This window comes from Mesoplodon bidens, assembly GCF_964165515.1.
Source record: "Mesoplodon bidens genome assembly, contig: HAP1_SCAFFOLD_349, whole genome shotgun sequence".
NCBI lineage: Eukaryota > Metazoa > Chordata > Mammalia > Artiodactyla > Ziphiidae > Mesoplodon > Mesoplodon bidens.
Window position 1 is genome coordinate 222,932 of NW_027672382.1, and position 144,179 is coordinate 367,110.

At 46.5% G+C, this 144,179-nt stretch overlaps 1 protein-coding gene across 1 annotated transcript; it reads left to right on the top strand.

Moving 5' to 3' along the window:
• Positions 1-11,520: 11,520 nt before the first annotated feature.
• LOC308610289 (forkhead-associated domain-containing protein 1-like) lies at positions 11,521-113,446 on the top strand (the record flags this gene model as incomplete). Its single annotated transcript, XM_081259480.1, has 18 exons — positions 11,521-12,433; positions 31,901-32,107; positions 48,198-48,468; positions 57,625-57,734; positions 60,827-61,063; positions 73,232-73,355; positions 77,017-77,147; positions 79,385-79,474; positions 80,501-80,605; positions 84,352-84,459; positions 87,208-87,291; positions 88,322-88,474; positions 89,328-89,523; positions 100,743-100,822; positions 103,784-103,879; positions 104,304-104,524; positions 105,062-105,224; positions 113,330-113,446. Exons 1-18 carry the CDS (start codon positions 12,341-12,343, stop codon positions 113,444-113,446), a joined length of 2,586 nt encoding a protein of 861 aa, XP_081115606.1. The 5' UTR covers positions 11,521-12,340.
• Positions 113,447-144,179: the final 30,733 nt, after the last annotated feature.

A 144,179-nucleotide genomic window follows, 5' to 3' on the forward strand; every position in this document is an offset into this window, starting at 1 on the left:
GAGCCTGAACCCAGAGGTTCCCTCTAGACTTTTCATTTTTGGTAACCAGTGAATTTGCATTCATGCTGAGGACAATTTGAATAGGTTTCTCTGTCACTCCACAGAAAGAGGCCTCTCCCTTCAGCAATTAATTAAAAGTCTTTTAACACGCTGGGAAAGCCAGACAAACATATCTGAGGGCTGACCATGGACCTTCAGTCTGCGGTCTCAGCACCTGGCCCCCCCTCTCCTTCTGTACTCTTGTCCCTAGCTTCTCTGATGACTCATGTTCTGGCCTCCATTCCCACTGCTCCTGCCTTGGACCATCCTCTTCTCTCCCTGCTCTGCCTCCGGAAATCCTACTCATCCTTCAGAACTCAAGTCAAATGGGTCCTTTTTTCTTAGTGCTTTTCCTGACAACCCCACCCTAAGCCCTACCCGAGGCAGAAGAAGATACCTCTCCCTCCATCCCCAGGCCCCTCTGACCCCCCCACCGATGAACACTCAGCCCTTCTGCTGAGGATCCTAATTACCCATCCACGTTCCTGTCTCCCCTGCTTCTTGACCGTGATCCAAATTCAGACCCAGATTAGAAGGGATGATATTTGAGGCTTAAGTTTCAAAAAACAATCAGTTCTTAGGAGAAGTCAGAAAACAAGGTGAAAGATGAGAATTTGGGTCAGGGATTCGAAAGAAAAGAACAGTTGTTCCGGGGAAAAGAGAGGGTCTATGTGGAGTGCAGTGAGGAAGGAGGAAACACTGGACATATTTAGACCAAACGAAATGATTCAGAGGAAACCTGAGAAGAAATGTCTAGAGAGGCATGAGGTTGATCTGACTGGAAAGGAATATAAAAATTGTGTGACGGGAATGACCCAAAACAACAACGACAAAATGCCCAAAATAGGTGCACTGTTCACATGAGAAAAGAATACGGACAGCAGCAAGACGCTGAGAAACCTCCAGAAAACAAGAGAGAAGGTGACAAAGGATGAGGTCATTTCAAACCAGATAAACTGGGAGGCTTTCTATGAATTGAAAGGGGTTTTTCAAAAGCTAGGGCTCATGTTGGCTTGCCCCTGATGGAAACTCAGGGCACCGAGGCCTCCTGGAATTTTCTGTTCAACAGACAGACACAGGGAGGGTCCCAGGAGGCCAGGCAGTGGCTAGATGTACCAAAAGAACTACCATGGGTCAAAGGACAAAACAAGCAAGGTGTCAGTTTATGAGCCACCCCAGGGAAGCACTGTCTCGCTTTTTACTTCTAAGGACCATGGGACCTTGTCCACAGTTCCCATGCCACCTACCCTGGGACCAAGTCTTTCTTCATGTGATAAAATACCTAAGCCGGAGAGTATCCAATCACAGCGGTCTTTAACCTTTGTTGGGGACATACCTGGTTGAGGCTCTGAGCCCTCTTCCCAGAAAAATACACACAGCCTCAGACACAACAAAGTTTCCTTCCCGTTTAAGCAGCTTATACCCGCCCTGGGGCCCATCTCTTGAACAATATTTCCTAAACTCATTCACTTAATCAAAAAAACATTCATTGAGTGCCAGCTACCTGGTACCTGCCAGGAACTGCTGCCAGGTACTGCTCCGGGCACCAAGGATACAGGGATCCTCGCCTCATGGAGTGGACCTTCCAGTTTGTATCTGAGCCCTCAAATGATCAGAATGTCTGGCGAAGCGGCCCGGGAATTCAGTGATTCTGACATGGGGCCAGAATTAGGACCTGTCGTCCCAAAGAGCCCCAGCTCAAACACCCCTTCTGTAAGGAGAGAGGGGAGGAGTGTATTGAAAGCATGTGCTCTAACTGGGAAGCTCATAGCCTGCTGAGGGAGTGTAGAGGGTGCCTGCACTTTGGAAAAATGTTTGGCAGAATCTCATAAAGCCGGATGTATGTGTGACCCAGAAATTCTACTCCTAGATATATACCCAAGAGATATGTGCACATGTGCATACCAAAAGGCATACACAACGGCCCCCAAATATCCCTGGTGTTCACACCTCTGTGTCCCCTCCCCTTGAGAGTAGGCAGGACTGTACCTTATTTCTAATCAGTAGATGCTGCAAAGGTGATGGGCATGTCATTTCTGTGATTATGTTACAGAAGATTGTAACTTCCATCTTGCCTGGAGACTCTCTCTATGGACTCTCACTGGCTTTGATGAAGCAAGCCACCTTATGGAGAGGCCCACATGGCAAGAAACAGTGCAAGATCTCTGGCTAACAGCCAGCAAGGCGGTGAGGCCCTCAGACTAACAACCCTCAGGGAACTGTATCCTGCCAACCACCACATGAACTGGAAAGAGGATCCTTCCCCAGCTGAGCCTCAGATGAGACCCCAGCCCTGGCCACCTCCCTCATTGCAGCCTGGGAGAGACCCTGAGCAGAGAACCCAGCTAAGCAGTGCCCGGATTCGTGACCCACAGAAACTGTGACATAAGTGTGTGTTTTTGGGATCCGTTAAGTTTGCCGTAATTTGTTCTGCAGGAATAGATAACAGAGTGTAATGCAATGCAGCAGTGAGAATGAATGAACCACAGCTACATCAGACAACGTGGTCGAACCTCACATAGTTGAGTGAAAGAAACCAGGCAGCAAATGGAATCTGTAAGATTCCATTTCCATGAAGTTCAAAACCAAGCAGAATTAATCTATGATTGGAAGTCAGACAAGCGGGAGGGGGTAACAAGAATGAGCACAGGGAGTCTTCTCGGAGGGGCGGGGGTGGGTGGTGATGTTCTGCTTCTTGTTCTGGGTTCTGGTTAGGGTGGGTGCATACACTTTGTGAAAATTCTTCAAGTGTACACTTATCAGTTGTGCTCTTTTCGAGATGTATATTATGTTTTGAAAACAAAACTTTACAAAAAAGAAAATATGCTGGAGTCCAACAGCTAGGGTTCGAATCTTGGACCTATCACTTACAAGATTTGTAACTGGGCAAGTTACTTGACTTTTCTGAGCCCGCTTCTGTGAAATGGGTTGGGCCAAGAATTAAATAAAACAGTGCATGGCATAGCGGCTGGTACCTAACAAGCCTCAGTAAATATTAGCTAGTTTGGTTCACCTCATTCATAGTGGTTCATTGTTAATCCCCCCAAAAAAAGTAGTGGAGGTTGATTTGCCTGGATGCCTGGAAGTCGAATATATGGAGTTGTCTTGCACATGCCACGCCACAGAGACCAGCTGGATTCTCAGAATCCCTCTAGCAGCGATCAGGGGAGCTCAGCCTGCCTCTGACACCCACACCCAGAAATGTCCCTGGGCAACAAGCAAGATGATATGCGAGTGTTCTGAGGTCAAGTTTGCTCTGGGTTGGGACTGAGACGATGCAAATCAAAGCTCTCCCCAGGATGGCTGTGATCGGGTTGAGATGGTGCTGTCCTCCCACATCATCAAGAAAGCAACAAAAACAAGCAAACAGACAGACAGCAACGCGGACATTCACAGAAGGAGTCTGTGGTACCGGGCACAGTTTACTACTTCACACATTTAACCCATTTTGTCTTTACAGTCAATGCTGTTATTACCTCCATTTTACAGGTGAGAGAAGTGAGGTACAGACAGAATAAAACAAACAAACAAACGAAACCAGGCCGATCAGAGGTGGGATCAGCACCCTTCATCTGCAGTTTTCAAACAGAACATACAGACTGACCTCCCTGGCAAAGCTTTTTTTCTGGTTTTTTTTTTTTTTTTTTTTTTTTTTAGAGACAGTGGTTTTTTGTTTTTGTTTTAATTTTTTTTAATTAATTAATTTATTTATTTTTGGCTGTGTTGGGTCTTCGTTTCTGTGCGAGGCCTTTCTCCAGTTGTGGCAAGCAGTGGTCACTGTTCATCGCGGTGCACAGGCCTCTCACTATCGCGGACTCTTGTTGCAGAGCACAAGCTCCAGACGCACAGGCTCAGTAGTTGTGGCTCACGGGCGTAGTTGCTCCGCGGCATGTGGGATCCTCCCAGACAAGGGCTCGAACCCACGTTCCCTGCATTGGCAGGCAGACTCCCAACCACTGCGCCACCAGGGAAGCCCCCTGGCAGATCTATGATTTGCAAGAGATGAATGTCCCAACCAGCCTTGTCTGTATCTGAGAAAACACCTGGGTGACTTCTCATTTTCTGACAGGGGAAAGGGGTGAGCACGGCCGCAGAAGGCCTCAGTGACCAGCTGTGATTTTGTGGTTTGAATTTATTTTTGTGAACCTGTGTGTGTGTGTGTGTGTGTGTGTGTGTATAAAAACCTGCATTTCCTTAGCCCATAGCGTCAGGTTAGTAATGGACTGTGGAGCCTCCAGTGGCCCTTTGCTCTCCCATCTGACACCTACTCAACAGCTTAGCTACTTCCTGATCTTCGAGCGCTCTCTCTCTCTTTTACACTCCCTTTCTCCTGTTCCAGCTCTTTCCCTGGCTCTCTCTTACCCCTTAAAGGCTGGGCAAGCTCCCTACCTGTTCCAGGCAGGAGGCCAGCATTCATTTCTTGTTGGAATGCAGGGGACAACAAGCAGATCTGGGGAGGGGGCACAGTGGATGGGCTCTCCCGGTCAAGGACAGCCCAGGGAAGGTAACTGCGGCCCAATGAGATTTTATGGGGCAGAGGTCCTGCAGGAAAGAAGCCCAGTGGGTGGCAGGAGAGGTCCCTGGCAAGCCCCAGCTACCCCCTCCTGGCCTCAGCTCCCTCCCCCTCTTGCTGCAGGCACTGCCCAAACTTCAGGACAGCCAGAAGCCCAGATTGTTCAGGGCTGAGGGAAAGCAGGTGGTGAGCATGGGTGTCTCGTGGCTGTGACACCTGTCACCTGTGGTCCCCGGGGAAAATACCGTCCCATCACAGTCATCTAGATTCAAATCCTGTTCTGGCTGTGTCACCTTGGTCACACACCTCCATGGCTCTTGAGCCCTATTTTCCTGTTCCAGTGGGAGTGACGTGATAGAAATAACACCCGTCACAACACTTTTGGGCGCTTCTCTGCAGAGCTCCGAGGTCCAGGTGTTTCACACACACCTACTGCCCCAGGTTATGCTGAGGATTAAATGAGATGATCCACAGGAAGGACTGGGACAGAGCCCTGCGGGTGGAAAGCCCGGAGTTAACATCACTCGCTCCAGTATTAGGAGGACAGCTGGGAATGACAAAGCTGGGACCTGGACCCAGGCCTTTCAGACACCAGCATCCTGATGTTGATGGAGATACAGTACAGCCTTGGTAGCCACCCAGAGCTCAAGAAGATTGATTGATTACAGGCATCACCAAGGAGCCCATATAAGCTAGAAATCTTTTTTTTTTTGGCCATGCCTTGTGGCTTGCGGGATCTTAATTTCCCCACCAGGGATTGAACCCGGGCCAGGGCAGTGAAAGCACCAAGTCCGAACCAGTGGACCGCCAGGGAATTCCCCAGGTGCAGTATTTTGAACACCCCATCATCGCAAAGTACAACTCTCACTCAGCCCAGGACATGCTATGATAAAGCCATGAGTTATTGGGGTATTTTAGTTTCTGTTTTTGAAATTTAAGTGGATGACATGGAACTGGGTTTTAAGACTTTCACACACCCTTTGAGATGACTGTGGCATCCTGTGGGGAGCGGCAGGGTCCAATCAAGATTTGGCAATTTCTGCTCCAGTGAGCCTGAATGTCAGCTTTGTTCTCCGTTTAGTATTTCCTCATCGAGAGATGGACTAATGGCAACATAGGCTCTCCCAAGCCTATCGGGGGGCCAAGGGCGGCACCGGCTCCAGGCTGGCCTGGATGGGCTCTGTAGGGTCTGGCTGGCAATGAGCAGGGTTGCATTCTGTGCTCATGTTGATGACACTGAAGACAAGCATGGAGATGGGCATGGGGCTGGCGAGGGCCAAGGCTACAGAAGCCTAGGTCCTGGGGTAAGGACAGTTCAGCTCAGCAGCTCAAGAGTAGGAGGCAAGGCTGTGGGCGGGTGGCAAGGGCTGCCCCTGTTCATTCACTCATTCGTTCATTCAGGCACTGTTCTATGTACTGGTGATACAGCAGTGAACAAAAGAGAAAAAAAAAACCCTGCCCTCATGGAGCTTAAGTTGGGGGGCAGGGGGGAGTTGGGAGTGGGGAGACTGACAACAAATAAGAGAAGGAAACTAAATAAATAGCATGTTAGAGGAGTGGTAAGATGAAGGGAAGAGCAATAGAGTGAGGTGTTTGTTTTGTTATTCATGTTTTTTTTGGGGGGTGTCTTTTGTTTTGTTTTGTTTTTTTGGGTGGCATCATGGGGCTTGCAGGATCGACCAGGGATCGAACCGGGCAGTGAAAGCACCGAGTCCTAAACATTGGACCGCCAGGGAATTCCAAGACCCTTTTAAATAGGGTGACATTTGAGTAAAAATCTGAAGGAGCTGAAGGAGATCCCTGGGGGAAGTGCCTGGTAGGGAGAAGAAACAGTAACTGCAAAGGCCCTGAGGCAGAAATGTGCCTGGAGAGTTGAGCCTGACCCTCTCTGTTCCTCTGAAGTTACCACTCAGGGCCCCGGCCTCTGTGGTCACTCCTCATACATTCCTAAGGTCTTTCTGGTCGAATGGAACTAACCCAGGCAGAACCTTCCAGGCTGACTGAGGGCCTGGAAGAGATTTCTAGGGACAAGTGCTGGGAGGGCTCTGCGATTCAACTGCAGGGTTGAAAAAGTCCTGAGGTTTTGCCAAGCTTTTAACAAATGCACAAGGAATTTGAAAGAATGCAACACATTCATTCCTGGACCATGCTCCAGAGCTGCCTAATCAGAATCTCTGAGGTCTGTGCCAGGGAATGTGCATTTCTAAGAGCCTCTAGGCATGTGGGAGCATCTTTACCATATATTCCATCCCATATCGATTTCCATGATTTTTCTCTCTTATATCTTCTTCTAATTGACTAGAGTGGAGTCTGCCATCTTTCATCTTTCTCAGATGAATATTTTGAGTTTGTCTTGGGGCACCTTGTCCGTCATTTCCTGCCAGGGAAATGAGGCATTCTGTAGGTAGTCAGCAGGTCTGTTCTGCTCCCAGACAGAAGGGGCTGATTTGAAAAAGGTGACATGGGGTGAGGGGAGATAGTTGGCATTTGCATGTCTTCTCCACACGCTCCATCCCCCAGCCCCGTGCCCATGGGGAGTGCGGGGGGGTTTCTTAAGGATCTGATCCAGGTCAACACTGGGGCCACCGTCTGACCTTATAGGGACTCAGGTGATGTTTGTAGAAGTAAAGAACACATGAATGAATAAACGCGAGTTTTGACAGGGAAGGACAGGAACAGTAAGGCTGTGGGCTTGTTAATACCCTTTCCCTAGCACGGGGGAGAATCTTCCATTCTTTCAGAAGTGTTCCTTCCACCCCATCCATCTCCCATCTCCACCCCCACCCCCAGAAGTGATGGTCCCCCCAGCTTACTCTGTTTTCTCCTCCACAACAGAGAGAACTAGAGATTCGGGTGGGACGGGGGGTACTAACCTCCAAGCTTCTCGTGGTTCAGCTCCATTACCCTCCCACGCCTGACCACCCCCTCCTCAACGCACCGAGCCTAGAGCTAAGGTCAGTAGGGAGGATTCTCGAGTCTGCTCCTTCCCCGCTGTAAGACTTGGAGCTACTTCTGTGAACACTGAGCCTGTTTCTCCATCCTTGAAACGGGGCTGGGGACCTCTAGGGGGCAGGTCGGAGAGGGCTCGCAGCGCTGCAGCGGGCTGTAATTGGCCGGGTGCTGCCAGCGCACCTCCCCCTCATCCTCGGGCACCGCGCACGCCACGCCCCTCCCCAGCTCGGCCGTCAGAATGGCGTTGCCGTGGCGACGTTTGTAAAAAGGCCGGGCGGGCGCGCGGGCTGCGGGCCTTCGCCTGGAGACTCCGCGGGAGGGCGGCAGAGCGGAGGTCAGGGCTCTCGGCGGAGGACGAGGCGTGGGCTTCTTCCTCTGGCCAGGTGAGAGCGGCGCGCGAGGAGGCGGCGGGCGGAAACCTGGGCCGGAGGAGGCCAGCCCTGCGAGGTCAAGGGCGTTGGGGTAGGCAGGGGACCCGGCGCCAGCCGAGTCCGAACTCTCTGATCCAGGCTCCGGTCGCCAGGAGCACCCCAGAAAAGGTGCCCCAACACCAGCCGTTCCTTCCTAAATGCAGCCCCTACCTCGCCCCCCAAGGGAGGCGGCACGGGAGCTTTAAGCCTCTCCTGGGCACTAGCTCTTGGATGTCCTGTGAGTATAGCTGGGATTAAGAGAGGAACCCGTTTCCCCTGATTTATGGACAACACCCACCCAATGGTCAGAGACACACACACACACACACCCGCCCCTTACCTGAACTCCCCTTCTTTAAGGAACTTTGAGGCCACTGTAAACCTCAAAAGAAAGTTTGCTCCTATAGCCCAATTCTGAGCCATCCAAAGTGGTCGGGGGAACGCAGATGACTGAAGCCCTTTTGCTCTTTCCTGTGGCTGGTGCTCCATGGCGCTGAGTAAGAACGAATTCACAGAGCTCCACACATTCAAATTACTTTGACAGTGTTTTCACGCAAGGAAGTGATGCACAGGGCAAAATGAAGGTGGAGAAATATTGTCCAATCCAAAAGCTAAAGAGATAGAATTTAGGTTTTCCAAGGAGTCATCTAAGCTAGATACTGACAGGAAAAATGAAAGGTAGTTACTATCAAAGCTTCCTAGCCAGCTGGCTGTACTGACTTGCTTTGAGGTGTCCTTTGTATTTTCATTCACTCAGCAAGTGTTTCCCAAGCACCTACTATGTGTCAGGTTCTGCCCCCCCGCCGCCCCCTACCCTGGAGAAGGGGTAATGCACAGAACTGGCAGGAACTGCAAAGGGTCTGACATTTGACCCTGTTTGAAAGTTAGTAAGTTAGCCTGCCCAGCTTATAGTTCCTAGCAGAAGACAAGAGACTCCTGGGCCAGAAACAAAGAACTTGATTACTCACAGCACAGCCGACATAACAGGCAGCCAGAGCTGCATATGCACATTGGTTCCTGTTGCCCTGAAAGTCCCTCGGGGTGGTGCAGAGCAGCCAGTGTGGATGCTGTGCGCACAGTGGGTCTGTGTCCCAGGTAAGGAACTCCAAACTCAGGAAACTGCAATCTTTGAAAGGGGCTGCTAGCAAACCTGCCCAACTTTTGCCCCAGAAGGAGCCGTTATCTTTATTAGAAACATTACCTCTATCCTCCCAGGCTGTTTGCCATACAAGCAGCCTCGGAAAGTGAGTGCAGGACAAAATCTTTCAATGCCTTTGCTCTGAAGATGGGTACAAACACAAAATACCCATGAAGAATCGCTTCTGAACAAAATGAACACAGTCCTGGTTTTCCAGGAACATATATGTTAGTGAAAGAGAAACCAACAGCAAGCATAACTAAAGAAAGGAACAAGAACATGTCAGAGAATGATAAGTACAAGGAAGGAAACACAGCAGGGGAAAACTAGCAGGGGAATAACATGACTGAGGGTGCCTTTAGCCAGAGTGGTCAGTCAGGTGGTTGCCCCGAGGGGGGACGTCTGAGCAGAGAGAAGACCCCAGCCTTGGGGACGTCTGGGGTGAGAGCTAAAAAACAAATATGCACATGATCCAAGTTTAAGTTTTAGATTAGTGGCGTTTCCTGTGGTTTTCCTGCAGAAGAGACATTTCTTGGAAGTTTCCATTTTAGCTTAATTAGACTTGAATGTGTTGCGTGCTAACATGGTCCTCTGCAATTGAAGATTAATAACTGAAGGCAGCAGAGCATGGTTCTTTGGGAAGAGGAAATGTCTTTTCCCCTGTATACATGACAGCGAACTTAATCAAATGTATTTCTCATTATCTGAAAGCATCAATATTTGTGGGACATCCACAGGCCTCAAAGTTTACAAATATAAACTATCCTGCTTATTTTTATTTCTCTTACCCCCAGGTAGGGTCACGTCTTCCTTTCAGAGGATAGAATGCTGGTTTCAAGGACTTTCTTTTACTACATGTGCCAAGTGTCAGCAGACAGTGCAATTCCCCCACCCCTACTCTGCCCCACCAGCAGCAATGGAGGTTTATACACTGGTTACATGCAAAGGCTCAGAGTTGTCACACACTTACTATTGTGTGACCTTAACTTCTCTGAGTCTCAGTTTCCTCATTTGTAAAGTGGGACAATACTGACACCTGCCTCGCAGGGTGGTTCTGAGGATGAAAAGAGGCCATGTGTGTAAAAGGATAGCCCAGTGCCTGGCACTTAGTAGGGATTCAGTGATGGAATGATGATGGAGATGTTGATGGAAAGCAGAGCCAGACCGGAGACCCTCTACGGTCAGACCTAGATGATTTTTGTTTTTATCCACAGTCTAACAACTTCACACTTCAGTGACCTTTCAGTTGAAAAGAGACTTTGGGGACTTTCCTGGTGGCTCAGCGGTTAAGAATCCGCCTGCCAATGCAGGGGACACGGGTTCGAGCCCTGGTCCAGGAAGATCCCACATGCCTCGGAGCAACTAAGCCAGTGCACCACAACTACTGAGCCTGCACTCTAGAGCCTGCGAGCCACAACTAGGGCCCGTGTGCCGCAACTACTGAGCCCACGTGCTCCAATTACTGAAGCCTGCACACCTAGAGCCCATGCTCCACAACAGGAGAAGCCACCACAATGAGAAGCCTGCGCACTGTGAGGAAGAGTAGCCTCCGCTCGCCGCAACTAGAGAAAGCCCACATGCAGCAACGGAGACCCAACACAGCCAAAAAAAAAAAAAGGAAAAAAAAGAAAAGAGGCTATCTTTGACATGGCACTGAGATGGATCAGATTTCAAATATCATGTGAATTATCATCAACATCTTGGAACCAGCTGAAGTCACTGAAATTTTTATGTTTTAAAACACATGTATATATGGGCTTCCCTGGTGGCACAGTGGTTGAGAGTCCGCCTGCCAATGCAGGGGACACAGGTTCGTGCCCCGGTCTGGGAGGATCCCACATGCCGCGGAGTGGCTGGGCCCGTGAGCCATGGCCTCTGAGCCTGTGCATCCGGAGCCTGTGCTCCGCAACGGGATAGGCCACAACAGTGAGAGGCCCGCGTACCGCAAAAAAAAATAATAATAATAATAATAAATAAATAAAAATAAAAAAAATAAAAAACATGTATAGGGCTTTCCTGGTGGCGCAGTGGTTGAGAATCTGCCTTCTAATACAGGGGACATGGGTTCGAGCCCTGGTCTGGGAAGATCCCATGTGCCGCGGAGCAACTAGGCCCGTGAGCCACAACTACTGAGCCTGCGCATCTGGAGCCTGTGCTCCACAACATGAGAGGCCGCGATAGTGAGAGGCCCGTGCACCGTGATGAAGAGTGGCCCCCGCTTGCCACAACTAGAGAAAGCCCTCGCACAGAAACGAAGACCCAACACAGCCAAAAATAAATAAATAAAATTTAAAAACATGTATAGGGTTTACTTTGAAATGCATTAAAATATAAAATGTATAGATGGGTAGATATGTGATAAAGCAAATAGAACAAAATGTTGATTGTAGAATCTGGGTGATTGTTCTATAGAAGTTCACCATCCACTTCTTTCAACTTTTCTGTGTGTTTGACATTTTCATAATAAAATGCCAGCAAAAGATACGTACAGAGTCTTGACCGTACAGCCAAGCTATAATCTTGATATTTTGTCTTTGGAAATCATTTTTTTTTCAACCTAAATATATGAAGGAATGCGGTGACTTAAAAAGAAAGTATCTTCTAATGCCCATTTCCTTGATGACTGACTCTTCCACACTTTAAGAAGCTCTGTAGAAGTTGGAGTTTCTTGAGTCAAAGTTCAGAAGCCCAAGATTAATAACAGTCACAATCACAGTAGGACAAATGGGTGTTTAGTGTAGCATTCACCATTCTAGATGCTTCACATTTAATCCTCACAAAACTCTTTGGGATACAGAGTATCATTAGCCCCATTTTACAGATGAGGAAACAGAGGCATAGAGAGAGAATAAGTAACTCACTCAGAGTCACAGAGCTAGTAAGTGGTGGGTTAGTAACACTGAGTATTTGATTCTGTCAGATAACTAACCCCAAACTAAGCTTAATGGGAGGTGGAGAGCGGTTATCAGTGGAATTCAGATTTGTTTGGGTTTTTTTTTTTTTGCTATTGCTTGTTTGTGCTCTGAGTTACATAAAGGATGTCCTCTTGTGATCAGAAGCAAGCTCATCTATGCCGGCTATCACTGTTAAAAGGACAGTCTTAAAAATGTGCAGAATTATCATTGTGATCATTGTTAAATCCAGCTATCCACTCCTACCTCTGCTGACTTCTCCTGTGGACATTATGGTGTATTCCATTCATTCTAAATATGACATTGAATAATTAGAGGACTGTATTTTTCTAACAAAATTGTTTTCTGAAAACCTTTTATAGGGAAAGCAGAGAATATGAAAGCCTATCTAAAGAGTGCAGAAGGCTATTTTGTCCTGAATAAAAGCACTACGATTGGAAGGCATGAAAATTCAGACCTTGTTTTAGAGGTAAGACCTCTTCCTAGCCAGTCCCCGATCCTCCCTACCCCTCACACCACCAAAAGTCCTTACTGTTCTGTGGACTCCAGTCTCTTGTAAAGCACAGCCTCTGGCTAACAGTCCCAGCCTTCCTAGGTGTGCCACCAAGAACCAATCCCGGCATGTGCTGGGTCTCCCTGGCACATGTGGTAAGAATGAGCACAGTGCAAAGTGCGATGGGCCCTGTGTCCTTTGCTGACTGTGTGTGCAGTGTCCCACCCTGATGGCGCGGTTTGGAAGGTGGGCGTAGAGCTGATGCTTGACCTTCACCTGCTCCGCGTCTGGCAGCCACGGCCACCTGAAGGGCCCAGCTTGAGCAATGGCCTCTCGCCCTTTCCAGAGCTTCTGTAGACTATGGGCCCCTCAGAGCCCTCGCCCGCCCCCGTACCTCCAAGTAGTAAATCAGGGTAAGCCCTGCGCATGGCCTCAGCGCTCTCTCACTTCATTTCATTCCATTCTCTGAATTAGCTGTGGCTTGGTCCACAGTCCCAGCTCATTGACAGCCAAGGAAGTTGGAAGAAATTGTAAGTAAGGAATTATAAAAACAGTGGCTTTGAGCCTTTTAACATTTTGAAAGGGATTAAAATATTGAAGCAGAAAGAGAAATGCAATGGAATCCCTTTAGGACTGTGAAAGGCAGACCACTCTCAGACTTCACTCAACAGATTTTTTTTAACTTTATTTTGAAATAATTATAGATGCACAAATAGTAGAGGGAATGGCACAAAGCATGTGTGGAGTCCTGTGCCATTTTACCACGTGTGGATTTGGGTGTGGCCCTCAGGATATAGGAGTATTCCATTATCAGAGATGTCCCTTGTGATGCTCCTTTTATAGTCACAATTCCTCCTCCCACCATCGTCCCCACGCTCCGAAAACCACTAATCTGTTCTCCGTCTCTATAATTTTCATCATGTATGTATGACCTTTGTGATTGATTTTTTTTTTTAGTCAGTGTAGTGCCCTTGACATCCATTTAGGTTATTAGCTTGTTCTTTTATTGCTGAGTAATAGTCCACGGTATGGACGTATCACCTGTGTTTAACCATTCACTTTTTTTTTTTTTTGCTGTACGCGGGCCTCTCACTGCTGTGGTCTCTCCCGTTGCGGAGCACAGGCTCCGGACACACAGGCTCCGCGGCCATGGCTCGCGGGCCCAGCCGCTGCGCGGCATGTGGGATCTTCCGGGATAGGGGCACGAACCCGTGTCCCCTGCATCGGCAGGCGGACTCTCAACCACTGCGCCACCAGGGAAGCCCCTAACCATTCACTTTTTGAAGGACATTTTGTTTCCATTTGGGGCTATTACAAATAAATGTACTATAAACATTTGTGTACAGGTTTTTGTGTGAGCATAAGTTTTTATTTCTCTGTGATAAATGCTCAGGAGTATGATTGCATGGATTAACATATGTGTTTATATATATTCGGTTTGTAAAGAAACTGCCAGTCTTATCCAGCGTTGCTGTACCATTTTTCATTTCCACCAGCAATGTATGAGACACATCCTCACCAGCAATTAGCATAAACACTGTTTTTCATTTTAGCTGTTTTAGTAAGTGTGTAGTGGTATCTCATCATAGTCTTAACTTGCATTTTCCAAATCGATAGTGATGTTAAATGTCTTTTCATGTATGTGTTTGCCTTCTGCATATCCTCTTCAGTGAAATATCTCTTCATATCTTTTAAGTGTCTCTAATCGAATTGTTTAGTTTTTTACCATTGAGTTTTGAGAATTCTTTATGTATTTTAGATATGAGTCCCTTGTCAGATAGATGGTTTGCAAATATTTTCTCCCATCCGTAGCTTGTCTTCTCATTCTCTTAGCAGAGTATTTCACAGAGCAAAAGCTTTAACTCTTGATGAAGTCCAGGTAGTTATTTTTTCTTTTATAGATCATGCTTTTAGTGTCATGTCTAAGAACAGGCCACAACGTCCCTGACCCTGAGGATTTTCTCTTATGTTTTCTTCTAAGTGTTTTATAGTTTTATTTTTAAATCTTTGAACCATTTTGGGTTCACTGTCGTTTATGATGTGAGATTTAGGTCAAAGTTCATTTTTCTTGCATGTGGATATTTAGTTGTTCCAGAACCATTTGTTGAAAAGACTATCCTTTCTCCATTGAATTGCTTTTGCAAGTTTGTCAAAAATAATCTGGCCATACTTTCTATGGGGGCTACTTCTTAGTTCCCTATTATGTTTCATGGATCTATTTGTCATAATGGATCTACCATTATGAGATAGCCTTGATTACTGTCGCTATGTAAGTCTTAAATCAGGTAGTGTGATTCCTCCCACTTTTCTTTAAAGAAATTTTTTAACCTATTCTAGTTGCTTTGCCTTTCCATTTACATTTTAGTGTAAGCCTGTCTGTATACACAAAATATCATGCTGTAATTTTGATTGGAATTGTGTTTTATCCTATATATCAATGTGAGAATAATTGATATACTCCTACATTGTCTTCCAATTCATGAACATGGTATATTTCTCCATTTATTCAGTGTCTCTCATGAGTGTTTTGTAGTTTTCAGCATACGAGTCCTGAACATGTTTTGTTAGATTTACACTTAAGTATGTCTCTCTTTTTTTTTTGAGTGATTGTAAATGGTATTATATTTTTAATTTTGGTGTCCACATGTTCATTGACAGTATATAGAAATACAGTTGATTTTTGTATGCTTCTTGGGATCTTGCAACCTTAACTGCACTTTCTTATATAAGGGCTTTTGTAGATTTCTTGGGATTTTATACATAAACAATCATGTCATCTGCAAATAAGAACAATTTTATTTCTTCTTTCAGAAAAGGAGATCTGAATGCTTTTAATCTTCTTTTCCTTGCTTTATTTCCCTGGTTAAGACTTCCAGGACTCTGCTGAACAAGAGCAGTGTATAAATCCTTATATTCGCTTGTTCCTGACCTTAGGGGAAAGCAGTTACTCTTTCACCGTTAAGTAGGAGGTTAGCTGTAGGGTTTTTATACATGTTCTTACCAAGTGAGAAATTTCCCCCTTTATTCCTAGTTTTCTGAGAATGTTTATTGTAAACGCAACAGATTTAAAGATAACTCCATGAACCTCCCCGTGAGATTCTCCTCCATGATATGGTCTCCCTTCAAGGACACAGAACATCTGTTCAGTGTGCAAAGTGGGAGGAAAAAGAAGAAGAAGAAGAACTGTAGTTTCTTCTTTATCCTAACAAGGCATAGATTTGGGGTCGTTTTATTTCCTGTCTGGCTAAAGTAGAGACAGAGATCTCTGTTTTGAACCGGACTATGATATTAGAAAACTGTAGTAATTTTTAAAAGCACAGGCTTTGGAGATAGACAGAGCTGGGTTTGAATCTCATTAGGCTACTTTGTGGCTGAGTGACTTCAACCAAATTACTTAATCACTCTGAGCTCCTTTTCCCTGTCTGTAAACCTCTTACCTCACAGGGTTATTCTGAGGATTAAGTGAGAAGTGCATATAAAGAGCCTGGCATGTGGTGCTCAGTGAATGTCACAATGATCATTATTATGGTCTCCTAAAACAGAGACTGAGAAGAATCCTCAGAGGTGCACAGGGTTGAGATGAGGATCCACTGACATTAATAAGCCATTTGGAAAAGGGAACTAATGAGGACAGTTATTAACTAGACAGAAATTGAGTTGCATTCATTGTATATAAATAATTGACTGCTTACTGCTCCTCGGACTTAGCTAAAGAAATACGTCACTAGGCTTCCCTGGTGGCGAAGTGGTTGAGAGTCCGCCTGCCGATACAAGGGACACGGGTTCGTGCCTCGGTCTGGGAATATCCCACATGCCGCGGAGCAGCTGGGCCCATGAGCCATGGCCGCTGAGCCAGCGTGTCCGGAGCCTGAGCTCCGCAGCGGGAGAGGCCACAACAGTGAGAGGCCCATGTACCGCAAAAAAAAAAAAAAAAAAAAAAAAAATTTCAGGGATTTATATTACTAAAAATCATCCTTGCAATTACCAGAGGTTACATCTAGCAAATAAAAAAGATTGTTTTATTTGCCTGGATCAATCCTAAAGAATAGGCAGTCATGCTTCTAAAGATTTCTACTCATCAGCAAGGTTGACATATTGTTTTGACTATTGGTATCGTAGTATTTCAACATCATTTACTCTTTCCGATAATGGAAGGTAGTTACATGCTTCTTGTTTTTAAAAATTGTGAGAAAGGAAAATATAAGGAAGAAAATAAAAGTCACTTGTAATCATTTGGCTCAGGGAAAAATCAATATTGATATTTGCCGGGTTTTACCCTCCAGACTTTTTTCTATATCCTGTAAGGAGTTTGGTTCCCTAAGGCAGTAGGAAGCCTGTTTATAGCCAGGCTAGTGAGAACTGTTTATAGTCAACAGTGATAACTGTTGCTATCACTCATTCATTGCACAGTATTTACCCAGAGCCTCAGCACCAAGCCAAGTCTAGGGGTACAGTGATGGCAGAACTGGACATGGTCCCTGCCATCAGGAAGCTGCCAGGAGAGAGAGAAATAAGTCAAATGATCCCACAAAGGTGTGACTAATTCCATTCCAACATTGGGGCTGTAAAGGAAAGGAATATGGTAGACAAGGAGGACTTAACTAGACAAAAGGAGAAGGGAATGGCATGTGCAAAGGCCCTGGGGTGGAAGAGCATATTGTGAACCCAAGGGACTGAGAGAAAACCAGGGCGTCCAGAAGTCAGAGTGGGAAGGAGGAGGGCTAAGGGACAAGTTGGCCTCCTTCATGTCACCATAAGGGTTTTGATCTTTATCTGAAAAGCAGTAGGAAGAAGGCTTGAAGGATTGTAAACAAGGGGGAGACCTGCCAGTGAACATCCTGGCTGCTGTGTGCAGACGAGCCATCAGGAGCTCTATTCACAATCTCCCCTCTCCCAGTTTACACGGCTCAAAAGCCTCAGCCTTGCTCATTTCACAGCTAAACCTTGCAAGTTATAATTTATATGATTTGATGTGCCTTGTAAACTGTATTTTTTAGAGTTGGATATGGCTGTTATTTAAACTCTGCTGAGAAAGGGACTCAGTTCTTCCAGAATGAAGAAACACCAAAGCCAGTGGTTGTTGGATTTTCTGCATGTTTAAGAGTGGTTGTTCAACATGAACTCCTAGGCATTCTGACCCAGTGGGTTTGGGGTAAGGCCCAGGAATCTTCACATTTGTATGCTCCCCAGGTTCAGGTGGGGGGAATGGAGTCCCTGGAGTTGGTTCCAGGACCACACTTTGAGAACCCCACCATCAGTGCTCCCTCCCTCTCCCTTCTTGATCAGCAGAGCTCCTGCTTGTGTGTGTGTGTGTGTGTGTGTGTGTGTGTGTGTGTGTGTATTCTTTCAATAAACTTTGTTTTGAGGAAAAGAGAAGCGAAGGGTAAACAATGAAGGGCTGACTGACCCTACCCCCTCCCCAGGGACTCCCCCAGTCCCACCCTGGGGAAGTCCCAGGATCCCTAGAAGACTGAGCTCTAGGACAGCCCAAGTCAGTGCAGGGCTGCAGCTAGGAAGGTGGAGATGGAAGAGAAAAAGAAAGAACAGACATGACAGGGGGATGAAATGCTGGTGTCCACACCTCACCCTCGGTGGTCAGTGTCCTGCCAGGCATCTCCTTTCTCATGGGTTTAGCCATCTCTCCAGCCTGTGTCAGCCCTTCTCGCGTGGGATCTGAGGGTCATGAAGCCAGACTGATCTCATACACATACCCCAGATCCCATCCAGCCGGATGACTCTCGTCCCTTTTCCTGGCCCCTGTCAGTTCTGGGCTGCCTCTCAGGAAAGAACCAAAGCCTACACCATAATCTTGTTTATTATTATTAAACAAGGCTGCTGGGATTCTCCTATTATTTGCATAATTTCACGGACATGCAGGTATGTCTGCTCTGTCAAAGGACACACACAGCTGTAGCTCTGATGGGCATGGCCAAATTGTCCACCAGAGGTTTCTGGATGTGGTGTCCTGCCAGCAGTGGACGCCCGTCTCCCACTCCCTCCCCAGCCTAGGGTGCTGACCCCCCATTGGATCTTCACTGATCTACGGGGTGAAGTATGGTACCTGTGTCATTTTAATTCACATTTCTGTTATTCTAAGCGAACACCTGCATTTTGAGACATAAGGTGACAGGTGGACTCTCTGTGGGGAAATCCACGGAATGAAACAGGCCTGGGAGGGTGCACTTGCTGGCTCCCCATCTGCATCGCGCTTGTCCTCCTGCCTGGGTCGTGCTCCCATCCTCCCCCCTCACCCCCACCTCACCCCTGGCTTCTCCCCAAGTGCTCCTTGCTCTGGTGGTTCACCTGTTAGCTCTCACCAGTCCTCAGGGAATGTTTTGTCCCCTGTTTGGGAACTGGCAGCTGATTTCATTGGTCAGTACCCAGCACAGCAATTGATGGGACTAGTTTCTCACCAGCAGATGGAGGGCTTCCAAGAGGAAAAAGTTCAGAGGAAAGGGCTAGATCGTGATCTCATTTTTCTTTTTTTTTTTTATTGTGGTAAGATATGCATAACATAAAATTTACCATCTTAACCACTTTTATTAAGTGTGCAGTTCAGTGGCATTAAATATATTCACACTGTTGTGCAGCCATCACCCCCATCCATCTCCAGAACTCTTTGAATCTTGCAGAACTGAAACTGCACCCATGAAACAACAACTCCCCTTGTCCCCCCATCCCAGCCCCCAGCAACCACCGTTCTGCTTTCTGTCTCTATGACCTTGGCTACTCTGGGTATCTCATATAAGTAGAATCATAACAGTATTTGTCTTTTCATGACTGGCTTCTTTCACTGAGTATAATATCCTTTCACTGAGTATAATGTCCATGTTCATCCATGCTGTAGCATGTGTCCGAATTTCCTTCCTTTTTTAAGGCTGAATAATATTCCATTGTGTGGATTCACCACATTTTGTTTATTCATTCATCTACTGATGGACACTTGGGTTGTTTCCACCTTTTGGCTGTTGCAAACAATGCTATGAACATGGGTGTATAAATACCTCTTCAAGGCCCTGCTTTCAGTTCTTTGGGATATATACCCAAAAGTAGACTTGCTGGATCATATGATAATTTTATTTTTAATTGTTTCAGGAACTGCCATGCTGTTTTCCATAGTGGCTGCACCAAGTTACATTCTCACAACAGGGCACAAGGGTTCCACTTTCCCTGCGTCCTCACCAACACTTGTTATTTCCCTTTTTTTTTTATAGTAGCCATTCTGATGGATGTGAGATGAAAGAAAGATCATAATCTTTTGAATAGCATACATAATGCAAACAGCTACAGCATACATTTATGGACTACTTACTGCATCTCACATGGCTTTATACATCATCTATGTATGTTCTGTATATATATTTATAGAATTATATCCACAAAACAAATCCTGTGCGGGTGAGAACTACTATTATCATTATTATCCTCATTTGATGACATGGACATGGGACTCAGAAAGGTTAAGGAACTGGCCCAAATCACACAGCTAGTCGGGGGAGGTGGGGCTGAGTTTCAGACTGAGCTGACTCAAGCTTCTAAAAACAGAAGCTTCACTTTTTGAGTGTAAATTTAGCTTTGGGAACATCTAATATCTAAATTGGAAATTCTCAGTTAACTGAGATAACAAGATAATTGACTAAGCTAGGGAAATTCCACCCTGTGGAATCGAGAATGGGGGTTGTCAGTGAAATGTGAGATCAATCTTCTAGTGATCCTCATTCATGCAACAGACTGAGGTGGTGCCATCTAGGGGGGGATTTGGGTAAAGAGGAAACGTTGACCTGGTGCTTTCCCAGGAAGAGGAGCATTGGGGCTGTTAAGTGGGGGCCCAGCAAGAAACACCACTTATCTCTCCAATCCAGCCAGAGTAAGTTCTCTGCTTATAAGGACTGGTGGAGTTCAATTAGTCCCACCTGGATAACCCAGGATAGCCTCCCACTTTTTAAAAAATTTTTTAAAACTTTTTGGCTGGGTTTGGTCTTTGTTGCTGAGCACAGGCTTTCTCTAGTTGCAGCGAGCGAGGGTTACTCTTTGTTGCGGTGCACGGGCTTCTCATTGCAGTAGCTTCTCTTGTTGTGGAGCACGGGCTCTAGGCACGCGGATTCAGTAGTTGTGGCACGTGGGCTCAGTAGTTGTGGCTCGTGGGCTCTGGAGCGCAGGCTCGGTAGTTGTGGCACACGGGCTTCATTGCTCTATGGCATGTGGGATCTTCCCGGACCAGGGCTCGAACCCGTGTCCCCTGCATTGGCAGGCGGATTCTTAACCACTGCAACACCAGGGAAGTCCTTAGTCTCCCTCTTTTAAGAGCACTGATTAGTAACCTTGACATCGGCACAGTCCCTTTGGCCACGTCATGGAGCATATTCCCAGGTTCTGGGGATCAGGGCATGGGCATCTTTGGGAGACCATTCTGCCCACCACATTAATACTACCACCTGACTGGACCGTTGCTTTGGGACTGGTCTGAGAGCTTTCTGGAAGTATCAGTAGGATCAATGCCACAGGCCATGGAGAAAGATGGCTGGATGAGCTGGCAGGTGATAATCCCGTTACCAAGAGGGCAGGAAGCAGGACTGGTTGAGTGAGCACCTCAACATCCGGAAGCAGCCAGGCCTGGAAATGAACCAGGGGTTGGAAATACACACCTGCGAATCCAGGGGGTGGTACAGTGGCCCCAGCCCATGGACAGAGTGTGGAAGAAACGGACATCTGTGGGGAGAGGAGCCCGGCGTGGAGACCTGGAAGCAGTCAGAGAGGTGAGGGAGCCAGAGAGCTGCTGCCAGGCTGAGGGTATTCATCACAGAGACAGCTTGCTTTGTGCCAGGTACTGTTCTGGGCACTCTCGAGTGTATTAACTCATTTCATCCTTAGGAGGTTAATGTTGTTTGCCCCACTTTACAGATGAGGGCGTTGAGGCACAGATAGGCTGAGTATCCTGCCTGAGGTCACAGAGGGAGGCTGGGGCACTGGGCACCACGCTCGGGCAGTCTGATTTCAGGACCAGCCTCTCCTGAGGCCTTGCCGGTCCACAGGGCTCTCCCGGGGAGACCGGGGAGGAAGGATCCAGCTGACGGGGAAGCAGAGAAGCTTCTTCTTTCCTTCCAATCCCAGACCCGTCGTCTCACCAGCGCCTGGCCGTTTCCTCATATCCTTATTCTTTTGAAAACCCCATTTTTTTTTTTACTATTTCTGCACTACATCCCTTTCTGGAGGCAGTGGGGGGATGGGGCTGGGGGATGGGATAGCCTAGAACCAAAAGGTTAAAAGAAATAGATAAAACACACACACACACACACACACACACACAAGTTAATTTCAAAAATGTTATCCCACTCCTTAGAACATGTCACCAAGCAGTACCTTTTGTCAATCCTACGAAGCCCAGCTTATCAAACTCATTTTTGCTGCTCAGGGAGCAACCAAAGAGAAACAAAGAACCGTGCCCCAGGCTGCACAGCTGGAAGGTAGCAGAGGTGGGACTTGAACTCAAGGCTTTCTAACTCGAGAGCCCATCCTCTTGCTCATAATAGAGAACATTTCCCATTTGCCCTATGTTCTCTTCTAAGTGCTTTAGTATGTATTATATCATTTATATGTCACCAGTAGCTTATAAGACTGTCCTTTTGTTACCTTACAGATGAGGAAGCTGAGGTATCACTTGCCCAAGGTCACCCTTCTAGGAAGTAGGAGAGCTGGACTCGAGCCCAGTCTAATAACCACCACGTTGCCCTGCTCCCCCAACCCCTGAACCATCAGGCCACGTGCCTCTCTCTGACAACTGTATCTCATGTCACAGGGAGGCCGAGAGCCCGAGGAGGCCCCCGAGGGCAATGGCAGTGGGTTGAGGACCCAGCGGGAGAGGACCCTCTTGAAGCCATTTGACAATAAAGGAAAGGAAGGGGGAAGGGGCGGCGTTTCCAGGCCGAGGGGGTGGTGAGCACGTTCACAGGTTAGACGGAAGTTACACTGTCAAGGTGAGGATGCAGAAGAGGAGATGGTTGAGGAGAGGGACCAGACCAGGGTGGGATGAAGGCAGGACCACCCGGAGGCCCTTGGCAGCTAAGAGAAGCCTTGAAGGTCCCATCTAGGAGCTTCTCCAAGCCTGGGAAGTCCAGGTCCTGGCAGGGAGCTGAAGGCACATTCACAGGGGTGTGGAGTGATGGAGGGGAGTTTCCTGAAGGGACTCCATAGGGAGTGGGCAGGGCTCAGAGAAACCACAAAGGATAGTGCAGGGCCCAGAGCTAGTATGAGTGAGGACTGTTCCCACCCCCAGAGCTGAGGGGTGAGGGGCAGGGGCATTTCCTGGGACCCGGAGACCCTGAGGGCTGGGTAGAGTCCTCTGAGGGAAGCTGTGTGGCCCCAGAGAATGGAAGCCAGGGGAGTAAGTACCCCAAGCTCTCTCCCTGCTCTGATCTCTAACCCCCCCATTGGCCAAACCCAACCAGAAACCAGACACAAGGAGCCCATCAGCCCATGGATGTAGCCGCACAGGTGGGCCTGCTGGGCAGAGGGCGCCGTGTAAAGGGATGGAGGAGGGTTGGGAGAAGCAGACGGAGGATGCAGGCAGGTGCAGGAGGTGAAGACCTTGGAGGCTGTTGTCAAAGTAGAATGAAAAGCCTGAGAGCAGGGACCTGCTGGCTGGGGGGCCCAAAGGGCACTGGGCCAGCCTCAGGACAGAAGTGTGAGGGTGGCAGGAGGGTTTGGGGGCCGGGATGGACTTGAAGGAGCTGGTGAGCTTGAGCAGGGCCCAGGCTGGGTGAGCATAGGGCATTACCCATAGGGAGCAAACAGGGAGCAAAGGCTACGTGACTCAAGGAGAGGACGAGACAGAGGATAAGGAAGGCCGGGAGTGGGAGGTTATGGTCTGAGATGGGGCTTCCCAGTGCCAGGTGATGCAAGGTTGAAACCTAGCTCCAAAGGACGGTTCCAGGTACACGTCGAACCTCAGCGACAATGTCAGTGAACCTCAGGGCAATGTCATAACTAAGTCAGCTTCCTGAGGAGGCTTCCTTAAAGCACAGGGGTCATCAGAGCAGATGGTCATTGTTAATAGAAGTTGAAACGTCTCAATATTTTATGGACTCACTATATACTTTTTAAAGACATTTTCAATGCAGGAGCCTTAAAAAATGCACTTGTTTTGTATATTAGGTCCTGCCTGTCTCCTCTCTCATTATTAAATCACTCTCTACTCTGAAAATCACAGGGTACAAATCAAGGGTACAAGTTTTGGAATTAGACTTGGGTTCAAACCCTGACATTGCCCTGGGCCAGCATCCTGATGTTGAGTGAGTCCCTTCATCTTAGCCATTTTTTAAATCGTGGTAAAATACCTATAAAGTTTACCGTCTTAACCACTTTTAAGTGTACAGATCAGTAGTTGTAAGTTATTCACATTGTTGTGCAACCAGCCTCAGAATTTTTCATCTTGCAAAACTGAAACTGTACCCATTAAACAACAATTCCCCGTTTCCCCTTCCCCAGCTCCTGGCAACCCCCGTTCTATTTTGTTTCTATGAGCTTGACTACTTTATGTACCTCACATAGTGGAATCATACAAAATTTGCTTTTTTGTGACACTTATTTCACATCATGTCCTCACGGTTCATCCATGTTGTAGCATGTGTCAGAATTTCCTTCCTCCTACACTGAATAATATTCCACTGTATGGATGGACCACATTTTGCTTATCCAATCATCAGTCAGTGGGCACTTGGGTGGCTTCCACCTTTTGGCAATTGTGAATAATGCTACTATAAACACGAGTGTACAAATATCTCTTTAAGTTCCTGCTTTCAATTCTTTGGGGTATATACCCAGAAGTGGACTTGCTGGATCATATGATAATTTTATTCTAAATTGTTTGAGAAGCTGCTCTACTGTTTTCCATATCAGCTGCACCATTTTACATTCTCAGCGGTACATAAGTGTTCCCCTACTCTACATCCTTGCCAACACTTGTTATTTTCTGTTGCTGTTTGTTTGTTTTTGATAGTAGCCATCCTAATGGGTATGAGGTGGTATCTCACTGTGGTTTTGATTTGAATTTCCCTAATGACTAGTAATGTTGAGCATCTTTTTATATGCTTGTTGGACATTTATATATCTTCTTTGGAGAAATGTCTATTCCAGTTCTTTGCCCATATTTGATCAGGTTATTTGGGGGTTCTTTTTTGTTGTTGTTGTTGAGTTATAGTTCTCTATATATTCTTCATATTGACCCTTTTTCAGATTTGTGATTTGCAACTATTTTCTCCCATTCTCTAGATGGCCTTTCACCCTGTTTATTGTGTCCTTTGATTCACAGAAGTTTTAATTTTTGATATAGTTGAATTTATCTATTTTTACTTTTGCTGCCTATGCTTTTGGTATCATATCCCAAAATGCGTTGCCAAATCCAATGTCATAAAGCTTTCCTCCTGTGCTTTCCTCTAAAAGTTTTATAGTTTTAGACTCTGTTTAAGTCTTTGATCCACTTTGAGTTAATTTTTATACATGGTGTAAGGTAAGAGTTCAACTTAATTCTTTTGCAGTCTTTCCCAGCATCATTTGTTGAAAATACTGTTCTCTCCCCATTGAATAATCTTGGCACCCTTGTCAAAAGTCATTTGACCATATATGCAAACTTTTATTTCTGTGCTCTCTATTCTATTCTATTGACCTATGTGCTGACCTTATGTCAGTATCACACTGTTTTGATTGCTGTACCTTTGTATGCAGTAAGTTTTGAAATCAGGAAGTGTGAGACCTCCAACTTTGCTTTTCTTTCTCAAGAGTATTTTGGCTATTTGGGGTCCACTGAGATTCCATATGAATTTTAGGATGGATTTTTCTATTTCTGCAAAAATTGCTGTTGGGATTTTGAATCTGTAGATCCTGCTGTGTAGTAATGACATCTTAACAATATTAAGTCTTCCAACCCACGAATACAGGGTGTCTTTCCATTTATTTGTGTCTTTAATTTCTTTCAGAAGCACTTTGTAGTTTTCAGTGTACACATCTTTTACCACCTTGGTTAAATTTATCCCAAAATATGTTATTCTTTTTGATGCTATTGTAAATGAAATTATTTTCTTAACTTCCTTTTCAGATTGTTCATTGTGAGCATATAGAAACACAACTGATGTTTGTGTGTTGATTTTGTGTCCTACGATTTTGCTAGTGAATGGTATTTTTTAGTTCTAAGAGGGTTGTGGTTTTTCATGGACTCTTTAGGATTTTGTACATGTAAGATCATGTTGCCTGTGAACAGAGATAATTTGACTCCTTCCTTTCGAATTTGGATGTCTTTATTTCTTTTTCTTGTATAATTGCTCTGGCTAGGACTTCCAGTACTTTGTTGAATAGAAGTGGCAAAAGCAGGTATCCTTATCTTATTCTTGAAATTAGAGGAAAAGCTTTCAGTCTTTCACCTTTGAGTATGCTGCTACCTGTGGGCCTTTCATGTTTGACCTTTATTATGTTGAGGTAATTTCCCTCTATTCCCTGTTTGTTGAGTGCTTTTATCATGAAAGAGCGTTGCATTTTGTCAAATGCTTTTTGTACGTCCATCGAGATGATCATTGTTTTCCTTCTTTCTGTTAATGTGATGTATTACGTGGATTAATTTTCATATGTTGAACCATCAGGTCTGCATTCCAAGAACAAATCCCACTTGGTCATAGTGTATGATCCTTTTACTGTGCTGTTGCATTCGGTTTCCTCCTGTTTGGTTGAGGACTGTGGTGTCGGTGTTCACAAGAGATACTGGTCTGTGGTTGTCCTGTCGTGTCCTTGTCTGGGTTTGGGATCAAGGTAATGCTGTCCTCTCACTTCAGCCTTTGAGTCTCAGCTTCTTCCTCTCTAAGGTGGAGATAACACTAAAGTCCCTGTTTAGGGCCGTCATGCAGATTAAATGGTAAAAATGCACACAAAATGCTTCAGCAGGGCCCAGTTCACAGGAAGCCCTCAAAATATGTTAGAGGAGGATAAGGATAATAATAAAAATAATAATGAATAAATAACAGTTCATCTCATAGTGGGACAGCTCAGTAGGCTGGGGCTTATAGACTCAGTCTGTATTAGCAGCAGGGCGTCTGTCCAGGAGCAGCATTTAGCAATTTTCCAGGTAAAGGGAGCGAGTGATATTATAGGGCCGAACTAGGAAGCTGTCTCCTGGCCTAACATGTGGTAGAGGCTCACCCAACTTTGTGGAGTCATTGAAAACTTCCTGCTTGCTTTGATGTCTTAATAATGGCCTGACAGTTTTTGAGGAACTGAACGCAGTGAAGCCTGGCAAGAGACAAACAAAATGTCACAGACAGAATTTCTCTCATTCATGGGTTATCAAGGGTTCAAAGGACACAAAGATCAATGGCAATGGTGATGAAGATGATGTGGGTGACATTTTCCAAAGAGCTAATGTGTTTTCATTTTTTTTAATACTTTATTTTTTTGAACAGTTTTAGGTTTACAGGAATTTTAGCAGAGAATACAGAGAGTTCCCATATATCCACCCCTCCAATACACACAGTTTCCCCTATTATTAACCTCATGCATTAGTGCAGTACATTCGTTACAACTGATGAACCAATATTGATATGCTATTATTAACTAAGTCCATAGTTTACATTAGGGTTCACTCTTTGCGTTGTACGTCCTTTCGTTTTGACAAATGTATAGTGACAAGTATCCACCATTACAGTATCATAAAAAATATTTTCACTGCCCTGAAATCCCCTGTGCCCCTCGTCTTCATCCTGAGCCCCAGAGCCCCTGTGCCCCTGGCAAGCACTGATCTTTTACTCTCCTTATAGTTTTACTTTTTCCAGAATTTCATACAGTTGGAATCATACGGTATGTAACCTTTTCAGACTAGGTTCTTTCACTAAGCAATATGCATTTAAGATTCCTCCATGTCTTTTTTGTTATTTGATAACTCGTTTATTTTTATCACTAGTATTTCATTGTATGGATGTACCACAATTTGTCTATCCATTTACCTTTTAAAGGACATCTTGGTTGCTTCCAGTTTTGGGCAGTTATGAATAAAGATGCTGTAAGCATGTATCCAAAATAAATGAGTCTTCATGGATATAGAGAACAGACTGTGGTTGCCAAGGGGGAGGGGGTTGAGGGAGAGATGGAGTGGGGGGTTGAGGTTAGCAGATGTGAGCTGTTACCTCCAGGATGGAGAAACAACAAGGTCCTACTGTAGAGCACAGGGAACTATATTCAATATCCTGTGATAAACCATAATGGAAAAGAATATTTTAAAAAGAATGTATATATATGTATAACTGAATCACTTTGCTGTACAGCAGAAATTAATACAACATTGTAAATCGACGACATTTCAATAAAATAAATAAATAAACAATATAAATGAGTCTTAAAAATCAACAATAAGAAACCAAACAACCCAACTTAAAAATGGGCAAAAGAGCTCAACAGACACCTCACCAAAGAAAATCTACAGATGTCAAATAAGCATATGAAAAGATGTTAAACATCATATATCATTAAGGAATTTCAAATAAACATGAAATATCTCTTCATTTATTTAGACTACTTTGATTTCTTTCATCAACATTTTGTAGTTTTCTTCATATACCTCTTCATATACCTAAGTATTTTGTTAGATTTATTCCTAAGTACTTCATTTTTTTTTTGGTGCTAATGTAAATGGTGTTGTGTTTTTAATTTCATATTCCACTTGTTCATTGTTGGTATATAGGAAAGCAATTGACTTTTGTATATTAATCATGTATTCTGCCACCTGGGTACAATTGCTCATTAGTTCCAGGAGGGCTTTTTGTCGGTTCTTTGGGATTTTCTGCATAGACAATCATGCCATCTGCAAAATGGGCAAAAGATCTGAACAAACACCTCACCAAAGAAGATTTCTTTTTCCTTCCCAATCTATCTTTTATTCTCTTTTCTTGCCTTGTTGCATTAGCTAGGACATACAGTACAATGTTGAAAATGAGTGGTGAAAGGGGACATCTTCACCTTATTCCTGATCTTAATTGGAAAGTTTCTAGGTTCTCACCATTAAATATGACGTTAGCTTTAGGGTTTTTATAGATGTACTTTATCAGGTTGAGGAAGTTCCCCTCCATCCCTAATTTGCCAAGAGTTGTTGTGGTGGTTTGGTGGTTTGTTAGTTTATCATGGATGGTGTTTAATTTTGTCAAATGCTCTTTTTGCATCTACTGTTATGATAATGCGATTTCTCTTCTCTGCGCTGTTGATGTGATGGATTACATTAATTGATTTCCAAATGTTGAACCAGCCTTGCATACCTGGAATAAATCCCACTTGACTGTGGTGTAGAAGTCTTTTTATACATCACTGGATTCAATTTGCTAATATTTTGTTGAGGATTTTGCATCTATGTTCATGGGAGGTATTGGTCTGCAATTTTCCTGTTTTGCAATATCTTTATCTGGTTTTGCTATTAGAATAAGCTTGGCCTCACAGAATGAGCTGGGAAGTGTTCTCTCTTCTTCTATTTTCTGGAAGAGATTATTTAGAACTGATATCATTCTTTCCTTAATGTTTGATAGAATTGACCAGTGAACCCATCCAGGCCTGGTGCTTTCCATTTTGGAAGGTTATTCATTATTGATTCAAATTCTTTACTAGATATGAGTCTATTCAGAGTATTTATTTCTCCTTGTGTGAGTTTCAGTAGATTGTGTCTTTCAAGGAAATGGTCCACTTCATTAACTTATAAAATCTGTGGGCATAGAATTATTCATAATATTCCTTTATTATCCCTTCAGTGTCCATGAGATCAGTAGTGATGCCATCGCTTTCATTTCTGATTTGAGTAATTTGTATCTTCTCTCTTTTTTTCTTGGTTATCCTGCTAGAGGTTTGTCAATTTTATTGATCTTTACAAAAAAAAAAAAAAAACCAAACAGCTCTTTATTTTGCTGACTTTTCTCTATTGTTTTCCTGCTTTTTATTTCATTCATTGCTTCTTTTCTTGTGCTTGTGGTAGGCTTATATTGCTCTTCTTTCTCTAGTTTCATAAGGTGGAAGCTTAGATCTTTTCAAATGTATGCCTTCAATGCCATAAACTTCCCTCCAAGCACTGCTTTCACTGCATCTTGCAAATTTTCATAGGTTGTATTTTCATTTTCATTTAGCTCAAGATAAATTTTTATTTCCCATGAGACTCCCTCCTTGACCCATCTGTTATTTAGAGGTGTGTTGTTTAATCTCCAAATATTTGGGGATTTTCCAGCTGTCTTTCTGGTATTGGTTTCTAGCCTAATTCCATTGTGTTCTGAAAACGTACTTTGCATAATTTCTATCCTTTTACATTTGTTGAGGTATATTTTGTGGCCTGGAATGTGGTCTGCTTCATGAATGTTCCATGGGAGCTTGAGAAGGATGTGTGTTTTGTTGCTGTGGGATGAAGCTGTGTGGTTGCCAGTTAGATCCAGATGATGGTAGTGCTGTTCAGTTGAACTTCATTCTTCCTAATTTTCTGCCTGGTGGGTCTGCCCGTCACTGACAGAGGGCTGTTGAGGTCTCCAGCTACCATGATGGATTCATCTGCTTCTCCTTGCAGTTCTATCAGTTTTTGCCTTCCATACTTTGATGCTCTATTGTTGGGTACATACAATGAAGGACTGTTATGTCTGCTTGGAGAATCGACCCCTTTATCACTATGTATCGCCTCTCTTTATCCCTGATAACTTTCCTTCCTCTGAAGTTGGCTCTGCCTGAAATTAATAGAGCTACTCCTGCTTTCTTCTTGTGTTTCAGTATTTTAAGTGCCAAAGTGTTTGGTAGGAATTTGAAAAGTGGGTAAAGGCACAGTCATTTGAATCAGGCAAACCTGGGAACAAGCCAAGCGAGTCAAAGTGGCTGGCTGTGGGCACACTTAATCGTTCTATGCCTCAGTTTCCTCATCTAAGAAATGAGTAACTATCGGACCTACTGTACAGCACAGGGAACTATATTCAATATCTTGCAGTAACCTGTGATGGAAAAGAATCTGAAAAAGAATAGATATTATATATATGTATAACTGAATCACTTTGCTGTACACCTGAAACTAACACAACATTGTAAATCAACTAGACTTCAATAAAAAATAAATTTTTTTGAAATGAGGAAGTATCCCTTTGAATTATTGTGAAGATGAAACGGGATAATGCAGTAAAGCACAAATTTCCTGGCAGTTGTGTAATTACACATAATGTGTCATTAATATATTCTACTAATATATGCAGTTATATTATTATCTATTCATATACTATAAGCTATTATTAATATAAGCTATAGGTTATAATTATATTGTGGGACATTAGTATAGATTTCTAAGTCCAAGTACTCTCTATGAAAGTTGGGTGAGGCACTCTGAGAAGAGTGACTTAGAAAATAGTTGCAAAGTCTCAGGCTGGAGTGGATGGCTCATAGGCAGTGTCCTGAGAAGACAGAGGACTTCGCACGTGCCCTGCAGACCATAGTCCAGGGCGCCGGGGCCAGGGGGGGATGTGATATTTCCTCCTTGGTGCTGAGTTTTGCTCATTCTTCTTATTAAAGTGGTTACACAGGAGGTTTCTGACGCCACTGACAAATCACTGTCTGGGGTCTCTCTCTTTTGAGGGAAATGTGGTCACACCAGGGCCCCTATTGAAAAATAGATCATCTTTGGTTAGATAAATTCTGATTAGCTTTTAAGAAGCAACAGTAATAATTAAGCACATGGGAAAAACCTTCATTGTACACCAAGGCTTTTAAAAGGTAGTTATAAAACTATGTTTTGTGGTGTGAGCTCAATTGTGTTTAAACTTTTTAAAAAGATTGTAAGCATAGAGAAAAGACTGGAAGGATGTGAACCACCGTGTTCTCGGTGCCTGCCTCTGGGGGATGGGAGTCTAAGTGATTTTATGTCTTCTTTGTGTTTTTCTCTAGTTCTCATTTTCTGCATTATTACAAAAAACATGTTATTTTAAAAATGAATAGAACAAACAACAATTATTACAAAACCTCCCCTTAACTTTAACACTTGCAGTAAATGGACAGTTGTCACTTGCCAACTGACCTTTCTGGTTTGTGTTGGGCCATTTCTGCTGTCTTGCCACTCGGGACAACCAAAAGGATACTGGCATGGGATCAGAGAACTATCAAGTGGCCATTCCTGGCCAATTCCCCCCGAGTTCCCTCTTGCCTCTGTGTTGCCTGACGCCCTACCCCAAAACTGGGCATCTATTCTGGGTCTGCTGTCAGGGTCTGGTGACCCTCCACTCACTAGCTGTGTGGCCTTAGGCAAGTCACTTAACCTCTCTGACCCTCAGCATCCTCCTCTTAAAATGAGGATTGCAGTGACTGTCCAGCCAGATGAAGTGGTTAGCACATTGGGGCCCCCAGTGTCAGTGGCACTAGTTATTCCTTGTTATTCCTGTTATTGCTGGCTCTGACTGTCCCCCTTCTGCATTTCAGTCTGCAGACGTCGACAACCATCACGCACTCATTGAATATAATGAGGCCGAAAGCAGCTTTGTTCTCCACGACTTCAATTCCTGCAACGGCACGTTCGTCAATGAGTGCCACATTCAGAACGTGGCTGTGAAGCTCCTACCCGGAGACATCCTGAGGTTTGGGTCCAGAGGGCTGACCTACGAACTGGTCATCGAAAACCCAGCCTCGGTGAGTCCAGGCCCCTGCGGGGGTGGGGTGGGGTGGGGTGCAGAGGTGCCGTGTTGTGTCACCTTCTGTGCAGCCTAGGGCTCGGGTACGGCCACAGGTGGAGTTCGTCTGGAGCGCGTCACTCTTCCTTTCGCGATTCTGCGAAGTTCAGCCCCATCGCGTGGGTGCCCGGGGAGAGCGAGTCCTCGCGCCCTCTCCTGGGCATTTCTTGGAATTACATGCAAGGGTTGCCTAGCGACCAGCCCGGAGCGAGAGCGTTTTCCTGAAAAGTGAAGCTTGGCGAGGGGAGGTGGAAAGCAAGTGTGTGCTTTTGAAGATGCAGAGATGGATGCTTCCTTTTTAGGCAGATCAGTGCTCTGCAACTTCCTAGCTTTGTGACCTCGGCCAGGCTTCTCTGTATGCGTGGGTCTGGGTCTTCTCAGCGGTGCAGGGCGTTGAGAGAGTATCTATGTATAAAAAGTCAAAGTCTCTGGCCAGAGTAGACGCTCAAGGCCTGCCAGCTGTTATCACACCGGATCAGAAATGTTCCCGGGATCAGGACCTAAAGTATGGCCCCAGGTTAAGCGGAACGTAACCCAAAATTCGCCCAGCAAAGCTCAGTGACAAGAAGTATCTAGTTCAGTAGGGAGGCAGGATGGGGGCTGGTTAGCAACACAGTCCTGGGTCAGAACGCCAGCTCTGCCACTGGCCTACTCGGTGCGCTCTTGCACAAACCATTGGACCCCTCGGAACCTCGGTTTCCTCATCTACAAAATGGGGCCAACGACAGCAATGACCTTGCAGGCTTATCTCGAGGGCTAAATGAGATGGTTATCATTGTAAAGCTCCCAGAATAATGCCCATTCGTGGTGAGCACACTATTAATACCTGTCGTGTGTGTCCCAGAGAGACGGCGTGTTAACCTCACTCCCCAGCACCAAGAACCCTGCATGGACTGAGACCTCCGAGACTTAAAGTCCTTTCTGGGACGAGGCTGGGTATAAATAAATAAAGTTTAGAGAATCTAGACAGAATCCTGGGGTGTGGGTCCACTAGGCAGCCTTAAATACTCACTCAGAGAAGATGAGCACCGTCCCTCAGGCTGCAGGGCCCGTGACACTGCATCCACCACGTTTGGCTTTGAAAACCTGGGACAGTTTTCTCCTGCTGCTTCTCAGCCCCCTTTTCCTCCTTGGACCAACATTAAAGTGTGCTCACTTGTGGGATGCACTGGGATCCACTGGCCGCCCTGAGGAGGGGCTCCTGACATAGAAGGTGTTGACCTGATCAGGGGTTCTCAACATGGGTTCTAAGGATCCCCCTCGTCCGAAGCACGTGGGGAGCAGACCAACAGTGCAGATCTGGGCTTCACCCCAGGCCTGAGGACTCATACTTAGGATTCCCAGATGAAATACAGGACACCCAGTTAAATCTGAATTTCAGATAAGCAACAAATAATTTTTATGTACAGGTGTGGCTCAACTATTGCAAGGAACCATTTATGCTAAAAAATTATTTGGTGTTTATCTGAAATTCAGATTTAACGGACACCCTATAGTTTATTATATATTGATTTATTCACTTCTTTATTTATGCGAAATCTGGCAACCATACACATCCTCCCTGGGAGTAGGGCCTGGGAATATGCATTCTCACAAGCTCCCTGATGATTCTGATGCACCGCCAATAGGAGGGAAACCGAAATTTAGAATCATTTGTATGGAACACTTACAGAATTTTTTAGGGATCAAAGAAAAGGGGATTTCACACTCCCAAGCCTGAAAATCCAAGTTCATGAAGTTTGATTCAATGTGCCCCAACATGTCTGATTCCAAGAATTTTTCAGGAATGTTCAGTCAAATTACAGGTTCCCAGGCCCCCTCCCTGGGAAATTCTGACGTTGTGGCTTGCCCGTGGGGAGAAGAAGAGGGGGAGCAGCAAACAATATCTGCATTTTTTTCTTCTTTTTTCCTACAAAGATATTTATTGAACTATTATTGATAGGGGCATAAAATTTGAAACCTAAATTTCCATCCAAAGGGGGCATTGTTTTATAAATTATATTGTTTAATATATTCTAAGGAGTTTAATATGTTATAAGGAGTTCGTTATATATGGAATACTCTTCTGCCTTTTTAAAACACAGCTTTATTAAGATATAATTGACATGCAATAAACAGCACATGTTTAAAGTCTGTAAGTGGATGGGCTTTGACATATGGGTACACCTGTGAAACCATAGCCACAATCAAGACAGTGAACAGCTCCTTCATCCTCCAAAGTTTCCTCCCCATCACAGCATGTGTTTGTTTGCTTGCTTGCTCTTAACAGCTTCACTGAAGTACAATTTACATAACAGAAACTTCACCCATTTGAAGTGTCCAATTCAATCAATTTGAATATATTGATGGAGTTGTGCAGCCATCACCACAACCTGCTCTCAGAACATTTTCCTCCATTTCTATCACCCCAAACCTCGGAGAAACCTTGGAGGTATTTCATTTTGGGGTTTGTTTTTAACTTTTAATTTTCAAAATTATGGTAAAATACACATAAAATTTACCATCTTAACCATGTTTCAGTGTACAGTTCACAGTGGCATTAAATCTATTCACACTGTTGTGCAGCCATCACCCCCATCCATCTTCAGAACTTTGTTCATCTTCCCAAACTGAAACTCTATGCCCATCACATCAAACCCCCTGCTTCCTTCCTCCCCTCCCACCATGCTTTCTGTGTCTGTGAATTGGACTATTCTAGGTTCCTCATATAAATGGTATCTTACATTGTTTGTCCTTTTGTGACCATCTTATTTCACTTAGTATGATATCCTCATGGTTCATTCCAGTTGAATATTTCATTGTATGGATTCACCACATTTTGTTTACCTGTTCATCCATCCATGGCCACTTGGGTTGCTTCCACCTTTTGGCCATTTTGAGTAAGTTTGTTATGCACACGGGTGTACATCTATGGAATGGGGACTTTATTTTACAAGGTGCTTCTTATATAATTGTGGGAAAAAGTGATGACGACCTCTAACCTTGAGTAGATAAGACGGAAGAAGATGCTTTGTAAGAAGAGAAACCAGGAGAGCAGCAGGAGGAATCACTGACGTGAACAGCACTGTGCTAAGCAATTCACCTGCTCTCCCTTATTTCACGCTCATAGCAACCTATGAGATGGGTTCTTCCATGATCCCCATTTTACAGAAAAGGAATCTGAAACTCAGAGAGGTTAAGTAATTTCCCCAGGGCCACACAGCTAGTCAGTGCAAATTAAACACTATCCCCACTTGCGGAAAAAGGAGGGGAGAAAACCATTTAGTCTGATGCTAGCTGGAGCAGTAGCCTTGACTGGTTTTCACACCGAGGAAAGCATACTCTCACGGTCACTCGAATATACACGGATTTTTTCAATTCTTATTCCTACACGCACTTGCACCTTGCTTCATTCCTCAGTTGACTGCAGGCAGCTGCACAAGTGTTCCCCTGGCCTGTGCCCAGGGCACTTTGCAGGACTCTCCACAGCCCCATCTTCTCAAAAGTGCTCTCTGCCGGGGCGTCGCCAGCTTGAGAAGCTTCCATCCATGACGCTCATATTCATGGAGGGGTCCTTTGCAGCGTCTGTGTGAGGGCGGCCTGTGGACTGACTGACACCTTCCTACAAATTCCACTTCCTGATGACCCCAAGCTGCTGGCTATTTAAAAGAAGAGAAAGGAAGAGGGGAAAAGGGAGAGGTATTGAAGAGCATCTCTCATCAAATATTTTGAAGCCCAGTTTTTCTAAAAAATTCGTGGCCGTCTTGCTTCCGGCCTATTCTTGTTTCCAATTGATTTTGGGGTCCGTGGTGAGGGCGCTGTGTTTCCTCCTTGGATGGAGTTTCCACGGAGGACTGCCCTGATATCATACAGATTCAGTATGATGAGAACTGTTCTTCTCCCGACAAAGAGTTCCCAAATGAAAGCATTTATTTCAGGCTTTGTGGTGACCCTAACCAGTAGAGGAGGGTGTGACGGCATTTTATTGGGGGAGGCGGGGGAGGTGCGGGCGGTTAGGAATCCAGATGTGTTTGCAGATGTCTCAGTGGTTAGAGCACGTGCCCTGAGGTCAGGCTGACTCCAGCGCCGTCCCAGCCCTGCTCTTGACCGGCTTTTATACTGGACGTGCACAAATCATCTACCTCTCAGGGCCTCGGTCCCCACTCCTGTAACAATAGTTCCTACCACCTTGAGTGACTGTGGAATTAAGTGGGCAAAGTGCGTAAATTGCTTAGTCCAGCGTCTGGCACCTAATAAGCACATGATAACCCTCAGCTTTAGAGTCAAGCAAACCAGCATGGAGCAGCCAAGATGCCTCCTTTGTAAGTGTCCTTATGGACAGGGAAACCTCCCAAGACCTGCCCCCGCTAGCAGATAAATACATTTGCAGATAAATTACCCATAGAATAACATACAAGATGGAAAAATATAAAGAAAAACTCTTGTTTGACAAAGTGCATTGGCAGCCAGGTTGTGCCCAGGACCATCCTTTTTTTTTTTTTTGTGGTCGCGGGCCTCTCACTGTTGTGGCCTCTCCCGTTGCAGAGCACAGGCTCCGGACGTGCAGGCTCAGCGGCCATGGCTCACAGGCCCAGCCGCTCCGCGGCATGTGGGATCTTCCCGGACCGGGGCCCAAACCCGTGTCCCCTGCATCGGCAGGTGGACTCTCAACCACTGCACTACCAGGGAAGCCCCCAGGACCATACTGTGTAAATTATAGCTCTCTCATCAAAGTATTACCTAGGGCTGCCATGTTGCACAACTCCAGGGTCACCATTCACAACGTAGTCCATGTGGATGGCGCCCACTGAAGTTGTGCAGGACATAACCCGCAGGGCCATCTGCAATGCCCTGAAGCAACCGTTGATTAATCCCATAGAGTCTTGGCACCAGGCGTGGGAAATTGAAGTCCCAGAGTCAGGTGTGCTGCCGTGTTGTGTGTTTTGTTGGTTGTTGCCTTTACTCGTGCTTTCTGAGCTCTGGGAAAGGAGGTGTGGAAACAAGTTGTGCTAGTCACAGTGGCGCCGTTCTTACAAGGCAGCTGAGTAAGGAAACCCACGTCACCCATATGTATCAATCATGTCTCTCTCTGTTCTGAAATACGGCAAAACAGATGGAAATGGCCACAATGAAAAAGGAAGCCAGGGGCCACAAATGACGTGCCAAGTTGTTCCATGAGGGGTTGACAGCTCCTTGTCGGCAGCCCCCATCCCCATGACAGCCTGTGTCTGGCCTTCCCTGTAGCCTGCTCTGCCCTGTTCCCAGTCCAGCCAGGCTCTCCCACTTGGCTCCTGGATACTGTCTTCTGTCCCTGCAATGTCATGACGTTCTGTCTTGTGAGAAGCGCGCCCTCTGTCGGCCAATATTCCTTGCTGCTTTAATGGGGAAGCTCTGCAGAACACAATCCAGAAAGCAAGGGCTTTGGAGTTGGATGGACCCAAGTTGAAATGCCAGCTTCAACTGAATTTACCTTTCTGAGCTTCAATTTCCAATTTCTGCCAAGGAGCTACTCATTAATCCCAGGTCCCCTTTCCCCCTTCAGTTGTTTTTATAGAGGTCCCTGGGACCACCCCTATCATGGCATAAACTGAGGCTCAGAGAGTTTCAGCGACTTCCCCAAGGTTAGGCATCAGTCCTATAGATCCAGAGCCAGGATTAAAAGCCAGCTCTCCTGAGTCTTTTGGAGGCTTTTCCTACTAGCACGAAGCATCATGGGGCCGTGAGAGCCCAGGCAGGTCCTTCACTGCCCAGCGGTTAAGGAAGGTCTTGCAATTCGCAGTCCAACCTGTAATTTCACACGCTGACAGGGGATGATTCATTATGTGGGTAAAAACGAAAGCCACTGATAATAGAAGAAAATGCATTTTCAGTTACCTGGCTTCCTTGCTTGTTTGGCTCCACTAACTTATTTTTAGGCTGCACTAACGCCGGATCTTACTTCCTCAACCGGGGATCAAACCTGCACCACCTGCATTGGAAGCGTGGAGTCTTAACCACTGGACGGCCAGGGAAGTCCTTGGCTCCACTAACTGTTTTTTCTTTAATTATGTTATTTATTTTGTTTATTTATTTTTGGCTGCGTTGGGTCTTCGTTGATGCACGCGGGCTTTCTCTAGTTGCGGCGAGCGGGGGCTACCCTTCGTTGCAGTGCGCGGGTTTCTCATTGCGGTCGCTTCTCTTGTTGCGGAGCATGGGCTCTAGGTGCGTGGGCTTCAGTAGTTGTGTCACGCGGGCTCAGTAGTTGTGGCTCGCGGGCTCTAGAGCACAGGCTCAGTAGTTGTGGCCCATGGGCTTAGTTGCTCCGCGGCATGTGGGATCTTCCTGGACCAGGGCTCGAATCCCTGTCCCCTGCATTGGCAGGCGGATTCTTAACCACTGCACCCCCAGGGAAGTCCACCCACTAACTCTCTACCAGGGATATTGCTGCCGTTCCTGGACAAATTCAGTTGCGCCCTTTCTTCTCCTTTTTTGACGATGGTGATCACACCTGGTGGCTAATGTTTTATGCTCATTTATTATGGACCAGGACGTGTTCACAGCATTTCAGGTGCACTATCTCACCCACTTCTCACAGACTAAGAAATGGCTGTTGGTATCCCTGTGTCTTACAGACAAGGCACAGAAATGACACACTCGTCAGGGTCCCAGAGACGGAGCAGAGCCGGGAGCCGGACCAGAGTCTGTGTGACGCCGGATCCCAAGGTCTTAACCTGAGGTCGGCACGTTATGGCCCAGGGCCAAGTGCGGTCCATCGCCTGTTTCTGTAAAGTTTCCTGGGAACACAGCCATCCCATTCATTTCAGTATTGCCTGTGTTGTCGGCTACAATGGCAGAGTAAGCTGGGCAGATCCTATGGCCCACAGGGCTGGAAATGCTTACTGTCTGGCTCTACAGAAAACGTTGACCAGCCTCTGCCTGTAACACTATGCAGTCCTGCCTCTTTCATTTGACTTGGTTTCTAAAAGAAGAACTTAAAATAGAGGGGGGAGCTGGGGAGAAAGAACTCACTCAGATTGAGCCTTACTGTGTGCCAGGAAATGTGCTGGTTAATTGCTTAAGTTTACTGAGGAATAAGAAAAAACAGACAAGCTGGAAAACTAAATTTTGAACAGGCTTTTCAATACCTCTTTAAAAAAGAGCTGGAAATATGTGGTTCTAAATATACATACACATATATATGCATTTGCAAATATAGTAATAATATAATTACATTAACATGGATCTGATAAATGTACTAGACATTAACATATTATATATACAACAGATGCATATTATAAATTTTACCTGTTTCTTCAACTGGAAAGTTTTCTTTTAAAACTGTGGACTGTTGGGAATTCCCTGGTGGTCCAGTGGTTAGGACTCAGTGCTCTCAGTGCTCTCACTGCTGAGGGCCTGGATTCAATTCCCGGTCAGGTAACTAAGATCCCACAAGTGCACGGCGAGGCCAAAAAACGAAATAAATGAAACTATGGAATGTCTTCCCTGAGTCACTTTTGAAGCAGAAATTTGGGGTTTGTAGTCTGAAGCCTGCTGTAGCTAGAGAACTATTTATCTATCAAAGTTTCTCTAAGCAGCGTTTTACTACTTGTCTTATGACTGATTCCTTGATCTTAAATCATTCTTCTCTGGAGATGCTGCTTTACTTTTATAAGTTGAAAGGTAAACTTGGTGCATGATGACAGTCTGGTGGGTTTTATTTGAGCATGTCATAACCTTTAAAACAACTTTCACTCTGAGTACATAGTGATGCTTATGCTAAAGTCTCAGTAAGCATACTGTCCAGGAAATTTGATTGTTTGCAAGTGTCAGAAAACCAACTAAAACTAGCCTAAGCAAAAAAAAAAAAAAAAAAAAGCTCATGGAACTGAAAAGGCCAAAAGCTGCAGCTTAGGCCCAGCTGGATCCAGGCGCCCAAATCATGGTCAGGAATCTGACTCTTTCTTCCCTGTTAGCTTCCCAATCTCAGACAGACTCTTGCCTCACCTGTAGGAAAGTGGCCACCAGCAGCCCCAGCACCCTACAAAGTAGCAGTTCCAGGGAAAGAGCCAGCATCTTCATTGACAGTGGCTTGGATCACGTGGCTTCCCCTGAACCAATCACTGAGGCCAGGGGCAAGGAATGCTCTGATTGGCCAGGCCTGGGTTATGGTCTCACCCCTGGGGTGGAAGGGTCAGAATTCTATGGACTCAGGATTGTCAGGGAAAGGGTGTCTTCCCTGCAAAAAAATTAAGGTGCCCATCCAGAAGATGGAAGAAATGGATGCGGGGGAGGCAAAAACAAAGAAGATGTCCATGACATTAGGAAGCATTCCTATTGCCTAAGTGGAGCCTTGCTAATGGGATTTGCCACTAGGGATCTGGGAGGAGGAAAATGACAAATAATCCACTTTTCCATTGGAAAAGTCCCAGGCCAGTCTCCAAGGAAGCAGAGTTGCTCATTTCTCTCCTGTGGTGAACTGGTGTGATGAGAAGCTCAGAGTCTGGGCCTTAGTTGTCCATCCCCAAGAAGGGTGGTGTTTCCACGTTCCTGGGACCTCTGAATAGGGCCCGTTTTTGAGGAGGATGTGGCTTTACTGTACCGGGGGTTGAGAAGCCGGCAACTGAGTGAATGACCAGAGAGTATGGTGCCCTTCAGAACAAAGCCTCTTTCTGGTCAAGCTTTGTCATCTCCTACCTGACCTTGTAGGATTTCCTCTACCCTGTGCTCTTACAGGTCCCGTGGGGACTTACTTATGTGATGAGAACTCCTGAGGCTGGGTGTTTTATATCAAAGGCGATTTCCCGAGACCAGTGAAGTGGAGGGCACAGGGCAGCAGACAGCCTCAGGCTCGGCCTCTGCAGCAGAAACTCACACAAAAGGACCCCTGAGGCTGTGTTGTCACCAGATGTCTACAGGCGATGCAGATGACATCGGGGGAGGTGGAGACGGGATCGCGGGCTGAACCCTTAGCATCCTGCTGAGACAGAACCCAGACTCGGTCAGGAACCAGGCCGCGTCCTGCTTCCTCTGGCAGACCACACCCTTTGTTACCAAATCAGAACCACGTTGCTCCTTCTCTGAACTTAGTTGATGATCATTCATTCATTCATTCATTCCGTCTCTCTATCTGGCAAGACCGAATTGAAGCAGGCCAAGTCTAGGGGTAGCAAAAGCTATTTGCAAAAATCCGGCTGTTTTCTCATTAGATTCTATTTCCCATTTTATGGACTGACCAGGAAGCTGATTAGAACTTGAAAGGAAAGGAAAAACCGTAAGATTGAAGATTTACAAGAAAATGGGAAAATTAGATGGGCCAGATCTCCTTTAACACAGCTGGGAAAACCCCAAACGAATGGCTTTTCTGAACAGCTCAAAGGGACTTAATTCTTTTAAGTTCCAAAACCTAAAAATAATGTATAACTTGGCGGTTCTGTGTTCTAAATGTATAACCCTGATTTCTCACACTGAAGCCCCGTACATGATTTACCCTTTTCTTGGGGACATAGAATTATTACCCGTCTCTGAGTTACGGTGACACCCCGGTAGCTGTTGAGATAAAGGCCATTTGTCCTGGCACCAAGTAGCACCCTCTCCTGGCTTCTGAGATCTACTGGCCATGTTTTCTAGTCTCCATTCTGTCTTTCCAGGTCCATGGCTCCTCCATGCTGCGGTCAGTGTCCCTGCTCGCCACCATCACCCCTACCCCCCAGGCCCTTCCAGACCATGGGAATTAAGCTCCACATCTATGTATGTTAAATTCTTCTGTAAGGAAGCCGGTCTCTTCTCCCTCCTTTATGTATTTACTCACTAATGTATCTATGTCAGTATGGATCCATGTATACTGATTTTACACTTTGAATTATAATCCAATACTCATTAACTTGTTCATCGCTCAAATTCTTCCAGCCTTGGCCACTGGGAGCTCTTTCAGATTGCTTGCTGTGTCCTTGAGCATCTCCCCACCTTTTCGTTTTGGGCACTTGCTTACTCTCTGCTGTTACAAGATGCACCAGGCTTAGCATGTGTTTTCCCCATCCCAGCCCCAGAATCAAAGTGCTTTTTATTTACACTCCATTTGCCAACTGTTCAGCTCAGTCAGCGAACACCTACCATGAGTAGCAGGCACTCTGCTGGGTGCCAGCACAGCCAGCAATTGGCTGGTAAATATTTAATGACCAGCTCTCTGGGAAAAGTAAAGTACATGGATGCATAGCATAAGGTTTACTGATATAAAGAATGTGTAGCACAGTCTTTCCATGTAACAAGATATACAGTACTCTTTCTTGTAAATTCTATATAGCCAGCTGAGTCTCACAGAATGCTTTCATTGACTTTAGGTGAACTCTTGTATCCATAGCCAATTTCTCATTGCAGTTGACGAATGAGAGAGTTCCCAACCTGAGCACTGGTGGGTATTTTTGGATTTTTGGATTTATGAATAATACAAGTGAAAAAAGAAAGACGTTAGAACTTCACATGTTCATCAGTGACATGAGTGACTTTGTTGCTGCATCAGATAATAATTTTTAAATACTGGAAGAACGTTTCCCCAATTTTTTGCTCTATTCATAACATAACGGCTAAGACACAACATGCTTTTGTATAATCTGCATTGTTAACATTTTCTCCATTACCGTCTTAAGTCTAGGCAATCAACAAAACAAACAAACAAACAAAATCAAGCTCTACATGAACCACCATTATTAAACCTATTTATAAAACTTTTTAAAAACCAAGCCCTCATTTATAACATTTCCTGATTTCTATGGTGTAATACGCCCTCCACGGTCAATTTCCAGCTCCCAGTGACACATCCCTGAATACAGAGAAGGAAAGAGAGGTGTGGTAACGCATTACTATGTAACATTTCCAACAGAAACATATAGTAGAGTGAAATAACCTCAAGAGCATAGGTAATAATAAAATAGAGTAAAATAATTAGGAAGGGGTGACTTTTAAGTTTGTATACCAATTGTTTCTGATATAATTTAATTGTAAATTTATGTAAGTTAATTCTTATTAATGGCTGTGTTTCTCAACCAGTTGGCAAAATTCCTGGACATTTAACAATCAGTTCTCGTGGGCGGGTACCAGCTGGCCCCAGCACTCCTCTGGTACAGCAGTGAACATACCACAGGTCTTCCCGGATGGAGTCTGGGGTCCTCTGAGCTGCTTCCAGGGCGTGGCATGTACCAGAAAGAATAACACTTCCATAAGACAGTTGTCAGTGTTCCTAGAAAATCCCATTTCTAAGTAGCCCATGCGATGTCTTGTGTTTTTTCACACCATCTAATGTTCATTTCCTTTTTTTAACTTGGAAAATATCCTATCATTCACTAACCAATCGTCTAAGATCCGTTTGTGAGTATGGAAAACAGGTAATAAATCATGACTTCGAGTAACCTAGAAGTCCTAAGAGCACAGGTATTGGAGTCAAATTGTGTCACCACTTCCTGGCCGTGAGAGGTTGGGCAAGTCATTTAACCTCTCTGAGCTTCAGTTTCTTAATCCACACAATGAGGGGTAAAATGCCTCCTGCAAGATTATTCTGGAGATCAGATGAGACCACATGCATTAAGTGCCCAGCACAGTCTGTGGCACATCTGTGGCTTCTCTACACAGTGGCTCATAGTCGTTGTATTGTCCACAATTACTTACAAATGGCAGAGCACATAACAAGCTCTCCAAGGGCAAGGTCTAAGTTTCCACCTTCTCTGCAGGCTCCAGGGCTTCCTGGCAGAATTCATGTGTACTGTAGGCACTCGATGTGCAAACTACTTCGAAGTTTTTTTAGGGTGTCCCATTCAACTTACACTCTTTTCAGGGTTAGAAGCAGATATTGGGGAAATAACACAAAGAACAAATAGATAATCTGAAAAAAAATGGATAGTGATTTCTTGAGTAAATAATTGACCTGTGTTTATTAAAGCTAATATAAATTCAGCCGTGGATGTGGTCATGGTTAATCCAGGTGGTTGACATCTCCTTTTTTTTTTTTTTTCGGTACACGGGCCTCTCACTGTTGTGGCCTCTCCTGTTGCGGAGCACAGGCTCCAGACACGCAGGTTCAGCGGCCATGTCTCACGGGCCTAGCCGCTCTGTGGCATGTGGGATCTTCCCGGACCAGGGCACGAACCCGTGTTCCCTACATCGGCAGGCGGACTCTCAACCACTGCACCACCAGGGAAGCCCCAACCTGCTATTTTAAAGGTAGTATGGAAAAGAAATCAGGAGTATCACATATGCTACCTCAAAAACAAAACTAAAAACCCAACCATGGCAACATACCATATGGTCAGAGAACAGACACAAAGAAAGAGAAAAGGCATTAGCATGTATTTTTGAACTAAAGTTTCTAAAAACAGACTTGAAGACTTCCCTGGTGACACAGTGGATAAGAATCCACCTGCCAGTGCAGGGGACACAGGTTCGAGCCCTGGTCTGGGAAGATCCCATATGTCGTGGAGGAACTAAGCCCATGCGCCACAACTACTGAGCCTGCGCTCTAGAGCCCACGTGCCACAACTTCTGAGCCCATGTGCCCCAGCTACTGCAGCCCATGCGCCTAGAGCCCACACTCCGAAACAAGAGAAGCCACCACAAGGAGAAGCCTGCGCACCACAACAAGAGTAGCCCCCCGCTCGCGGCAACTAAAGAAAGCCTGCACGTAGCAACGAAAACCCAACACAGACAAAAATAAATAGAATTAAATCTAAAATAAATAAATAATAAAAACAAACTTGTTGATAACTGACCTTGACCCCATGCTTCCTGTACAGCCCAGAGCTAGCTTTTAATGTGAGTCTTCTTCTTATGTTTGCTTTTCTCCCTGCCTGTATCGTTGTAGTTGCCAGCAGCAATTTCTGAGAAAACCTTGACCTTCCCTTTGATAAAGCAAGCCGGGAAACTAGAGAAAACCAACTTTAACCATCCAACTAAAGCTACCCTCAACCAACATGCTTCAGAGAAAAAAAAAAAAACTTTATTTTTAAATTTTTAAACCCGAAGAGCTTGGAGTCTCTGCTGCGTTTATACATCTTTGGCTCCTTCCCACTAGGGGCCCTATCGTTCGGGCTCTGTGTGTTGCAAGCAACAGAAACCAGCTCTAGCCAGCCTCAGAGATGGAGCACTTCAGGGTAGCACTCCAGCCAGTGCTCAAAACCAGCTTCCTTATTTTCCCCACCATGTTCACAGCAGCATAGTTCTAATAGCCATGAGGTAGAAACCACCCAAGTGCCCATGACGCTTAATGGATTAAAAAAATACACTCTAAACTGTATGGTGGAATATTATTTAGCCTTAAAAATGAAGGAAGGGCTTCCCTGGTGGCGCAGTGGTTGAGAGTCCGCCTGCCGATGCAGGGGACACGGGTTCATGCCCCAGTCCGGGAGGATCCCGCATGCCGCGGAGCGGCCGGGCCCGTGAGCCATGGCCGCTGAGCCTGCGCGTCCGGAGCCTGTGCTCCACAACGAGAGAGGCCACAGCAGTGAGAGGCCTGCCTACCACACACACACAAAAATAATAAAATAAAAGAAGGAAATTCTGACATGTTACAACATGGATGAACCTTGAGGGCACTATGCTAAGTGAAATACGCCAGTCACAAAAAGACAGGTACCATGTGATTTCACTTATTTGAGGTACTTGGTACTTAGAGTAGTCCAATTCATAGAGACAGAATGTTGGTCACCACGGGCTGGGTGGCGGAGGCAATGGGGAGTTGTTGTCTAATGGTTAATAGAGTTTACGTTTTGCAAGACGAAAAAGTTCTGGAGATCCATCTCACAGAAATGTGACTATACATAACACCACTGAACTGTATACTTTAAAATGGCTAAGATGATAAATTTTATGTTGCAGGTTATTTACCACAATTTGAAAAATAAATAAAACGCTTCTCTCTCTCCATGTCTGGGCTCCACTCCCTCATGCTGGCTGCATTCTGAAGTCCCACCAGGTCACTCCAGATCCTGGTGTCCAGCCAAGTCTTCTTGGGTCTCCTTGGCTCTGATTGCATCACTTGCCCCACCACTGAACCAATCAGTATGTCCAGGGAGTGTGATTGGTTGATTGCTTAGCCCCACCCACAGCAATGGGCCGACAGATTGGGAGGGAGATTCTTGGAATTTCCAGAAGAGCCAGGTGGGTTGCGGCCTGTCCACTACGGCAGTGAACCACTTGAGGCATGAGATATGAGCACTCCCTTTAGCACCCTGGCAGTTAGTGGGCAGTGAGGCACATCTACCTGAGCATCCCAGCACAAAAGGGAATTCCTCCACACTACCCGTGGTCTCTCGATTTGTTTTCTATCAGGCGGGGGTAAAACATATTCAAATTTCCCCCTTCCCACCTTCAGCCCTTTCATTCGATAAATCTTTATTAAATCGATGAGGAAAGGTTGTAGGAATGATTGAGGCAAGACAGCCCCAGAGGAGAGGACGGGAAGGGATAGGATGGATGGAGAATTGAGTGCAAGGCAGAAGCAGGACACCTCAGCTTCTGAAAGGAGAGAAAGGAAGAAAGCTTAGGTGGAGACTGAGGTGCCCACAGTGGAGAGAAATTCGAATCTTCACATAAGGTAACAGAGTTCTGGAACACTGCCAAGTCCGTTCCTGAAACAGGTTTCAACGGGGCCAGTGTCATCATAAATGCTGGGCCAGGTGTTGCCAGGCAATTGGAGTTTGATTTTCCCAAACAGTGTTCTCCCTGACTCCAAAAAAGTCTTCAGGGGAATTCACCAGATTCTTGACTTGGCTGGGAAAGACTGTAGCTAAAAGACTGGTTTGGGAACCTGAGTGAGTGGAGAACCTTCCTCTTGAATACAATCCAGCTGGAGCTATAGGAAGTTCTGTCTGCCAGTGCTCCTATTTCGGAAGCATTCTGTCCTGTTTCTCATTCTGTGTCTGCAGTCTGCAGAAAGAGAAACGTGACCGCCACAGGCGGCAAACCTTTGAACTTAGCTTCTTCCTTGAAAAGTGTGTTTTTTTCTGCCAAGCGACTGGGGGTGGGGTTGGGGCAGAGAAGGGAGAGAGAGACAGAGAGGGAAAGAGCTTTCCAGAACCCCAGTCCCACCACCCTCTCCACCACCACCTGAGCTTGGTGAAGTCCTTAACCTCTCCAAGCCTCATTTGTAAGCTAGGAATAAGGAGAGCTCCTCCCCTTCAGGGCTATCACGAGAAATCGGTGAGTAATTACAATAAATGGTAGCATTCACGATGTCACGGTTTAACCACTAGGCTCGGGGAGGGACGGCCACAACAGCATTAACCAAGAAAAAGCCAGGTGTCAGCACCTCTCAGCATTTGCTTCTCCCGGTGTAGATGGATTTTGATGTGCTCTCTAATGAAAGTAGATAGAGACATCTTCCGCCGGGTCAGATGAAAAAAGGTTCCCTCGATAGATATTTATGGAGCGTCTGCCAAGAATCAGATGTGGCAGATGTTGAGGGTCACAGGCTAATGAGCCAGCTGGGTTTCGAGCCAGTTGGGGTGCCTGCCACCCCAGAGCTCTCGGCTTCGGGGGAAGAGGTGGAATGGGAGTGCCAGGGAGACACACAGTGTGGATGTGTGTGTCCTGGAGAGCTGGGCTTGAATCTCGGAGATGTGTTCATTCATTCTTTCAACCAATATTTAAGGACCTACTGTGTATGTGCCAAGGGTTTATTCTAGGAGCTGAGGATACGGTGCTGAGCAAGGTAGACAAAAAGCTGTCAGCCTCTCAGAGCTCAGAGGTGGCGTTGTACCAGCTCAGACGCTCACTGCCAAATCTGTGGTCCTGGGAAAGTCACTAGGTCTTGCTCAGCCTCGGGCTCATCACAGAGCATCAGGGGTATTAAATGAGGTAATGCATGTGAATCTCTTGAGTGGGTGCCTGGCACGAAGGCTGCACCCAATAAATGGTGGTGCGATAGTGTGCAAGGTGACCCATGGTGGGGACCGCCATCCCAAATTTGGGGAGAGTGTGGGAGGGATTCTTGGGAGAAGTGACTTATACGCCGAAATCTAGGGCAGCAATTATGTCGCCGGGACAGAAAGGTGAAGACCACCCCAGCTGCTCGTAACCTCCCCTGACCCTCTTGTCTGCCCCTGCAGGTCTCCTTCCCATGGGTGAGGGGCCCAGCACCTTGGCCAAGGCCACAGCCACCTTGGGCCACCCAGGAACTGAACCAGTCACCCTCACCAACACAGACCCCCTTCTACCCGGGCATCTGGACAGCGCCAGTGCAGAGGAGCTGGTCGCAGGGGTCCCCCGAGCCCCCCATGGTCCCACCAGCCTCCCACAGGCGGCCCGTGAGTGCCAGCGAGAAGATGTTCTCCTTCAAGGTGGACAGAGCCGCCCACAGCGTTCCCATCATCAGGCAAGGTACTCATGGGCGCTTCCTTGGCGGCTTAGGGGAGGGGCTTTTGCTAGGAGGATGGGTCTCAGTTTCTGCTTTCCCCTTTTTTTTTTAATTTTTATTGAGGTGCAGTTGATTTACAGTGTTGTGTTAGTTTCAGGTATGCAGCACACTGAATCTGTTCAACATATACATGTATCCACTCTTTTTTAGATTCTTTTCCCATATAGACCATTACAGAGTATTGAGGAGAGTTCCCTGTGCTATCCAGTAGGTCCTTCTTAGTTATCTCCTTTATGTATAGTATTGTGTATGTCAATCCCTCTCTTCCAATTTATCCCTCCCCCCTCTTATTCCCGGTAACCATAAGTTTATTTTCTACATCTGTAACTCTATCTCTGTTTTGTAGATAAGTTCATTTGTACCTTTTTTTTAGATTCCACATATAAGCAATATGGTATGATATTTGTCTTTCTCTGGCTTTTGCTTATGTTCTCTGGTTCTGAAGTAGAACATAATCAAATGTGAAAAAATTGGGATAAGCAGAAAGTTAGAAAACAGTAAAAGATAAGCTGTCACCCTTATCACCAGAATTCTCCCTGTTGACTTTTTGGTACAAACTCCTCCAAGACTGTGCTCTGCCCATCTGCACACGTCAGTACCTCTGTGGTGAGTGTGTGTGTGTGTTTGTACATATATATGAATATATATGAATTTGTATCAGAATCTAAATTTATATACTTCAACTCAGATGTACAGACATATTGGTAACTGAAATCCCTCTTGCCTTAGGAGGTTTTTAAATATTTTATTACCATTTTACAGGTAAGAGGAGACTGAGGCTTATGGAGAAAATTATTTCTCCGGAGGTTATGTATTCAATCTAATCTAAAATAACACTTTTCGGTCAAATTTAAGGCTGGTTATCTCAGTGACTGTCACTCACAGCCTGGTCACTTTGGGGACACACAGCCATCCGGGTTTCCTTCTCCCCCCTCCCCCCCAGAAGGCCTCATGGCACTTGGGGAGGAGACTTCCTGTCTGTCACCATCCTCTTGGCCTTGCCAGGCTTACTGGCAGAGTAGCTGGGTCGACTTAGTCCCTGGCATGATTCCCAGGTTTCTTCTGTGGCCACTGGTGTGAAGGTTCCATTCTCTGTTTTCTGTGTCCCAGCCCCAGACCCCTCTGAGTCCCCAGGTCTCTCGATGCCTCCACACCCTTCCCTGGTCTCACTCAGGACCACTCACCTAGTCCCTTCCCTCAGCCATTCAAATAATAGTTATTATTCTGAAATAAACAGACTAAGGAGCAAATGAAAGGTATCTCTGCAGTTTACATCATCATCATCATCGTCTAAGGAACGCTCATGTACCAACCGCCCAAGTTAAGAAATTACTCAGCCATTTACCCCCAGCATTTTTTTTAAATTTAATTTTATTTATTTCTTTATTTATGGCTGTGTTGGGTCTTCACTTCTGTGCGAGGGCTTTCTCCAGCTGCGGCGAGCAGGGGCCACTCTTCATCGCGGTGCGCGGGCCTCTAACCATCGCGGCCTCTCTTGTTGCGGAGCACAAGTTCCAGCCGCGCAGGCTCAGTAGTTTTGGCTCACGGGTCCAGCTGCTCCGTGGCATGTGGGATCTTCCCAGACCAGGGTTCGAACCTGTGTCCCCTGCATTGGCAGGCAGACTCTCAAACACTGCGCCACCAGGGAAGCCCCCCCCCCAGCATTTTAATGTGAAAACTTTCAAGCATACAGCAAAGCAAAAAGAATTTTATAGAGACAGCTCTCCTCCTAATTCTACCGCTAACACTTTGCTGTACTCTTTATTACATTTCTGTCTACCCATCCTTCTTGTCCTGCATTAATCCATCTTATTTTTTGGATGCATTTCAAAATAAATAGCACACATCTGTAGTCCTCCCCCTAAATGTTTTAGCACATATACCATTAACTAGAACTCAACATTTTTTGTCTCCTTCATGTAAAATGAACACAGAATGTGTATTAGTTATCATGATTGCATAACGAATTCTCCCCAAACGTAGCAGCCTAAAGCAAAATCAAACATGTGTTATCATCTATACGGTTTCTGTGGGGTCAGGAATTTGGCAGCAGCTTAGCAGGACGGCTGTGGCTCAGGATCCCTCGTAAGGCTGCAGTCATCTGAAGGCTTGACCTGGGCCAGAGGATCCACTTCGAACACGGCTGCTCACATGGGTGTCAGCAGGAGGCCCCGGTTCCTCACCACATGGGCCTCCCCAGAGAGTGGCTCAAGCGTTCTCATGACACGGCAGCTGCTCCTCCTGAGCAAGTGATCCTGGAGGACAAGATGGAAATGGCAACATCTCTTGTGACTAAGCCTCAGAAGTCATGCTCTGTCATTGTTGCAATATCCTGATGGTTACCCAGGGCGTCACCCTCCAGTGTGGGAGAAGACTACACACGGGCCTGAAGACCAGGAGGCGGGGATTATCAGCAGTCATCTTGGAGGCCGGCTACCACAGCCTGCCCTCGGGTCCTCAATGAATCACACTCCTCCTCCTCTCTCCCGAGGCCCCCCAAAATCTCACCCCAGTAACAGCATCGGCTCAAATTCCAGAATCTCGTCTAAATCAAGTCCAGGTACAGATGGGGCTCATGGGTGTAGTACGTTACGTTCAGCTCATCAAGTACTACTTCCAGAAATCTGAAGACCTCTGAACAAAGGGTCTGTCCCTCACACACCCAGCACATATTGGTGGGACAGACATAGCATCACTGCTACATACACTCCTCTTGTTCCAAAAGAAGAAAAACAGGAAACACACAGGAGTCCCTGGCCCAAAGCAGTTCTGAAGTCCAGCTGGTAAAATATCGGCAGTTCCTTGACTGGGCTTCAGTCCAACTCTTGCCCAGAAATGACTTTCCAGGGCTCTTGGCTCTGCCCCTGGTCCGTGAGTTCTGCCTTCTGAGTCGTCCTCCCTTTCCTATGAAAGGTGTCCCCTGGATGTGGCTGCATAGTTTTATAGCCTGCTTCCTGCCTGTAGAAGCTTGGGGGTCCAGACGCTTCTTTGACTTTTGTGGGTCTCTGTCAGTCTGAGTTGGCAGTGCTTCTTATTGGGGTTCATCCTATCAGGCAAAAACCATGCCCACAGACTTTTTTGTCACAAGCCCTTCCACCATGGGCTTCTGCAAAGACTGACAAAGGACAGAAGCTTCTTAGAAGCCCAGTTCTTTGACCGAAGGGTTCTCTTGGACACTGCCCTGGATCTGTATTCTTAACAAAGGATTTTACAACCACACCCTCAGCTTCTTCTCTGGACTGTGTTTTCTTGAGAGTGCCCTTGATTTGATTTTTGCCCAGAACCTGTTTCTTATATTTCATTTGCCACCTGGAGAGGCAGGGAATTTTCAAGCCCAGAGCATTGCCCTGATTTAACAGCCCTTCCTTTAACTGTCTCTCCCCCTCACATTTCACTATAAGTAGCAAGAAGTAACCAGGCAGCACCTTCCAAGACTCTGTCTGGGACTCTCTTTAGCTTGACCACTCAGCCTCATCACAAACATTTTCTACCTTCCTCATGACCACAGGCAACGTGTTAGGAAACCTTCTGCCACCACCTGACAAGGATCTCTTAACCCCAGTAACATTTTCCTCACTTTTCTGAAACCCTTCCCTCACTGCCTCCTCAAAGGCCATCGGGCTTCTACTAAGACTATTCAGGCTTTCTCAAAGACTCTTGGCCAAAGTCCTCCAGCTTCTGGCCACTGTTCCATCACAAACCACTCCACATTTTAGGGTTTTTGTTAAATTTTCCACCACTCCTGGTGCCCAAACCTGTATTTGCTACTTATTGTTGCATAACAAATTACTGCAGGATGTAATGGCCTAAAACAAAAGTAAACATTTATTATCTCCTAGTTTCTCTGAGTCAGGAAGTTGGGAATGGCTTCGCTGGGGGATTCTTGCTCAGGCTTGTCCATGAGGTGGCAGTAATGGTGGTGGCTGGGCTGTGGTCCTCTGGGGGCTTGTCTGGGGCTGGAGGACCCACCTCTAGGATGGTTCACTCACATGGCTTTTGGTAAGAGGCCTCAGTTCTTCACTAAGTGCACCTCTCCATACGTTGCTTGAGCATCCTCAAGCTGCCAGCTCCTCCAGACAAGTGGTCCTAGAGAGTGAGGCAGAAGCTGCAATGTCTTTTAGGATCTAACCTCAGGAATCAAACTGTGTCATTTCTGCAATATCCTTGGTTACATAGAGAAGCTTTGTTACGGACTGAATTGCATTCCCCCAAAATGCATATGCTGAGGCCTCAATCCCAATATTGCAGAATGTGACCATATTTGGAGATAGTGTATTGAAATAGATGAGTAAGTTAAAATGAGATGATTGGGTGGGCCCTAATCCAAGGGCTGGTGTCCTTGTAAGAAGAGAGAGAGAGACGCCAGGGATGCACGTGCACAGAGAAAAGGGCATGTGAGGACACAGCAGGAAGGTGGCCGTCTGCAAGCCAAGGAGAGAGGCCTAACCCTGCCCACACCTTGATCTTGGACTTCCAGCCTCCAGAACTGTGAGAAAATGAATTTCTTTTGTTAAGACCTCCTGTGGTGTTTTGTTATGGCAGCCCCAGCTAACTAATATAAAGTCCATCCAGTATTGGAGAGGATGATGCAAGGGTCTGAATACCAGGAGACAAGAATCAGTGGGGCCATCTTGGAGACTGGCTACCACACCCTGAAAGGTGTTAGACCTTGAATGTGCTCACTGAGTTGTGCCAGTCGTGCACAACTATGTAACCCAAATTCCTATCAAGATATAGAACATTACCATCACCCCAGAAAGTTCCCTCATGTCCCTCCCCAGTCAATTCCCAGCCCCAGGCCCCAGAGGCACCCACTCTTCTGAATTCTTTTCCCGCCATGGATTAGATATTCCTGTTCTAGAATCTCAAGTACACAGAACCATGTAGTACATGTTCCTTTGTGGAAGGCTTTTTTCACTCAGCATAGTATTTCTGAGATTCATTCATTTTGTTGTATGCATCATGTTCTGTCTTATGAACATATATACAGGGTTTTTGGGGTTTTTTTTTTAATGTGTCCTTTGGACACATGGCACATGGGCTGTTTCTTTTCTTTTTTTCACTCTGCCATTTAAATTTTTCCACTGTAATCACCGGTTTCTCCAGTGCCATGCTGAACTTGGGGCTTCTCTGAAGGACTTGGATTCCCCCTGGAGAAATGAAGGATGAGTCGTATGGCTTAGAGTCCCTCACATCTACCTGGGCTCTATCTCCTCAGCCTCTCAGCCAGGTCTCATGTTTCCAAACGTTTGCCCTCGTTCCCCTGACACTCTTGCCATCCTCAGAAAAGGACTTTCATCTTCCCGTGTCATGGGGAGTTCCTTTCTGTCTGGGCCTCTCTACTCTACGCTTTAGAGAAAACTCTGTGCTCCAGTCCTCCATGCTGTCTCTTGACAGAAAACACCTCTTTTTAAGGGTTCCGAGAAAGCTCTTTCCTCTCTTAGCAAAGCTGGGCTCTTCCAATTAAATTGGTTTACTGTTAGACTGTCACCTTGCTTTAGACTTGAAAAATTCTATTTGAAAACCCAAAGCCAAGGATTTATTTACTGCAGATCAGGTCAGGGTTTCTCAATCTTGGCACAGTGACAGGTGGGTCGCATAACTCCTTGTTGAAGGATCTGTCCTGTCCACTGTCGAATGTTTAGCAGCATCCCTGACTCCTACCCACCAGAGATACCAGTAGCAACACCACCACCACCAACCGCCCTAACTGTGGTACTCAAAAATGTCTCCAGACATTGTCAAAAATCAAAACATCATTTTGCCTGGGGGAAAAATCACCCTGTTCTAGTTAATACTCATCCTTCCTTTACCACAAGGCAATAAAACGTCAGCTCCAAGGCCAAATCTTAATGGCAAGAGCTCATGGGAGGTGGGGAAGAATACTGAGAAAAGAAAATATGTGGAGTGACTTATTAAAATAGCATCTTGATTCATATATATATATATATATTTTTCCCAATAATGGGATCATATGAACCTAACATAGGTTAGGTTTTTTTTTCTTTTTTTGGCCGTGCCGTTCAGCTTGCAGGATCTTTGTTCCCCAGCCAGGGATGGAACCTGTGCCCCCTGCAGTGGAAGCACAGAATCCTAATCACTGGACTGCCAAGGAATTCCCTACCTGATTTTTAAAATTCAATAATATGTCATAAACATCTTCCCACTTCAATACATTGACTACATAGTGGTTAAAAGCATAGGCTCTGAATCCAACAAACTTAGGTTCACCCCTTGACTCTACCACTTACCAGCTGTGTGTCCTTGAGCAGGTGACTTGACGTCTCTGTGCCTCATATCTCTCACGTATAAAATGGAGATGGGAATAATAATGCCTATCTCACTGGGTTGTTATGAAGACGAAATCGTATCCTGCCTGTAAGTGCTGAGCACAGCGCCTGGTGCATAGCGAACATTCAGTAAATATTAAAATATTTAATATTTTAATATTTAAATTTTAAATTTTACAATCTTAATAATTTATATATTTTAAAATTTTAATATTTAAATTTTAAATATTAAAATTTAAAAATTAAGTTATTACCTAACCATGATTGTTATTTAACTTTTATTTACAACTTACAATGTCTTAAAGACACAGTTAAGGTGCACACATACTGCCCCTCCTGCAGACTGGTGATTATTGGAGCGCACCAGGACAGCTGGGGGTTGTTAAAATATTAAAGTAACTCCCCTGGCTTTTGGCCAACAGCTCATGCCCGAAAATTCTTAAAGTGCCTGCGTCCCCATATCCGCCGTCCCACCGCCCCAGCCCTCCCGACTCTCCCTGGGGCTTCTCCCCACTGGGACCTCCGAAGGATCCAGCATCTAGAGTTAAGCCGGTTTGGTCATACATGGCCCTTAGGTTCTTTTTGATAAATAACAGTAGCCGGTAAAGAAGTTTGCGGCAGGTGAGGGGTAACTGCTCCCGCACCTCCCTGCCTGGGTGTAAGGAAAGCAAGTCTCAGAGCAAATTCTAGCCCCACAAAGACTTTGAGTAAACACACCTTCCCCAGTAAAGGGACCCCATCGATCAGCCTGTTCTGTAAGTTTGATGAAGTCCCCCCTCCGGCCATCATCTTGCAGGGAAGCGTCCCTCAAGACAGCCACGACAGGGTCGCAGAGGCAGCCGGAGTCACCCCTAGAGATGGCATCAGACGCCAGAACTCTAAGCTGAGACTGGACAGGGGCCCAGTTAGGGTCAGACCCCGAGGCCCTCCCTGGGGACACAGGCCAGTCAGTACCTTCCTCCAGTGAGAGCCGATTTCTTGAGGAATATGAAAACAGATGAAATCTTCCTCCTGAAAACTCAGTTTCCAAATTGAGATGCGCAATCAGTGTCAAATAAACCCCAGATTTCAAAGGCTTCATGCCTCGAAGAAAAAGAATATAAAATATCTCCATATTTTTTGTCGATTACATGTTGAAATGATGCTTTTTAATGTATTGGGTTAAATAAAATTGATCATTAAAAAATTCCTCTCTTCTTTTTACCTTTTTCACGTGACTACTAGAAAATTGAAAATTGCATTCTGTAGCTCCCATTATTTCTCTATCAGGCACTGCTGCTGTAGTCAGTTAGGACTTTGCTGCTCAGGATCCAAGAGAGTCAGATGGGGGCAGTGAGCTTCAAATAAAAGTTTTCTAATCATGGACCTAGTTGGGGAGGTGGAGGGAGAGAAAATGGGCAGCTGCTGAAGTTCCAGGCCCTTCTGTTCCTCGCGCCCCAGGGAACACTGTGGCCAGGGCTGCTCATTCAACACGCAAGGCTGTGCATTCTCTGGGCACCACAGGCCATCAGCTATGTCCACTAGAGGTTCTGGGGTCCACAAAGAGGTTTGAGACCTGGCTGGGGGGCAGGAATCTTTGACTCTAAAATGCATAAATAAGAAATACAGAAGCAAAATGAATAAATGATGAATGTCCACAAACATGACAGTGAGTGCTTCATTCATCATTAATGTTAATACTCATTAAAGTTTCATCACCACTGAAAACAATTTGTTCAGTTTCTCACTTCACAAAAAGATAAGAATGTGCAGTGACTGTCCAGAAACCATACTCACTTGGAAATTTAAAATACGCTGCTTGGGCCCAAGTGATCTCACACGTAGAATTATAGAAATCTTTACAAACGTTTCTACACCAATAAAAAGAAATGTATTCAGTGTTGATGTGAGTGAATTGCGAGATGTCTGATGTGATACAGAATGGGGTCCCCAAACACAATGCCATAATCCCTGAAAGTCATATAAAAAGGCCTTGTAATACTGGGGTAAATAAGAAAAAATATAGGAAAGCTTAAATGGCCATCAAGTGGATCCTAGTTAAACACGTTTGGCACACTTGTACAATGGACCCCAATGCTACCCTGGAAAAGAACCAAGTACAGCCTCAAATACTGACATGGGAAGATGTTTTTGATATTGTTAGCTGAAAAGTAAGCTGGATAAGAATCTCTATCATGTAAATGCATTTTTGTTTCTTGAAAAGATATGGCTGCAATAAAACAAACATAGCTAATGTTTAGGGCTAAATGCTCTACTTGAGGGGTCAGCAAACTTCTCCTGTAAAGAGCCAGAGAGTAAATACTGTAGTACTTGTGGGTCACATGGTCTCTGCTGCAACTACTCAGCTCTGCCTTTGTAGCTGGGAAGCAGCCATAAATAATATGTAAATGAATCACTGTAGCTGTGTTGCAATAAAACTTTATTTACAAACATAGGCAGAAGGCCAGATTTGGCCGCAGGGCCATAGTTTGCCAAGCCCTGCTCTATATCATTATTCTATTTAATCTCCAGATAGCTCTTTATAACAGAGACTATCAGGGATCCTGAATTATGTATGTGGAAACGAAGGCTTAGAGAGAGCAAATGACTTGCCCAAGGTCCTCAGCTCTTATGCAGCATAGAAAAAAGTCTGGAAAGAGACACACCACAGTGCATCAGTGCAGTTAATGCTGGGGAAGAGAAATGAGGCAGCTCTTACCCTTTCCAGTCCTCCTGTAATGCTTTCAGTGCATAAGTCTCATGAATGTGAAGGTTAATCTGAAAATATTTTTTAAGACTTTGGGGAAACTCACTGTCTCCTCTGCATTCTCTGTTGACCTTGTGTGTTAGTGTGGACCAACGCCGCGGAACTGTCGGAACAATCAGTGGCCGAGGAAAGTCCTGGGACAGGGCCCTACAGAGAAATTTTTGTGGACCAGGACCTGTCCCAGCACGATAAGGTGAGGGGTCTTGGGGAAGCACAGAGCTACAGCAGCAAGAGGGACCATGGAGAGATTGCCACTGCCTCTTGTTCTCTGTGTCTCAAGGACTGTCCCTTTTTCCTACTTCCAAGAAACCACCTCTTCCTCCCAAGACATTCAGCCAGGTTTGGCCACTGCTCACTTTATCCCAAATAACATCTACAACTACAAGGTACTGAGCACCTACTCTGTGCTGGGCCATGTCCTGTACACTTGACATTTATTAGCTCGTTAATCTTCACCATCTTCAAAAAAGATTGCATCACCCTCACTTTGCAGATGAGGAAACTGAATCTCAGAGAGGTTCAGTAATGTGTTCAAGGCTGCCCAGTGCAAGGAGCAGTGTTAGGATTCAAAGCGAGGTCTGGTTAGCTTCTCAGCGGGTACTTCTAACTCCCACACAGTAATCACTTGGTCAACCTTCAGTGATGGAACAGTGATGCAAAAACACGTTCCTTGCAGGAGGACGTGAGCCCTGAAGTCAGGGAGGCGTGGGCCGAGAGACTCATTAAAGAACCAGAGAGGTTTAAAGCAGGGATGCGAGCAGAACAGGTGGATTCAAGCCATCCTGGGAAGGGCCCAGGTCAATTTCTCCCCACTTAGACACAACTCGAAAGTTACTCTAAAAGAAGGAGTCTATAATATCTCGCTTTCCTTAAGGGCCAGGGCCTGCTCCTGCAGCAATTCTCAGAGTTTGTGAGGAGCAGACCTACCTGGGGTTCTTGTCAGACACGGAAATCCAAACCTTCAGGAGGCAGGGGGTTCCAACCCAGGCATCCTGGGACCAGACTCTGAAAAATGTTGCAGAAAGGCGAGAAGCCACACTCAGATTCTGTATTTATCGCTGTGTAACAAGCCATCCCAAAACTTAGCGGCTTCAAACAGCAATTCATTATTCCCCAGAATCTATGGGTTGACCTGGAAGGTTCCTTTGCTCGTGTCCCCTGGCCTCACTCATGCGGCCTCAGTAAGCTGCTGGCTTGGCCAGGCTGGTGGTCGGTCTCCATTGGCCTCCTTCCCACATCTAGGGCCTCAGCCAGGACGCCTGGACTGGTGCGCCCCTTTGTGCATGTGCCTTTTCATCACAGCACGGTGGTCTCGGGGTTCCCAGGGGGCCAGAGCAGAAGCTGCACAGCCTGTAAGAACTTGCCTGGAGATCATGCAGCATCACTTCCACTCCATTCCGTTGGTTAAAGCTAGTCACGGGGCCAGCCCAGACTAGAGGGTGGGGAAATAGACTGGATGGCAAAACTGCAAAGTATTTGTAGCCATTTTTCAACCTGCCTCAATTTTAACTTGGAAATATAGTGCAACCACTATAATTTTTTCTATTTATAGAAAATTTTTATAAGCCATTTATCATTTTTTCTATTTATAATAGAAATAATTCTTTCTCTTGATAAGTCGTTTATACCCTGACTTGCCAGGACTCCTTCAAGTGACAATAAACAAATTAGCTTGAGGGGGAGCATTGATTAGCTCATCTTATTGGAAAATTTAAAGGGCCACTAGCTTCAGGTATGGCTAGATCCAGGAGCTTGAATAATGTCATCAGAACACCTCCCCACTACCAACTTCTCCCCTCTGTTTCCCTCAGTGTCTGGCTTTCTTCATAAGGCTGGCTTTGTGTGTTAGAAAAGACAAACTCAGGCAAACATGCCTACATGATCCAAAAGAAGGCAAGATCCTCTCCCTCTGTAATCGATGTGTGAAATCTCTGATTGACCAGCTTGGGCCACATGCACATGGGGAGGTGGGACAGGAAGGAGCAGGGCACATGACTGACAGTCCTACCCAGACCAAATGGAAGGAGGAACACTCCCTCCAAGAAGGGCAAGGGGACCCTCAGCAGGAAAGCAGAACCCACAGCTGTCCACTGCCCTCTGCAAACTTCTTATATTCCAGCACTGGCACGGGGCCTGGCACTTAGTTGCTGCCCGATGAATGTTTGTTGCATGAAAAATGAATAAGCACCTGGCTGATCATAACAGGGTGAAACAGGGGAAACTGCCCAGGAGTAGGGAATATGTCTGATGCTCTCTCTTGAAGTTTTGCCACCAACTTTCACAAGGACCCAAAGGAAGGCCCCTGGCAGCAGCTGGCTGTGTCAGACAGGCTTTCTCATGAGCGAGACCCTGTCCTTCCCCAGGTCACGGAGCTAGCAGGTCGTGAGGCTGACTGCACGGCTCTCCTGGGAATGAGCTGGCCCAGAAATTGCCCGTTTACCTCCTCCTGCGACTGCTTTGGAAAAGGCCTCTGGGGAATTTCTTCTTCTTCTTCTTCTTCTTCTTCTTCAGTTTTTCTGACATTTTATTGATAACGTCTGGTGAGAAGTTTGGGGGAATTTTTTTTTCCTTTTTTGGAAAACCTAACCAATTCTTTGGCTGCAGAGCTTTATCACTGGAGAGATGGAGGAAAGGGTTAATTATACCTGTGGGTACAGTCTACCAGCAATTTTGTTTTTCCAGCCAAAAGTTTACATGAGCCCATGCAAATAAATCAGTATTCCTGTCTCATTTACTTTCCAGATTGAGTTACCTGGAAAAAATTCATACATGAATAGCCAAAAGAGGCAGGAAATATTAGAAGAGAGGAAAGGGAAAACAAATAGTTCAGAATGTTTTAAGTTAAAACAAATAACCCTCATTATAGGCAGAATGTGGTCAAACAGAATGTTGTTTTCCTAACTACCTTTTTAGGTCCCCAGTGTGCTAGGCTGAATATTATAAATGAAAACACTCTAAGTAAACTTTCTAGCAACAAAAGTTCCCAAGTGGGATGGTTGTTCTTAATATGAAAGTCTAATTCTCGGGGAAAGGAAAGTTTCCGTACCTGTGAGGTATAGACATCCATTACAGGGGTCTATATACAATTACCTCATTTTAAGCCAATTCTTGTCTCTATGAGATTTTCCAAGTGACAGAGATAGCCTTGAAAGTCTGCTTTTTCCCTCCCTGCCTGCCCTCACCTTCCCAAAGAATGATACCATATTTTTCCTGTCTTTCTTTAAATGGGCTCAGCCTTACACCCAGACCCACACCTAGTAAATTTCCCATCTGGCCTCCACCCAGGATGAAATAATTCTGCTGCTGGGAAAAGAAGTCAGCCGTCTCTCCGATTTTGAACTTGAATCTAAATACAAAGACACCGTGATAGCAAGCCTGCAGAACCAAGTGGCCAACCTGAGGCAGAAGCTGTTGGAAACAGCCGCCTCCAGGCAGAAGGAGAGGGTGAGCCCACCCAAGTTTCAGGTTCTGCATGAAGAGGACGATGCCCAACAGAGAGAGATCCAGAGCTTGAAAAACCAGGTAGGCTCAGAGACAAGTGGGTCGGGGCCTTGCGGTCACAACACAGGGTGACAGCTCTCAGGTAGAGCCTGGGGGGAGCCAACCGGGTAGTTAGAAATGGGCAGTGAGCACAGCATGGTGAGGAGTACAGGGAGTGCAGGGTTGGCAAGTTTCTAGCCTTGTAAGAACAATATTAGATTTGATTAAGTGCCTACCATGTTCAGGCCCCGGTGCAGGTGCTTTTGGTGCATTAGCTTATTTATTTATTTATTTATTTATTTATTTTATTTTATTTATTTATTTATTTATGGCTGCATTGGGTCTTCGTTGCTGTGCACGGGCTTTCTCTAGTTGCAGTGAGCAGGGTCTACTCTTCACTGTGGTGCATGGGCTTCTCATTGCATTGGCTTCTCTTGCTGCAGACCATGGGCTCTAGGCACGTGGGCTTCAGTAGTTGCAGCATGAGGGCTTCAGTAGCTGTGGCTCGCGGACTCTAGAGTGCAGGCTCAGTAGTTGTGGCCCACGGGCATAGTTTCTCCACAGCATGTGGGATCTTCCTGGACCAGGGCTCGAACTCCTGTCCCCTGCATTGGCAGGGGGATTCTTAACCACTGCACCATGAGGGAAGTCCCCTCATTAGCTAGTTAAACCTCAGTCTTCTGACACTTGCCATTCTACAGATGAGGAGACTGAGGCACGCTCAGAGATGCCCAGGAGCTTGTTACAGCTTGCACAGCAAGTGAGAGGCAGTGATGTGACTTGGGCTCAGCTCTGCCACCTTGTACACCTCATGCTTTCACACCCGCTTTGCATTTCCACCCAACTCCTGTCGCTTCAGTGAGCACTTCTCACACCCACCCGGACCCAGCCAGAAAGAGCTGGAGGTGGGGAGGAGGAACCCCACAGTGTTCCAAACACTGAGGCCTTTATCACACCCTGAAGGCAGCTGCTGGTTCATTTATAGGGAATGTCACCAAAAAATCTCCACCCAGAATGTCTGGATTTACCAGTCAACTTCCTTCCTCCTGAAACTAAATCCAAAAGAAAAAAAATTTTTTTTTAAGTTTTAAAGAACTACTTTAAAATTGGCCACTGATCTTGTACATAAATTATATTGCAACAAAGTTGATAAAAAAGCAATTGGTCATTGATGAATTTTGGCCTCAGTGCATAATTCTGCTTAAAACCGTAGTCAGGTTTGGTTCAACATGACGGAGTAGAAGGACATGCTCTCACTCCCTCTTTCGAGAACACTGGAATCACAACTAACTGCTGAACAATCTTCGACAGGAAGACACTGGAACTCACCAAAAAAGATACCCCACATGCAAAGACAAAGGAGAAGGCGCACTGAGACAGTAGGAGGGGCACAATCCCAATAAAATCAAATCCCATCACTGCTGAGTGGGTGACTCACAAACTGGAGAACGCTTATACCACAGAAGTCCACCCACTGGAGTGAAGGTTCTGAGCCCCTCGTCGGGCTTCCCAACCTGGGGGTCCAGCAATGGGAGGAGGAATTCCTAGAGACTCAGACTTTGAAGGCTAGTGGGATTTGATTGCAGGACTTTGGCAGGACTGGGGGAAAGAGAGATTCCACTCTTGGAGGGCACACACAAAGTAGTGTGTGCATTGGGACCCAGGGGAAGGAGCAGTGACCCCCATAGGAGACTGAACCAGATCTACCTGCTAGTGTTGGTGGGTGTCCTGCAGAGGCAGGGGACAGCTGTGGCTCACCAAGGGACAAGGACACTGGCAGCAGAAGTTCTGGGAAGTATTCCTTGGCATGAGCCCTCCCAGAGTCTGCCATTAGCTCCACCAAAGAGCCTGGGTAGGCTCCAGTGTTGGGTCACTTCAGGCCAAACAACTAACAGGGAGGGAACCCAGACCCACCCATCAGCAGACAAGCAGATTAAAGTTTTACTGAGCTCTGCCTACCAATGCCACAGCCAGCTCTACCCACCACCAGTCCCTCCCATCAGGAAACTTCCACAAGCCTCTTAGATAGCCTCATCCACCAGAGGGCAGAGAGCAGCAGTAAGAAGAACTACAAGCGTGCAGCCTGTGGAACAAAAACCGTATTCACAGAAAGACAGACAAGATGAAAAGGCAGAGGGCTATGTAGCAGATGAAGGAACAAGATAAAACCCCAGAAAAACAACTAAATGTAATGGAGATAGGCAACCTTCCAGAAAAAGAATTCAGAATAATGATAGTGAAGATGATCCTGGACCTCAGAAAAAGAATGGAGGCAAAGATCGAGAAGATGCAAGAAACGTTTAACAGAGATCTAGAAGAATTCAAGAACAAACAAACAGAGATGGACAATACAATAACAACAACAACAAAAAAACAACACACTAGAAGGAATCAATAGAATAACTGAGGCAAAAGAACGGATAAGTGACCTGGAAGACAGAATGGTGGAATTCACTGCTGCGGAACAGAATAAAGAAAAAAGAATGAAAAGAAATGAAGACAGCTTAAGAGAACTCTGGGACAACATTAAACACAACAACGTTCACATTATACGGGTCCCAGAAGGAGAAGAGAGAGAGAAAGGACCCGAGAAGATATTGAAGAGATTATAGTCAAAAACTTCCCTAATATCAGGAAGGAAATAGCCACCCAAGTCCAGGAAGCAGAGAGAGTCCCATACAGGAGAAACCCAAGGAGAAACACACCGAGACACATAGTAATCAACTTGGCAAGAATTAAAGAAAAATTATTGACAGCAGCAAGGGAAAAATGACAAATAACATACAAGGGAACTCCCAGAATGTTAACAGCTGATTTCTCAGCAGAAACTCTACAAGCCAGAAGGGAGTGGCATGATATACTTAAAGTGATGAAAGGGAAGAACCTACAACCAAGATTACTCTACCCAGCAAGGTTCTCATTGAGATTCAATGGAGAAATCAAAAGCTTGACAGACAAGCAAAAGCAAAGAGAATTCAGCACCACCAAAGCAGCTCTACAACAAATGTTAAAGGAACTTCTCTAAGTGGGAAACACAAGAGAAGAAAAGGACCTACAAAAACAAACCCAAAACAATTAAGAAAATGGTCATAGGAACACACATATCGATAATTACCTTAAACGCGAATGGATTAAGTGCTCCAACCAAAAGACACAGGGTTGCTGAATGGATACAAAAACAAGACCCATCTATATGCTGTCTACAGGAGACCCACTTCAGACCCAGGGACACATACAGACTGAAAGTGAGGGGATGGAAAAAGATATTCCATGCAAATGGAAATCAAAGGAAAGCTGGAGTAGCAATACTCATATCAGGTAAAATACACTTTAAAATAAAGAATGTTACAAGAGACAAGGAAGGACACTACGTAATGATCAAGGGATCAATCCAAGAAGAAGATATAACAATTATAAATATATATGCACCCAGCATAGGAGCACCTCAATACATAAGGCAATCGCTAACAGCTCTAAAAGAGGAAATCAACAGTAACACAATAATAGTGGGGGACTTGAACACCTCACTTACACCAATGGAGAGATCATCCAAAGAGAAAATTAATAAGGAAACACAAGCTTTAAATGACACAATAGACCAGATAGATTTAATTGATATTTGTAGGACATTCCATCCAAAAACAGCAGATTGCACTTTCTTCTCAAGTGCGCACGGAACATTTTCCAGGATAGATCACATCTTGGGTCACAAATCAAGCCTCAGGAAATTTAAGAAAATTAAAATCATATCAAGCATCTTTTCTGACCACAATGCTATGAGATTAGAAATGAATTACAGGGAAAAACCTGTAAAAAACACAAACACATGGAGGCTAAACAGTACGTTACTAAATAACCAAGAGATCACTGAAGAAATCAAAGAGGAAATCAAAAAATACCTAGAGACAAATGACAATGAAAACACGACGATCCAAAACCTATGGGATGCAGCAAAAGCATCCCATAGTTCTAAGAGGGAAGTTTATAGCTATACAAGCCCACCTCAAGAAACAAGAAAAATCTCAAATAAACAATCTAACGTTACACCTAAAGGAACTAGAGAAAGAAGAACAAAGAAACCCCAAAGTTAGCAGAAGGAAAGAAATCATAAAGACCAGAGTAGAAATAAATGAAATAGAAACAAAGAAAACAATAGCAAAGATCAATAAAACTAAAAGCTGGTTCTTTGAGAAGTTAAACAAAATTGATAAACCATTAGCCAGACTCATCAAGAAAAAGAGGGAGAGGACTCAAATCAATAAAATTAGAAAGGAAAAAGAAGTTACAACAGACACCGCAGAAATACAAAGCATCCTAAGAGACAACTACAAACAACACTATGCCAATAAAATGGACAACCTGGAAGACATGAACAAATTCTTAGAAAGTTATAACCTTTCAAGACTGAAGCAGAAAGAAATAGAAAATATGAACAGACCAATCACAACTAATGAAGTTGAAACTATGATTAAAAATCTTCCAACAAACAGAAGTCCAGGACCAGAAGGCTTCACAGGTGAATTCTATCAAACATTTAGAGACGAGCTAACACCCATCCTTCTCAAACTCTTCCAAAAAATTGCAGAGGAAGGAACACTCCCAAACTCATTCTCTGAAGCCACCATCACCCTGATACCAAAACCAGACAAAGACACTACAAAAACAGAAAATTACAGACCAATATCACTGATGAATATAGATGCAAAAATCCTCGACAAAATACTAGCAAACAGAATCCAGCAACACATGAAAAGGATCATACACCATGATCAAGTGGGATTTACCCCAGAGAGGCAAGGATTCTTCAATATATGCAAATCAATCAATGTGATACATCATATTAACAAATTGAAAAAGAAAAACCATATGATCATCTCAATGGATGCAGAAAAAGCTTTTGACAAAATTCAACTCTGATTTATGATAAAAACTCTCCAGAAAGTGGGCATAGAGGGAACCTACTTCACCATAGTAAAGGCCATATATGACAAAGCCACAGAAAACATCATTCTCAATGGTGAAAAACTGAAAGCATTTCCTCTAAGATCAGGAACAAGACAAGGATGTCCACTCTCACTACTATTCTTCAACATAGTTTTGGAAGTCCTAGCCACAGCAATCAGTGAAGAAAAAGCAATAAAAGGAATCCAAATTGAAAAAGAAGAAGTAAAACTGTCACTGTTTGCAGATGACAGGATACTCTACAGAGAGAATCCTAAAGATGCCACGAGAAAACTACTAGAGCTAATCAATGAACTTGGTAAAGTTGCAGGACACAAAATGAATGCACAGAAATCTCTTGCATTCCTATACACTAATGATGAAAAATCTGAAAGAGAAATTAAGGAAACACTCCCATGTACCACTGCAACAAAATAATAAAATACCTAGGAATAAACCTACCTAGGGAGACAAAGACCTGTATGTAGAAAACTGTAAGACACTGATGAAAAAAATTAAAGATGATAGCAACAGATGAAGATATATACCATGTTCTTGGATTGGAAGAATCAATATTGTGAAAATGACTCTACTACCCAAAGCAATCTACAGATTCAATGCAATCCCTATCAAATTACCAATGGCATTTTTTAGAGAACTAGAACCGAAAAGCTTAAAATTTGTGTGGAGACACAAAAGACCCCGAATAGCCAAAGCAGTCTTGAGGGAAAAAAATGGAGCTGGAGGAATCAGACTCCCTAACTTCAGCCTATACTACAAAGCCACAGTAATCAAGACAATATGGTACTGGCACAAAAACAGAAATATAGGTCAATGGAACAGGATAGAAAGCCCAGAGATAAACCCACGCACCTATGCTCAACTTACCTATGACAAAGGAGGCAAAGATATACCATGGAGAAAAGACAGTCTCTTCAATAAGTGGTGCTGGGAAAACTGGACAGCTACATGTAAAAGAATGAAATTAGAACACTCCCTAACGCCATACACAAAAATAATCTCAAAATGGATTAGAGACCTAAATGTAAGACCAGACACTCTAAAATTCTTAGAGGAAAACATAGGAAGAACACTCTTTGACATAAATCACAGCAAGATATTTTTTGATCCACTTCCTAGAGTAATGGAAATAAATACAAAAATAAACAAATGGGACCTAATGAAACTTCAAAGCTTTTGCACAGCAAAGGAAACCATAAACAAGATGAAAAGACAACCCTCAGAATGGGGGAAAATATTTGCAAAGAAACAACTGACAAATGATTAATTTCCAAAATATATAAAGAGCTCATGCAGCTAAATATTAAAAAACAAACAACCCAATCCAAAAATGGGCAGAAAACCTAAATAGACATTTCTCCAAAGAAGATATACCGCTAGCCAAGAAGCACATGAAAAGCTGCTCAACATCATTAATTATTAGAGAAATGCAAATCAAAACTACAATGAGGTATCAGCTCACACCAGTTAGAATGGGCATCATCAGAAAATCTACAAACAACAAATGCTGGAGAAGGTGTGGAGAAAAGGGGACCCTCTTGCACTGTTGGTGGGAATATAAATTGATACAGCCACTATGGAGAACAGTATGGAGGTTCCTTAAAAAACTAAAAATAGAATTACCATAGGACCCAGCAATCCCACTACTGGGCATATACCCAGAGAAAACCATAATTCAAAAAGCCACATGCACCCCAATGTTCATTGCAGTACTATTTACAATAGCCAGATCATGGAAGCAACCTAAATGCCCATCGACGGACGAATGGTTAAAGAGGAAGTGGTACATATATACAATGGAATATTACTCAGCCATGAAAAGGAACAAAATTGGGTCATTTGTAGAGACGTGGATGCATCTAGAGACTGCCATACAGAGTGAAGTAAGTCAGAAAGAGAAGAACAAATATCATATATTAACGCATATATGTGGAACCTAGAAAAATGGTAAAGATGAACCAGTTTGCAGAGCAGAAATGGAGACACACATGTAGAGAACAAACGTATGGACACCAAGGGGGGAAAGCGGCAGGGGGTGGGGGTGGTGGTATGATGAATTGAGAGATTGGGATTTACATGTATACACTGATGTGTATAAAATGGGTGACTAATAAGAAAAATATAAATAAATAAATAAACATTTTTAAAAAAGAGATAGAAAAAAAAAAAACCGTAGTCAGTGCTTGGGGGCCTTTGTTCTCTTGTGCTCTGTTTACTGTCTTTCCCTCTGTAACCGATTCTAGGTACACAGTTTCAGTCCTAGAAATGGTGCTCTAGAAAGGGCACAGATTGTGTATGGTGAACCTAGGAGATTCTAGCAGGATACTGTAGGCTCCATGAAGGCAAAGGTTGGGCCCAGTAACCTTCTAGAACTCTGTTAGGACTGTGGCTGTTTGTTTGTTCTTTATTCATCCATCCATCCATCCGTCCATTAATCCAAAGAAATATTTTGGGGGGCCTATTCCGTGCCATGCCCTCTTCCAGGCTCTGAGAATTCAGCAGAGAACAAGACAGACATGATCCTTCCCCCTGTTATGCTCTAGTGAGGGAGACAGAATAAACAAGTCAACAAATACATGCTCTAATATTTAAAGGAACTAATGACTCTCCTTCAAACCTGGTTTTGAAAAAACAATGAAAGTAACAGGTCCTGTAGGGATTATTAGTGCAAACAGCTACCTTGACATGTAGCTGACACATTAATGAGCACCTTTTTCTTGAACTGAACCCAATTTTGCTGAAATATTCCTTTCAGTTATTCTCCCATTTCAGAGCTTTCCTGAGAAAATGACATGTCTTTTTCAGGTACATGGATGAGGCTGAATTATTCCCACATACCTTTTTTTTTTTTTTGGCCGTACCACGCGGCTTGCAGGATCTTAGTTCCCTGACCAGAGATCAAACCCAGGCCTCCAGCAGTGGAAGCACAGAGTCCTAACCACTGGACTGCCAGGGAATTCCCCACATACCTTTTTTTAAATAATTGAAATATATTTGACATAGAATATTATATAATTTCCACGTATCTTTGAATATCAGCCGGTCCCAATTTGAGTATTATTTAAAGTGGCTGCCGATATCTGGGGGAAAAATGTTTTTTTACAAAGATATTATCTAGAAATAATTACACTGATGCATCATGCTGTTGCCGCCCCTACCCCTGGAGCTTCACTTATAACTGAAGAAGAATATTTTATAGCAAGGCATATATGAACCAGAGGCTCCATCGGTTTGAACTCAAATCGAGTTTCATCCACTGACATTTTAGTTTCTTAACTATTCTACTGCCTGCAGGGCATTCCACCAGAAGTGTAAGCCACATGGCAGGTTGATTTATGGTTCTGATTACTTTATGTGTTTTCCCTGGTCCCCGAAGGTGTGTGCATAATGATTTGCTCTCGCAGATCTTCGATCTGCTACAATATCACTAGAAAATTCTTACCTCCATGTGCTCTTATACGCCTGTGGTAATTAGAAGCCAAATTATCATCCTGAAACAATCACTCCTCCTAGCACTCTTAACTTTCTTATGATTCAGTGCCCATTTTGTTACACAGCTTAACAGACATTAAACATCTTGGAATTTATGCCATTACAAACAATATGGATATTTACTTTGATAGTAAAAGTATCAAAGAGGTTTGAAGACTCGTTGGAGTTTTCCAGCAATCCGAAATCCTAAAACTCTGACACTCAGATTGAAATATTTTCAATCTGTCAAAACCACTGGAGTCTTAGAGGGGAACGTATGTTTTCCCTTCTGGAAGTTTGTCTCTGTGTGTTCTATCTCTGGTATCATGCAAATAAAAGCATCAAGCTGAGAAGAGCTTACAAACACTTTCAGTGTTCCAAGGACCTTTTATGGAAAAGTTGTATTTCCCCCCAACAGAGAAAAGTAAGATGTGAAAGAATTGTTTCACTCAAAGTTTCCAAAGCACAAACATGCAAAAGTATAGCCTTGGGGAGAGTGGGGGTCAGAGTGGCCTGTGTCCCTGCAACTTCTATCATAGACCCCCCCCCAATAATGTCTCAGGTGCCCCAGGGAAAAGGTAAGTGTAACTGCCCCAAATGTCCTAGACTCTGAACCATGATGGTGCATGAAACGAGTCAGAAAACTTGTGAGACCCTGACACTTCTGTTAATTCTACCAGAGTAATAATGACAAGATTTCCAAGGACACAAACCAAGACCAAAGGCTGTGCGCGCCATCTGGTGGCCATATCAGCACGCCCGAACTCCATTACCTGGGCATGCCCACCACCTCCCCCCAATCTTTTTTTTTTTTTTTTTTTTTTTTTAGTGTGATGCCTGCAACCTGGTCTGATGGTAAACAGGGAAATTCCTGTATTTCTTCTTTTGGAGGGATTATTTTTATTTAAGATAGTGAGTCTCTATTTACTCTTATAACAGTTATATTTAATTTAATGCACGTTTTTAAGTTTAAAAAGGGAGCTGCTTCTACGAAAAATGCTAAGAAATTATAGTGGGACTAGCCAAGAGACATGGGAAAAATGGTGAAAGTGGTATATGAATGACTGAAGTTTAGGAACTCTCTTCGGGTGGGGTTGCCAGATAAAGTAAGGACACCCAGTTAAATTTGAATTTTAGAATTTCGTTTTAGTGTGTGTCCCAAATATTGCATGGGACACATTTGCACTGAAATATTATTCATTATCTGAAATCCTAATTTAAGTGAACATCCATTTTTCCTCCCCTAAATCTGGCAAACTTACCTTAGGAGAACAATGAAATTGCACCCATAACTTCCCTGGTGGCACAGTGGTTAGGAATCCGCCTGCCAGTGCAGGGGACACGGGCTCGAGCCCTGGTCTGGGAAGATCCCACATGCCGCGGAACATCTAAGCCCGTGTGCCACAACTATTGAGCCGTCGTGCCACAACTACTGAAGTCCGTGCGCCTAGAGCCCATGCTCTGCAACAAGAGAAGGCGCTGCAATAAACCTGTGCACCGCAACAAAGACCCAACACAGCCAAAAATAAATAAATAAAATAAATAAATTTATTTTAAAGAAAAGAAAAGAAATTGCACCCTTCTCCTTGTCACTTCCATTTTGATCTATCAAAACAAGCTAGTGGGGCTTCCCTGTAGCGCAGTGGTTGAGAGTCCACCTGCCAATGCAGGGGACGCAGGTTCGTGCCCCAGTCCAGGAAGATCCCCCATGCCGTGGAGCGGCTGGGCCCGTGGGCCATGGCCACTGAGCCTGCATGTCCGGAGCCTGTGCTCTGCAACGGGAGAGGCCACAACAGTGAGAGGCCCGCGTACAGCAAAAAAAAAAAAAAAATACTAAAACAAAACAAGCTAGCTCTTGTCCTGTCTACGGATTGTGTGGCATTTATGCCCCAATAAACGTGTCCCTGTGTTAGTACTGAGGCCTCACATCTGAAAAATCACAGGGCAAAGGCCCACAGTGCACCTTGAGGTGGGAAAGTCCTGGCCACTCAGAACAAGCAGTCTGGCCACATCAGACCGAGAGGGAGGGGGTTCCAGGCCCAGCTCTCTTTCCTGGCCTCTCGGGTACCTGCTCTGTGGAGGCCGAGGCCTGGCAGCTACTTTCGGGCCCTTACCAACGTTGCCTTTGATGGAGAGCCTTCCACACCCCACGTGTAGACCTAGACCCCTGGAGGGGGGCCCGCCCTTGAGGGGGCTCTGAGCCATGGACTTAGAGGGTGCTCACAGCAGCCATAGATAGAGCCGACCTGTGGTCCTCCCACCCACGATTCCTGTATTTCCTCTTTTTTTTCTTTTTTTTTTTTGTGGTACACATGCCTCTCACTGTTGTGGCCTCTCCCAGTGCAGAGCACAGGCTCCAGACGCACAGGCTCAGCGGCCATGGCCCACAGACACAGCTGCTCCGCGGCATGTGGGATCTTCCCGGACTGGGGCACGAACCCGCGTCACCTGCATCGGAAGGCGGACTCTCAACCACTGCACCACCAGGGAAGCCCCTGTATTTCCTCTTAATAACAACCACACTGGCGTTTAAGTGAGCCTGGCAAGGCTTACAAATGCACACATAAAGATTACCAACTACCTTCCCCAGAGACGGACGAGGGAAGCTGAAGCTAAAACACCCCGTGAGGGCTTCCCTGGTGGCGCAGTGGTTGAGAGTCCGCATGCCGATGCAGGGGACACAGGTTCGTGCCCCGGTCCGGGAAGATCCCACATGCCGCGGAGCGGCTGGGCCCGTGAGCCATGGCCGCTGAGCCTGCGCGTCCGGAGCCTGTGCTCCGCAATGGGAGAGGCCACAACTGTGAGAGGCCCGCGTACCGCAAAAAAAAAAACACAAAAATCCCCCGAAACAAAACAAAAAAAACACCCCGTGGGTAGTCAGAGGAGAGGACCGTCACAGCTCATCCCCCTGTGCCGTGTGCCAGGCATGATCTGAGCACTTGTACACATGTTAACTTATTAAAATACTTCTCACAATCCTATCAGGTTGGGACTACCATCACCCCGCGTACAGACTGAACAAAAGGAAACAGAATATGGTGTCCTCCTTGTGTTCACAAAGCCCGTTAACTGGCAGAGACAGGACTTGAAGGCCACAGTCCGGCTCCCGAGTCCATGCCATGCTTTACAGCCTCCAACTTCTCACGCTCATTCCTAGAGCCACCTGGGAAGGAGGAACCAGGCAACTAAAGACTGGGTTTGAATCAGACACCACGTCTGACCAGCCACATAATCCCGAGCAGGGGGCCTCGCCTCTTTGAGTCTCAACCTGGCTCCGTTGCAAAATGGGCACATTAATGGGAACGTCAGCCTTCAGCAACGCTGTGACGAGTATCAGTGTAGCATGTGTGAACGGGCTTTGTAAACTCTGGAGTGTTCTGTGAGGTATAAACTACCCTCTATTCTCATTAGAGGGAATTCATTTCATAACCTGCTCCCGGCTCTTGAACTTTGCTGTGCATCCAGTCAGTGCTGGATGATCTGGAACCAACAGCTGGTCTATTTATGGCTGAAAACCCACAGGTCATAGGAAGACAGCAGCACCGGAGCCCCTGGGTGGCCACAAAGATAAGGTTCGTGTCTCGAGGACCGATGACATGGTGGTCACTGAAGGAACAGGCCCCTCCTGCCCCTTCCACTAGTTACAACTGAAAACCTTGGTTTCCCCAACACCCCGATCCAATGTCAACCCGACTCTTTGCCCAACGTTGGAGAAGTACCGGCGTGTCCTGCAGGCCTGGCTGGCCCCCTCTGACTGTGTGTTGCCTCCTTCCACAGATCAGTGCCCTACAGCAAGGCTACAACCAGGTGCTGTGCCAGACCCTGTCTGAGAGAAAATTAGAAATCACCTCCCTGAAGCACGAGGTTGAGAACTTAAGGAGGGACGCCGCCATCACGTCAGGTGAGGCGCTTCTGCATTCAGGCCCCAGAGCTTCTGTGCTCCCCCCGCAGACATCACCAGTCAACCAGCACACCTGTGCCCTTGACCTGGGTGCAGCCTCAGGGATCACCCGTGTCGGTGCATTAGAGTTCTCCCTCAGTGGAGGTTTCTTGCCACCCAGTTCCGAGGGCAGGGCCAGGTAAATATTTGAGAGAATGGTATCTCTTGGCTACAAGGTCTCCTGAGCACTGGCCCCACCAGGGAGAACACAGGTCGCCTTGTGGCTTGGGTGGTTCCACAAAGCAGCCTGAGTGCAAACTAGAGCGTGGACAAAATGGGGTCACTCCTTTAAGGCACCCATGGTCTCACCCATTTCAGCCGAGTGCACTTGGGCCCAAGGGAAACCATTTTCTAATTTGATCAGAGGTGGTTCCCTGATAAAGGGCTTGGGTTGGGAGAGGGGCAGCCAACGCACAGCTGTGACTGAGCTTTGATTCCCTGGATTCCTTCATTGCTTCCACATGTTTCTTGAGCTCCTACTAGGTGTCAGGCCCCGTTCCAGGCTCCGGGGAGGGAGAGCCAAGCAAGACAGTCAGATTCCTGTACTCACAGATTTGGGAGGGGGTGACAGACAATAAAAGTAAACGGATGAATAAACAAGCCCACTTCAGAGAGCAATGGTGCTGTGGAGAAAATAAACTGTGTGTCGTGGTGGCCAGCGCTTCAAGGGGGGAGGCCAAGGGGGACCAGCTTAGTGGGTGTGCAACCATGGAACTCAGGTGGGACTTGAACCCGTGGGCTGGGACTCGAACCCAGTCAGAACCCACTATCTTTTAATCGAGATCACGCATGTGGTCTCGGGACTTAACTAAAGCTCAGGTTCATTATGTCTCATCGCAGAAAGAATTCAGTGAAAGACAAAGTAAGAAGTGGATTTCTTTAGAGAGAAACACACTCCACAGACAGAGTGTGGGCCATCTCAGAAGGCTAGAGGCCCCCAAATATGGGGCGGTTAGTTTTTATGGGCTGGGTAATTTTATAGGCTAATGAGTGGGAGGATTGGGACAACTCTAATATTTTGGGGAAGGGGCGGGGATTTCCAGGCATTGGGCCACCACCCACTTTTTTTTTTTCTTTTTCTGTACGCGGGCCTCTCGCTGTTGTGGCCTCTCCCGTTGCGGAGCACAGGCTCTGGACGCGCAGGCTCAACGGCCATTGCTCACGGGCCCAGCTGTTCCGCAGCATGTGGGATCTTCCCGGACCAGGGCACGAACCCATGTCCCCTGGATCGGCAGGCAGACTCTCAACCACCGCGCCACCAGGGAAGCCCCACCACCCACTTTTTGACCTTTATGGTCAGCCTCGGAAGAGTCCTGGTGCTGGTGCGTGTGTCATTTTGCTCATGTATTACAATGAGTCTGTAATGAGGCTCCAGTTCCCCTGGAAGTCGAATCATACACCCCCTTGGACCTAGCCGATACTAACCAGTTTATGCTGCATCCTCCACGGCTATGTCCTTCTTTTAGAGAGGACCTGTTTCAGGTGGGCAAGGACAAGCCAAGGGCAAGCGAGGCTGCGTGGAGTGAACAGGGGATTGTGAGGCTGGGCAGGGTCGGGGGGTCTGCGTTTTTATTCCAAGGGTGTTGGGAATCCAGTGGAGTTTTTTAAGCAGAAACTGACATGTCTAGAGACCTGAAGAGGAGGGACCACTCACAGACGAGGGGAGGGAGAGAAGCAGGTGACAGGGAGGAGGCAGTGAGCCTCGGAGGGGCACATCACTCTGAAAGCAGCCAGCGCATAGCAGGAAACATGCCCACAGCTGTAGAAGGCAGGCATAGCATTGAGTCGCACGTGGATCCCCATCTCTGTATGAATCTGTGCTTTTCTTCTGCCTCACTCTGCAACTTAATCACACCCAGCCCCACCCCCTGCTACCCCCAGGTCTCTGCTTATGCTCCTCCCTCACTTGGGATGTCCTCAGATATTTTCTGAGCACCTCCCCCAGGCTAGGTGCTGTTCTGGGCACCAGGAATGGAAGGATGAACTCGCTGGTCCTCACCTTCCTCCCGTATGTCGCCCAGTGAAACCTCATCCAAGCATCAAGCCTGTCTCAGATCCCACCTTCTCCGATCAGGGAGTCGGACAGACCTGGGTTGGGATAACGCTTGAGATGGGCTGGACCCACTCAAAGTGTGGCAAGCCCCAGAGGGATTTCCAAGTAACTGAACTGTGTCCTGGAGGCAGAGCTCATTTTTAAAATGAAATTCTGGAGCATTTTGTGCTTTATTTCATAGACATTCTTGATTGATACCTACCACTAAAACTAGGCCTGATGTTCTTTCAAGAAAACAACTGTAGGAGATAACCCAATACCACTGCATTTATGCACCCTTCTTCCCACTTTTATTCAAAATGATACTACAATGCAAGAGGGAAGAGATATGGGGATATATGTATATGCATAACTGATTCACTTGGTTATAAAGCAGAAACTAACATACCATTGTAAAGCAATTATACTCCAATAAAGATGTTTAAAAAAATGGTGCTACAGTAATGGAGTAGTTATCTATTGCTGCATAACAAGTTACCCCAAAATGTAATGGATAAAACCCCAACCAATATTTATTATCTCCCCCAGTTTCTGTAGTTCAGGAATTTGAGCGGGGGGTGACTTAGTTCTCATGAGTTGCAGTCAAGATGTCAGCTGGGGCATCAGTCATGTCATCTAAAGCCTCGGGGGGAGCCGGAGGATCCCCCTTCAGAATGGCTGCTCATGTGGCTATTGGCTGGAGGCCTTAGTCCCTCAGCACACATGCTTCTCTCTAGGGCTGCTTGAGTGTCCTCATGACACAGCAGTTGGCTTCCCCCGGAGTGAGTGATTCGAGAGAGAGCAAAGAGGAGGCCACAGTGTATTTTATGACCCAGCCTGGGAGGAAACATTCCATCATTTCCACAGTATCATATTGGTTACCCATGGCAGCCCTATTCAGGGTGGGAGGGGCTACACAGGGCATGAATTCTAGGTGGTAGGGATCATTGGGGCCATTTTGGAAGCTGGCTGCCGAGAAAAATAATAGGCGCCCTGTAACAAACATAATTTAGCCACTTTGAGTTCTTGGGACATACCGCATCATTTGACCCTTACAATAACTCTGTGTGGGACAGACAGTGGGAGGTGAAATAACTTGTCCAAGACCACCAAGCTAATAAGTGGTAGAGAGGGGTCCAAACTCAGAGGAGTGTGAAAACCACCACCCCATCAATAGCGTCCAGCAGTGCCCTCTGCCACACGCCCGTCTCCTGGCCTCTGGAGAAGAATTCCTGGACCTTCCCTGTGCTGGGCCTTTGTTCCCCAGGCCCATGGTGTGGCCTCTCCTCCCAGCTTTGCCTGGCCTGTGCCCACAAGGGGCCCCCAAAGGCTTCTCCTCTCGCTGGTGCTGACTGCCCCTCATTCTCACTGAAGCCTCAAACCCTGTTCCGTGGACTTTGCTCTCATTCCCATTCCTGCTCTGGGACCCTTGGAAAAAGCCTCCCCAGTTCTAGGAGGGCACCGGTGGTGGGCCAGACTTGGAAGGTCTTGTCCAAACGTTGGCTGACAGCCATGGTGTTGCCAATAATCCTTCCTGCCTCTTTGACCTCCATGAGTCTTTTGTTTTGGTTTGGTTTGGTTCTTTTACAGAGATGGTGTCATCTTTGCAAAGAGACGTGTTAGTAAAGGATGGTCAAGTTCAACAACTAAAACAGGAGGTGAATCAACTGAAAAGTGAGAACAAAGAAAAGGATCACCAGCTCGAAGCCCTCAGCTCCAGAGTGAGTGTCGGGTCATCAGCAAATTGTAGCTGCAAAAAGCAGACACAGTGGAGTCACATGACACACGGTGGTGAGATGAGGCCAGTGCCCAAGGACACAGGGAGGGTAGCTGCTGGGCAGGTGGCCAACTTCTCTGAAGCCTTTCAAAGGACAGTGTGTATGTGGCTCAGAATAAGCAATATATATTTTCAAATCCAGCAAACATTTTCTAACCCCTATTATAAATGAGTTTGTTTAATCCCAGCAACAAACACACCTATGAGCATATACTGCCAGTACAAAGTTTAACATTAAACAGAATACGATCTCTCTGTGAGCAAGGATGACCACACGGCTGCATCATGGTCCCAGCACCACTGGTTCTCATAATTGTCTTCAAAGCAGAATATCTGAAGATCCAGATGCAAACACGCAGACTCTCATTTCTTCCTTAGACTTTAGTGTGTAGAATGTCTCTATGGAAGATGAACGTGGTAGGCAAGCAAAGAGCTTTTTCCATGTAACTGACTATTTGCAACTCTTGCCTTCAATGCTAACTTTAGAATCCTGACTCTATAGGATAAGATTTCTCAGTATTTGCATGATGTGCCTGTTTCTGTGAGTCAAGGTAAAACCTGAAAGCTTTCATCTCAGGTGGCAACTCAGAGATTCCCAGAGGCTACCCGATAGCTAGGTCTGCATGGGGGTGGGGTGAGAACAGATCTTGAGGTTCCAAGGAAAAGGCACAATAAGTAATACCTGGTACGTAGTACCATATCCAGTTTGGAGCTGGTGAAAGGCACTGCATGAGCTTTGGGATCAGACAGACCAGGGTCCCATCCCAGAGCTTTCTTTTATTGTAACTTATTTGGCCTCCATTTCCCCATCTGTGAAATGGGGATGACAAAATCGTTTTCTGAGAAGTGGGAGGCTGGTTTTAGTTGTGCTGTTCTGCCTCTGCCCTGGGTTGGCTGCCTGGCCAAGCCCTCTGCATTCGTTTCTCCCAAGCAGAGTGTCTTCCCAGGCATGTGCTATAGCTGTTTTATGTGGGGTGTGTGTGTGTGTGTGTGTTTTGGGGACGGGAAGGGGATGCAGAGGTGGTGCTAAGTAGAAGGAATCTGCAAAGACAGCACCTGCTTGGCTCTTCTACCTCCTGAAATGCATTTGGATGATTTATGTCCCCGTTTCCCCTTCCTCGTTGACCTCGGAATGAGGTCCCTTCTCCTCTAGACTGTGCTGGCCAATAGAAGAAGGGCTCGTCACCACCAAGGGTTCTGCTCTTGTGAACATTTGATATGCCTTTTTTTTTAATGACATACATCATGTGTGTTAATTTTAGAAAAATAAGTAGATGACATTGAGAAGAAAAAATAAAAAGAGAGGAGAGGAAATGCAACCTTGAGAAATCAGTGTTAATATTTTCATGTATGTTCTTCCAGTCTTATTTCTATATATTGCCTAGAAATCAATCAATCAATCATTTTATAGTGAATTTATACTATGCACATTTTTAAAAATTTTAAATACTTACTATTTTCCCATGCTAATAAATCAACGCTCTTATCATTCGTCTTAAAAGCTACATACTTTCTCCTGGATGTACCCAGTGTTATAAAGTGGTCTGCTGTTCTAAACAACACTTGGGTTGTTTCCTCTTTTTTTTTTTTTCTTCCACTGTTACGGACAATTCTGTGAAGAGCATCCTTGAAACTACAGATTTACTTATTTCTCCAGTCATTGTCCTTAAGGTACATTCCTAAAGTGGGAATTGCTGGGTCAAAAGAAGGCACATCCATTCTTATGCCGTTAATTCCTGTTGCCGAGCCGCCTTCGGGCAAGACAGCTCCGTTTACCCCTCCACACCAGTCGGCGCAGTTGTGTCTTTGAGACTCAACCTGCACAAAAGCCGTAAGATGGACCCGAGCTCACTGGCTCGGGCCCCTCCACCCTCACCGGTCACAGCGTGAAAACATCCCAATTCCTGCACCCTAAGTACCCAGACTCTGCAAAGCTGGATTTCCCCTGCAGTGAAGTTTGCTAACTTTGAAGAGGAATTTGGATGCTCTATTCCTCAGAACTCATGAGAGGGGTGAACTGGGAACGACTGCAGGATCCCGTGCTCCCATCACACAAATGGTCTTACCTCTCAGAATTCAGAGGTGTGATTGGGTTATACAGCAGGAAACACTCCTGGGCGTGAACACAGGTACTTGGGACCCCCAGCCAAGCCCCTGTGGCCTTGTCCTTTTTCTCCACAGTGCTCAGTGCTGAAAGAAGAGTTACAGAAGGAAGATGCCCAGAAGGAGAAGTGGGAAGCCCAAGAGAAAGAGTTAAAACTCTGCAAAACCGTGCGTTGAACCTCCTGACCCCTAGGTGTCCACTGAAAGCCTAGATTGTGACCTTGAGTGTTTTGGAGGGGTTCCTTGGCTCATTAGCTAGCACAAGCTCTGGGGCTTTCTGGGTGTTTGTCTGTTAATGTAGTCTCCTAATTCTTTGATTTGCTAGCCTCAAAGAGATGGGTGAAAAGTCCATGGAAAACACACTCTCCCCAGATTTTCTGGGCAGTTGGCTCAAGGCCCCTCATCAGGATTCCCCTGGGGAAAGGGACGGGAGGTGGCCACCGTATGCTGCTAGAAATTCAACGTGGTCCCTACCCCTGGACTTTGATGCCCAGACTTTCATGATCCACTGTCACAAGTTTTATCACGGCCCTGATCACTGTTATTAACACAACTCTTCTTGAATTATTTTTGCTTAAATACATTCAATTTTACAACAATTCATAAAAACAAAATAAAAAGCAAATGTATCACTGGCCTTGTATGGAAGGTGAACATAAAAATCAATACAGTGAAATGATGACAACTCAATATAAATGTTCACCCCCTGTACTGGCCCGAACCCTCGTGCACATCACCAGGCATACGTTTTCCATCCATTGGGAAGGACCGTGCCTGGGACGGGGAAAGGAGACGTGTGTTCTTCTCTCTGTCAGGAGCACACTTCTCTGCCTCAAATGAGATAAAAGAAAAATGTCATTGTTCTTTGCTTCCAAACTGTGCCCATTGTGTCTTCCAAACAGCCCTTATTTAGATTGAACTCAAAAATGTGCCCCAAGGAAAGAGACTCTAATGAGTGGATAGGTATCTTATACTGTTTAATCCAGGATCCATGCTGATCTTCAAAAGAAACTCAAATTTTCCCTCACCCAGCCCTTTCTCTGCATCCGTTGAAAGAAAGTCTCCTTTGCCTCAAAGATGTGGAATTGTCCCCCAAGGGAAGGAATGAAGCGAATCCCAGACTAGGTTTCTGCCTTAATGAACCGGATGAAATGAGTTCTGAAGTTGACTTCCCTGTTGTTGGAACTCTTTCAGCAAATCCATGACATGGAAAAAGAAATGAGGAAGCTGAGGGTGGAGCTGAAAAGGAGCAGTACCGAGCAGAGCCTGATCTCTATGACGCTGCAGGAAAAGAGCAAGGTATGGCAGGGACAGGTCGGCCTGGGAACCACTCTGGGGCCAGCACTCCACCTGCATCATCTCTGTTCATCCTCACAATGACCCCATGCGGTCTATACTGGTATTAACCCCACTTTACAGTCGGGAAAACTGACACAGAGGTGAAGGAAGTTATCCAAGTTCACTTGCATAAAGTAGTTGTGGCAGAACTTGAATCCAGGTCTGCCTGACTCCAAAGCTCCTGTGAGTAACCACTACCCTAGACTGCCTTCAAATCTTAATTGTGAAATTATCTAAGAAAGAATTGATCCATTAAATCAAGTTTGCCAATGATGTTTTTCCAACTTAAATTCTCATATTGATTTTTTTTTGTCTTTTTGTTCCATCATTGAGAATGTTTTTAAAAATCTCAACATGTTTGTAATTTGTGTGTTTCTTCTTTTAATATGAACGATGTTTGCTTTATATGTTTTGAGGCTGTGTTACTAGGTGCATATAAATTTAGAATCCTAACACTTCCTGTAGAGCAAAACTTTAGATCATCATGAAATGTCCCTTTTCATCTCTAGTAGTGTTTCTCCCTTAACGTCTCCTTTGTCATTTAGCTTCCTCACTGGCTTTCTGTTGGTTAGAGTTTTCATACCATATCTTTTTCATATGTTCTCTGTCAATTTTTGTCTTAAGGTTTAGACATATGCCTTCAAATAGCGTATCATTTTTACAAAATCCAGTTTGACAATCTTTGACTTTTAGTCCATTTATATTATGTAATTACTCGTGTACTGGGGTTTAAATCTACCTTCTTGCTCAATACCAGTTGTACCATCTGTGCTATGTTCCTTTTTCTCTCCTTTCTTGCCTCCTTCTGAGTGGATGGTTTTCTCTTATTCCACTTTCCCCCTCTATTAGCTTGGAAATATTTCACTTTTTTACTATTCTTTTAGTAATAGTAAGACAATAGCATTCATCCTTGACTCACCAAAATCACACATTAATTAAGTTTTTCACTCTTCTACTATTCTCTTAGTAGTCATCCTGAAGACTACAATATGCATTCTTTTTTTTTTTTTTTTTTTTTTTTGCGGTACGTGGGCCTCTCACTGTTGTGGCCTCTCCCGTTGTGGAGCACAGGCTCCGGACGCACAGGCTCAGTGGCCATGGCCCACGGGCCCAGCCGTTCCGTGGCATGTGGGATCCTCCCAGACCGGAACACGAACCCATGTCCCCTGCATCGGCAGGCGGACTCTCAACCACTGCGCCACCAGGGAAGCCCTGCATTCTTAACTTACCAAGAGGCAATAGTAGTTGATAATTATGCCCTTCTCCTTGACAGTGCAATGAGTTTCAAACACCTTAACCTCACTTACCCCCTCCAGATTTATAAGCCATTGCTGTCATTTTCTAAACTCCTCTTGATAGTTAATACCCCCAAGACATTAGTAGTGTTTTGCTATAGTCAGTATCATATCCACACATTACCCTTACTGTTGCTTGTCTTTTCTGCATCTCTGATCACCCACCTGGGTTCATTTTTCTTGTGTCTGAAGAATACCCTTTAATGTTTTCCCTCATGGTGGCTCTGCTGATGACAAATTCTCAAATGTGCCTGTTTGTCTGTCTGGAGATGTATATTTAACCTCCATTCTTAAAACACATTTGACTGCGTATTGAATTCTACAATGGCAATTCTTTTCTTTCAGCACATTAGATACAGCATTAGATATGTCACTATTGTCTTGTGGCTCCTATTATTTCTATTTAGAAGTCATCTGTAAGCCTAACTGTTGTACCTTTGCATAATCTGTCTTTTTCTCCAGTTGCTTTTAAGATTGTCTTTTCCCTTGATTTCCAGCAGTTTTATTATGGTTTATCTAGGGGTGGATTCAGTTTTATTTACCTCGTTCAGAGTTCGTAGGGTCTTCTTGAATCCCTAGCTTGGTGTTTTGCCTTAGTTCAGGCACTTGGGCTCTGTACCACACAGGCAGTGGGGAGCTCCTAAGGCTTCTGAACAAGTGACTGATGCAATGACATTTGTGGACAGTAATCAGGGTGAAAATGATCGTTACAATTTCTCACGTACTAGGAGTTCCCTTGAACATTTCATCTCTTCATCTTCACAACAGCGCTGTGATCTAGAAATCATCCTCTCCATTTTACAGATGAGAAAGTCAAGGCTACTAGTTACTAGTAAAGTAACTAGCCCAATGGCACAGTCGGTTTTGTCTGACTCCAGGTTCGTCTGACTTCAGTGACGCTGGCGTAGCAAACAGCCACATGCTACTGTTTACACTGAAATTAATGAAAATTAACTAAAATTTTTAGTTCAGTTCCTCCGTCACACCAGCCCCATTTCGAGTGCTCGATCCCCAGATGTGGCTGGTGGCTGCCGTATTAGACAACACAGCCTCGCTCAGAGTACCTGTACCGCTGGAGAAATTTCTGTTGGACAGAGCTGCCTTACAGCTGGGTAACTCTCAGAGTACCGTTAAGATTGCACTGGAAGAATCTAAACTCGAGGCGAGGAGGCCAGTTGTCACAGTCCAGCTTGCATGTTAGAGGGACTGGAGGACAGGCGTGAGACCACCAAGTGTGAGGGAGGGAGCAGGGCGGCCGCTGAAGGTGACTCTGAGGCTTGGGGACGGGAACGGGGGCTGTTCATGCAGAACACAGACAGGGGCAGAGTCCAAGGCTGGACTTGGCTTTTGCAGCACATGAAAAAGGCTGCTGACATAGAAGTCAGAGCATGTTTAGACCTGGGAGAAAACTAAGGCCCAGAGAGCTTAGATGACTTTTCCAAGGTAACGGAGCTGGGTAGAGGCTCTTCCACTGGACCACACTACTCAGAAGAAAGCTCTTAAGGGCTTTTCTGGGTCTTTTATTACATCCCTGTGATCCCCCTCTTCAGATCCCTAAAAAAACAGCCTGTGAATTTGTTTCAGCACAAAAACTTTCCATTTATTTATGAGAGTTTGCCTCATTTCCTGTTAGTGCCAGGGCCCAGGGCTCAGCAGGTGCATCCAAGAATTGAGCAGCTGCAAGGCCTACACTGGCCAGCCAAGGGTAGCGTGGAGCACGCCCAAGCTTACCGTGCGTTGACTGTTACCCAAGCAAGGGGGGAAAAGTAGGCAAGCTTCTCCACTTTAAATACCTTCCTTGGCAGGCTGCAGTTCTTAATAGACATTGCTTTAGCAAGCCTCCAGAGAGGTTACCACCAGTGAGTGTGCTCAAAGTGGTAACGACAAACAGTTATGATAATAAACCCAATCATAACATTTCCAAGTACCCATCACGAGTTATTAGAACGAGACTGTACGGCGGACATTCCTGTCCACCTTTCCTAGGTTACAACAGTACTTAACACACTCACAGAGCCCTTAAGCACTATTCCAAACATTGAATCCCCACAATAACTCTATGCAGTGATACTAGTATCATCATCCCCATTTGACAGATGAGGACACTGAGTCACGGAGCAGTGAAATAACTTTCCGAGTGTCGTACGGCTTGTTTGGGACCGAGCTGGGATGGGAGTGTGCGGTAGAACATAGTTGAGTCCCGGGTGCAGAGCTCGGCCCTTTCCCGTAGGGGGCAACTCCCTGTGAGTTTGCCTCCACCCTGTGCATGCCTGTGACCCCTGCTGCTGGGCTGCAGCTGTCCCTACCCCTCAGGGACTCCCCCACTGCCATTAGCAGCCCCCCCAGAAGAGTTTCCCCAGAGGGCATGATGATCACATTAGCAGCAAGCCCACGCTTTCATCATCCTTTCAGGTGGAAGAGAAGCTTCGGCAGGATTCCAGAAGGAAATTGCTTCAGCTGCAAGAAATGAGGAACAGAGAAAACCTCATTAAAGCCAATTTGGAAAGGGCAGTAGGTCAGGTAGGCGTGCTGCAGAGCCCCTTCACGGGCCCGTGCTCTCCACGGAATCCCGCACCCAAGCGGCCGGCAGGGATGAATGAGGAGGAAGACGGCCTGGCTTAGTTCACCCGCTTATCTCAGGGGCAGGGCTTTGTGCGGCTTCGGCGTCCCCGTGGATTTCACTAAAGAGGCTTTTCCTTCTGGGAAGCTGCCCACTCCAGTGTTTGCTGCTGCCTGAGACCCTGACCAAGCAGCCAGTCCCAGCTCAAGGCCCACCCCAGGGAACCAGCTGTGCGGTTCCCTCTTGGGAAGGGTTTGAGCTCTTGACCCCGGTGGTGTTTCTAGCACTTTCTCCTTCACATTTTTTGTCCTGACATTTACAGCGATCTTTCTTCCTCTGGGACCCCAAACAGATGCTACAGTCAGTGTCCCCAGGGAAATGCCACATTTCTGTTTGTTGGTTTGTTTGTTTGTTTGTTTTGTTTGGCTGAACCGCGTGGCCTGCAGGATTTTAGTTCCCCAACCAGGGATGGAACCCGTGCCCCCTGCAGTGGCTGCGTGGAATCTTAACCACTGGAGCGCCAGGGAAGTCCTGCCACTTTTCTTAATAAAGTAAAACCCAGAATACCACAGCTTATGCCAGGTGGAGGTGGGCAGGGTGGGGAGAGGGCCATTTCCCAGGGCTCTGACCCACGATGGCCCAGTGGCCCTTCCTCTGACACGTGGCACAGACATGAGGGCCAGAACATGCAAACGAGCCTTCACCAAAGGCTAAGGGAGAGCAAAGGAGAACCCAAGACGGGGCACTGGCCCTCCAGAACACAGCCCACCGAGGGCAGCCCATCTTGGACCCCCTCCACGAGGCATCCTCTCCTGGCAGCCACGGCTCCAGGAGGACCAAGAACGTTTTGCATGTATGTGTTTGTGCTTTTCTTTTTCTGGGAGAGTGAGTCCACCTCGTCACTCATTGGGTGCTCAGAAGGATCTGTAAACCACCAAAAAAGGTTAAGAACCACAATCCTCAAAGGAGCCCTCCGTCCCACCCAGCCCAGTTCCCAAAGCCCTTGCGTTTGGTAGCATCCAAGCCTGAACCATCAGTGTGACCGGAATTTGTCCCACGCGCTAAACTTCAGAGGCACCCACAAGTTAAAGGACGATGCTGACCCTCAGGTAGGTTTTAAAGCCTCTTCAACCAACTTCCACACCATCACCCCCGGTGTCCTTTCTCCTGCAGGGTGCCGACCCCTTAGCAAGGCAGAGAGCCCGCCAGCCTGGGCTTCCCTCCGTGCACCTGGGCTACCCCTCACCTTGCTGGCACTCTGCACTCACGGCGCACACCCGCCTTGAGGGCATGATCTGCGCCACTTGCCGAGCGCCTGGTCATGGCTCTGGTCAGGGGTCATCCAGGAAGACCCTCAAAGACACTGAGATTCCTCCAGGTCTAGACTCGAGAGAGAAAGGACGAACGAGGCTTCTCTGCGCTGCCTGGGCCTTCCTGCTTCACCCCCTTGTCTCCACAGCCCACTCCCGACCTAAAGTCCTGCCCTTCCCCAGGCCAGTGACCACAGGACTCAGCCCATCGTCCAGCAGGACCTGTCCCTTCCCACCCCCACCCCCCACCAAGCAGTCCTGTAGGGCGCCTCTGGTGATAACGCGGGCCATTGCCCACAGGGCCCTCTCTACATAACCTCTTCCTCAGGCGAGCTAGGACCCTCCCTTGGCCATGAAACCAGCAGACGACCCAGAGTCCCTCCAATCACCCGGCTGGCTTCTGGCAGGATGACTGCAGAGGTGTCCTTAGGAGAGTCACAATTCCTCTACTTGGCTTCCCAGAGCTCCCTGGTGTGCAGCAGACTCCTGTGTCTTAGGACCTGTTGACGTTCTCATTGATTCCGTGGCCCTTGTGGTCCTTCAGGGCTCTGTTTTAGAGCCTTTCATGACCACATTTTGCCAGTGAGCCAAAAACCCAGGCCAAGGGCCATCACGTTGGGAAATTTCCAGAGAATCATGGGCTTCTTTGCCGTTCAAGTCTCATGAGCCTGGGGCATCTTGAACTCGTCATTCTAGAAGCCCTGATTTAATTTAACTGCATTGTTTCATCATCCATAATATGAAGACACCAGCATCAGGGAGGCACTCAGTAAAAACTGGCTGAACTGAAGGAGAGGACTTTGAACATCTGACTTGACAGGTGTTTCTGTTCTAAGCATTCGATGAACGTTTATTGAGTGCCTGCTGTGTGCCAGGCACTGCACCAGGCTCCGGGGACCTGGAGAGGAATACAGGAGACGTCGTCTTCAGGACACAAGGTCTAAGGCACAAAACGGCAGCAGGCAGCTCCACCTTCTCTCCCCAGGAGCCCTTGCTGATGACACGAGTTACCCGGGCTGGCAGCCTCAATGTTTATCTCACAGCCTGGTGCCAACGTAGCAATTACGGAAGAGCACTCCTGGCCCTGGACTTCCCACTGGATAATTGGCAGCAAGTGGCTCTTCCGAGAGCCCGAGACGTGTGTGTGCTGACCGTGTGCGTCGGCTAGGTTAAGCGGGCACACCTGAAAAGTCATTAAAACCTGCTGTCCCCCTCTCTTGTGTGGGCACTGCCCCTTCCGGTGAGAGGTGAAGGTGTTAATTACCCATAATGACCACTAAAGGCGTGCAGAGCCTTCTCACCGATTTCTCCCAGACCCAGCGATGGAGGTGCCTCCCCTAGCCTTGCAGCTGCAGCTGCGCCACTCACCTCATCCCCTTCCCTTTCTTTGTGCTGCAGCTGGAGCTTTTCAGAGGTCAGGTCCTCAAGGCCACTTGCGGACGCGTGAAACCATTCCAGGACAAACCTGTCTCCAATCAGACGGCTCGTCTCTCTTCCCCACTTTCTCCTTCAGGGACCCGGGGCTCCAGACACTGGGAGCATATGTTCCTGTTTTTTGTTGGTGGCACATATTTTTCACACTGTTGCTACACCATGAAATTTGTTTTGATTTTCTGGGATTTCCTGGCTTTTAAAGTAAAAGCCAGTTAAACTCCCTTGCAGTGTTTCTGTGAAAATCAAATTAAACCACCCAGGACTGTGTCTGGTCGGCAGACCCGCACGGTGAACCTCCGTTAGCCCCGCGAGGAAAGGGGCGGCCTCAGCATGGACGGTGCGTCCTCGCTCGCTCGTTCCTCCTGAAGTGGCAGATGGCAGTGAGGGTGGGCCTCTGGCTGTAACGATGCCTTATTATCCTTCCGTTTATCCTCTCCAATCCTGGGTGTCAGCGCGCGGGTCACAAGATCACACCACGGGCTTCTCTCGGACGACCTCCTTTTTAGGAGCCCACAGCATCAGGCTCAGCGTGATGAATCCCTCCCAGAATGCAGAAGAATCTAGAACACACTTGTGGCCACATGACAGGCCTTTGGCTCTTAAAAAACCATCTCTGATCCTGGGAAACATGCCCCGGTGACAGAGCCAATATCCACCCTCCAGAGCCATCCCCAAAACACGCCAGGACCTCCCTCCTCTGAGCTTAAGCTGAAGCCCTCCAGGTCCCCTCCCCCCAGAGCCACCCTGCATTTTAATTAATTAATTTATTTATTTTTGCTGGGTTGGGTCTTCGTTTCTGTGCGAGGGCTTTCTCCAGTTGCGGCGAGCAGGGGCCACCCTTCATCGCGGTGCGCGGGCCTCACTATCGCGGCCTCTCTTGTTGCGGAGCACAGGCTCCAGACGCGCAGGCTCAGTAGTTGTGGCTCACAGGCCCAGTTGCTCCGCGGCATGTGGGATCTTCCCCGACCAGGGCTTGAACCCGCATCCCCTGCATCGGCAGGCAGACTCCCAACCACCGCGCCACCAGGGAAGCCCCACCCTGCATTTTAAATCTTTTTTTTTTTCTTTTTCTCACCAGTTACTAGAGAAGAGCAGCAGGGTCACAGAGGACAATATCAACGTTTGGCAGAAAAAGCAGACCCTGCAGAAGGAGACCCAGCTCAGCAGCTGCAAAGAGGAGGAAATCACCCAGAACATCAAGAAGCTGAAGACATCCTTAGACCGTTGCCAGGTGCCCCCTTCTCCATTCCTCAAATGTCCCCTGTGTCTCATTTTTGTGCTCCTTGTTCAGGAAATTGTCCAGCTCTGCTTTTAGTCCACCTTTTCTCTTGTTGGAGAAATCTGTTTGAGATCAGAAAACAAAGGACCTCCAGAAATGCCTCCCAGGTGAACTTGGTGTGGCCAAGGAGAAGCTGCCCGACACACTCCAAGTACTGCCTTTGGGAGGCCCCAGACCCCGGGGGAAAAAAAAACAGCCCCGTGTTATTTCCAGAGAAACCAAAGAAACATTCTGCTCTTTATTTGCAGTTTTCTTTTCTGTCCCAGCAGTGGAAGGCTGCTCTTACCCTTATTGGACCAGAGGGTCTGGCAGAGCCCCCACTTCATGGCTCCCATGCAGGGATCCAGCTTATCACATCAGGCAGCTGCTTCTGCTTTCTCTGGAAATATGCAGCTGCTATCTGGGGAGTCTGGGCAAATGTTGGCTTGTCAGCACTCTTTCAAATCAGGAAACCGCACTTTATGACCAGCTTGTGTGTTGATCTCAGCAGGAATTCTGTAACCAAATTTGCTTCCCCTTTCAGCCAAATCGTCCTTGGCAATTTGGCTTTGGAATTGCCTATACCTAAACAAAGGGTCTCTTTGACCATCCAGAGTCCCAATTAGAGTGCACGTGAAATAAAAGCTGCCTCCTTCCTTCCGCCCCCCAAAAAAGGGAAGTAGAACTGGGCCGTCACAGGGCGGCCAACATACGGCCCTGCCTGCTTCACGGGCCCGTCAAGAACACTGCTCTGTGCGGGTCACAGCCATCAGGTGGTATTTCTGGCGATGGTGCCCGGGCTCCTCACGACCTCATCTCTTTCCAGGCATGCATGACAATGTCTTGCTGTAGCAATGACCTGAAGAAGGAGGTCGACCTCCTGCAGCACCTGCAGGTCAGCCCACCTGTCTCAGGGCTCCAGAAGGTGGCGCTGGACATCTTGCGCCTGTCACTGTCCTGGCTGGAGGAAACGGAGCATCTCCTCCACGAGGTGGGGATCCAGTTCTCCAGCTCCAACAAAGGTGATTGAAACTCTTTTCTCACATAGTTACATGACTGAAATATTGCGTTGAATCTGATCACGATGGGACATCTGTTGAGGGAGGCTTCTTAGGTATGTGGCCAAGTGTTCCCTTCTCCAGACTTCACTTTGCTTCACCACTTGAGAAGCAGTGTTCCTGGAAAAAAGTACACAAGTGCGACGTGATTACTGGAGAAAAAGGAGACGTTACAGAGTCAACAGGAAAAATCGCAATTATGCTCAATCTTCTCTCTCAGAAGTAACCCTATATATACATAGAGAGAGCAGAGACGTTTTTCAGAGCAGTTTTATGTTCATGGCGAAATTGAGAGGATGATACAGAGATTTCCCAGGTACCCCCTGTCCCCACTCATACACAGCCTCCCCCATTTATCAGCATCAGCACCAGAGAGGTACAGTTGTCAGGACTGATGAACCTACATTGACACATCCTAATCACCCAAAGTCCATGGTTTATATTAGGGTTCACTCTTTTTCATTTTAATTTTATTGGAGTGTAGTTGATTTACAGTGCTGTGTAGGGGTCACTCTTGCTGTTGTACATCCTATGGGTTTGGGCTTGGACAAATGTGTGATGACATGTATCCACCATTATAATATCATACAGAATCGTTTCACTGCCCTGGCCTTTCTCGCCTTCTGAGATGGCCCACGCTCTGTCTGTGGAGTGTGTTTCTCTCTAAATAAGTCCACGTCTTACCTATCACTTTGTCTCTCACTGAATTCTTTCTGCGATAAGACATCAACAACCTGAGCTTCATTAAGTCCTGAGACCAGCAGGTCCACCAATAATGAGGCCCACCCCGGGGAGGACCCAGAGGCCCTGTAAATCACGATGCTCCACCGGGAAGATGGTCCAGTCCTGAAGGTGCCTTGGATCCCAAATCTACTGCCCTAAGCAGAAGCCAGGGAGCATGGTGGGGGATGTGGTTCAGATCAGGCCATCTCTGAGCAGATTGGTGGATTCTGTGCACAAAGCCCTGGTATTAGGTCAACTCGATTTATGAGTTTCACTTCTCAGGTCACTCTGTAACTACACAGTAACAGAAAGGACAGAGAATTCATTAAAAGCCACCTGTGGAGTCCATAGAGGGGAAGTGGGGTGGGTGAAGTTACAGATCAGGGACGTGGTAATAAAGCAAAATGATGATAACCCATAAACCCAAATATCTAGAAACTGATATTCTAGAAATTGAGGAAAGTAAAGCTACAAGTTTAACAAAATAAAAAGAAGCAAAGGAGAAGCCAACTTCAAAGCCAGCCTATGCAATTCCTCGAGGGCAGCGCACATTTGTCTGATTGAAGCCTGGCCCTGCTGTTCTTCAGTGCCCTCCTATTAGTGCCTTAAGTAATCAACATCTCCAGTAATCCCTCTGCAGTGTTCAGGAATTCAACTCGTCATGGGGAAACCTGTGGTTTGAGGACTTATGTTTTTAAGAAACCTTCTTTTCTTTTCAAAACTGGACATTTTTATTTCAAATAAAAGAACCTATCCCCCCCCCAAAAAAAAAGAATAGTTTCACTGCCCTGAAAATCCTCTGTGCTCCCTCCCAGCCCCCGCGCAGCCCCTGGCAACCACAGATCTTTTTACCATCGCCCTAGTTTTTGCCTTTTCCAGGATATCATGTAGTTGGAATCATACAACTTTTCAGATTAGTTTCTTTTATTTAGTAATATGCATTTTCGTTTCCTCCAAGTCTTTGCATGGCTTGATAGCTCTTTTTTTCTTTTTAAGTGCCCAATAATATTCCATTTTCCATTCACCTACTGAAGGACATCCTGGTGGCTTCCAACTTTTGGCAGTTATGAATAAAGCTGCCATAAACGTCCACGTGCAGAGTTTTGTGTGGACATGTTTTCAACTCCTTTGAGTAAATACCAAGGGCGCGGTTGCTGAATCGTGTGGTTAGAGTACATTTAGGTGTTTTTTTTAATTTTAATTTATTTTATTTTATTTATTTTTGGCTGCGTTGGGTCTTCATTGCTGCGCACGGGCTTTCTCTAGTTGCCGCAAGCGGGGGCTACTCTTCCTTGTGGTGCACGGGCTTCTCATTGCAGTGGCTTCTCTTGTTGCGTTGCATGGTCTCTAGGTGCGCAGGCTTCAGTAGTTTGGCACGCAGGCTCAGTAGTTGGGGCTCACAGGCTCTAGAGCACAGGCTCAGTAGTTGTGGCACACAGGCTTAGTTGCTCTGCGGCATGCGGGATCTTCCCAGACCAGGGCTTGAACCTGTGTCCCTTGCATTGGCAGGCGGATTCTTAACCACTACGCCACCAGGGAAGTCCGTAGAGTACGTTTAGTTTTTAAGAAAACCACAAAACTCTTTTCCAAAGTGGCTGTTTTGCGTTCCCGCCAACAATGAATGAGAGTTCCTGTTGCTTCACATCCTCGCTAGCGTTTGGTATCGTCACTACTATCATATTTTGTGTGGAACTTCCAGGGCATTTTCCCATGGAAAGAGCTGTGTGATTCTAGGCAAGTTACTTCCCCTCTCTGTGCCTGTTTCTTTACCTGTAAAATGGGGATAATAGGGAATACTCACCCCGTAGGATTTTTGTGAGGATTAAAATGCATTGATATATGTAAAGTATTCAGAATAGTACCTGGCATAAAATAGGCACTACCTATCCACGTGTATTGATTTTTTAACTTTACAAAAGAATAATGTCATATTATACCCAATTTCCTTTAGTTTCATTCCTAACAGTACATCTGGAGCATCCTTCAATGTCAATATACACAGATCTACATCATCGCTGTCACTGATGGCAAGGAACCCCATTCTGAAGGATATACCGTAATTTATTTAGCCAGTCCTCTATCATGGGCATTTAAGTTGCTTCCAGTTTTTCACACTTAATAGATGAGGCTGACATAAATATTATTCACACATACCTGTTCATCTTATCTTTATCATCCTAGATGTGGAAGGATATGAACCACTTTCATTCAACAAAGATTTATCGCAGGCCTCCTAGATACCAGGCACAGTGCAGGATGGAAATATAATGGGGTCAGAAACAGGTAGAATCCAGGTTATGGGGTATATGGATGTTGGCTGTAAAATTCCTCCCTGTTCGCTGTACATTTGAAATCTTTCATTATAAAATATTGGGGAACTAACAGGCACTCTCCCTGCGCTTGTAGATCTTAGGGTCTCAGGGAGGAATAGGGTGGGGCCTTAACTGAAAAATCACTCACATGTAAAACTTTAATCATGACAGTTGCTTTGAAGAAGTGCAGGGCTCTGACCTGGTCAGGGACGGCAGGGCAACTGCAGGGTGCATAGGAGTTATTTGCCAAAGAGGGGAGGGGAGGGCATTCTGGGTGGAGGGAGCAGCGTGGTGGGATCGAAGGAAGCATGGAGAACTCAAGGGGCTTAAAGAAATGGAGGCGGAGGGCAGGGACTGGTGAAGGAGGTCCACAGGGGCTGTATCATGGTGTGGCCAGGGGCTTGCAGAGCGCTGGTAAGAAGCTCTGCTTTAACCTGAGAGCAGAGAGAAGCCCACGAAAGGTTTTAAGGAAGAAACTGATGGAACAGGCTTGCATTTGGAGACAGTCATCTTGGCCACGAGTGGAAAATGTACAGGAAGGTGGCCAGCACAGAACCCCGGGAGAGCAGTTAGGAGGCTGTCACAAGACACGATGGTGGCCCTCACTGTGGCAATGGAGGGGACGGAGCAAGAGAGAAGATTCCAGGGGCATTTAAGAGATGAATCAACAGGCCTCAGTGATGGAGTTAGATATGGCTAGAAGGGAAGTGATGGAGAGAAAGGGGGCTACAGGTCTCCAGGTTTCTGGCTTGTGTTAAAAGTACAGATGTGGTTCCTTCACTAAAATCCAGAGTAAGGAATGCCACAGGAGGACCAGGTTTGAGAGGGAAGATGAGTGTGAGGTGCCTGTAGACATCCAAAGTGAGGTGCCAAGGACGCAGCTGTCACCCTGGTTATCCAACCATATCAGTGATGTGGCCCCGGAACCCAGAAGAACATGTGCCACATAGCGGGTGCTTAGTCAGATGGGATGGATGGACGGGTGGATGGATGGATGGTGATTAAAGCCATACGTGTGAATGGTATCACTAGGAAGAAAGTATTGAATGAGAAGGGAGAGCCCAGGGCCACACCTGGGAAACTCCAACATTTATCGTTGATCCTTCTTGCCAAAGTGCTCTCCAGGGAGGCTGCACAAACTTGACATTCTTGCAATAATGAATGAGAATAGAGGAGTGATTTTCAACTCCGGTGATTAAACAACCCCAGCCAGGATATGTCTAAGGTAATCCAGAAGGTGGTGCGAATTTCTTTTAAATGTGTTTAAAAAGAAAGGCAAGGCTTCCCTGGTGGCACAGTGGTTGGGAGTCTGCCTGCTAATGCAGGGGACACGGGTTTGAGCCCTGGTCTGGGAGGATCCCACATGCCGCGGAGCAGCTAGGCCCGTAAGCCACAACTACTGAGCCTGCGCGTCTGGAGCCTGTGCTCAGCAACGAGAGGCCGCGATAGTGAGAGGCCCGCGCACCGCGATGAAGAGTGGCCCCTGCTTGCTGCAACTAGATGAAGCCCTCTCACAGAAATGAAGACCCAAGACAGCCAAAAAAATAAATAAATAAACAAATGTGGGGTTTAAGAAAAAAAAGAGAGGCAAAATCAAGATTAACTTTTCTGTAAGTGCCTGCCCCTCACACAGAGCATAGAGAAGAGGGGCGTTGCATTTCTCCTGGCAACCCAGACCCTCCCCAACCACTGTATTACTGTTGTTGTAATCATGGCAGAGTCTGAGTGTGCGTGAAACCAAGAGAGATGTGGCCCACAGTTCTAGCTGTTCTTCAAAATCAGAACTAAAACAAGGAAAGGTCATGATCTCTATCCTAGTAATAGCGGGGCCAAGCAATGTGTGCACTGTCCCCTCCCCAGGCTTTAGGAGTCACTGAAGCCTCTGTCTCTAAATCTAGTCTTACATTACCGTAAAGAAACATGGGTTGCAAAATTAAGCCATCAGGGGCTTCCCTGGTGGCGCAGTGGTTGAGAGTCCGCCTGCTGATGCAGGGGACACGGGTTCGTGCCCCGGTCCGGGAAGATCCCACATGCCGCGGAGCGGCTGGGCCCGTGAGCCATGGCTGCTGAGCCTGCGCGTCCGGAGCCTGTGCTCCACAACAGGAGAGGCCACAACAGTGAGAGGCCCACGTACCGCTAAAAAAAAAAGAAGAAGCTGGCTCAAAAACTTTTTGTGTGTTAGACCACCATGATAAGTGATTCAAGGTACTTCCCATTACTGAGGCCAGCAGGGGATCCCCCAGTCACTCATCACCATACACAAGCAGTCCTAAGAGCCTTGTGTGTTCACAGTTCCTAAGAGGAGGGTAGGAACCATGGTTTGTTTAATTCCTCCTCGGTACTTGTCACTGTGTTAGTTGTTTTACATGTACTGTGTACTTTCATCTTCCAACAGCCCAATGAGCCAGGTACTATTGTCGTCTTTATTTTGCAAGTAAGGAAACTGAGTATCAATAACATTAAGGAACTTGCTCAAAGTCACACAGCGGGTACATGGTAGGGTCAGGACTCAAACTGAGGTCGTTGTGACCCTAGCACTTGTGCTTTTTCTGTGACCCCACATGCCCTCTGAAGATCCAGAGGGGTACCAGGTACATGCCCAGTTCCTAGAGGACAGGTTCTGTCGTTAACTTGAACAGAGACAAACCTGAGAGTTTCATTCCCTGGAGTGAAGGGTGTCTGATGCGCACCGCGGGCCTCGCCCCAGCAAAGCCCCATTTGCATTAGAGCGAATAATTCTGAGTTCAGGCTTTGGAGACCAGCTGCTAAGGTGTGACTCTCAAGTGTGCGCTTACTCATTGTGTGAGCAAGTCTCGACTTCTGTGTGCCTCTGTTTACTTGGTTATAAAATGGGGTTAAGATCTCACCAGGTAGTTGTGAGGATTAAACGACTTGGTACCCAAATCATGGGGTCACACATAAGCCTTAGTAAATGGTAGCTGCCATCCGCATCAGCCTTGAATACTTGTTGATTGAATGTGAACTAAATGTGGATGGCAAGCAGATGGGTATGCGCACAGGCAGGGCAGCTTGATTTACTCACGCCGAGGTGCCTTTACCTGTGACCCCTGCCGCATCTCTATTTGACAGCTAGTCAGATTTTCTTAGCCGTGAGCACTCAGTTCTCTTCCCAGGCCTTCTTCCTCAGCTCTTGACAATGGGCTGCATTTCCTAGCTGCCGAGTGGTAAAGCTGGGACTCCATCCAGGTCCCTGTGACCTCAAAGCCCCTGCTCTGAACCACCATACTACCTGCCTTTTAAAATATTGTCCTAAGGGATAAAACACACGTAACGAGCTAGGTCTGTAAAATCCTGGAATAAATCCCTCAGGGAAATCCAGGTTGAGTAACTATTGTTGGATCATGTCATGAGCAGCCCAGGAGATTGGGGTCACTACTAAAGATCTGATTGGTTAAGATATCACCTAACACCTGTCAGAATGGCCGTCACCAAAAAGAACACAAATAACAAGTGTTGGCGAGGATATGGAGAAAAGGGAACCCTTGTACACTGTTGGTGGAAATGTAAATTGGTGTGGCCACTACGGAAAACAGTTTGAAGGTTTCTCAAAACACTAAAAATAGAACTATCATATGATCCAGCAATTCCACTCCTGGGTATTTATTCCCCTAAAATGAAAACCACTAATTCAAAAAGATACATGCACCCCAATGTTCATAGCAGCATTATATACGATAGCCAAGACATAAAAGCAACCTAAGTGCCCATCAACAGATGAGTGGATAAAGAAGATGCAGTAGGGAATTCCCTGGCGGTCCAGTGGATAGGAGTTGACGCTTTCACTGCTACGGCCCAGGTTCAGTCCCTGGTTGGAGAACTAAGATCCCACAAGCTGCATGGTGTGGCCACCCCCCAAAAATAGATGTGATATATCAATATCTATATCTATATCTATATCTATATATGCAGTGGAATACTACACAGCCATAAAAAAGAATGCAATTTTGCCATTTGCAGCAACATGGATGGACTTGGAGGGTACTATGCTTAGTGAAATAAGTCAGACAGGGAAAGACAAATACTGTATGATATGACTTTTATGTGGAATCTAAAAAATAAAACTACTGAATATAAGAAAAAAAGAAATAGACTCACAGATATAGAAAACAAACTAGTGGTTACCAGTGGGGAGCGGGAAAGGGGGAGGGACAAGTTAGAGGTAGGGAAATAAGAGGAACAAACTACCGTGCTTACTTCAGCAGCACATATACTAAAATTGGAACAATACAGAGAAGATTAACATGGCCCCTGTGCAAGGATGACACGGAAATTCATGAAGCGTTCCATCCTTTTGTGACCAGAATGGGAAGGAAATTCAAAAAAGAGGGGATATATGAATACATAGAGCTGATTCACATTGCTGTACAGTTGAAACTAACACAACATCGTAAAGCAGCTATACTCCAATTTTAAAAAAAGAGGTACAAACTACTATGTATAAAATAAATAAGCTACAATGATATATTTTACAGCACAGGGAATATAGCCAATATATTTTTTTTAATTTCACTTTTTCCTAATTTTTTTTCTTTTTTTTTAAACCCCACATTTGTTTATTTATTTATTTTTTTGGCTGTCTTGGGTCTTCGTTTCTGTGCGAGGGCTTTCTCTATTTGTGGCAAGCGGGGGCCACTCCTCATTGTGGTGCGCTGGCCTCTCACTATCGCGGCCTCTCTCGTTGTGGAGCACAGGCTCCAGACGCGCAGGCTCAGTAGTTGTGGCTCACAGGCCTAGTCGCTCCGCGGCATTTGGGATCCTCCCAGACCAGGGCCCGAACCCATGTCCCCTGCATTAGCAGGCAGACTCTCAACCACTGCGCCACCAGGGAAGCCCATAGCCAATATTTTATAATAACTATAAATGGAATATAACCTCTAAAAATTGTGAATCACTATGTTGTACACCTGAAACATACAATATTTTACATTGACTATATGTCAATTAAAAAATTAAAAAGCTGTGACCTAAAAAAAAAAAAACTGATTGGTGAAGGATTACTGTGTGGTCCCACTGGAAGACAGGAAACATGTAAGGAGGACCTTAAAAGTCAGCTCCCCTCTCCTCCTGCCTGGTTTCTCAGCTTCTTTTGATAAGGGAAAGAAAGGACTTTTTACATTGATCTTTGCAAGCTCAGTTGATTGTGTCTATGTCTGCAAGATTTTGTTGCAAATAAAAGGATTCCCTGCATACATAGAAAATCGCTCTTTCTCAGATATCCAAGATACGCAGTATTTTTATGTGAAAAAAAAGAAAGTTGTAATACAATATGCACAGTGTTCTCCCCTTTTTTTTCTTTTTTTTTTTTCAAATGCCAATATCCGACCACAGGAGAAATCTGGAGGAAAAGACATAAAAGTGTTGAGAGTATTATCCCAGCATGATGAGACTGCATGAGCCATGACTTTCACTCAGTCGTTCAACAACTATTTATTGCAGCCCTACTGTGTGCCGGCCACTGAGGATACAGCGGGGGGACACTTTCCACTTTATGGGTTTCTGCCCTGTTTGGATTTGTGTAACAGGCATGTGTAACTTTTGTATCCAGAACTATAATCAAGAATTGCTTCTTCTCCCAAAGAAGAAAATCCCTCTTTCCAACAGCCCAAGTCCGCATCACCCATCTCTGCCATCTCGGGATCCGCCCAGCGCCCCTCTCCTCACGCACCCTTCACATCAGCCAGCCCAGCCCTTCACTCTCCAGCCTCTAGTCTCTCTGAAAAGAGAATGAGAGACCTAGGTCTGAATTCTGATCCTACTGCTTACCAGCTCCATAGCTTAACCTTGCTGGGCGTCTGTGTCTCACCTATAAATGCAAACACATTTCCTTGCTGGGCTGTTTGTAATGATCAGAAAATATCACGTGTTAAACTTCTGGCATGGTGCCTGGCACACAGCAAGTGGTTAATACTGAATAGCTATTATTATAATATTATTATTCTCACTCTTCCAAGCTGGAAATTCTCAACAAGTGGCAATGTCAGAGGTCAAGGGCCCAGGCACGAGCCTATTCAGCTCCCCTCCTGTCTCTCTCCGCACCCACCTTTCCTCCTTTCCCTCCATCTTCCCTCACTACATTCTCTTTCCAAATGCAGCTCTTCCCTCCCTGAGTCTCCCCTTCTCTCTCCCTCCCAGACGACCTTGTGCACAAGCTCCTGAATCACGACCTCCTTCTTCAGCGTCTACAGCCTCCCACTCCATCTTTCTCCTTCATCATCAAACATGCACTTCAAGCTGGTGTATCTTCACTGGGACCACTTCTTCTTCAGCTCCTTTTCTACTGCTTGTACTCCTGTCCCACTAAGACCTTGAAGTGCATTACACCCTGTGTGCTCACCACCAACTTCCCACATTGTCTTTGCCTCTTTGGCAACTGACGTGGCCCCCCTGCACTGAAGCCCCAGCTTCCTCCCCCCACCATGTTCTCCCTGGCCTACCCAACCCTCTCGGTTTGCTTTCTTGAAACCCTCTCATCTTTGATAATTACAGCTTGGGTGGGTGATGCTCCTGGCAGCCAGTAGGTGGAGGCCAGGGATGCTGCTAAACGTCCTACGGTGCCCAGGACGGCTCCCACAACGAGGACTGTCCAGCCCAACACGTCGAGATGCTGCAGTTGAGAAATGCTGCTGGCTCCTTCGTCTCTAATACATCCCGGTTATTTTTCTGAAGAAAAAAGTCACCCTTCATTAAGCCAGCTCACTGCTCCATCAGAAGCTGAAATAGCAGTGACTCAGACCCTGGAGTCACACCACTGTGATCCCAAGCCCTGGCTCAGCCATTTGCCAGCTGTGTGGCGTCCAGCAGCCACAGGTCTCAGAGCCCGACCGCCTCGTGTGTAAAAGGAGGCGATGGCGGGACAGTACAGTGGGGTGATGCGTTGATTGCTTGGCAGAGGGCCGGGCACACAGGTCACACTCGTGACATTTCAGTGATGTTTAAATCAAGTTTATACTCTTTAGGCTACTGTTCTAGGCTGGCCACAAACTGAGCTCAGCTTTCCATCCCGACTCTTCCCTCTACTCCTCCCCTCCCCCATCATCTGCTCTAACCCAATTAAGCTCTTCCAGAACATGCACTGCATTTCCCCACCTCTCATCCTACCTCCTGCCTTCACCCCCCATATTAGTTTCCTATGGCTGTTCTAACAAATTACCACAAACTTAGGGGCTTAACACCACTCATATTTATTCTTTTACAGTTCTGGAGGCCAAAGGTCCAAAATCAGTTTCGCTAAGGTAAAGGCAAGGGGCTGGTTCCTTCTGGAGGCTCTAGGAAAGAATCCGTTTCCTTGCCTTTTCTAGTCTCTAGACTGGAAAAGGCGAGGAAATAAAAATTCCCCGCTTTCCTTGGCTCACGGCAGAGGAGCACCTTCAACTCTCTGCTTCTGTCACAACACCGTCTCTGTCTGTAGTCAGACTCCCTGTGTCTGCTTCTTGTAAGAACCCATGCGCCTATGTTGGGTCCCCCCAGCTAATCCAGGATAAGCCCGCATCTCAAGATCCTTACCCTCATCACATCTGCAAAGGTCCTTCTGCCCTGTCAGGTAATGTTCATAGGCTCTACGGATTAGGAGCCAGACATCTTTGGGGGGGAGGCATCATTCACCCAACCACCTCTTCCATTCTGACACGCCATCCCCTCCAACTCTGCATACCCACGCGTGCCCACGCCCAGTGGGGCCTCAGCCAAGCAGTGATCACACCAGGTGAATGATGGCGCCTCCCCTGGGACTCTTTCATAGACGGATGCTGTGCAAGGACCAACCTTGGGGAACTTCCCAGGATAAATACCCTGTTTAGAGAGAATAGGGCTTTCAAGAAACCAAGCTTGCTGCTGGGTGGAGCCCTGGGCTAAGACACAGAAGCCTGGGTTCAAGTCCATCCTCACACCTGTGGCTGAAGGTTCCCCCTCAGTGCCCCCGCCCTGGGAGGCTGCAGCCTCATATGAGCTGTGTGGCCTTGGACAAGTCATTTCACCTCTCTGGGCCTCGATGCCTCACCTGCCAAGGGAGGATGGTGAGCTAATTAGTACTGGCCTGTGGTAAGTGTCCAGTAAATACCAGCTGTGACTTTTACATGCAGTAACTTCTTCCTGAGCCTTTCTTTTGAGTGTAAATTATTTCTTTTATAGATCACAAGGACCACATGGATGGATCATTTCTAGACTTAAAGACCCTCGGGATGGAAAAAAATGTTCGGAAAATATTGGAGGTAAAACCTGACTTGCCAACTTTTTCAAGAGTAGAGATCGGAATGGTAACCAAAGAAACTTTGTCTCTGCATTGACTGACACGTGGGGAGGGTGGGCGTGAGGACAGACACTAGCCGTGTGCCCTGGCACCACTGTATACATCATTGGTTCGAGGCCAGGTCCTCCCTGATGGGCTGGCACCTGTATGGACTGGTCGGTACCTGGCCGTAACAGCGATCCAATGTTTGAATAGAAAGGCGGCTTCCCATCATGTACAGCATGATATAGCATTGCACTGATGCTGGCCAGGTCAATCTCTGGGCCCTCCTTTTCACATCACATGTTGTATTCTGCAGAAAATATCCAACAAGCTAATGTACAACAGTATGTCATGAGCTTGCCTAACATTTGCTTTTTGCTATAAACTGAAAAACATGAACACATAAAGGGCAGCAGAAGGGAGCCATGATGATTAAGAAGACACAAGTTCTAGAATCAGAGACCTGTGTCCTAATCCCAGCTCTGCAAGCTCTGTGACCTTGGGCAGCCTCCTAACCTTTCTGGGACTTCAATTTCCCAGCTGTAAAATGATGATGGAAAAATTAAAGGAGATCATTATGTAAAGTGCTTATCCCAGTGCCTAGCTCATAGCGAGCACTTTAATAGATGATAGTTATTATTGTCAAACAGTATTTAAAGAGTATTATCCAAGAAAACCTTCCTTTCTTAGGGAGCATAGTTTGTGTTTTCCAGGATTTTCAGAGGTAATTTGATTGCTAGGTTGAAGGTGCCCTGTATCCTAAATGGATGTTTGACCGGGTGTTTGACTGACACATGACAATGGACAGCTCAGGCCAGCGTGGCTTGCTGCAGCAGCTGGTCTAAACCAGCTTTTGGAAAACATAATAAAGCCATCCTCTCTGTACCAGCATTTTCTCCTACAATTTTTCTAGACATTTGCTCACACGTCTAGAGATGTGAGTCTTCAGAAACTTGTTGGTCTTCCTGATAAAATCGAACCTTCCTTCTCTGAGGTTGGGAGTAGAGGGACCGTCTCCAGGTGGGGAGCTCAGCTGGATCTCACGTCCTGATGGTCCTGCTTCCAAGACCTTCTCCTTGGCAACAAGCCCTCATCCCACCACTGACACCACAGAGCAGGAAACCTCCTAACTCTCAATCCTCCAAGGTTGGCAGTAATTAAATGAAAGAGCAGGAGGAAGAATAGCTGACATCTGTGAACTGCTTACTGTGTGCCAGGCGTTGAGCTCAGCCGGCTCCATGCCTTATGTCATTTAACCATCGTAGCAGCCTTGTGTCATAGTTACTATTATTGTCCCCATTTAACAGATAAGAAAAATTAAGGCTTCAGGAGGTCAAGTACCTCACCCAAGGTCACAGAATAATGATTGAAGACACACCAGGGGTGTGTCCCTGGTGGTCTGTCTGCGAGCCTGCAGAGACCGGGTGGGGACTGTGTGCTTGGATCCTGTAGCCCAGGCTCTTCCTTAGTGACCCTCCCCTCAGGAAAAGAGGGGGCGTCTGGAGCGGTACAGAGGATGCAGCTCAGGGTAGCTGAAGACACTGAGCAGCATCTCAGGTTCTTTTTGCAGCAGATCTGCCCGGTTTATTGTCATCTTCAGATACCCTCTTTTATTCTCATCTCCATAGATACATAGACAAATATGTCCACTCTTATCTATCACAGTCACTTTGGGGGCCATTATAGTTTTTTAGTTGTTTTGTTTTTAATCTCAGAGGTTTTCAGGGTAGTGCCAACAAATGCTAGGGCTAAGAGGTGCTCATGGCAAGCATTAAAAGCCAATTTATTTTTTAAGGAGGCTTATTATGGTTATTTGTAGTCATTCAGATCGGGTAACCTATTCAGACTGGTGGCCATTCCATGCAGTCATTTGGGCTTCCAGCAGCCAGCTGGCTGGTTGGGGTCTTAGGGAGATGCAGCTGCAAACACTATCTGCATTGTCTCTGGAAAGGGTCTGAAGGGATGCCCACCCACCAGGTTCCAGAGCTAGGAGAAGGTTGGGCCAAATTTTGTGAGGGTATGGTTTCTGCTGCACAGAAATGAGATTCCTTTAATAAAAAGGAGGGAGGCTATTTTCCACTTAACCTTCATTCGTTCATTCAACAAACATGACCACTATGCACCACTCGGTGCCAGGTGCCATGCTGGGCACAAGGAGGGAGATAGTGAGCAAAAGCCACATGGTCCCCATTTTTCTGGAGCTTGTCTTCTCAACATCAGCGGTACTGATTTTTTGAGCCAGGTAACTCTTTGTTTGGGAGACTGCCCTATGCATCGTGGGGTGTTTAGCAGCATCCTTGTCCTCTACCCACTAGACGCCAACAGCAATTATGACACCCACAAATGTGTCCAGGCATTGCTAAATGTCCTGGAGTGGGTAGGGTGGACAGAGTCACCCCCAGTTGAGAACCACTGGCCTAAAGGGAAGACAGACGAGACGGTGGCCAAAGAATGGCACAAGTGATGCATCATTTCAAAGGCAGTCGTGCTCTGAAGGGGTAGGAACACAGTCATAAAGAAAGCAGTTCACAGAGTCAGACTGGATTTAAAACCAACTCTCTTGGCATGGACATATATACACACACACGCTACCAAAGGTAAAATAGATAGCTAGTGGGAAGCAGCTGCATCGCACAGGGAGAGCAGGTTGGTGCTGTGTGTCTACCTAGAGGGGTGGGATAGGGAGGGTGGGAGGGAGATGCAAGAGTCAGGGGATATGGGGATATATGGATACGTATAGCTGATTCACTTTTTGATACAGCAGACACTAACACACCATTGTAAAGCAATTATACTCCAATAAAGATGTTAAAAAAATTAACTCTCTCAAATTATTCTTTAGTATCTTTCCAGTTCTTCCATTATTCTTTGGGTTATTCTTCTGGATGTAGAAAATCATAACGGAATGCCAAGAGAGTTTTTCTTCTTTTTTTTATTTCAGCCTCAAAATGGCCTTTCCAGCCCAGGGTCCATCATGGTCTCTGAGAAGTTAAGGAAAATGGATGTGGCTGACGCTTTAGATCTTAGTGAAAAGCTGGTAGGTATACCCAGCATCAGTCCCCTCCTGTCCAAACGTGCGTGCCCTGCAGATAGTTTAAACATCAACTCCACATACATGTTTAGTTGTTACAGTAGCTCCACGAGACCCATCTCCTATCCCAGCATGGGCTAGAAATTGCAGAGCCCAATTCCTTGGAAGACTGGGTAGTAAGAATGAATGTTTATGTCTGTTGTCATTCCCCCTCCCCACTTCCCCCCAATTCTCAAAAAGGCATAGTGTAAATGGATGCGGGGGAAAATGAAAGTCGTACTAAAAGCCCCAAATGCACTCATTTGCAAAGCATGTGTTTCTTCTCTGCAACTGCAGAAAATGAATGAAACAGAATTAGATGTTTGCCTCCTCAAAGTGGCCTCCAGCGGTATTGGGCCAGGCCTCTTACCTGAGAAATGCTTTCTCGTAGTACATGGACATGTGCAAAACCCTCGGGACTTTGATGAACATCAAAGGTATGTCAGGTCACGTGTCCATGAAACACCTCTCCCGAAAAGAGAGGGAGAGAGTCTACCAGCTTCGACTAACAGACCTGTACCTGGTGTTTGATAAGATCACCCTACTCAAGAACCAGCTGCAGAGAAAAGAAGAGCTTTTGAGACGATACGAGAAGGACATTGAACAGCTCATGTGTGGCCCATGTCTCCGGCAAAAGGCCCAGGCCTCCATTCTCCAGGCTAAACCTCGGTGCAGCTGCAGACCCGTAGGGACCAGGACAAGAGGACAGAGGCCTGGGTGTGGAGGGGGGCAGGCGGGATGGTGACTCAGGGCCTGATGGACCCAAGTCTCTGGGCAAGAAAGCAGCAGTTAAAGTACCCTACTGTTAAGGAATAAGGTGCACCTTTTATAAATGTGTCTGATGTTTCACCATGTGTGTGCTTTTCGTAATTCCATCCTATTTTCAGTGGTATCCGTTCCCCCACCCTCTCTGGGAAATTGGGAGGGGCTGGTAGCATAACCGTTGCCCCCTTCATGCTGCACGTCCACAGCCAATGGGCTATTTATTCTGCCCTCTAGTCCCCACATCTTCAGCCTTCCCCCCACTTGTAAGGAAACCGCGAAGCCAGGCATATATGGAAGTGTTCTGAGGATCTCCCAGGTCAGGAGCATTGGTGGTGAGTGAGAAAGCTGAGGAGAAAAGAGACTTTGTCTCTCCTGTGTGCTCAGGCAGAGCAAAGTGTCGGTTCAGATGTACCAGTCACAGGTGGCAAAGCTGAAGGACATCTCCAGAGAGGCCGAAGAAAAGGCGCTGCTGAAGGAGGCCCTGGCGCACATGGAAGAGTGGCTGCACCAGGAGAAGAGGGTCACCAGGGCGATCAGGCAGCAGAAGGTGAGAGGTCCCTGCTCGGAGCAGAGCCTCTGAGGCTGCCCCTCAGCTCCCTTTAGAAACAGCCAACTGAGGCCCCAGTGGGATCCAGGCAGCAAAGAATGCATTCACTCATTGCAAAGGAAGGTGGCAGAATAGCTTTAGCTTTAGGCAGACTTAGGTTTAGACTCTTGTTCTGCCATTTACTGTGTGACTTCAGGCAGCTTTTTTTTTTTACCATCTTTATTGGAGTATAATTGCTTTACAGTGTTGTGTTCATTTCTGCTGTGTAACAATGTGAATCAGCTATATGCATACGTATATCCTCCGATCCCTCCCTCTTGCGTCTCCCTCCCACCCTCCTTATCCCACCCCTCTAGGTGGTCGCAAAGCACTGAGCTGATCTCCCTGTGCTATGCAGCTGCTTCCCACTAGCTATCTGTTTTACATTTGGTAGTGTATATATGTCCATGCCACTCTCTCACTTCGTCCCATCTTACCCTTCCCCCTCCCCATGTCCTCAAGTCCATTCTCTACATCTGTGTCTTTATTCCTGGCTGCCCCTAGGTTCATCAGAACATTCTTTTTTTTTTTTTTTTTTAGATTCCATATATATGTGTTAGCTTAACCTCTCTGAGACTCATAGTCTAGCTTGCCTCTATTTTTTTTAACTTTCTTTTTTTTAATTTAATTTTTATTTTATATTGGAGTATAGTTGATTTACAGAGTTGTGTTAGTTTCACATGTACAGCAAAGTGATTCAGTTATACATGTACATATATCTATTCTTTTTCAGATTCTTTTCCCATAATAGTTATTTCAGAATATTGAGTAGAGTTCCCTGTGTTATACAGTAGGTCCTTCTTGATTACATGTTTTATATATAATAGTGTGTATATGTTAAACCCAAAATCCTAATTTATCCTTCCCCACCACATTTCCACTTTGGTAACCATAAGTTTGTTTTCAAAGTCTGTGAGTCTCTTTCTGTTTTGTAAATAAGCTCATTTGTATCATTTTTTTTAGATTCCACATATAAGTGATATCATATGATATTTGTCTTTGTCTGACCTACTTCACATACTATGATAGTCTCTAGGTCCATCCATGTTGCTGCAAATGGCATTACTTCACTCTTTTTTATGGCTGAGTAGTATTCCACTGTATATTTGTACCACATCTTCTTTATCCACTCCTCCATCGACATTTAGGCTGCTTCCATGTCCTGGCTGTTGTGAACAGTGCTTTCTGAGACTCATAGTCTAGCTCGTCTGTATTTTTTAACTTTTGATAATTTGTGTATTTTATCTTGTTTTTTCTATCCAGATAACTATTTTTTCTACCAGTTTTATTGAGACATAATTGACACACAGCACTGTACTGAGCTTAAGGGTGTCCAGCATCATGATCTGACTTCCCTGCCTCCTGAAATGATGACCACAATCAGTTGAGTGAACAGCCCGAGTGTTTTTAAAGGCGGCGCTTCTGATTTTCATTGTTCTGCCAGGTGCCAGGGATACACCGAGGAATAAGCTTTCTGAGAATAAAGATTTGGGTTTGCTCTTCTGAGTAGCCAGAATAGTACTCCAGTCTTTCTGACTTGGGGCTGTGTATTTGTACACGCATGCTTGCGTGTATCTGTGTACATGTGAGTATGTGCTGTGTGTTTGCATGTGTGTGTATTTGCATGTGTGTGTTTGTTGCCTGCATGAGCTCTAAGGAGGCCAAGGTCATAGAAGGGTGCCCTTCTCCTCAACCAGGAGGTGATGGTCAGATAGTTCCTTGCAGAAGCCTGCCCTCCATCCTGCGAACCTTCCAGGCAACAGGTTTCCAGACAGCAGGCTCTCTGACTTAGAGCCCCAGAAATGAAAAGTGGCTGTCCTGCTCTGAGGGAGCCTGGATGCGGTGTTTCCAGTGCTCACTGCTGTGAATTAAACATCACAGGCCTTAGTCTGCATGTGTCATGGGGCTGCCTCAGGCAGAGGACAGTTTCCTTTCACACCAAGCAATGCCAGGGAGAGGTGGGCCAGTGACAGAGTTGTGACTTTCCCTTTGATGTGCCCTCTGGAGAGCTCACCCCTCCCCGAAATGCCCCCCCCGCCCACAGGGCTTGGCAGACTAGGCCCCAAAGCAGAGACACCAGACCACAGAATGGGAGAGAGAAGGGCCCAAAAAAAGCCATTGTCATGTACTGAAAACCTGAGGATTTACATAATCAGGCTTCACATGTATTATTCATGGGCTGCCTCATTCATACACAATGCAAGGGACGTGCCAGCCTGTTTGTCAGGAAGAAAACAATACTACATTTTAAAGTTTTGCTGGATCCTAAAGGGCACTTGTATACATCTGTCTTGGCATCCATTCCTTCAAGGGAGTATATCTTCGTTGTCTTTAAGCAGAAATGAACAGAAAGCAGAATTCCTCTTTTCTAAGTTTTACACTTAGTATTTTCACAAGGAGCCTTAGTTCTTTAGCCTCCTGTATAAAACTTTGAAACTCTTCACCCGTTCACAGAGGTGGCAAGGTTGAAGCACTGAGATGAAATTACACATCTTAAGCTTCAGAATTGCCCCCCCCCAAAAAAATGGAGTTTGTAGTTTTAATGTTTGATCATCTCTTCACCAAGCAGATCTTTCAAGAATCAAAAGTCCTATTTCCACACTAATATCTCTGGCTGTGAAAATGAGACTTGGTATAAGATGCTGGGCCTTCACAGCGAACTGGGCCTGTGGCTCTGTCCATGTGGCAGAGGGACGGGAAACGCGGCCCAGGCCGTGCTCACTCGAATCCACATCCCACATCCCTCGAGAAGCCGGCAGTGTCTCTCAGAGTTCAGAGGCCAGATTTGGAGTCAAACAAATAGGGGTCAATCCCCACCGCTGCCCCGAATGACCCTGAGTAAGTGGCTTGACCTCTGTATCGCAGGTTCCTCAACAAAAGCAACCAAAACTCTTAGCAAGGGGCCTACTCCATGGGGCAGTGGGAGGGTTAAATGGCAAAATGCCTACAGTGCCTGGCATATCACAAGCCCTGTTTCTAAGGGGGAAGAATAGGCAGCTCATGCATGGGTGGGGATTCCTCTATTTTTTTCAGGGAGCTTCCTGCCAGCTGACGCCTTCCCCGGTCCTCCCAAAGCCGCCAGCTCTTATGGGACGCGCTCTTCTCTTTGGTGAATACGACTAGGGCCACGGCCAAGAAAGGACCCAGATACCTTTTGTGAAAGGGCTAAGGCTGGGATTTTCAAGAGGAAATTTTTAAATGCACAGAAGTTGCCACTTGGGAAGCACGCAAGCCCTTTCTTAGGGCTTGAAGTGTAAGAAAGGCTGAAGGGCACCAGCTGCTTCTGGCAGGAGAAGCCGCTCAGCTCTCCTGCCAATCAGATCTCCAACCAATCAAGTCCTGGCTAGGGGGCGTGACCACCGCTTTGCCTTGTGGTCTCAGCCAGGAAAACCCCCTAACCTTCCCTCTGCTTAATTAGCTCAGATCCCTCTTCTTTAAGATGAGAATAAAAATGGCACCTAGCTCGTAGCCTTCCCAATGGGAGCTTGTATACAAAAGCCTTAGCACATAGGACCACAAAGCATTCACCCTCTCCTACCATCGTCATTATCCTCACTATTCTCTTTAACTCACTATCTTCCAAGATTTCCTTGGGCCCAGGTATTCTCAAGATTCTGGCTTCCTCCGTGCCACTTGTGTGTTTTGTTTGTTTGTTTGTTTGTTTTTGCGGTACGCAGGGCTCTCACTGTTGTGGCCTCTCCTGTTGCGGAGCACAGGCTCCGGACGCGCAGGCTCAGCGGCCATGGCTCACGGGCCCAGTCGCTCTGTGGCATGTGGCATCCTCCTGGACCGGGACACGAACCCTGCATTGGCAGGCGGACCCTCAACCTCTGCGCCACCAGGGAAGCCCCACAATTGGTAGATGTTGTGTAGGAGGAGCGTGGGATGGGAGGGGCTTGGGGTGGTGCTCTTCCGCCCACAATGATGAAGTAGAACCATGTGGCCAGGCCTATGCAGCATACGGATAGAAGAAGGCTAAAGAAAAAGACCCTCCCGCACCCCCTTCATCACATCCCAGTGAGTTCAGTAAAGTTCAGGAAAAGCAGGTGCACAGGGGCCAGGCTCTGCCCTCAGTGCCCAGCTGCCCACTGATGGAACTTAATCCAGGAAGGAATTTTGCAGCAATGTTCAAACTGGGGTTCCCTGGAGCCTTTGGGTGCCATGGAAGGGTGTGACTCTCAAAGCACACACACCTTTCTCCCGCCAGAGAAGCTCTCCATTATCTTATACTCCAAGTTCCTCATGGGATTTTGCTTGGATAAACGGTTCTGCAAACAAAAAGGGAGGGGGGGGATGGGGTGGGAGAGAAGAAGGCTGTTGGTTTAAAACTAACCCCTGCTCTATAATATCTGGGCATTTGGATAGTGATTGTCTCAACAGAGTTTGTGATAAATACCGAGTGGCCGCAGGCTCGAGGCCTTCTCCACGGAAAATGCGTGGAGGGCAATTGTCAGTTCAATACAGGCCCATCAGCCTTCACGGTCAGTCCTCTGAGGGTAGAGTCAGCATCCTTCTGGGAGAAGGGAAGAGTCTCGTAAGCACCTATGCCCTGTCCCAAAAGACAGCCTTATTTCCTCCCTGAGTTTTGTGACTACCCGGTAGGGTTGCCAGATTGAGGGGAAAACAAACAAACCAAAAACACGATGCCCAGTTAAATTTTAATATCAGATAAACAACAAAAGCTATTCGGTATAAATGTCCTAAATATTACACGGGGCATATTCACACTCACAAATTTGTTGGCTTCATTCTGAAATTCAGATTTAACTGGGCATCCTGTATTTTATCTGGCAACCCCTCCAACATTTACTGAGCACCAACTAGACACCAAGCAGGGAGGTTCTGAACCGGGTGTCGCAAGATGGCAGCCCACAGATATATTCCATTTGGCTCATGGGAGTTTTTTTAAAGTTACATTTCAAAATAGGGCAGTTTCCTGGAATATTCTGGATTTCCAGCTTCTCTGGGAAACTTGGAAGATCTGGCGACCCTAGGCCCACAGACCCACAAGTCACCATCACAAGCCTCCATCTTCCAGGCCCCTTAGAAAGGCGCTGGGCTCGTGTGTTTGCTGCTGTCCACCACCACCCCAGCTCACTTCACCCACTTCTTTTACTTTCCTGGCCGCTGTAGGAATCAGGTTGGCGACCCCAGTGGATGCTCAGGGCTCTAGGAGAACGTCTCCTTCCTGACACCACTGCACATTCACCTGCGGAGTGTCGGTCTGCAAGGGAGACCCCAGTTCCCTCTCACTTTTGTGTCTCCAGTGCCTAGGGGATGCTCTTTCTTTGATGAGCTGCCCCTGAGGTGCAGGGTCTTGAGCAGATCAGGGTCAGCAATAGTCATCAAACCCCAGGGGAGCGGCAAGCTCCAGGTTTTCAGTGATGCTGGCTTCCCAACAGGCCCCTGTAGTCCCTGCCAGGGAGGTTAGCCACTGGGGCTTTCAACATTTCCACTGGGTGGAAAGCCACTGGACATCTACAGCCTCTTCCACTGATCTAGGAGGCTCTGCTTCCAGCTAAAGCAGATCTGTCCTCCAAGAAGAATGCAGTATCCTTCATAGCCTTCTTGGTTGACCACCTCTTTCTCTGCTGGAATCTGGAACAGAGATTCCCTAAAAGGTGCAGCAGGACAGTGTAGCGTTACCCCAAAGCCACACCCCCTTCTGCAGACCTCTATCCTCACCTCCTCACCTAGGAAGGCTCAACATTCCATCCAAATGGGTAGCATCTGAAAGTTGAGAAAAATCCATTTTTCTCTGATGCAAAAGGCAAAGAAGAACATAAGCTAAATGTTGTCAATATTCTTTCTGTGTTAAAGAGACGAATGTTTGGAGAGCTGATGAAGAACTCAAAGATGCAGAACTCACATTTCCAGGTGAGCCAGAAGAGAGAAGAGAGAAAACCCTAGGACGTCAGCAGGAAGCCCAGTGGACAGTTATCCCTCATCTATTATGTATTGAGCCTTTGGCATGTGCCGGGCACAGAGCCAAACACTTGACGTGCAGTATCTCTTTTAAGCTTCACAACAACCCTATGGGGTGGGTGTTGTTATTATACCCAATTTACAGATGAGGTGTCTGAGGCTCAGAGACTTTCTTTGTCCAGAGCCACACAGCTCAGTAGGAGAGCTGGGAATCAGTGCAGATCTGACACCCAGGTGAGTGCTAGCTTTTCCTCCTTTAGGTTATAAACCTCCAGGTAATAAACCTGATACATTTCCAGTGGAATTTGTCTTAAATTTCAAGGAAGCATCCTCTAGAATTCTCTTCAAAGTTGAGGATTAAGACTATGAAATCTTGAACATGTTGAAACATTGCCATTGACAAATCAGCCCTGGAACTGGAATTAAGCCAGTCCACGTTCCCACTTTGCAGACAGTAGAGGCGAGCTCTCAGGAAGCTAGAAAGCCAAACACATTTTGGTTGAATATGAGAGAGGAGACATTCAAGTTTGATAAAAGGCCACAGTCATGCTGAGGCAACCAAATTATCATGGGAAGAAACGAAGATATTCTAGGTGAGGGATATATTTGGAAAATAGAAGCTTCTCAACCAGCATCCTTGTGCTAAGACCAGAAGGTGGTTACTCCCCAGAGCAGGATGTTAAGAGGATAGAGAGCATCCTGAGGGCCCCACTTGATCTGAGACGTTTGCCACCCTGCAAAGTGGAAACGACTGGAAGTTTGTTACTTATTCACTCACATATATGACTGGGAGGAGGCAGAAACTGCCCTACATCTAGGTTTTGTCTGAGGACCACCTGCGGATGTGAAATGGCAGAGGAGATATTGGGATGGGCCCCGGATGTTGTGGGAACATTGTGCTTCTCTGAGATGTGAGACACCCTGGAACTTCACGCTGCCTCTGACTTTAACAGAAGCAGGGCAGATGGTGCTTCGGCTAAGAGCAAAGAGCCAGCTTCCCATTCTCCCTGCCCTCCAGCCTGAGCTTAGAAGTTTGGTGTCTACGATCTCCTCAGTACAGAAAGGTTTCCTCCAGGTTCCTTGCCAAGTGTAACTTGGGCGACTCCTTCCCCAAGAGTGGGCCTTGGGCTTCCCTGGTGTCGCAGTGGTTGAGAGTCCGCCTGACGATGCAGGGGACACGGGTTCATGCCCCGGTCTGGGAAGATCCCACATGCCGCGGAGCGGCTGGGCCTGTGAGCCATGGCCGCTGAGCCTGCACGTCCGGAGCCTGTGCTCCGCAACGGGAGAGGCCACAACACTGAGAGGCCTGTGTACTGAAAAAAATTAAAAACAGGGGGAGGGGGCTTTTTTAAGGATATAGGGGTGAGTGCCTCATAAAAACTGGGAGCTGAAAGAGAGCCTGGCCTCGAAATAGAACTGGTAAGCCATCAGATCTCAGGCATCATCTCTTTTAAACACACACAAGCATGTGCACACGCACACACAGGCCGTATCTCCTCTCTGTGTCTCTGTGTGGCTCCCCTGATCTCTGCTCTCTCCAGTCATGTGACAGGAAGGAATGACCTCATGGTCCCCCAGTTCAAAGGACCAGCCCAGGAAGCAAGTAGCATCTTAGAGCCCATAAGCCCAAATCCTGGGAGTGACCATCTTAAAAGCCCAGCCCGTGCCAAGTGCCCGATCAGCTATGACCAGGGACAGAGTCACACACATGGCTGCCTGGATCCAGGAGCAGTGCTCAGAAAAGGGTTAGACAGACCCCCTAGAGTATGCTGCATTTTACCCTCCTAAGACATCAGAGACATAAGGCATTCAGTTCAGTAACAGCTTTTCGAGAGAAAGTCCATCCCAATGAAATTGCCTATCATCAGAAACTCCTGGTTCAAAAAAAGGTGCAAATGTAAGAAGAAAACATTATATGTGTATCTGGAAGAGTGTACACCAAAATGTGAATAAGGTTACCTGTGGGTAGTGTGATAATGGTGGATCATTTTACCTTTGTTTTGCTCACGTCTATGTGTGTATATAAATATTTTTTACAACAAAGATTTTATCTTGAGTAAAAAAAAATGTCATTTGAGAAATATTTGGGGATCTCCCTACAATTATAGAGTCTGGGCATTTGTTGCTCTTGCTTGTTGTAGGTTGGAGCCAGAAAAGGCACCCCAAAGATGGACCAAGGAAGGGAGATGCTGAAGAGAGAAATGTCCAGCAAATCCAGCCAGAGCCTTCTGTTTTCTAAACCTGGTGGAAGGAACTAGAAACGTCGCCCCGCTGGGCCTCGCATGATCCTCCGTGAGTCAGTGTAACTCTTCTGCGTCAAACTACTAAGATGATTTTTTAGGACATTAAAGGTTGCTACCCTAGTGTGTTGCTTCCTAGACTGGTATTTTGCACAATACTGGATTTTGGAGTGTGTGAGGAGAGGGGTTCTTTTCACAGATATTATGAATGTAAACATACGCAGGCGTATGAAGAATAAGTTTGAAATTCAGACTCCTAGGCCTGGTAGATGCAATTATGTGTTTGAGTAGTGACAAACCCAAATGTCACACCTCCAAGGAGCTCTGAGAAGCCCGCAGTTGAGAAAACCCAGGGCGTGTACTGGGGCCACAGGACAGAATGGTAACCTCAGGGCTGTTGGGGCCATGGTATAGTGCATTTATATCTGAATTGATTATAATAAATGTGAACAGCAACCAGTTTTATCGCTTCCATAACAGTGAGTCATGTTTATATGGCGCTCTGTGGTGTTCAAAACACTTCTCGTCTAATCCTCTCTCAAGCCCTGGGAGGTAAATAGCATTATGTTCCCCATTTTACAAATGAGGAAGCTGAGGCCGAGAGAGGTTAAATGGCCTGTCTAAAGTCACACAGCTAGTAAATTCAAGAATTGGGTCTGGAACCCAGGTTTCTAACTCCATCTCACGCTGCCCATTCTGCCGCACCAAGACAGCCCAGTAGGTCAAGTCCCAGGCCATCAGGACAGACCAAGTACCCAGTCATCAAAGAACACACACTGCCCAGGTGGACACACCCCTTTCCCGTGGTGTTTGAAGAGACCCTCATTTTTGCCTTCTCTCCAGCCATCTGTTCTCTCCCTGCCTTTCTTGTACAGCCAGAGACCACCAAACAAAACAGGAGGAAGAACCAGAAGCCATGAATATCATTTATTTTTTATTTTTAAAAAGCCACAATAAAAGTATTTTGATATTTTAAAATCAAATGCATTCTTTATACTGATTAAAACTAGAAGGAAATGGGAAAAATGATTTGCATGGTCTTCCACTAAAGGTACTTCTTACACAGTGAGAAGGGTGAGCATCACCTGACCTTAAAAATAATCTTGAAAATCCCAGCAGTTTTCCATAAAGAACATATTACTTATACTGTACCATATCCCCCAAATCCAAAACAGCAATCTCCAGCACCAGAAAAGATCACTTGGTCAGGCAGTAGTTAAGTAGCTGGCTCATGTTTGGAAGCCAAATTGTGTGGGAAAAAAACTACTTTGGTTGAATACAAATATTTGAATTTGCATAAGTTAAATGTAATGCCTATGTGACTCCACTGTATTTGAGGTCTTTCAAAGGACGTGTTAATCTTTATCGTATCAACATTGCAACCCACAATGGCAATGTCCTTTCTTCACTCCTTGAACTAGATGGTTCTTTAGGTGTCTCCTCAGCCACACACCCCTTTCTCTGAGAATGCACATTCCCCAACCAGGTTTACCCTACCTCCTGCTGCTCTCTTGGCCGCACCTGACTGGCTGATCAGTAGATAGTCTACCCAAGCCAGACCAATCAGGTTTCTCTTCTAACCCAAGCTGGGCCAATCAGCACCTGTGCCCTTGATATTTGGAAGTGGGACACGGAGTTACCACACAGGTCATTAATGGCCCGGAGCTGAAAGTCTTGATGCAGTTCCCAGCTGGGGTGGCCATTTCTCCCACTGTGTTTGGAGAAACAAAGCCAGTCTTAGAAAGACATGGCCAGGATAGATAAGCAACAGGTAGAGACAGGAAACCAAGACCCAGGGAATTCCCTGGCCGTCCACCCTGCGCTTTCACTGCCAAGGGCCCGGACTCAATCCCTGATCAGGGAGCTAGGATCCCATAAGCCACACTGTGTGGCAAAAAAAAAAAAAGAAGAAGAAGAAACCAAGACGACCCCCAGAGAGACAGTGCAGCAGACACTACAAGCCCCTTAGTCATTGCCTCCCTCTACTGTATAAGCAGCCCGCGAAATGCCCTCATTTCCCAGCCTCCCTTGCAGCTAGACCTGGCTGTGTTGTTCAGTTCTGGCCAGTGACATGCAGGTGAAGGCCCTGGGCAGGGCTTCCCTTCTGGAATTAAAGGCAAGGCTTTGCTAGGAGAAAGTTTTTCTCTTTGTCCCTTTGCCTTGTCTCCTTTTCCTCTCCTGCAGCTCGGACTTGGAGCTGGAGCAGCCATGTTGGGGATCACCAGGTAACAAGCAAGAGACCAAAGCCCACCTCAAAGGACAATGGAGTGGAAAGACATGAAAAGCCTGGGTGGGAGCCTAGTGGCATCACTGTGCTCTGCACTGTACCTGAACTGCCTACCTCTGTACATCCTGTTGTATAAATAAATCAATCCTATCAGTTTCAGCCACTGTGGTCAGATGTACCTGTTTGTGCTGTGGAGCAAATCTCTCAAAAGTTAGTGACTTAAAATGGCAACTATTAGTTCTCCTGATTCCAGGCGTCAAGCTGGCCACTTGTACTGGTCTGGTTGGTTTGGCTGGGGCTCGTTTAGGGTGGCTTCGTGTACATGCCTGCCTGGTCATTGCCAGGCAAGCTGGGTTAGGACAGTGGTTCTCACCTGGGGGCGATTTTGCCACCCAGGGGGCATTGGGCAATGTCTGGACACACTTTGGTTGTTAAACTGGGGTGGGGGTGATCCTATCATCTCGGGGTAGAGGCCAGGGATGCTGCTAAACATCCTGCAGTGCACAGAACAGCTGCCCACAACCAAGACTTATTTGATCCAATATGTCAATAGTACCGAGAATGAGAAACCCTGGTCTAGAAAGGCCTCAGCTGGGACGTCTGATTCTGCCTGGTGTGGTCCCTCATCACCCAGCAGGCCAGACCAGGCCACGTGTGGTGGGTACAGGTTTCCAAGAGCAGCAGGAGAGAGAAAGCCCCAAAGCACACTTTTCAAGTCTCCACCTGCCATGTGTTTGCCAACATCTCATCAGACAAAGCAAGCCACATGGCTAGAGTTCATTTGGGAGGGGCTCCAAATTTTTACCATCTACCCACATCCAGGTTTCTGTTATTTAAAGCTGAAGGCAGCACGCGCCCAGAGCGTTAACGGGCGGGGGCGGGGGTGTGGAGTTGGGAGGTCAACTGGGCCTCCTGGTAGCCTCCCTGAGTTCAACCAATCCAGTGAGGAGAAGCCGTGGGCGGGGCGAGCTCCACTGCCAGAGCGGCGTGAAAAATTTCCCAAGGCAGAGCAAAAACCTTTCCTGAGCGACTGAGCATGCCCAGTGGTGAAAGGTCCAGCCCAACTTTCACCACATCCCAGACTCCAGAGGGACTTTTCTGAAACCCAGAGAATTGACCATGTCCTCAAACAGCTTAAAAACCTTCCAGGGCTCCCCCATGCCTCCTCAGGAAAAAAAGATCACACTTCAGTGGGTTTTTTATGCTTCATCCTCAACCAATTTCTTCAGCCACGTCTCCCACTACTTTTGCAAGAACTCTTTTGCTCCACGGATGTTGAAAACTTGCAGCTACTCATACATACCACGTTCTCTGTGCACACAGGTTCACCTACCTGCGATTCTCTGCCCAGGCCCTCTCTACCAGGGTAATTGCATCTGTGATTTCTAGGTCTATGAAGACAGTCATGCTTCATCCCTCTGGCATAGCTCTTGTTTTTTTTTTTTTTTTTTTTTGCATCTTTGTTGAAGTGTAGTTGCTTTACAATGGTGTGTCGGTTTCTGCTTTGTGGCAGGGTGAATCAGTTATGCATGTGCATGTGTTCCCATGTCTCTTCCCTCTTGCGTCTCCCTCCCTCCCGCCCTCCCTGTCCCACCCCTCTAGATGGTCGCAGGGCACCGAGCTGATCTCCTTGTGCTGTGCAGCTGCTTCCCACTAGCTATCTATTTTATGTTTGCTGGTGTATATGTGTCCATGGCATAGCTCTTCTTATTCTGTGTTGTGAATATACTCTATGTGCTCACATGTCTTATCTTCACTAGAATGTGAGCTACTTGAGGGCAGGGGTCTTGGCATATTTTATACCTGGATGGAACTCTAAGACCGACCAGGGTGCCTGGCACAGGATAGATACTCAATAATTGTTTATTGAATAAATGAATGGATTATGAGCTCCATGAAGGGAAAAAAAAAAAGCTGAAGGCATTCCAACTGATGCAGAAAGTTGCCCTGATTCCTGATGACTTTCTGGTTCCTGGTTTCTTTCCTTGGAAAGGCCCATTCCAATGCCTGCCCTTGGGTTCCACTAGGACTTTTTGTATCACTCAAGATTCTCTGGTTGCAACCAACAGAAATCTCCTGTGGCTAACTTAAACAGAAAAGGAGTTTACTGAAGGGAAATGCGGAAGGTTAGAGAAACAAAGGGCAAGCAAAGCGGAGGAGTCTGGACAGGCAGGAGCCATCTTTTCTTCCCCGTAGATGTCCCCTTTTTTCTTCAGCCGGTTTGAGTTTCTGTTATTTGCAACCAAAATGGCATTTACTAAGACGCTCTGCACAGCCCCAACTGGTAGCTCTGAGAAGCTACCAGCGACCTTTCTTTCCCCTGACGTTGTACCAAGGGACAGCAAGGTATCTGCAATCCCCCCCCCCAGAACTCCCAATCTTCTGATCCCCCAAGAAGCTAAACCAAACAACTTCCTTCCACCCTTGGCAATGGGGGCCCATTTGGATTCGTGACTTTGCAGATAAGGTGCCCTTCTCCAGCAACTTGGCAGAGCCAGCAGTGCCTGCTGTTGTGGAAACCGGGGTCATGAAGTGTCTACGGAAGAAAACAGCTTCCCCTGGATCCGTGTTGCAAAGTGTGTTCCTGGTAAGTGGAGTGGTTTCCAATTTTTTAGAGTCTTAGGAATGAAAGCAATACACTAACGATGAGAGGAAACCCAAAATCTGCTAATGCATTTATTTTATTATTATTATTATTATTATTTTTAATTTATGGCTGCATTGGGTCTTCGTTGCTGCGCCCGGGCTTTCTCTAGTTGTGGCGAGCAGGGGTTACTCTTTGTTGTGTTGCGCGGGCTTCTCATTCCATGGCCTTCTCTTGTTGCGGAGCACAGGCTCTAGGCATGGAGGCTTCAGTAGTTGTGGCTCGCAGGCTCAAGAACGCAGGCTCAGTAGTTGTGGCGCACGGGCTTAGTTGCTCCGCGGCATGTGGGATCTTCCTGGACCAGGGCTCGAGCCTGTGTCCCCTGCATTGGCAGGCGGATTCTTAACCACTGCACCACCAGGGAAGCCCCTCATTTACTCTTAATGCTTCCCCCTGTTGAGGACAAACAGGAGGAAAAAAGAAAGGGCAGGGCTTCCTTGGTGGCGCAGTGGTTGAGAGTCCGCCTGCCAGTGCAGGGCACACGGGTTCGTGCTCTGGTCCGGGAGGATCCCACATGCCACCGAGTGGCTGGGCTCGTGAGCCATGGCTGCTGAGCCTGTGCGTCCAGAGCCTGTGCTCCGCAGCAGTAGAGGCCGCAACCGTGAGAGACCCACGTACCGAAAAGAAAAGAAAAAAAAAAAGGGGGGCAATAGCAAGGTTCCAAATGAGCTGAGAAATGACCTTCTAAAAGGGCTCTCAATCTGGCCTCTGGTAGATGTCTGTCGGGGTTTCTGCCCAGCCTAGACCTTCCTCAGGAGAGAAGACGTTTAGGGCTTACAGTGGGCTGACTGGTGGCCCCAAAGGTCTCAGGCTCTAATCCCTGGGACCTGAGAATGTTACCTTACAAGGTAAAGTTTTGTGGATATAAGGATTTTGAGTTGAGACTATCCTCGCCCTAAGTGCCATCTGTAAGTGTACTTATAAGTGAGAGACAGGAGGAGATTATATCCAAAGAAGAGGCGGAGGCAGTGACCACAGAGGCAGGACTAGAGTGCTGCACCTACAAGTCAAGGGATGCCAGCAGCTTCTGTGGTTAGAGTCTTTTGAACTCCTTGGCTTTTCAGCTCCTGGGCTGTAAGATTTGAATCCGCAAATGCCCCAAGGAGAAAAGCTGCACCAAATGTCAAGCTTGCGTCTGTGTTTCCCTTCTCTCCAGAACTTGGCCCACATGTCTTGGTGTCTCTCTAACATTCAGATGCCAGCGAACAGATGTTTTCTTACTTTATCCAGGTTTTCTAAAATTTCTTTAGACTTCACCTGATCTTATGTTATTATTGAACTACCATCTCAATTACCCCTAGGAAGAAAATTTACAATTTTTAGAGAAAATGGAACCCTGGTACAGTGTTGGTAGGAATGTAAACTGGCACAGCCACTGTGGAAAACAGTATGGAGAGTTCTCAGAAAACTAAAAATAGAACTACCATATGACCTCGAAACTCAACTCCTGGGTATAAATCCGAAAAAAACAAAAACACGTGTTTTCAAAAACATGTATTTGAAAAGATACATGCACCCCAATGTTCAGAGCATCATTATTTGCAATTACCAAGATATGGAAGCAACCTAAGTGTCATCAAGAGATGAATGGATAGGGGCTTCCCTGGTGGCGCAGTGGTTGACAGTCCGCCTGCCGATGCAGGGGACACGGGTTTGGGCCCCGGTCCAGGAAGATCCCACATGCCGCGGAGCGGCTCTTCCCGTGAGCCATGGCCACTGAGCCTGCGCGTCCGAAGCCTGTGCTCCGCAACGGGAGAGGCCACAACTGTGAGAGGCCCGCGTACCGCAAAAAATACACACAAAAACCCCAAAACAAAACTAAAAAACACCCCGTGGGTAGTCAGAGGAGAGGACCGTCACAGCTCATCCCCCTGTGCCGTGTGCCAGGCATGATCTGAGCACTTGTACACATGCTAACTTATTAAAATACTTCTAACAATCCTATCAGGTTGGGACTACCATCACCCCGCGTGCAGACTGAACAAAAGGAAACAGAATATGGTGTCCTCCTTGTGTTCACAAAGCCCGTTAACTAGCAGAGGCAGGACTTGAAGGCCACAGTCCGGCTCCCGAGTCCATGCCATGCTTTACAGCCTCCAACTTCTCACGCTCATTCCTAAAGCCACCTGGGAAGGAGGAACAAGGCAACTAAAGACTGGGTTTGAATCAGACTCCACGTCTGACCAGCCGCGTGATCCCGAGCAGGGGGCCTTGCCTCTCTGAGTCTCAACCTGGCTCCCTTACAAAATGGGCACATTAATGGGAACGTCAGCCTTCAGCAACGCTGTGACGAGTATCAGTGTAGCATGTGTGAACGGGCTTTGTAAACTCTGGAGTGTTCTGTGAGGTATAAACTACCCTCTATTCTCATTAGAGGGAATTCATTTCATAACCTGCTCCCGGCTCTTGAACTTTGCTGTGCATCCAGTCAGTACTGGATGATCTGGAACCAACAGCTGGTCTATTTATGGCTGAAAACCCACAGGTCATTGGAAGACAGCAGCACCGGAGCCCCTGGGTGGCCACAAAGATAAGGTCCGTGTCTCGAGGACCGATGACATGGTGGTCACTGAAGGAACAGGCCCCCTCCTGCCCCTTCCACTAGTGACAACTGATAACCTTGGTTTCCCCAACACCCCGATCCAAGATCAACCCGACTCTGCCCAATGTTGGAGAAGTACCGGCGTGTCCTGCAGCACTGGCTGGCCCCCTCTGACTGTGTGTTGCCTCTTTCCACAGATCAGTGCCCTACAGCAAGGCTACAACCAGGTGCTGTGCCAGACCCTGTCTGAGAGAAACTTACAAATCACCTCCCTGAAGCACGAGGCCGAGAACTTAAGGAGGGAGGCCGCCATCACGTCAGGTGAGGCACTTCTGCATTCAGGCCCCAGAGCTTCTGCCCTCCCCCTGCAGACATCACCAGTCAACCAGCACACCTGTGCCCTTGACCTGGGTGCAGCCTCAGGGATCACCCGTGTCGGTGCATTAGAGTTCTCCCTCAGTGGAGGTGTCTTGCCGCCCAGTTCCGAGGGCAGGGCCTGGTAAATATTTGAGAGAATGGTATCTCTTGGCTACAAGGTCTCCTGAGCACTGGCCCCACCAGGGAGAACACAGGTCGCCTTGTGGCTTCGGTGGTTCCACAAAGCCGCCTGAGTGCAAACTAGAGTGTGGACAAACTGGGGTCACTCCTTTAAGGCACCCATGGTCTCACCCATTTCAGCCGAGTGCACTTGGGCCCAAAGGAAACCATTTTGTAATTTTATCAGAGGTGGTTGCCTGATAAAGGGCTTGGGTTGGGAGAGGGGCAGCCAACGCACAGCTGTAGCTGAGCTTTGATTCCCTGGATTCCTTCATTGCTTCCACATGTTTCTTGAGCTCCTACTAGGTGTCAGGCCCCGTTCCAGGCTCCGGGGAGGGAGAGCCAAGCAAGACAGTCAGATTCCTGTACTCACAGATTCGGGAGGGGGTGACAGACAATAAAAGTAAATGGATGAATAAACAAGCCCACTTCAGAGAGCAGTGGTGCTGTGGAGAAAATAAACTGTGTGTCGTGGTGGCCAGCGCTTCAAGGGGGGAGGCCAAGGGGGACCAGCTTAGTGGGTGTGCAACCATGGAACTCAGGTGGGACTTGAACCCGTGGGCTGGGACTCGAACCCAGTCAGAACCCACTATCTTTTAATCGAGATCACGCATCTGGTCTCGGGACTTAATAAACCTCAGGTTCTTTATGTCTCATCACGGAAAGAATTCAGGGAGAGACAAAGTAAGAAGTGGATTTCTTTAGAGAGAAACACACTCCACAGACAGAGTGTGGGCCATTTCAGAAGGCTAGAGGCCCCCAAATATGGGGCAGTTAGTTTTTATGGGCTGGGTAATTTTATAGGCTAATGAGTGGGAGGATTGTGACAACTCTAATATTTTGGGGAAGGGGCGGGGATTTCCAGGAATTGGGCCAACACCCACTTTTTTTTTTTTTTTTCTGTATGCGGGCCTCTCACTGTTGTGGCCTCTCCCGTTGCGGAGCACAGGCTCCGGACGCGCAGGCTCAGCGGCCATGGCTCACGGACCCCACCACTCCGCGGCATGTGGGATCTTCCTGGACCGGGGCACGAACCCGTGTCCCCTGCATCGGCAGGCGGACTCTCAACCACCGCGCCACCAGGTAAGCCCCATCACCCTCTGTTTGACCTTTATGGTCATCCTCCGAACTGTCCTGGTGCTGGTGGGTGTGTCATTTCGCTCATGTATTACAATGAGTCTGTAATGAAGCTCCAGTTCCCCTGGAAGTCGAATCTTACGCCCCCTTGGACCTAGCCGATTCTAACCAGTTCATGTTGTATCCTCCACCGCTATGTCCTTCTTTTAGAGTGGACCTGTTTCAGGTGGCCAAGGACAAGCCAAGGGCAAGAGAGGCTGCATGGAGTGAACAGGGGATTGTGGGGCTGGGCAGGGTCGGGGGGTCTGGGTTTTTATTCCAAGGGTGTTGGGAATCCAGTGGAGGTTTTTAAGCAGGAACTGACATGCCTAGAGACCTGAAGAGGATGGGACCACTCACAGACGAGGGGAGGGAGAGAAGCAGGTGACAGGGAGGAGGCAGTGAGCCTCGGAGGGGCACATCACTCTGAAAGCAGCCAGCGCGTAGCAGGAAACATGCCCACAGCTGTAGAAGCCAGGCATAGCATTGAGTCGCACGTGAATCCCCATCTCTGTATGAATCTGTGCTTTTCTTCTGCCTCACTCTGCAACTTAATCACACCCACACCCACCCCCTGCTGCCCCCAGGTCTCTACTTATGCTCCTCCCTCACTTGGGATGTCCTCAGATATTTTCTGAGCACCTCCCCCAGGCTAGGTGCTGTTCTGGGCACCAGGAATGGAAGGATGAACTCGCTGGTCCTCACCTTCCTCCCGTATGTCGGCCAGTGAAACCTCATCCAAGCATCAAGCCTGTCTCAGATCCCACCTTCTCCGATCAGGGAGTCGGACAGACCTGGGTTGGGATAATGCTTGAGTTGGGCTGGACCCACTCAAAGTGTGGCAAGCCCCAGAGGGATTTCCAAGTAACTTAACTGTGTCCTGGAGGCAAAGCTCATTTTTAAAATGAAATTCTGGAGCATTTTGTGCTTTATTTCATAGACATTCTTGATTGATACCTACCACTAAAACTGGGCCTGATGTTCTTTCAAGAAAAGAACCGTAGGAGATAACCCAATACCACTGCATTTATGCACCCTTCTTCCCACTTTTATTCAAAATGATAGTACAATGCAAGAGGGAAGAGATATGGGGAGATATGTATATGCATAACTGATTCACTTGGTTATAAAGCAGAAACTAACACACCATTGTGAAGCAATTATACTCCAATAAAGATGTTAAAAAAATGATGCTACAGTAATGGAGTAGTTATCTATTGCTGCATAACAAGTTACCCCAAAATGTAATGGATAAAACCCCAACCAATATTTATTATCTCCCCCAGTTTCTGTAGCTCAGGAATTTGAGCGGTGGGTGACTTAGTTCTCATGAGTTGCAGTCAAGATGTCGGCTGGGGCATCAGTCATGTCATCTAAAGCCTCGGGGGGAGCCGGAGGATCCCCCTTCAGAATGGCTGCTCATGTGGCTATTGGCTGGAGGCCTTAGTCCCTCAGCACACATGCTTCTCTCTAGGGCTGCTTGAGTGTCCTCACGACACAGCAGTTGGCTTCCCCCAGAGTGAGTGATTCAAGAGGGAGCAAAGAGTTGGCCACAGTGTCTTTTATGACCCAGCCTGAGAGGAAACAGTCCGTCATTTCCACAGTATCATATTGGTTACCCATGGCAGCCCTATTCAGGGTGGGAGGGGCTACACAGGGCATGAATTCTAGGCGGCAGGAATCATTGGGGCCATTTTGGAAGCTGGCTGCCAAGAAAAATCATAGGCGCCATGGAACAAACATAATTTAGCCACTTTGTGTTCTTGGGACATACCGCATCATTTGACCCTTACAATAACTCTGTGTGGGACAGACAGTGGGAGGTGAAATAGCTTGTCCAAGACCACCAAGCTAATAAGTGGTAGAGAGGGGTCCAAACTCAGAGGACTGTGAAAACCACCACCCCATCAATAGCGTCCAGCAGTGCCCTCTGCCACACGCCCGTCTCCTGGCCTCTGGAGAAGAATTCCTGGACCTTCCGTGTGCTGGGCCTCTGTTTCCCAGGCCCATGGTGTGGCCTCTCCTCCCAGATTTGCCTGGCCTTTGCCCACAAGGGGCCCCCAAAGGTTTCTCCTCTCGCTGGTGCTGACTGCCCCTCATTCTCACTGAAGCCTCAAACCCTGTTCCGTGGACTTTGCTCTCATTCCCATTCCTGCTCTGGGACCCTTGGAAAAAGCCTCCCCAGTTCTAAGCGGGCACTGGTGGTGGCCCAGGCTTGGAAGGTCTTGTCCGAACGTTGGCTGACAGCCACGGTGTTGCCAATAATTCTTCCTGCCTCTTTGACCTCCATGAGTCTTTTGTTTTGGTTTGTTTGGTTCTTTTACAGAGATGGTGTCATCTTTGCAAAGAGACGTGTTAGTAAAGGATGGTCAAGTTCAACAACTAAAACAGGAGGTGAATCAACTGAAAAGTGAGAACAAAGGAAAGGATCACCAGCTCGAAGCCCTCAGCTCCAGAGTGAGTGTCGGGTCATCAGCAAATTGTAGCTGCGAAAAGCAGACACAGTGGAGTCACATGACACATGGTGGTGAGATGAGGCCAGTGCCCAAGGACACAGGGAGGGTAGATGCTGGGCAGGTGGCCAACTTCTCTGAAGCCTTTCAAAGGACAGTGTGTATGTTGCTCAGAAGAAGCATAATAGATTTTCAAATCCAGCAAACATTTTCTAACCCCTATTATAAATGAGTTTGTTTAATCCCAGCAACAAACACGCCTATGAGCATACACTGCCATTGCAAAGTTTAATATTAAGCAGAATACGATCTCTCTGTGAGCAAGGATGACCACACGGCTGCATCATGGTCCCAGCACCACTGGTTCTCATAATTGTCTTCAAAGCAGAATGTTTGAAGATCCAGATGCAAACACGCAGACTCTCATTTCTTCCTTAGACTTTAGTGTGTAGAATGTCTCTAGGGAAGATGAACGTGGTAGGCAAGCAAAGAGCTTTTTCCATGTAACTTTGACTATTTGCAAATCTTGCCTTCAATGCTAACTTTAGAATCCTGACTCTATAGGATAAGATTTCTCAGTATTTGCATGATGTGCCTGTTTCTGTGAGTCAAGGTAAAACCTCAAAGCTTTCATCTCAGGTGGCAACTCAGAGATTCCCAGAGGCTACCTGATAGCTAGGTCTGCATGGGGGTGGGGTGAGAACAGATCTTGAGGTTCCAAGGAAAAGGCACAGTAAGTAATACCTGGTACGTAGTACCATATCCAGTTTGGAGCTGGTGAAAGGCACTGCATGAGCTTTGGGATCAGACAGACCAGGGTCCAATCCCAGAGCTTTCTTTTATTGTAACTTATTTGGCCTCCATTTCCCCATCTGTGAAATGGGGATGACAAAATCATTTTCCGAGAAGTGGGAGGCTGGTTCTGGTTGTGCTCTTCTGCCTCTGCCTGAGGTCGGCTGCCTGGCCAAGCCCTCTGCATTCGTTTCACCCAAGCAGAGTGTCTTCCCAGGCATGTGCTATAGCTGTTTAATGTGGTGTGTGTGTGTGTGTGTGTGTGTGTGTGTGTGTGTGTGTGTGTGTGTTGGTGATGGGAAGGGGATGCCGAGCTGGTTCTAAGTAGAAGGAGTCTGCAAAGACAGCACCTGCTTGGCTCTTCTACCTCCTGAAATACATTTGGATGATTTATGTCCCCGTTTCCCCTTCCTCGTTGACCTTGGAATGAGGTCCCTTCTCCTCTAGACTGTGCTGGTCAATAGCACAAGGGTTCGTCACCACCAAGGGTACTGCTCTTGTGAACATCTGAGATGCCTTTTTTTTAATGACATACATCATGTGTGTTAATTTTAGAAAAATAAGTAGATGACATTGAGAAGAAAAAATAAAAAGAGAGGAGAGGAAATGCTACCTTGAGAAATCAGTGTTAATATGTTCATGTCTGTTTTTCCAGTCTTGTTTCTATATATTGCCTAGAAATCAATCAATCAATCATTTTATAGTGAATTTATACTATGCACATTTTTTAAATTTTTAAATACTTATTATTTTCCCATTCTAATAAATCAACGCTCTTATCATTCGTCTTAAAAGCTACATACTTTCTCCTGGATGTACCCAGTGTTATAAGTGGTCTGCTGTTCTAAACAACACTTGGGTTGTTTCCTCTTTTTTTTTTTTTTTTCTTCCACAGTTACTGACAATTCTGTGAAGAGCATCCTTGAAACTACAGATTTACTTATTTCTCCAGTCATTGTCCTTAAGGTACATTCCTAAAGTGGGAATTGCTGGGTCAAAAGAAGGCACATCCATTCTTATGCCGTTAATTCCTGTTGCCGAGCCGCCTTCGGGCAAGACAGCTCCTTTTACCCCTCCACACCAGTCGGGGCAGTTGTGTCTTTGAGATGCAACGTGCACAAAAGCCCTAAGATGGACCCCAGCTCACTGGCTCGGCCCCCTGCACCCTCACCGGTCACAGCGTGAAAACATCCCATTTCCTGCACCCTAAGTACCCAGAGTCTACAAAGCTGGATTTCCCCTGAAGTGAAGTTTGCTGGCTTTTGAAGAGGAATTTAGACGCTCTATTCCTCAGAACTCATGAGAGGCATGAACTGGGAATGACTGCAGGATCCCGTGCTCCCATCACACAAATGGTCTCGCCTCTCAGAATTCAGAGGTGTGATTGGGTTATACAGCAGGAAACACTCCTGGGCGTGAACACAGGTACTTGGGACCCCCAGCCAAGCCCCCGTGGCCTTGTCCTTTTTCTCCACAGTGCTCAGTGCTGAAAGAAGAGTTACAGAAGGAAGATGCCCAGAAGGAGAAGTGGGAAGCCCAAGAGAAAGAGTTAAAACTCTGCAAAACCATGCGTTGAACCTCCTGACCCCTCGGTGTCCACTGAAAGCCTAGATTGTGGCCTTGAGGGTTTTGGAGTGGTTCCTTGGCCCATTAGCTAGCAGAAGCTCTGGGGCTTTCTGGGTGTTTGTCTGTTAATGTAGTCTCCTAATTCTTTGATTTTCTAGCCTCAAAGAGATGGGTGAAAAGACCATGGAAAACACACTCTCCCCAGATTTTCTGGGCAGTTGGCTCAAGGCCCCTCATCAGGTTTCCCCTGGGGAAAGGGATGGGAGGTGGCCACCATATGCTGCTAGAAATTCAACGTGGTCCCTACCCCTGGACTTGTGATGCCCAGACTTTCATGATCCACTGTCACAAGTTTTATCACAGCCCTGAGCACTGCTATTAACACAACTCTTCTTGAAGTATTTTTGCTTAAATACATTCAATTTTACAACAATTCATAAAAACAAAATAAAAAGCAAATGTATCACTGGCCTTCTATGGAAGGTGAACATAAAAATCAATACAATGAAAAGATGACCACTCAATGTAAATGTTCACCCCCTGTACCGGCCTGAACCCTCGTGCACATCACCAGGCATACGTTTTCCATCCGTTGGGAAGGACGGTGCCTGGGATGGGGGCAGGAGACGTGTGTTCTTCTCTCTGTCAGGAGCACACTTCTCTGCCTCAAATGAGAAAAAAGAAAAATGTCATTGTTCTTTTCTTCCAAACTGTGCCCATTGTGTCTTCCAAACAGCCCTTATTTATATTGAACTCCAAAATGTGCCCCAAGGAAAGAGATTCTAATGAGTGGATAGGTATCTTGTACTGTTTAATCCAGGATCCATGCTGATCTTCAAAAGAAACTCAAATTTTCCCTCACCCAGCCCTTTCATTGCATCCGTTGAAAGAAAGTCTACTTTGCCTCAAAGATGTGGAATTGTCCCCCAAGGGAAGGAGTTAAGCGAATCCCAGACTAGGTTTCTGCCTTAATGAACCGGATGAAGTGAGTTGTGAAGTTGACTTCCCTGTTGTTGGAACTCTTTCAGCAAATCCATGACATGGAAAAAGAAATGAGGAAGCTGAGGGTGGAGCTGAAAAGGAGCAGTACCGAGCAGAGCCTGATCTCTATGACGCTGCAGGAAAAGAGCAAGGTATGGCAGGGACAGGTCGGCCTGGGAACCACTCTGGGGCCAGCACTCCACCTGCATCATCTCTGTTCATCCTCACAATGACCCCATGCGGTCTATACTGGTATTCACCCCACTTTACAGTCGGGAAAACTGAGGCTCACAGAGGTGAAGGAAGTTATCCAAGTTCACTTGCATAAAGTAGTTGTGGCAGAACTTGAATCCAGGTCTGCCTGACTCCAAAGCTCCTGTGTGTAACCACAACCCTAGACTGCCTTCAAATCTTAATTGTGAAATTATCTAAGAAAGAATTGATCCATTAAATCAAGTTTGCCAATGATGTTGTTCCAACTTAAATTCTCATATTGATTTTTTTTGTCTTTTTGTTCCATCATTGAGAATGTTTTTAAAAATCTCAACATGTTTGTCATTTGTGTGTTTCTTCTTTTAATATGAACGATGTTTGCTTTATATATTTTGAGGCTGTTACTAGGTGCATATAAATTTAGAATCCTAACACTTCCTGTAGAGCAAAACTTTAGATCATCATGAAATGTCCCTTTTCATCTCTAGTAGTGTTTCTCCCTTAACGTCTCCTTTGTCATTTAGCTTCCTCACTGGCTTTCTGTTGGTTAGAGTTTTCATACCATATCTTTTTCATATGTTCTCTGTCAATTTTTGTCTTAAGGTTTAGACATATGCCTTCAAATAACGTATCATTTTTACAAAATCCAGTTTGACAATCTTTGACTTTTAGTCCATTTATATTATGTAATTACTCGTGTACTGGGGTTTAAATCTACTTGCTCAATACCAGTTGTACCATCTGTGCTATGTTCCTTTTTCTGTCCTTTCTTACCTCCTCCTCAGTGGATGGTTTTCTCTTATTCCACTTTCCCCCTCTATTAGCTTGGAAATATTTCACTTTTTTACTATTCTTTTAGTAATAGTAAGACAATAGCATTCATCCTTGACTCACCAAAATCACACATTAATTAAGTTTTTCACTCTTCTACTATTCTCTTAGTAGTCATCCTGAAGACTACAATATGCATTCTTTTTTTCTTTTTTTTTTTTTTGTGGTACGTGGGCCTCTCAGTGTTGTGGCCTCTCCCGTTGTGGAGCACAGGCTCCGGATGCACAGGCTCAGCAGCCATGGCTCACGGGCCCAGCCGCTCCGCGGCATGTGGGATCCTCCCGGACCGGAACTCGAACCCATGTCCGCTGCATCGGCAGGCGGACTCTCAACCACTGCACCACCAGGGAAGCCCTGCATTCTTAACTTACCAAGAGGCAATAGTAGTTGTTAATTATGCCCTTCTCCTTGACAGTGCAATGAGTTTCAAACACCTTAACTTCACTTACCCCCTCCAGATTTATAAGCCATTGCTGTCATTTTCTAAACTCCTCTTGATAGTTAATACCCCACAAGACATTATTAGTGTTTTGCTATACTCAGTATCATATCCACACATTACCCTTACTGTTGCTTATCTTTTCTGCATCTCTGATCACCCACCTGGGTTCATTTTTCTTGTGTCTGAAGAATACCCTTTAATGTTTTCCCTCATTGTGGCTCTGCTGATGACAAATTCTCACATGTGCCTGTGTGTCTGTCTGGAGATGTATATTTAACCTCCATTCTTAAAACACATTTGACTGCGTATTGAATTCTACAATGGCAATTCTTTTCTTTCAGCACATTAGATACAGCATTAGATATGTCACTATTGTCTTGTGGCTCCTATTATTTCTATTTAGAAGTCATCTGTAAGCCTAACTGTTGTACCTTTGCATAATCTGTCTTTTTCTCCAGTTGCTTTTAAGATTGTCTTTTCCCTTGATTTCCAGCAGTTTTATTATGGTTTATCTAGGTGTGGATTCAGTTTTATTTACCTCGTTGAGTTCGTAGGGGCTTCTTGAATCCCTGGTTTGGTGTTTTGCCTTAGTTCAGGTGCTTGGGCTCTGTACCACACAGGCAGTGGGGAGCTCCTAAGGCTTCTGAACAAGTGACTGATGCAATGACATTCGTGGACAGTAATCAGGGTGAAAATGATAGTTACAATTTCTCACGTACTAGGCTTTACCTTGAACATTTCATCTCTTCATCTTCACAACAGCGCTGTGATCTAGAAATCATCCTCTCCATTTTACAGATGAGAAAGTCAAGGCTACTAGTTACTAGTAAAGTAGCCCAGTTGCACAATCGGTTTTGTCTGACTCCAGGTTCGTCTGACTTCAGTGACGCTGGCGTAGCAAACAGCCACATGCTACTGTTTACACTGAAATTAATGAAAATTAACTAAAATTTTTAGTTCAGTTCCTCCGTCACACCAGCCACATTTCGAGTGCTCGATCCCCAGATGTGGCTGATGGCTGCCATATTAGACAACACAGCCTCGCTCAGAGTACCTGTACCGTTGCAGAAAGTTCTGTTGGACAGAGCTGCCTTACAGCTGGGTAACTCTCACAGTACCGTTAAGATTGCACTGGAAGAAACTAAACTCGAGGCGAGGAGGCCACTTGTCACAGTCCACCTTGCATGTGAGAGGGGTTGGTGGACAGGCGTGAGACCCCCGAGTGTGAGAGAGGGAGCAGGGCGGACGCTGAGGGTGACTCTGAGGCTCTGGGACGGGAACGGGGGCTGTTCATGCAGAACACAGACAGGGGCAGAGTCCAAGGCTGGACTTGGCTTTTGCAGCATATGAAAAAGGCTGCTGACATAGAAGTCCGAGCATGTTTAGACCTGTGAGAAAACTAAGGCCCAGAGAGCTTAGATGACTTTTCCAAGGTAACGGAGCTGGGTAGACGCTCTTCCACTGGACCACACTACTCAGAAGAAAGCTCTTAAGGGCTTTTCTGGGTCTTTTATTACATCCCTGTGATCCCCCTCTTCAGATCCCTAAAAAAACAGCCTGTGAATTTGTTTCAGCACAAAAACTTTCCATTTATTTACGAGAGTTTGCCTCATTTCCTGTTAGTGCCAGGGCCCAGGGCTCAGCAGGTGCATCCAAGAATTGAGCAGCTGCAAGGCCTACACTGGCCAGCCAAGGGTAGCGTGGAGCACTCCCAAGCTTACTGTGCGTTGACTGTTACCTAAGCAAGGGGGGAAAAGTAGGCAAGCTTCTCCACTTTAAATGCCTTCGTTTGCAGGCTGCAATTCTTAATAGACATTGCTTTAGCAAGCCTCCATAGAGGTTACCACCAGTGAGTGTGCTCAAAGTGGTAACGATAAACAGTTATGATAATAAACCCAATCATAACATTTCCAAGTACCCATCACGAGTTATTAGAACGAGACTGTACGGCGGACATTGCCGTCCACCTTTCCTAGGTTACAACAGTACTTAACACACTCACAGAGCCCTTAAGCACTATTCCAAACATTGAATCCCCACAATAACTCTATGCAGTGATACTAGTATCATCATCCCCATTTGACAGATGAGGACACTGAGTCACGGAGCAGTGAAATAACTTTCCGAGTGTCGTACGGCTTGTTAGGGACCAAGCTGGGATGGGAGTGTGCGGTAGAACATAGTTGAGCCCCGGGTGCAGAGCTCGGCCCTTTCCCGTAGGGGGCAACTCCCTGTGAGTTTGCCTCCACCCTGTGCATGCCTGTGACCCCTGCTGCTGGGCTGCAGCTGTCCCTACCCCTCAGGGACTCCCCCACTGCCATTAGCCCCCCCAGAAGAGTTTCCCCAGAGGGCATGATGATCACATTAGCAGCAAGCCCACGCTTTTCATCATCCTTTCAGGTGGAAGAGAAGCTTCGGGAGGATTCCAGAAGGAAATTGCTTCAGCTGCAAGAAATGAGGAACAGAGCAAACCTCATTAAAACCAATTTGGAAAGGGCAGTAGGTCAGGTAGGCGTGCTGCAGAGCCCCTTCACGGGCCCGTGCTCTCCACGGAATCCCGCACCCAAGCGGCCGGCAGGGATGAAAGAGGAGGAAGTCGGCCTGCCTTAGTTCACCCGCTTATTTTCTATACGAAGAAGTGTCTAGAAAGAACTAGAGCTGAGATTCTATCTAGATCTAGAGTCTGAGCTCTTAACCCTGATGCTCTACTACTTCGCTATTAGTTACTAAGCTAAGCATCAGTTTTCTGTGTTTTGAAGAAAGTTTCGTGAACCTTTGTCCCGCCCCCAAAGGTAGTGGAAATGACTCCTGCGTTAGTCCTGTCCCCCATCAGCTGCAGTTCCCCTTCCCCTCATTTCAGATGCAGATCAACAGTTCTCAGGAAACTCAGCAGTATTTGCTGCAAGAAGAGTTACGGCAGCATCTGGCAGAGAAGGAGAAGCTGACCGAGGAAAGGCTACAGCAAGAGGAGAAGCTGAAAGCCAGAGTCAAGCGGCTAATGGCAGAGAAATCGGTAAGGTGGTCCCCGTCCTTCTCTTTACTACTGGAAACTGATGAAATGGGCTTTCCTATGAGAAACAGAGGGCGCGTACTTAGATGGAGGAATCTCAGCAACTCCTTGTTGGGAGCTAAATTAATTAAAGAGGGTGAATGATGTAGGAGGAATTAACATGAAGCTTGAATCCTAAAACTCAGAGATCAACTTGAAGATCAACTTGAAGAGGCAAGGTTATTGAAATGTCTAGAAATGGTACTTTGTTTATATACCGCAGCCGATTTTATTGATACAAATCCCAGTCGTTACTGCGGGTCCTGGTTTGTGTCTAAGTGTGTGCAAGACCAACCAATAGTATTTCAGTCTTTTGTTTTCTCTTCATGCATATCAGGGGAAACACATGGCCAAAACGGCTACTTACTTTTCCAGAAACCAGCCAATTAGAGGATAGTTTACAGTGGCGCATCTCAACTCAAAGCTGTCCACAGATCATATGGGGATGTTGTTGAAATGCAGATTCTGACTCAGCAGGTCTCGGGTCGGGGGAGCCTGGGATTCTGCATTTCTGAACAGCTCCCAGCTGGTACCGATAGCACAGCTCTGCAGACTACATTTTCAGCCACAAAGTCTTAGAAGAAGGTTTTCCCCAAGTTGGCCGATAAGAACCACGTGGGGCTTCCCTGGTGGCGCAGTGGTTGACAGTCTGCCTGCCGATGCAGGGGACACGGGTTCGTGCCCTGGTCTGGGAAGATCCCACATGCAACGGAGCGGCTGGGCCTGTGAGCCATGGCCGCTGAGCCTGCGCGTCCGGAGCCTGTGCTCTGCACCAGGAGAGGCCACAACACTGAGAGGCCCGCGTACGGCAAAAAAAAAAAAGGGAGGGGGAGGGGGCTTTTTTAAGGATATAGGGGTGAGTGCCTCATAAAAACTGGGAGCTGAAAGAGAGCCTGGCCTCGAAATAGAACTGGTAAGCCATCAGATCTCAGGCATCATCTCTTTTACACACGCACAAGCATGCGCACACGCACACACAGGCCGTATCTCCTCTCTGTGTCTCTGTGTGGCTCCCCTGATCTCTGCTCTCTCCAGTCATGTGACAGGAAGGAATGACCTCATGGTCCCCCAGTTCAAAGGACCAGCCCAGTTCAAAGCAAGTAGCATCTTAGAGCCCATAAGCCCAAATCCTGGGAGTGACCATCTTAAAAGCCCAGCCTGTGCCAAGTACCCGATCAGCTATGACCAGGGACAGAGTCACACACATGGCTGCCTGGATCCAGGAGTAGTGCTCAGAAAAGGGTTAGACAGACCCCCTAGAGTATGCTGCATTTTACCCTCCTAAGACATCAGAGACATAAGGCATTCAGTTCAGTAACAGCTTTTCGAGAGAAAGTCCATCCCAATGAAATTGCCTATCATCAGAAACTCCTGGTTCAAAAAAAGATGCAAATGTAAGAAGAAAACGTTATCTGTGTATCTGGAAGAGTGTACACCAAAATGTGAATAAGGTTACCTGTGGGTAGTGTGATAATGGTGGATCATTTTACCTTCGTTTTGCTCACGTCTATGTGTGTATATAAATATTTTTTACAACAAAGATTTTATTTTGAGTAAAAAAAAATGCCATTTGAGAAATATTTGGGGATCTCCCTACAATTATAGAGTTTGGGCATTTGTTGCTCTTGCTTGTTATATGTTGGAGCCAGAAAAGGCACTCCAAAGATGGACCAAGGAAGGGAGATGCTGAAGAGAGATGTCCAGCAAATCCAGCCAGAGCCTTCTGTTTTCTAAACCTGGTGGAAGGAACTAGAAACGTCGCCCCGCTGGGCCTCGCATGATCCTCCGTGAGTCAGTGTAACTCTTCTGCGTCAAACTACTAAGATGATTTTTTAGGACATTAAAGGTTGCTACCCTAGTGTGTTGCTTCCTAGACTGGTATTTTGCACAATACTGGATTTTGGAGTGTGTGAGGAGAGGGGTTCTTTTCACAGATATTATGAATGTAAACATACGCAGGCGTATGAAGAATAAGTTTGAAATTCAGACTCCTAGGCCTGGTAGATGCAATTATGTGTTTGAGTAGTGACAAACCCAAATGTCACACCTCCAAGGAGCTCTGAGAAGCCCGCAGTTGAGAAAACCCAGGGCGTGTACTGGGCCCACAGGACAGAATGGTAACCTCAGGGCTGTTGGGGCCATGGTATAGTGCATTTATATCTGAATTGATTATAATAAATGTGAACAGCAACCAGTTTTATCGCTTCCATAACAGTGAGTCATGTTTATATGGCGCTCTGCGGTGTTCCAAACACTTCTCATCTAATCCTATCTCAAGCCCTGGGAGGTAAATAGCATTATATTCCCCATTTTACAAATGAGGAAGCTGAGGCCCAGAGAGGTTAAATGGCCCATCTAAAGTCACACAGCTAGTAAATTCAAGAATTGGGTCTGGAACCCAGGTTTCTAACTCCATCTCACGCTGCCCATTCTGCCGCACCAAGACAGCCCAGTAGGTCAAGTTCCAGGCCATCAGGACAGACCAAGTACCCAGTCATCAAAGAACACACACTGCCCAGGTGGACACACCCCTTTCCCGTGGTGTTTGAAGAGACCCTCATTTTTGCCTTCTCTCCAGCCATCTGTTCTCTCCCTGCCTTTCTTGTACGGCCAGAGACCACCAAACGAAACAGGAAGAAGAGCCAGAAGCCATGAATATCATTTATTTTTTATTTTTAAAAAGCCACAATAAAAGTATTTTGATATTTTAAAACCAAATGCATTCTTTATACTGATTAAAACTAGAAGGAAATGGGAAAAATGATTTGCATCATCTTCCACTAAAGGTACTTCTTACACAGTGAGAAGGGTGAGCATCACCTGACCTTAAAAATAATCTTGAAAATCCCAGCAGTTTTCCATAAAGAACATGTTACTTATACTGTACCATATAGCCAAAATCCAAAACAGCAATCTCCAGCACCAGAAAAGATCGCTTGGTCAGGCAGTAGTTAAGTAGCTGGCTCATGTTTGGAAGCCAAATTGTGTGGGAAAAAAACTACTTTGGTTGAATACAAATATTTGAATTTGCATAAGTTAAATGTAATGCCTATGTGACTCCACTGTATTTGAGGTCTTTCAAAGGACGTGTTAATCTTTATCGTATCAACATTGCAACCCACAATGGCAATGTCCTTTCTTCACTCCTTGAACTAGATGGTTCTTTAGGTGTCTCCTCAGCCACACACCCCTTTCTCTGAGAATGCACATTCCCCAACCAGGTTTACCCTACCTCCTGCTGCTCTCTTGGCCGCACCTGACTGGCTGATCAGTAGATAGTCTACCCAAGCCAGACCAATCAGGTTTCTCTTCTAACCCAAGCTGGGCCAATCAGCACCTGTGCCCTTGATATCTGAAGTGGGACACGGAGTTACCACACAGGTCATTAATGGCCCGGAGCTGAAAGTCTTGATGCAGTTCCCAGCTGGGGTGGCCATTTCTCCCACTGTGTTTGGAGAAACAAAGCCAGTCTTAGAAAGAGATGGCCAGGATAGATAAGCAACAGGTAGAGACAAGAAACCAAGACCCAGGGAATTCCCTGGCCGTCCACCCTGCGCTTTCACTGCCAAGGGCCCGGACTCAACCCCTGATCAGGGAGCTATGATCCCATAAGCCACACCGTGTGGCAAAAAAAAAAAAAAAAAAGAAGAAGAAGAAACCAAGACGACCCCCAGAGAGACAGTGCAGCAGACACTACAAGCCCCTTAGTCATTGCCCCCCTCTACTGTATAAGCAGCCCGCGAAATGCCCTCATTTCCCAGCCTCCCTTGCAGCTAGACCTGGCTGTGTTGTTCAGTTCTGGCCAGTGACATGCAGGTGAAGGCCCTGGGCAGGGCTTCCCTTCTGGAATTAAAGGCAAGGCTTTGCTAGGAGAAAGTTTTTCTCTTTGTCCCTTTGCCTTGTCTCCTTTTCCTCTCCTGGAGCTCAGACTAGGAGCTGGAGAAGCCATGTTGGGGATCACCAGGTAACCTGCAAGAGACCAAAGCCCACCTCAAAGGACAATGGAGTGGAAAGACATGAAAAGCCTGGGTGGGAGCCTAGTGGCATCACTGTGCTCTGCACTGTACCTGAACTGCTTACCTCTGTACATCCTGTTGTATAAATAAATCAATCCTATCAGTTTCAGCCACTGTGGTCAGATGTACCTGTTTGTGCTGTGGAGCAAATCACTCAAAAGTTAGTGACTTAAAATGGCAACTATTAGTTCTCCTGATTCCAGGCGTCAAGCTGGCCACTTGTACTGGTCTGGTTGGTTTGGCTGGGGCTCGTTTAGGGTGGCTTCGTGTACATGCCTGCCTGGTCATTGCCAGGCAAGCTGGGTTAGGACAGTGGTTCTCACCTGGGGGCATTTTGCCACCCAGGGGGCATTTGGCAAAGTCTGGACACACTTTGGTTGTTAAACTGGGGTGGGGGTGATCCTATCATCTCGGGGTAGAGGCCAGGGATGCTGCTAAACATCCTGCAGTGCACAGAACAGCTGCCCACAACCAAGACTTATTTGATCCAATATGTCAATAGTACCGAGAATGAGAAACCCTGGTCTAGAAAGGCCTCAGCTGGGACGTCTGATTCTGCCTGGTGTGGTCCCTCATCACCCAGCAGGCCAGACCAGGCCACGTGTGGTGGGTACAGGTTTCCAAGAGCAGCAGGAGAGAGAAAGCCCCAAAGCACACTTTTCAAGTCTCCACCTGCCATGTGTTTGCCAACATCTCATCAGACAAAGCAAGCCACATGGCTAGAGTTCATTTGGGAGGGGCTCCAAATTTTTACCATCTACCCACATCCAGGTTTCTGTTATTTAAAGCTGAAGGCAGCACGCGCCCAGAGCGTTAACGGGCGGGGGCGGGGGTGTGGAGTTGGGAGGTCAACTGGGCCTCCTGGTAGCCTCCCTGAGTTCAACCAATCCAGTGAGGAGAAGCCGTGGGCGGGGCGAGCTCCACTGCCAGAGCGGCGTGAAAAATTTCCCAAGGCAGAGCAAAAACCTTTCCTGAGCGACTGAGCATGCCCAGTGGTGAAAGGTCCAGCCCAACTTTCACCACATCCCAGACTCCAGAGGGACTTTTCTGAAACCCAGAGAATTGACCATGTCCTCAAACAGCTTAAAAACCTTCCAGGGCTCCCCCATGCCTCCTCAGGAAAAAAAGATCACACTTCAGTGGGTTTTTTATGCTTCATCCTCAACCAATTTCTTCAGCCACGTCTCCCACTACTTTTGCAAGAACTCTTTTGCTCCACGGATGTTGAAAACTTGCAGCTACTCATACATACCACGTTCTCTGTGCACACAGGTTCACCTACCTGCGATTCTCTGCCCAGGCCCTCTCTACCAGGATATTGCATCTGTGCTTTCTAGGTCTCTGAAGACAGTCATGCTTCATCCCTCTGGCATAGCTCTTGTTTTTTTTTTTTTTTTTTTGCATCTTTGTTGGAGTGTAGTTGCTTTACAAAGGTGTGTCGGTTTCTGCATTGTGGCATTGTGAATCAGTTATGCATGTGCATGTGTTCCCATGTCTCTTCCCTCTTGCGTCTCCCTCCCTCCCGCCCTCCCTGTCCCACCCCTCTAGGTGGTCGCGGGGCGCCGAGCTGATCTCCCTGTGCTGTGCGGCTGCTTCCCGCTAGCTATCTATTTTATGTTTGCTGGTGTATATGTGTCCATGGCATAGCTCTTCTTATTCTGTGTTGTGAATATACTCTATGTGCTCACATGTCTTATCTTCACTAGAATGTGAGCTACTTGAGGGCAGGGGTCTTGGCATATTTTATACCTGGATGGAACTCTAAGACCTACCAGGTTGCCTGGCACAGGATAGATACTCAATAATTGCTTATTGAATAAATGAATGGATTATGAGCTCCATGAAGGAAAAATAAAAAAAAAGCTGAAGGCATTCCAACTGATGCAGAAAGTTGCCCTGATTCCTGATGACTTTCTGGTTCCTGGTTTCTTTCCTTGGAAAGGCCCATTCCAATGCCTGCCCTTGGGTTCCACTAGGACTTTTTGTATCACTCAAGATTCTCTGGTTGCAACCAACAGAAATCTCCTGTGGCTAACTTAAACAGAAAAGGAGTTTACTGAAAGGAAATGCGGAAGGTTAGAGAATCAAAGGGCAAGCAAAGCGGAGGAGTCTGGACAGGCAGGAGCCATCTTTTCTTCCCCGTAGATGTCCCCTTTTTTGCTTCAGCCGGTTTGAGTTTCTGTTATTTGCAACCAAAATGGCATTTACTAAGACGCTCTGCACAGCCCCAACTGGTAGCTCTGAGAAGCTACCAGCGACCTTTCTTTCCCCTGACGTTGTACCAAGGGACAGCAAGGTACCTGCAGTTCCCCCCCAGAACTCCCAATCTTCTGATCCCCCAAGAAGCTAAGCCAAACAACTTCCTTCCACCCTTGGCAATGGGGGCCCATTTGGATTCGTGACTTTGCAGATAAGGTGCCCTTCTCCAGCAACTTGGCAGAGCCAGCAGTGCCTGCTGTTGTGGAAACCGGGGTCATGAAGTGTCTACGGAAGAAAACAGCTTCCCCTGGATCCGTGTTGCAAAGTGTGTTCCTGGTAAGTGGAGTGGTTTCCAATTTTTTAGGGTCTTAGGAATGAAAGCAATACACTAACGATGAGAGGAAACACAAAATCTTCTAATGCATTTTTTTTATTATTATTATTTTTAAATTTATGGCTGCATTGGGTCTTCGTTGCTGCGCCCGGGCTTTCTCTAGTTGTGGCGAGCAGGGGTTACTCTTTGTTGTGTAACCCACTCTTTGGGTTACTCATTCCATGGCCTTCTCTTGTTGCGGAGCACAGGCTCTAGGCATGGAGGCTTCAGTAGTTGTGGCTCGCAAGCTCAAGAACGCAGGCTCAGTAGTTGTGGGGCACGGGCTTCGTGGCTTCGCAGCATGTGGGATCTTCCTGGACCAGGGCTCGAGCCTGTGTCCCCTGCATTGGCAGGCGGATTCTTAACCACTGCTCCACCAGGGAAGCCCCTCATTTACTCTTAATGCTTCCCCCTGTTGAGGACAAACAGGAGGAAAAAAGAAAGGGCAGGGCTTCCTTGGTGGCGTGCCAGCGGGCTGGGCCCGTGAGCCATGGCTGCTGAGCCTGTGCGTCCAGAGCCTGTGCTCCGCAGCGGTAGAGGCCGCAACCGTGAGAGACCCACGTACCGAAAAGAAAAGAAAAAAAAAAAGGGCAATAGCAAGGTTCCAAATGAGCTGAGAATTGACCTTCTAAAAGGGCTCTCAATCTGGCCTCTGGTAGATGTCTGTCGGGGTTTCTGCCCAGCCTAGACCTTCCTCAGGAGAGAAGACGTTTAGGGCTTACAGTGGGCTGACTGGTGGCCCCAAAGGTCTCAGGCTCTAATCCCTGGGACCTGAGAATGTTACCTTACAAGGTAAAGTTTTGCGGATATAAGGATTTTGAGTTGAGACTATCCTCGCCCTAAGTGCCATCTGTAAGTGTACTTATAAGTGAGAGACAGGAGGAGATTATATCCAAAGAAGAGGCGGAGGCAGTGACCACAGAGGCAGGACTAGAGTGCTGCACCTACAAGTCAAGGGATGCCAGCAGCTTCTGTGGTTAGAGTCTTTTGAACTCCTTGGCTTTTCAGCTCCTGGGCTGTAAGATTTGAATCCGCAAATGCCCCAAGGAGAAAAGCTGCACCAAATGTCAAGCTTGCGCCTGTGTTTCCCTTCTCTCCAGAACTTGGCCCACATGTCTTGGTGTCTCTCTAACATTCAGATGCCAGCGAACAGATGTTTTCTTACTTTATCCAGGTTTTCTAAAATTTCTTTAGACTTCACCTGATCTTATGTTATTATTGAACTACCATTTCAATTACCCCTAGGAAGAAAATTTACAATTTTTAGAGAAAATGGAACCCTGGTACAGTGTTGGTAGGAATGTAAACTGGCACAGCCACTGTGGAAAACAGTATGGAGGGTTCTCAGAAAACTAAAAATAGAACTACCATATGACCTCGAAACTCAACTCCTGGGTATAAATCCGAAAAAACCAAAAACACGTGTTTTCAAAAACATGTATTTGAAAAGATACATGCACCCCAATGTTCAGAGCATCATTATTTACAATTACCAAGATATGGAAGCAACCTAAGTGTCATCAAGAGATGAATGGATAGGGGCTTCCCTGGTGGCGCAGTGGTTGACAGTCCGCCTGCTGATGCAGGGGACACGGGTTTGTGCCCCGGTCCAGGAAGATCCCACATGCCGCGGTGAGGCTGGGCCCGTGAGCCATGGCCGTTGAGCCTGTGCATCTGGAGCCTGTGCTCTGCAACGGGGGAGGCCACAACAGTGAGAGGCCCGCGTACCGCAAAAAAAAATAAATAAATAAAATTTAAAAGAGATGAATGGATAAAGAAGATGTGGTACATATAACCAATGGAATACTACTCAGCCTTAAAAAAGAACGAAATTTTGCCATTTGCAGCAACATGGGTGGACTTGGAGGGCATTGTGGTAAGTGAAATAAGTCAAACAAAAACAAATACTGTAGGATATCACCTATATATGGAATGTAAAAAATACAACAAACTACCGAATATACCAAAAAAGAAGGAGAGTCACAGATATAGAGAACAAACTAATGGTTGCCAGCGTGGAGGGGGAGGAGGGTACAATACAGGGTGGGGAGGTGAGAGATGTAAACTTCTGGGTGTACGATAGGCTCAAGGATGTATTGTACAACACAGGGAATATAGCCAATATTTTGTAATAACTGTAAATGTAAAGTAACCTTGAAAAAGTATATAAAAATTTTTTTTAAAGAAATCATATTGAAAATTGGAAACAATTTAAATGTCCATCAAGAGGAAAATGCACATATAAATTATTGTATTTCCCTAGATGGGAATCCTACATAGCGAGAAAAAAAAAAAAAGAAAGAAAAAAGGGATGCCAGCAGCCACCAGAGCTGGAAGAGGCAAGGGATGGACTCCTCCCTAGAGCATCCAAGGGAGTTTGGTCCTTCTGAAAAACCTTGATTGCAGCCCAGCTGATGCTGATTTGGGGCTTCCAGCCCCCAGACCCATGAGAGAATACGTTTGTTGTTTTAGGCCACTAAGCTTGTGGGAATTCATCACTGTGTTTAGCAAACCAACACGGGGCTCAATCTTCAACTCATTAGAGACCAGCCCCCCACTTTGATCTGAACACTTCTGGACTCTTCCTATACGGCAGGAGTGCTGTGGGAATTGCACAAAGGACCTTAGTTGTTTTGTATGTGTGGAAACAATCAAGTAGAAAATTATTCACGTTGTTCAGAGAATAGCTCATGGATGTTTAGTACGTAAACTATGGAGCATGGATGCACCTCCGTCTAAAAGGAAGGCAGGGAGAATGTTAGCTGGGAATGGTAGCAATAGGCTGGAGCCCTGAATAGTGCCTAGGAAGACAAGGAAGTTATCTGCAAGAGTAAATTAAAACCAAAGCAGGAGGTCACTTTCACCTCAAAATTCACGAAGGCACACTCATCCTGCTTGTTCACTGGTTCAGACTTCTCAGAGCTCTCTCTCTTTTCACTACAGAAAAAGCTAAAAAGGTAAAAACCAGAAGAAAGACCCTGGCCCTTCCTTTCCTCTCCGCCGTGTTTTTGTTCTTAGACTAAATATAAGAAAGGCAGAGACAGGGGAGAAAAATCAAAAGCCACCCACCTCACCTGTTCTTGGGCCCTAACTGGCCCCAGGGCTATGAAAGAGCAAAGAAAATTCCCCCCAGCACTCCCCCCCCACCCAAAAGGAGGAATCTCAGCAGCCATATTGGTGCCATGTGACCTCCACCCTCTCAAGTCACAGCTGATAGGTATGTGTTCACCTGACCCAGGAGAACCAATCAGAAGCTGGGCTGGGCTAGGTTCATCTCTCCCAGGTCCTGGGTTGGGCAATGTGGTATCAGGGATTAAGGGGCCACAGGTGAGTGAAGCAGGGGACGTACCTCAGCACAGAGAGAAGGTGACTGCTGAAAGAGGCCGACATGAGGATGAGACCTCAGACATAGCTGTGTCCTGATGACTTTCTGGTCTTTGGTCCTGATGCCTTGGAAAGCCCAGCTGTACTTCTGCCCCTGGGTTCCACAAGAAATGCTGTGTCCTCCCAATAAATTCCCCTTTTAAGGTCGGATCCTAAATGTAGTCCATGTCCTTGAAGGTGGGCCTTGCCTTTTCATCATATCAGGCAGTGCTGGGCCCACAGTGGATACTCCACCTGGTCTCAATTTTGATTTTCACTTTTCTCAGACCAGTTACAGTTCTGAAAAGGGGAGCCACAAGCAGATGATTGAGATAAAGATCGTGTTGGTGCACAACTGTGACTGCAGTGCAGAGCGCTGCCTGGTGTGTGTGTGCAGCTAAGTCAGCTGCATCCACCCACAGATAAGTATGGAGCTCCACAGATATGTGCCAGGGTACTGTTCTGGGTTCTGGGGATAAAGCATGAAGCCCCGCTCTCCATGGGAAGGGTCCTTGCTTGAACAGTGTTTCCCAAAGTGGGTCCCATGGCCTTGGGTGACAATGACCATGGTCATTTTGGACTGGCTACTTGCACTGGATCTAATCAACTTGAAAGCCACCAGGGAGCCACGTGCACAGAGAAAGCTGATCTGCAAGAGGAGACTCATGAAGCAGAGGTTCACGGAGAAAACAGTCCTTCATAGAAAGAGATAGTTCTGGGCTCTCCTTAGCCTGGCCTCACTCACTGTCCTATAGGATGCCCCAGGCTACTTTCAATAAAGTCCTATCTTATGCTTAAACGAGTTGCAGTGGGTTTCTGTTGCTTGATGCCAAATGTTCTGAGACGCCTTGGCTCTGGATGAACATGTGTGAGATGGGAAATCTAAACTAAACCCACAACTGTGGAGCAAAACTGAAAATGGGACACAGCTTTATCCCTGGAAATGGATGGATCAATCAAACCACAGGCCATAAATGGGCAGTACACGAAGAGCCCTTCTGAGGATTACTGGTCTCATTTGTTGCCTTAAGGGCCCTGGCCAGGCCCATTTAGCTCCTAGGACAAATTGTGCTGAGTATTTAAGTGTGGAGGTACAAAAGGACAGCCCCTGTTCTGTATGCAAGCACAGAGGGCGAGAGATGGGCTTTCAACTGGGGAGGACTTTGTTTTAATCCAAGCACTGCTGCTTCCTAGAAGGATGATCGTGAGCAAATAATTGGATCCCTCTGAGCCTTCCTCTCTACACCAGCAAAATGGAGTTTCCTAATTTATTTTATTTTATTTTTTTTGTGGTATGCAGGCCTCTCACTGTTGTGGTCTCTCCTGTTGTGGAGCACAGGCTCCATATGCACAGGTCCAGCAGCCATGGCTCATGGGACCAGCCGCTCCGTGGCATGTGGGATCCTC